The 137,708-nt window shown below is 54.0% G+C and overlaps 5 protein-coding genes across 6 annotated transcripts in view; 3 read left to right on the top strand and 2 right to left on the bottom strand.

The window, feature by feature from the left end:
• Positions 1-869, top strand: part of PHF19 (PHD finger protein 19) — a 4,619-nt gene extending 3,750 nt beyond the window's left edge. Inside the window, exons 8-9 of the mRNA XM_075716347.1 lie at positions 85-182; positions 523-869. Of these exons, the coding sequence (XP_075572462.1) occupies positions 85-182; positions 523-869 (445 nt within the window). The remainder of the gene's footprint in view (positions 1-84; positions 183-522) is intronic.
• Positions 870-5,516: 4,647 nt separating this feature from the next.
• Positions 5,517-14,410, bottom strand: CUTA (cutA divalent cation tolerance homolog). Its single transcript, XM_075717090.1, has 6 exons — positions 14,330-14,410; positions 11,671-11,819; positions 7,919-7,978; positions 6,607-6,652; positions 6,189-6,238; positions 5,517-5,619 (listed from the first exon to the last, which is right to left on the bottom strand). The coding sequence occupies exons 1-6, from the start codon at positions 14,408-14,410 to the stop codon at positions 5,517-5,519; spliced, it is 489 nt and encodes a 162-aa protein (XP_075573205.1).
• Positions 14,411-17,118: 2,708 nt separating this feature from the next.
• On the top strand, positions 17,119-25,556 carry PSMD5 (proteasome 26S subunit, non-ATPase 5). The gene is made up of 10 exons (XM_075716322.1): positions 17,119-17,291; positions 17,494-17,638; positions 18,310-18,423; positions 18,865-18,993; positions 19,733-19,842; positions 20,290-20,432; positions 20,910-21,101; positions 21,949-22,058; positions 22,746-22,886; positions 23,391-25,556. Exons 1-10 carry the CDS (start codon positions 17,119-17,121, stop codon positions 23,646-23,648), a joined length of 1,515 nt encoding a protein of 504 aa, XP_075572437.1. The 3' UTR covers positions 23,649-25,556.
• A 1,249-nt stretch (positions 25,557-26,805) lies between these two features.
• B3GALT9 (beta-1,3-galactosyltransferase 9) lies at positions 26,806-28,817 on the bottom strand. The gene is given in 3 exon segments (XM_009478593.2): positions 26,806-28,019; positions 28,524-28,685; positions 28,687-28,817. Coding segments are annotated over 3 exon segments (1,305 nt in total). The 5' UTR covers positions 28,729-28,817; the 3' UTR covers positions 26,806-26,918.
• A 26,961-nt stretch (positions 28,818-55,778) lies between these two features.
• On the top strand, positions 55,779-129,788 carry KCNT1 (potassium sodium-activated channel subfamily T member 1). Of its 2 annotated transcripts, XM_075716482.1 has the most exons (30): positions 55,779-55,873; positions 104,385-104,464; positions 105,655-105,754; positions 106,973-107,029; positions 107,386-107,434; positions 107,991-108,050; positions 108,916-108,990; positions 109,327-109,410; positions 109,924-110,018; positions 111,915-112,095; positions 112,191-112,355; positions 113,198-113,334; positions 113,580-113,643; positions 114,461-114,569; positions 115,103-115,211; positions 116,107-116,256; positions 116,416-116,654; positions 117,725-117,941; positions 118,900-119,005; positions 119,120-119,292; positions 119,504-119,575; positions 119,861-119,995; positions 120,262-120,373; positions 121,040-121,141; positions 121,262-121,345; positions 121,732-121,860; positions 122,265-122,285; positions 123,085-123,388; positions 129,086-129,170; positions 129,668-129,788. In XM_075716482.1, exons 1-30 carry the CDS (start codon positions 55,779-55,781, stop codon positions 129,786-129,788), a joined length of 3,510 nt encoding a protein of 1,169 aa, XP_075572597.1. The 2 variants fall into 2 exon arrangements, with proteins under 2 accessions (XP_075572597.1, XP_075572598.1); XM_075716483.1 differs by lacking the exons at positions 106,973-107,029; positions 122,265-122,285.
• Positions 129,789-137,708: the final 7,920 nt, after the last annotated feature.

Raw genomic sequence — 137,708 nt, 5'->3', positions numbered from 1 at the left:
ACGGAAGCAGGAGCAGCCGGGGGGGCAGGGGGCTGCGGTGCCCCTTCCACCGGGCCGGGGCCGACGCTGCCTCCCCGTCCCCAGTGCCAGCTCGGGACAGACTTTCCTATCGGACGTGGACTCCACGGATGCTGCCAGCACCTCGGGCTCAGCCACCACGAGCCTCTCCTACGAGTCCAGGTGAGGGCTGTGCCCTCTCGCCCCCTTCCAGAGGGGTCCCAGTGGCACGGCCGGGGGGGCGAGGGGCTGCCCCTCTCCTCCCGCAGCACCCTCGTGTCCTGGCACAGGGATGTCGCGCATCGGGGAGCCTTTCCTCCCCGCCTCCTCAGACGGGCTGGTGGTCCCAAAGCGGTGCTGCCTCGCTGGGCACACAGAGTCGGAGCTGTCGGTCCTTGCTGGGCTCGCCCAAATTCCCGGCGTGACCCCTCCGGGCTTGCAGGGTGGTGGGCGCAGCCAGCACGATGCGGGGCACCTTTTGGGTGCTGCCCTCACCCCTCCTCTGTCCCCTCTCTCGCAGCCGGAGGACCGTGGGCAGCCGCAAGCGCAAGCTGGCAGCACCGGCCTATGCCTCGGCGGGGGCCAAGAGGAGAGGCGGCGAGGCGGGCGGGCGCCCGGCCGGGGGCACCCCCGAGGGCAGCGAGGCGGCCTGCGGCCCCGACCGCCCGGACGACGGCATCGACAGCCACACCTTCGAGAGCATCAGCGAGGATGACTCCTCGCTCTCCCACCTCAAGTCCTCCATCAGCAGCTACTTCGGGGCGGCGGGCAGGCTGGTCTGCGGCGAGAAGTACCAGGTGCTGGCACGGCGGGTGACGCTGGAGGGGAAGGTGCAGTACCTGGTGGAGTGGGAAGGCACGACCCCCTACTGAGCCCCGCCAGCCCCCAAACCTCTCCTGGAGCCAAACCAGAGGAGATCGGGATAACGGGGAAACCCTCGCCGCGAAGCAGAGGAGGGGCGCTGGCCCACGGGGAGGCTGGGACCCCTCCGTGCTCGGGGGTCCCGGCTCGCCCGGCTCCCCAGGAACCACCATGGGTGGAGGCAGCACCCGAGCCGGTGCCGTCGGTGGTGCTGCCCAGGGGTGAAACCTGCAGCCTTGCCGCTGTTATTTTTTTTTTTTTCTTTTTTTATTATTTTAATAATTTTGTTATTTTATTGGCCGTCTATATGCAAAGAGCGTGGCCCAGCTGCGCTTTTCCTGATGGAGCCTTTGGCCGAGCCCGAGGTGCCGTCACCGTGATGGTAAGAGCAGCGAGCAGGTCCGGCCTTTCCGGCGAGTGGGCTGGTGGCTGTGGCCCGCAGGCTGAAGGGTCCCCCTGGCATGGCTGGGCACCCCCCAGGAAAGCCCCTTTGGGGGACACTCCACAACCTGCTCGTGCAGACGGACGTTGTGCTGGTGCCCGGCGCACCCCGACTTATCCCCACGTCCAAGCCTTACAGAGCAGCCTCGAGGGGGTCCCGCTGCTAAAGCGAAAAGCACCTCCCTCACCCGTGCTTTCACAGCCCCTCCCCGTGCCATAGGAAATGCTGGGCGACTCTCGCCCGAGCCGGCGTACAGGGTCTTCCTCCTCATCATAAATCCGTTCGTTAAAGGAATGGGGTTTGTGGTAAATGAGGGGAAAACGCCCTGTAAACGGCCCACGTGCGGCCGGCTTTCACGGCCGCGGGGCAGACGGACGCGGTTGCTCTCCTGCGGCCTCCCGGACATCGTGTGATGATGCACCGGCTTCGTTTCCCCGTTCTTCTGACAATCACGGTCTCGGGAGAGATCAGCCAAAAGATACGCCCTTGCCTTAAAACCACCGCGGGCATTTCACAGACTGGAGCCCAAGGCCTTTATTCTTGCAGGAAACCTCATCCTGAACGTGCCAAATGAGCAGACAAACCAAAAAGGCCGAAAAGGACAGTGGGGGGCACGGGGAGGGGGTTGTAGCAGGGTCCTCGCGGCCATCCCCGTGGCCTCGCGGCTGCGCCTCGCTGGAGAGCGGCCGCGCTTTCTGTTACCGGCGTAGCGTCGACGTTTGCGAGCGCGTGGGGTCGGTTTGCCTGCAGAAGAGAAGGAGCAGCCCCCTTCTTTAACTAAAGCAATACTGCCAGGTTGTTCAGGAGCAAAGCAGGTGTCTTTCTAAAAAAAAAAAAAAAATTCTAATATCATCAGACATATTTGCTAGATTTTTTTTTTCTAAGAGAGAGATATATATATTTTTAATGTTGTCCTCCCTTCTCTCCCCCATCGCCATGGCTGTCCCGTGGGGACGGAGGGTGGGCGATGCTGGCAGGGCTGTGTGGTCCCGCTCTATCAGCACCCCCCGTTCCTAAAGCCCCGTCGCTGTCCACGTGCATGCTTGCAGCATCTCCCCGTTGGAGGGTGAATTGAAAAGGTGGTTTTATTGAAAAAGTACTTCAGAAAATTCATCGGTGTAATCGGCACGAGGGAGCAGGTGACGTTTGCAAACCAGAGGCCGAAGCGTGGTCCTTGAAAATAAACCTCTGCTTCAGCTGGTGCCAAAATAACGTGGCGGGACACCCACGCCGGGGGCTTTGCCGGTGTTAATCCGTCTGGCAGGCACCAGGCCTTTGCGCGGCTGCGGGGTGCCGATGCCTCGCGTGGGGCTGCGGTGCGGAGCAGCGGCTTCTCCGCAGCCCCGGGAGGTTGCCTGCGTGGCTTGGGCGAGGTGCGAGCCACTTCGGTGCCCGTCCTAGGAGCCTGAATATTCGGCGTGGCAGGTAAAAGCGTTTTAACTCCTTTCTGACGAGTTGCCCGGTGGCGTGCTCGGTGGAGAAGCTGTTAGCCGCTTGTGCGGGGCGAGGGCTGGGAGAGGAGGCTTCGTCCGGCTCCAACCATGAGATGGTTTGAGCCGAGCGGGGTCAGGCGTGCCTTGGGGAGAGGTGCTTGGCACCCTCAGGGTCTGCATCGCAGCTCACCCGGAGCGGAGCATCTCCGGAGGGGCCCCGTCATTTTGGGAGAGGTGCTGCCGGGCCCCCCCATCCCTGGCAGGGAGGGGTGCAGCTCCTGCAGCCAGCGGGGTCGCTCCCCGCCCTGCCTTGGCCTGTCACCAAAGGATCGCTTGAAGTATTTCCCTTTCATGAGTGCCTGTGGAGCCCTTGTTATTGTCCCAGTTGCAGGCTGGCGGGGCTGCCAAGAGCCGTGCCAGGGCCGAGCGGGGTTATTCCCGCGGGATGCGCCGACGGACATTGGGCTCGCAGGAGCACCTGCAACATGTGGTCCTTCTCCTCTCCTTCTCCTCTCCTTCTCCTCTCCTTCTCCTCTCCTTCTCCTCTCCTTCTCCTCTCCTTCTCCTCTCCTTCTCCTCTCCTTCTCCTTCTCCTCTCCTGGCCTGTTGCAGAGAACTGAATGTGGAGCCTTTGAAACTATTTTTGTTGCAGAGTATATTTTGCATTAGCTGTAATAGATATTATAATGACTCTGTGCACCTTCTAAAGATTTATGAGTTCAGGTTGCTGCTTGTAATAACGAGCTCTCATTATACCCAAGTTGTAATTAATATGTCTGATGTACAATTAAAAAGTCTTTTTTTTTTTTAACATCACTGGTTCTTTGTAGCATCAGGATTATTGGGTCTGGGCACCGGGGGTCAGCGTGGGGTGCTGGGCAGGTGCCCAGTGCCTGCCACGATGCAGCCGGTGCTGCTGGGTCGTGCTCTGTGCCAGGATGAGCGGTGCCCTTGGCCGGAGAGGGCACAAATTCCTTATTCCTCCACAAACGCGGGCACTCCTGCTTCCAGTGTCCCTCTTCTCTACAGTAAGCGTACTGTTTCCTATTAGGGGTTTTGAGAATCCCCTGCCACCTCCTCTTCCTCGATGGCTGTTTCTAAATTCATCCCTAAGCCCCCCCTCGAGGACTATGAATTCCTTCTAATACAGCGATCAATTTAGCACTCTCTTTTTCTTTCTGTTGATCCCTGTTTTTATAAACCACCCAAGCCACATCCAAGCTGCCCGAAAGCACGGGAGGGGCAGAAGGATGCGCAGGGGCGAGTGTGGGCAGGGGACAGGGACCCCCCTTGCAGTGCTGGGTTTTGTGGAGAGGGGCTGCCTTCACCTGCAGTCCTACTGACTGGTCCCAAATGGCCCCCACCCCCTTAATTTTAGCCTAAAACTTGCACGTTGCACAACGTAGCCCTGACAGGGCTAAACAAAGCTTAGCTTTGGCCGCAGCGCAGGCCTGGCCTGGGGGTGCTGCTGCTTGCTTCATGTGCTTTGTTCCGTTTTGCCAGACAAGATGCCCAGCTGGGATCCTGCTTCTTCGGATTTACCACTGAAAAGTTTCCAGCTTTCGCAGCCTAGACCGTTTTCCATCTTATCTTCTCTTTCCTGCACCTGTGAGCCTACATCCGATGCGGCCATGCAAGCCTGCGGGCACAGCTCTCAATACCTGCAAAGCGCCCTGCGTCGCTTCTCCGCACGCCCGAGGTGAGCAGGTGAGAGCCAGCGGAGCATCGCTCAGCGTCGGGCTGGAGAGAGTCGCTGCAAACCCACGGCGGGCTTTCGACCTTCCTCCCGCCCAGCTCACCGCGGCCGCTGCGCCTGCAAACTGCGACAACACGTGAGCCTGCCCAGGTAAGAAATGCTCCTGTTTGTTCCCTTCCCAGTCACATAAATAACTCGATATTGTTCTGTTAAGTTACATCCCATTAACACGAGCATCTTTTTACAAGGTTAAACTTGGCCCAGGTAGAAAGCCACCGTTCAGACGTGGGTTGGGGATGCAGGGCCGGGGCTGTGCTGCCCCGCAGCCAGGCGATGCCCTGGTCCTGCTGGGATGTGGTTTCCCTGAACTGGCCGTGGATATTGCCCAGCTCATCCCGGCTCTCCCCGGCTTGGCAGGGTCAGTGCGTGCACTGCTTGCGGCTCCTGGTAAATGCTTGCGGCGTCTGCTCAAGTTTGCCGTTTCCTTGGATTTTGTATGGCTCGAACCCGCGCGTTGCATGACAGCAGGAGAGGGCGTGAGCCGGCGCATCGCCCGGTGCCAGCCACATCTTCTGGGCTGGGGAAGCAGGAGGCAGAGCGGGGCGGGATGCTGCGACAGCCACTGCAGTGGAGCAGCGGGGCCAGGCAGGGTTTTTGGGTGTTGGCTGCGGGGACGCACGGCGCTGGAGGGGCTGCTGGGGGCTGCCAGGCCATGGCTACCCACTGGCACTTGCTGCAGGGGGCCTGGGACAGCCCCCAAACGCTGCAGTGCCCTGACACGAGCATCTCTCTGTATCCTCATCTGTAATGCTGCAACAGCCCTTGGTGCACGTAGCCCTTCCCTGCTTTGGCCTCCGCTGTCTCCGGGCTGCTCGGTGCTCCCTGGAGCACAGGGTTAGGCCAAGGAGGGGGATGTTTGGAGTGCAAATGAAATTCCCAATCCCAAACTTCTGTGTTATAGCAAACCTGTGAAGATATAAGCTGCCTCCCCACGCGTGCGTAACTCCTGCCTGTGCAGGGAGACCGGCGCGGCTCAGCACGTTTCACCCGGTCTCCCCAAAAGCGAGGTGCTTTCTGCACTTTCCAGTTAGTCCCGTGGGACACTTTCCTCTATCCATTTGAGGTAGAGAGGGTTTCCTTGGTCAATAGGCAGGCTGATGATTTCAGGAATTTCAAAGGGATGGATGGATCTAAAGTGGAAACAGACGCAGAGGAACAGCGTCACCGACAGCCCCGCGGCAGAACAGACCCGCTCCCGCTCGCAGGCGCAGGAAGCAGAGGTCTCTGCTCCCAGCGGTGCGCACCAGCCCTGCCCCACGCTCTCCGCTGACTTCAAAGCACCCGCATCTTCTTTCTGCCACGTGAGAATTTTGCTTTGAGTTTGGGGTTTACCACAGCCAGCAGCTGACTGCCAGGGGCCCTGGCCCAAAGCTGGCTGCACTCGCCACTCGGTGCTTGGGAAACTCAGGAAATCCTGCCAGGAGGCAGCTGGGGAATAACCTGTGTTAGGAGGAGAATCCCTCCTTGTACCCAGTACGGAGGGGCTGGTTGAAGCCCAACAGTTGATATTCCTGCCAACCTTTTTCTTTGCTGATGCCATCTCTAGGGTTTTTTTTCTGGCTCACAAGGTACAACAGGAGCACTTAAACCCTCCCTGGGTGGGAATGGGCTCAAGGAACCTGACTCCCAAAGCCTGAGCACGAGATGGCATCGTACCTTGGATAGGAAACCCACTGCTCCCATGGAGCCAGAGCCTCACCTGACGTAGTTGGACAATTCGCCTATTTTGGATGTCCTTGTTTTCACTAACTGTGGAGAGTAAAAAAAAAAAAAACCAAAACTAAACAAAAAGCAGGGGAGAAGTAAAGGGGACAGAGCAATCCTGCATGCACAGTTCCACTGCACCCATCCAGCACGGCTGGCGCCCAGCGGTGCAACAGGAGCCCTTCCTGGGCTCTTTCCTGGGGGACATCCCCTGCGGTGGCAGGATGAGGGGCTGAGCTGGGCTGTCACCCCCAGCCACCACTGCCATGCCCGCAGGCTGGCGCTCGGGGCCGCTGGGTACTGTCCCAAATCTTGGGCAGGTTGGTCCCACCCTCCCCAAACCACCCCGCAGCCCCTTTTGGCTGGGGCTGTCTGGGATGGGGATTTTTGTGACATGGGGAATTGTCACTTACCAGCAGTATTTCAGTGGATTCTTCCAGTTCCCCTTTCCAGAAATACCTGGATTTAAAGGAAAAGCACCATCAGCCAACACAGCTCTGGGTGCAGCCATGCCTGTTCCCCTGCGGGGTTTAGTTGCCCTGCTTGGTGCTTTCTGCACATGGCTGTTCCTTTACAAAGTGGTGCTCGAGAAGCATCACTGGCCCCAAAAGTCTGCTGTGGATGTGATTGAGCACCCTGGATTTACAGACCAGAGCCTCCTTGGCTGTTCCAGCCTTGAAAGAGCTGCCCAGGGGGGACAGCAGGGCAAAGGAGCTGGGACTGAGGTGGCTGTGGGGGGCTGCGGGGTGGTGGCCCCGCTCCAAGCAGTGGCTGGGGGACGATGCCTGCGGGGACCATGGCATGGCTGCAGCTGGGAGGCTGAGCACAGCAGCATCACGCTTTTTTTCCTCTTTTTCCCTGCAGGAGAGGAGATGTACTTCTCGTGAGTCAGATATGACCTTTCAAAACATTTATGTTGACAGAAAGCCATCCTGATTTCATCTGCGCGCTGGGTTCCTGTGCGGGGAGGCATTCGGAGGCGTCGCGGTGTCTCCGGAGCAGGTCATGGAGGGGAAACCAGCTGGAGCAGGCAGGGCTGTGCGTGAGCAACTCGGCTCTGGCTGTCGTGGCTCGTAGGAACCACGCGTAAAGGGAAGAAGGGTATTGCTGCGTTTGCCGTAGCTCAGCAGCCCCGGCCGGGCTATGGGAGAGCCTGGGGGGCTGCGCTGGGAGGAGCCCCTCCTGCGGGGAGGCTGCGATGTAGGGCCGGGCCAGGGTGCTCCTGCGAGCAAATGGCTATTTTGGGGCTTTGTTCTTGAACCCCTCTAACAAGTGCAATCCTTTTGTGTGGATGGCTGAGGATACCTGCAAAGTGTGGCTGGTTGTATTTCAAGGTCAAAGATACTGTTCTCCCTTCCTGAAAGTGCTGCTTAATATCGTAAAGGCCTTTTCTGGTCCCTATCTTAGTTTCTTTTTAGCTCCTCTAAAACCCAGCGCTATGTCCTCAGGACCATAAATCACCTAGCTCTTTGCTAGATCTCTGTGTAGCTAAGTAACCAATAAATAAATGGTCCCCGCTGGCAGTCGGAGCATCTGCGCTCCTTAATAAGCTTAGCGCACTTTGCATGGGTGAAGATCATCTCTACCATCTGCAACAGCAAACAGACCCAGCAGCTTTCTGGAAACTGCCTCCTCTCCCTGGGGCCGCAGGGTGTCCATCTCCTCCTTCCCCCCCGGGGAGCCCGGGTTTGCCTCCTCCGTTGGGGAATACTCAGCCCAACTTACAAGGCCAAGCTCTTCGGCAGGATGTTCACGTTAGCAGCCAGCTTCTTATCCATGATGGCCCTGGGTGAGACAGGAGGGGGAGTTAGTGCCTGTCCCCAGCTTGCTGCGGCTCAGAGCTTGCCCCCAGCCGTGGGGACATTCCCTTGTGCTGCCCCTGACCGCCAGCGCCAGCTTTGATGTTGGAGATGGAGGGGATGGGGTTAATTATTACCCTGGGAAAGCAGAGGCAAAGGTGACCTCCAGCTGGAGCTGCTTCAGCTCAGGTCCTCCTGGCACGGCTCTGGGACCATCCCCGCCATCCCTCCCCGCCAAGGAGGAAGGTTGGGTGTTGCTCCTGGCCCAGAGCAGCATGTGGGACCTGTGCCTCGCACGGTGCCAGGATCCCACCCAGTGTCAGCCCTGTGCCCGTGCCGCCACAGGGACACCAGGGCAGGGGCTGAGCCACGGGGCCACGAGAACCGGGGCTGGGTCGGATGCCGAGGGGTTTGTCTCCCAGTCCTGTATTTACGCGGTCAAACTGTGCTGCTTCCTCACATAGCAGACTAAATGAGGATCTTGTTAAATTAACAACATCAAGGTTTTTCTACCCAAAATGTCCTAGAAACCTGAAGCCCAAATAAATTCCTCCCCTCCGGCTGCCTCCTTTAGTTGTGGGCTGATTTGTTATTGCAGAGCGGCTCGGGTCTGCCAGCAGAAGTGATATTTAAGTGATTAAAGAGTACTGAAGCAATCTCAGGGTGGATTTTTAGAAGAACTAGGTCAAATGTTGTGTTTTCTGACCACAGCAATGCCTGGGCCCTTCTCACAGAGATGGCAGCCCCATCCCTCTTGCAGACAGCTCTGTTAAAGGCGCTGCCCCAGTGACTTCACTTCTGGTTTTCTTTAACACTGGAGTCACCAGGCACTACTTTGTACCCAGTGCTTTGACAATGCAAAGATTTAACTTCTAGATGACCTTGAACTGCAGAGAAGGCAGGAGTTAATAGATACTGGAAGGCTCGATTCAACAACCTGTAAAAATTAACCCTTAGTGAGCTAAAGAATTTAAACCATTCCCATTAACTTCTGCTCCAATCCGAAACACTCTCCAGGATGTCTTTGGCTCAGAGCAAGTTAAAAATTTATTGTCCTTACATCCAGGGTATGGTACAGGCCCGAGGCAATTACAAAACAAGCTGGCCGGTGTGCCCCCGAAGACGAGCAGAAGGGGCACAAGAGGTGCCTGCCCCACGGCAGCGACCTGAAGACCCCGCGGTCAGGGTGCTAACGCGCAACTGCATCGTGCATCGCAATCTGGCCTCTGGCCCATACGGAAAGCTGGGCTCTTGTTTGAATGTGCATAAGCTCCTTTGCACGTCTTTATTATCATCCCTGCTTTCTCTGTCTGTCTGTAGAAGTTCATATGCTGCAACTACGAGCACAAGGCAAAGGTGCCCTTGTAGGGCTGCACAGGCTCTGCTGCGGGGCAGGGAGGAATTGGGAGCAGCCCGGGCGCTGGGAGGAAAGCAGCCCTTCCCGGCGATCCGACGACATCTTGCCAGTCCAGCAGTGCATGGGAAAACCAGTGCCTGGACCCAGCTAACTCGTGAGATTGGGTTTAATGGTTAAGCACAGCAAGGGGATGGAGACGGACTTTTCTCTGCCGGCGGCTCAGAGGAAGCATGGCCTGAGAGGACCAGCCATCCGAGGAGGCTCCGGGTTGTTTGCTCTCGCCATGTGTAGCCAGTTCGAGGCATTTAATGCTTGTAAAGCATCTTGAGTTAATCTGTAGACCAACAAACTGCAGCAGCACGAGCGGAGATATCCCCGCTGTGCTTATCATGTCAGACACATGGCATGAATCATTTTGTTTTCGTTGCCTGCAACTTCCAAGTCACTTTAGCGCAGGAACCTTTTGATTTGGATGAGTACCTTCTAATTGCTTCTGCTCTGTCCTCATAAACTGTGATCCTAACTGAGATCCTGAACTTTGTTCTAGCAAGCTGAGCGGAAACAAGCGGCCACTATGGGAACGGGAAACGTTGCAAGAAGCTGAACGTGATCTGTGGAAAAACGTCTGCATAATACATGATATCTTTGGGGTGGGTGCTTAATGTGTGTTTCTTTGTCCCTGCCTCACAATAGGATCTGAGTGGAGACAGATGAAATATTCATAAGCAGAAAAGCAAAGAAAATGATATGCACAAATCTAAGGCAGAACCAGAGGCTGACAGGCTGCTCAGGTGTTCGCTACGTTGTGTGAGGTGCAATGGCCACAGCAACCAGCCCAAAGGGGTCAACTTCTCAGAGCGGGTGCAGGGGAGAGACTAGACCTCCTGTGTGGACTCGGGGTTTCTTCTGAGGGTTTTAAGTTAATAGTAAGCTGGATAAACTAGGTCAGAACTGATGCAATGAACAAGCCCGATGCTGAATTCTACCTGCACCTAATCTGCTTTCACTAACCCTGAACTCCTCTTCCTTAAAACCAGCAGAAAATTTCTGTGCAGTCTGATCCGCCAAAGTGGGTGCTCCGCTGAGCAACGTAGAGGAAGAATAAACACGACAGCACCAGGAAAATGGTGGGTGGGAAAATAAGTGTAGAAGCCCTGTGTCATCCTCTACAACCATGGCTTATTCATCCAAATTCCAAAACAAAGGAATAATTACTCCACCAGTAAAAACACAACCAAAGCACATATATCTCAGCAATGGGGAGTGATTTATTTCCTCTCCCTTCCCTGCAAGATAAGGAACAAAGAGTGGAAAGCATTTGCAAAGCTGTTCAGATGAAGCATTTTCGGGAACTGAGGCTCTTTTCACCAGCCACGTACAGTTACTCCTTTTTTCAGAAGACATCAAGCGGTACAGATATTATTCTATTTGAATTTCTTAATACAGTTGCAGTATTTAAGGTGACACAAAATCCCTTTCAGTAGCCGGTCGGTTCCTGAATGACTGTTTGGGAACACTTTACAGAGGACGGGGAGAGTTTTTGGCAAGCAGCAGGGTTGCAGAGAAAACAGTGCAGGAGGTGTTGCAGGAAACTTAATGGTCCATCGTAAACATTTCCCCAGTCAACATGGTTTCAGTACTTTGAACAAACCATCTATTGAGTCAGGGACCAGCGGGTATGTGAAAAAAACTGCATGTAACATATCATGCAAAGTATCTCATACATTAAAAGAGAAAAAAAACCAATCAAGGTAAAGCCCTCATTCCCTGAAGTTTTTCTGGTGAGCAGAGCACGGGCTTCCAGGTGGTACCTCACAAGTGCCTGTTCTGTGTTTGTTGTGGACCACTTTCGCCTTTTATTTATTTTCATGGCAGTGTACTATGCTTTTTCCCTCCCCATAAACACTTCTCCTGGAATTTATCTGTGTTGTTCCAGAGAAGAAGAAGGACTGTGGCAGACCAGAGAACACGAGGCTGGGGCTTAATCCATCTGAGGACCCAGAGATTTATGGCCATGGCTTTAAAACGGGTCTCGAAAACGAAAGGCAGTGGAATAAATTGACAATTGGCTTGATGTTACTGTGGCATTGACTTCAGAGGCAATTGTCAACTTTCTTTTAGAAAGCACAGCTCTTGGTAAGTGGTTATGTGATACAGAGAGAGAGAGAAAGAGAGAGTGTAAGAGAACAGGAGCACCGCTTGGCCAGAAGTGCAAAGTACAGAGAAGTACAGCTCCCCTCGAGGGACAAGGAAAGGCTTTCTTCCACAACAAGCTGCTTTCGAACAATTCAAGCAGACAAGCAGGGGAAGCGTCTGTGTACCTTGCAATATCCTTGGCAATCTGCTCGTTGAGACAGTTGATGAAGGCAATGGAGTGGGTCCCAGAGATGTAGCTGCCGGTGACGGCAGAGTGCAGCTGAAGAGCGAGACTCCTCAGCACGGGGTACATCAGCAAAGACAGAGTCAGCACCTGAAATGCAAAATAGATGAGTGATGATGTTAGGTGAGGTATTGCATTTTGTAAAACTAAGCATTTACACCATCTGTGGCTCAGGGGAAGTCTCCAGACTTCTTTCTTTCCACGTTACAGTAATGCTAGTTGTAATTTAAGTGAAAACAAATGCTAGTTGTAATTTAAGTGAAAACATGCTCACAGGGAGATTCATTCCCCTCCAATGGGGCCAATCCAGTACTGTGCCAAGTCCTCGGGGCAGGAAAGGGTCAGCTTTTGTATCTGCCCAGAGGTGCCCCGACCTGTGCTGCGGGAGGGCACGCCCCAGGCTAACGGGGGTTACAGACCCTGCTACACGGCCTCAGCAGCCAGGACTGGTTTTCCAAAGAAGAATAAGGAGGTAAGTCACCGATTGCCTCTGATAAGATAAATTTCTGTTGCAAAAAGGGGCGAGAAGGGAACCACCAGGCGCGGCTCCCGCACCAAGCACACCTTTCCTGCTGAGGACACGTCCTGCAGCCATCCTCCGGCCGTGTGCGCGGGGGAGGCACGTCCACCTCGCCGGCAAACGGTGGGGACGGGACCCTCTGCCTCCCCGGGGATGTGGAAAGGAGGAGAGTGGTATGTCAGGTAGGGGTAGGGATCTGGTCATGGGAAACAGATTTGGGCTGGAGCCTGAGGCGGGACCGGAGCCACGGGAAGCCTGCGGTAATACAGTCTGTGCCGGGAAAGCTTTCATCCTGCCCTCCAGTCCGGGACGATTACTCTCTTCTGGTGATGTTGTGCAGCTCACCCAGGCTATGATACAGACTCGCATAGCTGGCAAGGGGGGATAAGACTTAAGTGCAGGCTTTAAGTTCATTTCATCTTAATTATCTGATAGTAATAGGACAGTGAAATTGGATCCTTTCAGGCACAGAAATCATAATAGACACAGCCCAGGTCTGTGGGGCTGTCACTCTCCTGCCGGGCTGCAGAAAACAATAACGCGCTCTCCGTGGCCTGGCAGCGCGGCGGCAACAAGTTGGTTTTACTGTACGTTAGATGCTATTCCTGGCAAGCCCCTTTGCTGCTCTTTGTACTTACATGCCATAAACACAGTCACGTAAAAATGCATAATTATCTCAGCAGGAACGTTGCTGGAATAGCAAGGTTAATTTGGTGTGCTGAGTAATAGCCGAAGGATGGTGCCTGTACCCGGGGCTGCAGCGCTCGCTGTCTCCGCACAGCTGCTCTTCTCTTTGTCTTTTGTCTTGTTTTTGAAATAAACAGCATCTGGCCCTTATTCAACTACAGTGGTTAAAAAATGCTTATAAGACTAAGAATATATTCATTTTTCCCTCTTATTTCCACCCTCCTTTGTTCTCTGAAAACCCTTCCATTACAGGGCCAATGTCAGAGTTTTTTAAAGATTGAATTAAAAAAAGAAAAATCTCTCTTGTCACCACAAAGACAGGAGCTCCTTTCCACTTGGAAAATGACCGATATGCTATATTGATTGTCTCCTCTTTTCCAATCCATTTGAGGAAATATTCTTTGTTATCACAAGGTTTCTTCATAATAATTTTTAGAGCTTCTTTTGTGCTCTTTTTTCTACTAAGCCATTTAACAAATATTATGCAACAAATCCCAGAAGCTACTCAGATAGCTACAAGCCAAACAGAGATGTGCTGGTGTATCTGTTTTTCCAGATTAGAATGTAATCATGCTCCCTGCTCAGGGGAAAAAAAAAAAAAACAAACCTGACCTGTTCAGCACAGCAACATTAATCTTCTTGGAGATGTATGTGCATGTGATGAGGAAATCCCCACAAACATTTGTGATTGAATATTAGTACAAGAGTGACCACTCTCTTGGGGTTTTTTGGGTGTTTTCCCCTTTTTTCTGAAAAGAAAGATACAAGCCCCCCCCCCCCCTTTTTTTTTCAGAATAATTGTATTTGCCAAGGGATGGTGCAAAAATGAAGGACTGAAACTTCAGGATTCCTACCTGATAAATCCATGACTGCCAAAATGTCAAAGTGAACAAAACTGAAAAACCTGCTGTGAGATTTTTTAAGTATTTCGCCAAAAAGCACTGACCAGCAAAATGATAGTTGAGTTTAGAGAGACCACGATTTCTGTGAGATTTGTTTTGGCTTTGGTGAACTGAAAACAGCTTTAGGGTTTAAAATTACCATGTTAGGACTTTTTGCCTAGTTTTGATGAGGTTCTGTTAAAAAAAAAACAAAACCAACCCAATCAAACACAACTTGCGGCAATCCCGAGTAGGCTGTGAGCTTCCTCATCGCAAGTGGAAAACAACTCCTAAGAAATTTGCTTTGCTCTCTGCAGAGACTGAGAATACATTTCTCCTGCGTGATCTTTTTCTTTTTTTTTTTCCCAGAGGTTCCCTTCTACAAAGGTATCGACAGAGGCATTTCCACAGCTGCCTGGGTTCGCATCCACGACGCTCCCCAATGGGTCACCCGCGTCCCCCCATCCCGAGCACGGAGCCAGCCCTGGCAGCGCGGGAGGACTCCCACTTACCAGCAGCAAGGTGCCGCGGCCTGGCCGGGGGCAGCCCTGGGCAGCGGGCAGCGGCGGGCAGCGCTGGCTCAGCCACTCCATCTCCCCGGCCGGCCGAGAGCCTGCGTCCCCTCCGTCCCTCCACCTGCTCTGCCCTGAGCTGGGAAGCCTGCCTGGGAAGGCTGCCCGCAATGAACGCTAACTCCTCCTCCTCTTCCTCCCCGGCTGCCTGCAGGCTGGTACCCGCCTGCCTGCCCCAGCACAGGGCTGAGGCGTGGGCCAGCTCGGTGTCCCCACGGCCCTCCTGCCTCCCCACGGCCCCTTCCCTGCCCTCCCCTGCCACGCCGAGCCCGAGCACCCAGCCTCCATGCACAGCCGGCTGCCCGACCTGCAAGCTAGGGAGCAGGGATGCTGGGGCTCAGCACGCCCAGAAGCAGGGTCAAGGCCACAGCAGGGACAAATACTCCCCGTAGCATCGATGCTCTTACCAAAACCGTCTGCACCAGCATCTGCTGGAGAAAGCTCTCCCTCCAGTGTAAGCACTGGGGTGTGCTGGGGTCCTCCCAGAGCCGACTCAGGTGCTCCGAGACTCCTGCCGATGGCACTTGGCACTTTCGCTTTCATTTTCCCACCTATAAAATAGTTATTTTCTCACTTTTAATATCGTTGCGGCTCTGTACTCTTTGGATAGAAACTGCTAGGAAGCTGCTAAGTCCTGTTATAGGATCATAGAATGCTTTGGGTTGGGAGGGACCTTTAGAGCCCACCCAGCCCAGCCCCTGCAGTGCCAGGGACAGCTTTAACCAGAGCAGGGTGCTCACAGCCCCGTCCAACCTGGCCTGGGATGGTGCCAGGGATGGCTCCACCGCCTCTCTGGGCAACCTCTGCCAGTGCTTCACCACCCTCACTGTAATAAATTTCTTCCTTATATCCAGTCTAAACCTATTCTTCTTTAGTTTAAATCCATTACTCCTTGTCCTGTCACAACAGGCCTTGCTAAAAAGATTGCCCCCATCCTTCCTATAGGCCCCCTTAGGACCTAAAATGCTCCTGTAAGCAATCCAGCGCAGAGGACAGAGCTCCTGTCTCACACTGTAACTTTATTGTGTTACTGTCAGCTCTCATAAGCTGTTAGGAAAACACACTCATCGTCCGCCCGCAGAGCACAGCGCTTCTGGTGCTGCAGCCCCAGCCTGGCTTTAGACGAGAGCCTGATGGCTGCACCTCTGCGGCAGGTGCTGGAAGAAGCTGAGGACGTGCTGCCTGCTTGGAGGCAGTGAAATACCCCAAAGCTCTGCAGTAGGGCGACAGCCGTGTATTTGCGACACTCGGTTGTCTCCCCTGTTGTCTGTGGGCTGAAAAAATGATGCATTCCTCTACCGGTGTGAAGCAAACCCCATGTTTCCTTGCCGCGCGTCCCACCGTGAAGCGGCCGAGCTGTCCCCATCGCCATGAGCAGGGATGAGAGGCAGCATGGGGGATGTCCCGGCACTGCAGCTCCCTCCCAGCCAGCAGCACCCACCCCAGGGCACGGCTCTGCCACCTCAGCACCTCCCGGCTGAAGTCTCACGGCCCCATCTTGCGCGCCTGACACCGCTCTATCCCCCCAGGCCCGCCGCGCGTTTGGCCCTGGGGGGGCCTGTTCTGCACAGCCCAGGGAGCGCCACTGCCTGCCAGCGTTGCCCAGGCTGGCTCTGGGTGCACGTCAGGACGGGGGCTGACTCCCGGCTGAGGCAGCTTTCATTCCCGCCTCCACACGAACCCAATTTTCCACAATTTTCCCCAGTTCCGTCACAACAACCCCATGCAACGCTACAGGCTTGGGGAAGAGTGGCTGGAAAGCTGCCTGGCTGAAAAGGAACTGAGGGTGCTGGTTGACAGCCGGCTGAACATGAGCCAGCAGTGTGCCCAGGTGGCCAAGAAGGCCAACAGCATCCTGGCTTGTATCAGGAATAGTGTGGCCAGCAGGAGCAGGGAGGCGATTGTCCCCCTGTACTCGGCGCTGGTGAGGCTGCACCTGGAATCCTGTGTCCAGTTTTGGGCCCCTCAGCACAAGAAAGACATTGAGGTGCTGGAGCACGTTCAGAGAAGGGCAACGGAGCTGGGGAAGGGTCTGGAGCACAGGGCTGGTGGGGAGCGGCTGAGGGAGCTGGGGGTGTTCAGCCTGGAGAAGAGGAGGCTGAGGGGAGACCTCATCGCTCTGCAGCTCCTGGCAGGAGGGGGTGGGGGGGGGGGGAGGGGGGGGGGGTTGGTCTCTTCTCCCAAGTAGTTAGCAATAGGACGAGAGGAAATGGGCTCAAGCTGCGCCAGGGGAGGTTTAGGTTGGATATTAGGAAAACCTTCTCCATGGAAAGGGTGGTCAAGCATTGGAACAGGCTGCCCAGAGAGGTGGGGGAGTCACCACCCCTGGAGGTGCTCAAAAAGCAGGTCGATGTGGCACCTGGGGACATGGTTTAGTCTAGTCTACCCTTAACTGGTTTAGTGTGGACTTGGTAATGTTGGGTTGATGGTTGGACTGGATGATCTTAAAGGCCTTTTCCAACCCAGACGATTCGATGATTCTATGATTTTTCCCTCAACAGGGCAGGGCCGCGCACCTCCCCCTTCCCCGCCCCTCAGCCGGGGCCCCGCCCCACACCCGCCCCACCCCATCTAGCCCCGCCCATCTCGCGCTTGTCGGAACCAAGAGGGGCGGCGGGGCGCGGCCGCCATTTTGTTGACGGCGTGGCGGACGCGAAAGGCGCCCCTGGCGACGGCGCGGCGGTTGCTAGGGGCGGTGGGCTCTCGCGATGCTTTCCGGCGGCGCCAAGATGGCGGAGGCGGTGGTGGAGCTGCTGGAGCGGGCGGCCGGGCGGGAGGCGCCTCTGGAGGAGCTGCGGGCCCTGCGGCTCGCCGTGCAGGCCGTGCCGCCCGCAGCCCTCCGCGCCCGCCTCAGCGACCACCACCTGGGAGCGCTCTTCGCCCTCCTCGGCGTCAGTGACCGGTGAGTGGCGGCCCGGTCTCGCGGGCCTGACCCGGCCCCGCCGCCTCCTCTCTCCCTTTCCCCCGGAGCGGGGTGGCTCCTGCTGCTACCCCGTCTCCTTCCCTGCCTTCCTTCAGGGCGGGGACTGGCACAGCTGAGGGTGTGGGAGCACCCGGCGGCGTCCCCCTCCTGAAAGGCTTGGTTCTCCCTCTGTCCCGCCCAGGGAGCAGGTGTCTGCGTGTGTTTCCATCCTGGAGAGGCTCCTGCAGGCCTTGGACCCGGTCTATGTGATCCAGAACCTCAGAGAAGAGCTTCAGAAAGGGCTTTTCCACCCCGACGACTCCGTGAAAATCCTCACCATATCTCAGGTACAGGGTTGTACTCCCGGAGGTGGGGACAGAGCTCTGTCTTGAGCCAGGCTGGGTTAGTCCTAATCTGTTACTGCTGTTTCATGTCCTAATTTGTGACAAAAGCGCTACATCAAGTGTTATCTGCAGGAATTGTCCTCTTACACGATCATGCAAGTTTGGATAAATACTGTGCAGTGTGTTGGTGTATAATGCTTTATGGTGTGTCTGTTAAATATAATGCATAAAACTATGTCTTGACGGAAGTAAATTTTAAATGACTCTTCTCTCACATGTTCTGGAAAAAGCTTTCTAAGCCAGCACTGACAGCAAGTGCCATAAGAATTAAGTGCAGCAACATTTTGATACTTGGGATACTTCGAACAATATTGTGGAAACACTGAAGAGGGATAGGCTGTAGTAACTTGACACTTTTTGCATTAATTTAAAAGAACAGAATCATGGAACACTGTAGTTTGGAATGGACTTCTAGAGGTTTCAGGTCCAGGCCCCAGCTAAAAGCGGGGCCAGCTTGCAGTAGGCTGCTCAGGGTATTGTCCAGCTGAGTTTTGAGTATCTCCAAAAATGGTGATTCTGTCGCTCTGGGTAGCTGTTCCAGTGTTTGAATGTCCTTATAATGGTAAAAGTTTGTTTTAATGTTATTTTCTATAATTATTTGATCTTGTCTTTAGGTTGGGAGGATTGTTGAAAATTCAGATGCTGTTACAGAAATTCTCAACAGTCCGGAACTATTACGGCAAATAATAAATTGCATCGGTGGAGAGAAAATAGCAGTGGCTAAAGAGGTAAACGTTGCTTTCTTTTTTTCTTCCTCTACGAACTGATGTAGATGCTGCGCAGAACACCTTTTCTACTGTGTCCGAGATGACAGCCTCTGCTCTTCTTTAAAGAAAAGAGAGCTTATGTTGCTTGAAAGATGTTGCAAGCGTGTAGGTGCCCTAAGCCTAGAAGTTACTTACATGTGATGGAAAATTTACCTAGAACTGTTATGCTCCAGTAGCTGTTGATGCCAAAGTGAACTCATAGATCTGAATCTAATGCCAGTGACTTGGATCACAGTAACCATAACTATCTCTTGTCAACATTGAAAAGTGAATCGCAATTAAAATTTTAGATGTGTAACATGATTTGTTGTGTTAGTAAGGAACAGTGAAACTAAGTCAGATCGTCTTGGATTTTCTTCTCTTTGTGTTTTTCTTGTAATAAGTTGCTGTTTTTGTTTCCAGGCCATCAAATCTCTCTCAAGAATAGCACAGACGCAAGATGGCTTAGAGGCTTTATTTGTGAGCAGTTTGTTGAGTGACTTGAAAAATGTCATGGCAACAAATGATGTTGTTCGGTACAGAGTATATGAGGTAGGGATGCAATCAATGTTAGCATTTGAGTGACACATTACTGCAGTTCTCTTGGACTGTAGTTCTGAATTATAATCTGGATTTTATAGCTTTTAAATTAGTATTCATCACTGCTTTACAAACTTCTCTTCATGTCTGCGTTTTGTCAAGACTAGAAAGGACTAGGAAGAGTACAGCAGTGTTGGCCCTCAAATAATGTCATAAGTCCTGTTTCTCAGTTTATGGTACAAAAGTGTGAAGTACTGTTTACATCTTTTATTTTCTAATTGTGGTGCCTAGGCTGTTGGAAGCGCTACACAGAGTTACTAAAGATACAATAAAATGTTTGTTTCTCTGAAAGTAAAAGTAAAATAGCTGCTGTAGTCTCTTCACCTTTGGATGTGAAGTGCTATTGAAACTTCTGGAGGGGGGAAGAGACAGAGATGCCAAGTATGTATGGCAGGTATGTATGGCAAAGGAGAAATAATACAATTTAGCCATTCTAGAGTTTAGTGGGGATAGCAGTGGTGACCCTCTGAAGAAAAGATGACCGCTAATAGAAATCACATGTGTGTGCTGGAAATCCTTTTGAACTTGTTTCAGGCAAACGTTTAGGTTAATTATGAAAACATCATTAAATTCTATATATTCTTATATATATAGGGTTAGTCAGCATTATAAGATGTTATTTGGTCGCTATTGTGAATTGTTATCATTATAATGTTTTTATAAACCATCCTTTTTTTTCCTGTGCTTTTAGTTAATTGTCGAGATTTCTTCGGTGTCAGCAGATTCTCTAAATTACTGTGCAAACAGTGGATTAATATCAGAGTTAATTGGAGAGCTGACTGGAGATGATGTGCTGGTCAGGTATGTTGGCAGTGAGTTTGCCAATGAGAATTCCCCCACTGTTAAAACTCTGATGTTCAGGCTTAAAATAATAGTCTTTAAACACATTGGTGTGTGTTTCTCGTGAAACCCTTTTCAGGAAGACACTTTATCTGCCTCTTCTTAAACAGCCTTGAGTGTAAAATACCGTGTACTTAAATTTGAGAACCAACATGAAGTTTCTGCAGTATGCTGTGTTAACTGTAATGCTGGGCTGCAATAGAAACATTTTCTTTCCAACTATACACCTAAGTAAGATAGTAAGTGAGCTTAGAGGAATGTTGGACAGTTGGGGTAGTTTTGGGTTTTTGGCTTTTGGCTTTTTATTTGTTTGGATTTTGTCTTTAAGTGTAGAAAACCTGTTTTTGCTTAATCGCCGAGTACTTCAAAACCCTGTGTGAAATAAGCCAAAATAACTGTCTGTTACAGAGCTACATGTATAGAGATGGTGACCTCACTGGCCCATACTCCACACGGGCGTCAGTATCTTGCTCAACAAGGAATTATCGACAAAATTTCGAACATCATCGTTGGTGCGGAGTCTGATCCTTTCTCAGGCTTCTATTTACCAGGTTACATCATGCATTTCTTGTTTCCAGCATTTACTGCTTGCTTTTACTAATGAGTTAAAATGAGAGCACTAATAAGCCTCTGTTTTGAAAGCTTGTGTAGATTTTTGAATATTAGAATGTGTGTGTTGGAAGTATACAAAAAATGCTGAAGGGCAGTCTAACACATGAACAGTATTGCTCATTAACAGTGGTAGTACAGGTAAGATCTGGAGAGACTGTTTATACGTTTGAAGTTTGTATTGTAGCTTTTTTTTTTTATGAATTGAAGAAGACAGCTGTTACATCATGAATTAAGTAACTTCCAAAATAGTGGCTTGTTCCTTATTTCTGTGCTTACTTTGTTGCCTTTCACAAACAGTATTCAGCCTTAATAACACTAGTTTAGCAGCGAAACCATCTTATGTATGTTTAATTTTGACATTGCTAAAGTTATTCTTCCTTCACTCTGAATGCTTTTCTTTTGTCTTGTTCTCTCAGGATTTGTTAAATTTTTTGGAAATCTGGCTGTTGTAGACAGTCCACAGCAGATTTGTGAACGATACCCTGTCTTTATGGAAAAAGTCTTTGAAATGGCAGAAAGTCATGATCCGACCATGATTGGAGTGGCTGTGGACACACTAGGAATCCTGGGATCAAATGTGGAAGGCAAACAGGTTTTACAGAAAACTAGTTAGTATCTTTTTTTTTTTTTTTGCTTTAATAAAACTTTCTCGGTATGTCATAATGTACAAGAATGAATTGGTTTAGTGTAATAGAGAAAGGAATTGAAAAATGTATTTGTTTATCTAATAATCAAGAGTGTCTGAATAGCTGTGTTATAGCAGATAAGGTGTTTTTTAACTGTCTTGCCAGACATGGCAGCGTGAAATGCCTGGCAGCTAGAATTCTGGTATTGCAAGCATGATTCAGATTACTTTTTTCTAGTGAGCTGCATCCTAGGAATCATCAGTAGTTGTGTTATTTTAGATTCCTCTGTTTCTACTTATGTCATGACCTTCTCAGCAGGATTAGAAAAATATGAACTGTCCTGTAACAGCGCTTTCTGTAAAGACTGCGTTGTTTCTCTTAATATAAAACTGTTCAGAGGATTCAAAGTAGGTGCTAGGCTTCTTGCTGCTAGTCTGAACTTTGCTTATTAAGTGAAAATCTGTTTTAGCAGATAGCTATTGGAGCATTGTAGAACGAGATTGAAGATTTCTAATTACAAGTGTACTAGGGTCTGCACTTCCCAAGGTAACTCAATTATCTGTGACACATAACTTCCTTTTTGGAAATGTTTGGGTAGTCTGGAGAATTAACATAAAAGCTTTGGCTTTTTCTATCTTGGATCTGTATGAAGCAAAGAGAATCTTACACTGCTTTTGTTATGGTAGATCAAGAAGTTGCCTTTCTCAGGTTTAATGTACAACACTCTTTCTACCAGTTAATGTAGTATAATGTGACTGACAGGTAACTTTGTACTCCTGTAGAGGTCTGTCTGAATTAATTAAAAGCACTTTTGTTTTTATTTTCAAAGGAGGTAGATTTCAAAATCTGTTAAACAGAATAGGGCACCAGGCAACGAATGCCCCCACAGAGTTACGACTTCGATGCTTGGATGCAATTTCATCTCTTCTTTACTTGCCTGTAAGTTTGTGGTTTGGTTTATTGTTGCTGTCTTTTTTTTTTTTTTTTTTTTTTTTTTTTTAATCTACAAGAATGAAATGATTGTGCACCTGACTAATTGTGTGAAGACCTTTTGCAGCATCTAGTTTAGGTAGAAGTGGTAGCTTTCTAGTATTCTGAGTCATTAACTTTACTGTTTTGAAATTCCCTGATTTGTTTGTTTGCTTAAAGTTTGAGTTAGTGTGTAAGAAGCCAGGTGTGCTGAAATCTGTTTATAAAACATGAAGTCAAGACAGCATTGGCAAGGGAGTGAGAGTAAACAGTTTAATATTCTTGTGCTTTAAAGGGATAGTGGGAAACTGCTCTAATGTTCTGTGTATGTTCTTTGGATCCAGTGATCTGGTTTTAGTAGTGTCGCTCTAAATGAGCGAGTAAGCCATTTTCATGTGTCTTGCAGGACTGCGTTCCAGCATAGCACTTATGTATCAAAATCAATTTATTTAAATCTGTCCTCCAAGCTAAATGAAATACAGAAGGCCACTTCTTCTTTCATGAAATAAGTTGAAGATTTAAACTATTTCAGTTTAATCTGCTGGTGGTTTGGTTTAAATAACTTCCTTAACAATTGAACATATACTTGAAACTTGAAAGCTTTTCATGATCCTCATCAAACTCTTTCATTCCTGTACGTTTCTCTGATGCGTGTAGCCAGAGCAGCAGACAGAAGACCTGCTAAGAATGACTGAATCATGGTTCACATCCTTGTCTAGCCAGCCGTTGGAACTCTTCAGGAGCATCAGTACTCAGCCATTCCCTGATCTCCACTGTGGGGCTTTACGGGTATTTACTGTAAGTGCTTTTTGTTTTTAAAGATCAGGTAGTGAATTGTATTGCTATTCAGTCTCAGATTTTTTTTTTTTTTAAGTGAATGCCACAAACTTCCTGTTAAAGCCCTGAAGTGGTCAGAAATGAGGCCTTTTTCAGTGTGTCCCACTTGCATTCACCATTTAAATAATGCAGCAGACATGTCATGACTGTAGTGCTTATTTTCTTATAAATTGGAGAGGAAAAAAAAGCAGCAGCTGTGCTCTAGGGTGCTGCTTCAATATCAGAGGCACCGCTGTGATAATTCACTTAAAACTTTAAAGATAAGCGCTGAGCTGTACTTGTTTTCTAGTGTTAAACCCTGCTGCTTGATTTGAGTGGTGGTTGTGTAACTACCACGTCGAATGAATATCCCATTCCATTTTTTTCTGTTCCTTGGCTATTTATGTAACAGCCTACTGTGTAACTGGGTTTTGGGTTTTTAAAATGAGGTGTTTCCCCCTCTCCCCTCTTTGTCTTCATGTTTAGGCTATTGCAAATCAACCGTGGGCCCAGAAGTTGATGCTGGCCAGTCCAGGATTTGTGGAGTACATTGTAGACAGATCTGTGGAGCCTGACAAAGCTTCGAAGGATGCCAAATATGAACTGGTTAAGGCCCTCGTAAACTCTAAAACAATCGCGGAAATCTTTGGAAATCAGTATTACTTGAGGCTTAGGGCTTACTTGCATGAAGGCCCATATTATGTTAAGGCAGTTTCTACTACAGCCGTAGAAGGAGCAGAATAATGTCGTTGATGTCTTGGTTTCCCTTCTTGCAAGCCACGTTACTGAAACAGGTGTTAAGATGTAAGGTGTCAAGACTCCCCATGCTGGAGTCTCTTTAGATTGTCTTTTTAAAGGAATGTAAAGCACTTTGACTCTTTGAAATGAGTCACGAGAGCAATTCAAAACCTATAGGGCACAGCATAATTTCCCGTAGAATGTCATAACAGAAGTTCTCTGTGTACTGTCCTGAGACAAGTAACCAAGGTAAGCACTCTATCAACTGCTGACTCTGTTCTGTTTCGCAGAAATTATCAGTGTTTAGTTAAACTGTTCTTGGGTTTGGAGTTCTTATCGTGTTTTCTCAGTAGATCACAGTTCAATTAAAAAAAACGAACACCAAACGCCTCGAGGTTTGTAACCTCAGATGCTGCCATAGTTTCTCTCTCTCTCCTTAATTTTTTTTTATATATATCTACCAAACTTGGCACTTGCATGGAACATACTCTTTTAGCCAGTCATACTCTGTCACAAACCCTGTTGGTAAGAATAAGCTAGTAACGTTCTGTCCACATGAGGGAGTACGAACTGGATTCTCTTCAACTTGCTGGATGTAAGTCTTGCTTGAATAATAATCCTAAATATTGTTTACATTTTATGCTGAGGATGGGGGGAAAAAAACCTTTTAACCCTTTTAAAAACAAATGCAAGCTCTAGTGTATAAACCAAATTGGGAACTTTGTCTCCCTTGTTGACTGTGACTTTGTATGGCAGCTCAGTTTACTTGCTCAAAAGGAGCATGAGCTATAGCACTACAAGTCTACTTTAGAACCAAATCTTAAATTGTTTACGCTATTTTTTAACAGAGATAAAGTTTTTTAATTTTAAGTGTTATTTAACAAAAAGTATAATTTTAGTTGCCTGAGTTAGAATAAAAGGGGTAAGATAAAGCTTTCATGTTCAAGGGCATGAGCCGAATTAGGAATACGGAAATGTAGTACCTTACAAAGTCGTGTATCTTCCTCTGAAGATGCTCAGGTAGCTGCGGATGAGATGCCAGACTAGCTGGGCGCTCTAGTGACGTGTGATGTGTCTTTGTCCATAAACCAGAGACCACAATGTACTTTATACAAAAGGTTTATATTATTTTTGTTGAGGACATAAGAAACAAATCTGAGGAACAGCTGGGAGGAGCATAATAAAACATGAAATTACTACTTTGGGGCTTATTTTTGTAGTGTGTCAAGTCAGGCATACCTTTATGGAAACTACTCGCCCTGTGTCCCCACTCTGCCAAGTGTAGCAGGACGATCTAGCCACGCAGTAACTCTTTTCTTGCTTGTACTAGCTTTGAGCTGCAGCAGAGGTGATGGTATTGCCTGCCAAAAATTGCTGGCAAGGAGTCAGAGTGGACTCGGGAGCAGGGTAGCTGGGGAAGATCCCTTAATGTTTAATAAGCTGTCTGAACGCAGGTGATCTGCCTTGTTGCTTCTGATCTAATGTGTACAAAAGTTGTCGTCCAACGTTACGCTGGTGCTGACGCTTTCATCTAGATGTGCGTAATAAATACCTGCTAGTGAGAAATGCAGTACACAGTGTCTCATTTGTGAACGGAGGGAGCACAGAAACTTTGTGAATCCTGCATCCAGGAAAAACATGAAAACACTAAAAAGGAAATGAAAAAGAGTCTAGAAGTCCGTAGTTTGCACTTGTATTGGACAGTTCAGCTTTGTTATTTTAGGTGGCTTTGTGCGCCGGTAGCTCTGTATGAGCCGTATGCTAAACCGTCAGTAAAAGAAATCAATATATAAACCTTTTCTGCAATTCATGAGTCTCTTCCATGTGTGTTTTCAGCTGTTGCTTTTGAAGGCTACTCTGTGTGCTCAGTCTTTAGCATCTGCTTTGCATAGTGCATTTGCCAAATACAATATTTTAGAATACACAGAGATGCCAAACAAGGGGATTTTTTTTTTATATATGCACTTATGCTTTATTTTGTTGAGCTTTGAGCTCAACATTCCGATTAATTGATCAGCTGCTTACCCGTTATTATTCACATACCCTTCCTGTGTATTGCCATACAGTTCACATGTTGCTGCTGGCATATCTTACAGGCAATGGGAAAATCTAAGTGTGTTGTCCCCATCCTCCTGCCTGCCCTGTAAAGCTACAGGCGGAGATAATTGAGGAAAAAAACCAGAAATGGAATGGTGGAGAATGAGAATTGAGGTAACATGCCAAACTTGATGAAATTGGTTAAAAAAAAACAAAAAAAAACCCCAAACAACCAAACCAAAACAAAAAAAAAACCAACAAAAAAACCCCGAAACAAACAAAAAACCACCCCAAACCGAAGCTCATCATTTGACCCTGGTTAACAAGTGTAACTTGGTACTTAGGAATTGTGGATCCTTCGGAGCACACCTCCAATTCCTTGAGTCGCAGTGGGAAGAGTAGATGGGACCTCCAAGGTTCACGTGTGTCTCCTCCCTTGTGCGCCTGTCACAACTGTAGAACCAGAATCTGTCCCGCTGGTCTTTCTATCGCTGAAAGAGCTGGTACGGAACAGTTCAGCTGGAGGATGTGGGCATGGGTGGGGTTGTGCTCTGTGGCTGGCTCCTAATTTGGGGAATTTTTACATTTTGAATAAGGTTGGTGTTACCAGTATGCTGGTGAATTTGTTCTGGCTTCACTGCTGGCGCTGTTCTCCAGCATAATGTTATGGCGTTGAGCTGCTTGTGCCAGTGTTTCTCTGATGCCATGACTGACAGAAATCCAAGATTCTCTGACAGATAAATTAGATTTCTTGCCTCGAATCTCCCCAGGCTGTTTACCTCAGCAATTCCATGATGGTTCAATGCCTGTTCCCGCTCTGAGCTGTTCTGTAGTTTCACTGGTACTGTGAAACAGGCTGCTCAGGAGGAGCTCCCTTTTGTGGATGGAAAGATTGCCCTTTGTCACAAAATACTGTGGCAGTAGGTGATGCCTCACTCGCATAAAAAAATGCAGAAGGAGTTTTGGCGTAAGGTAGGGGACTTCAAAAGTCTGGAAAACACTGGATACTGTCAAAGTTTCTTGGAATACTTTTTTTTTTTTTTTAACTTGTATGCATGCACCTGTAGGTACTTACGTAGCTAGAGTACATCTACTTGTCTTGCTGCTGTAATATTATAGCACTGAGAATTCATTTGCTGTTGGAGGGAGGAGAGCTCACTTTGAGAGCAGATCGTTACTACTGAGTGTTCACAGCATAAAACAGCTGGTAAAAGAAAATTAAGACTTTCTTCACCAAAGTTAATTGGCGAGATGAAGAACCTCATTTTTAATTCTATCTAAGTTAAACCGTTTGAATTTATCAATATAGGTCAAAACCTTGCAGGACACCAGACCGTAGTATGTTTCCAGTAATGAGCAATCTTCCCCATCACTTGTTTCCTTCCAGTCTTTAAATAACTCCTCCTCTTTCATGTTGGAAGAGGTGAAAATGAATTTATAGCAGCATCGATTGTAGCTGATGTGCTTCTCCCCAGAAAACCGAGAGCTGTGGATGGGAGCGATGCCAGCTTTTTTCGCACAGATTCCGACAAAGATGTCGGGGGGCACGGAAACTGGCACCTCCTTGGCGGCCACGTACACCTTGCGAGCGACATCCTGGGACACGACGAAAGCGCTCCCATCGCAGTAATCTGGGTAAAACTCTGCTGAGTATTGATGGATGGGAACAAAGCCAGGGCTTTCGGGGTCTCTGTCGGGCACTCCTTGATGAATGACTCTCCCAACGTAAATGTCCTCTAGCTGTGTTAAGCTAAGCAAGTATCCAGCCAGACTTGCAATACCGACAAACACGTTGTCATCTGTTTTAAGAATATACTTTGCGTGGGGACAGAAAGTCACTGTCCACTCCACGCTCATCAACGTCTTCTGTGTCTGCGTCTCGGGAGAATCAATGAAACTGCCTTCAATAATGTCTCTGTGCTTTTGAGACTCTTTGCTGATCTCCAGCTGGGTGGTTACTGAAGCTGGCTTTCCTAAAGCAAACAGAGTAAGGACAGCATAACCTCTGGCATCTGTCACGTTGCCCCACGTCTGCCTGATCACGTTGCGCCTTGCGCTGTTTTCTGGGCTACTGCAGACGAGAACGAGCAAAAATACCTCTTGATCGGAGCATGTTGCTGCACTGCTGATGGCGTAAGAGAGATTGGCCCTTAGGGAATCCGTATCTAGCTTCCTGGCCCTCTCCCTGATTTCGAGAGTCTTTGCGTCAGTGTAAGAAAGAGGCAATGACCGCAGGAAGTATTCCTCCAGTAGATCTGCTCCAAAAAGCAGTACGTGGAAAAGCAAGACATTAAAGAGAATGAAGCACCACTGGTGAGTCCGGAGCCTGCAGAGTGTCAGCTGGGGAAGAGAAGACATGGACACTGAATCCGCTTGCTACTAGAACAGAAAGGCTTTCCTTCATTTTGTAATATATTCACGCAAAACAATCATGACTTTTAGACCATGGTCTTTGTATAATTAGCGTAAGGCTCTTTTTCCTCCTAGAAACCTAAGCAACCCTACTTGTGGCACAGCAAGATCCCAAGCTGAGAAGGACAGTAGCATGCTGTAGTTTAGAAGGCTTCTTCCTGTGCATCCGTGCATGGAAATACTGAGGAATAACGCGCTATTAATATTTTCTGACTGTTTTTAACCTCTTACTGAAGGCCCGAGATGCTAATGAAGACCCACAATGTTAATACGTGCCCTGAAAGGAGAAGCTTTGCTACTTGGCCTGAGCATGCCGTATGAAAGCTGGCGGGGTAAGAAGCCGAGGGGAAAGCTGTTATCCCCACCATCCCAGAGGGAACAGCCTTGTGCTAGCCTCCGTGCTGCGGCTGAGCGATGAGCCCAAGGGCTTACCTGCATGGTGGCGGGAGTTCTCCCCGCCGCAGGGTCTGTGTTCCCGACGGAGGCGGTTTGTTCCCAGCGGAGGCTTACGGGGCAGCGTCTGGATCCGGATCTGCAGGATCCGGTTACTGCCCGGTACCCAGAGACTACGGCTTCCACCTCACCGGCCTGCGGGGAGGAAAGATGATCCCGGGGGATGATCGTGTTGCTGCTGCATGAAACACAAAGCAAGCAAAACTCTAACCTTCCCCTCTATTCATTTCTGGTACTTGTGGTTGGGTCTCCAAGAAATAGAGTGAAGCAACTGCTAGGGCTCACTTGGTAAAAGGGGTCCTCTGGTACCCTCGTGAAGCCGTGCTGGGTCTGCCACTTTGGTTTTTTTACAGCTGTGCCATTTTGGTGTTGGCTCCCCCATCCAGGGCAGTTGCCCCCTGTGCTGAGCACTCCTCAGCATCTCCCGAGATGGACGTTCAGTGTGGGAACTTGTGGGTTTGCCTTGCGTGGGGTCCCCGTGGAGGCAGAGGGCACCCTAAGGCCGTGGGCGCTGCCGGGCCAGGCTGTCTCCCGCACACGGGAAGCGGACTGAGCAGGGAGAGGGGCACAAAATGGCTTTCCCTGTGCTGGGGTTGCAGCTGCGGGAGCCGCAGCCATGTCGCCTGGCTCTCCCGCTTGCCCCCGGAGCTGAGGAAGCGCAGGGCATTGTTCAGTGCCAGGCGTGTTTTCGGCGGGCCACGGCAGCAAGGCACGAAGAAGGGGCTGTGCAGGGGGAGCTGACGGTGCTCAGCCAGAGGGCCGGGAGGCTGGGGATGTTTTGGGGCGTCCTCTCGCCCCTCCAGCATCCATTTACGGCAGCGGGGATGTGAACCCTAATGAGCTGTGTTGGATGGTCCTTTGCTTTTTGTCTGCGCGAGGTCGTTCTGTGATTTTAAATGACTCTATGGCTTTCTGCTTTCGTGGTGGTTGCATGTCCTGGTGAAGAGCTGCAGTGATCCACCCCCGGACGGGCTCCTGCCTTCGGCGGTGGCCTCGGCTGTGCCGGAGCCTCCGTGTGTTGATGTTGGCATGGTCGCAGGCTGCGCTGGAGCTGGCCGGCCTGGGGAGCCGCAGGGGACTGGAAGTGCTGGAGGGGGAAGTGCCAAAGACACCAGAAACAGGATGGAGGTGTCAGCAGGGGCGAGAGTTGGGTTTGGCAGCAGGTCCGCAAGCCGTGGGGCCTGTGGAGCACCGAGGGGGGAGAGGGGCTTGCGGGTCCCCAGCAGCCCCCAGGGAGGGGTGGAGGGGGGTGGATGGTGGCAACGATGCTGTTTGATGGGCAAATGGTGGCCGGAGGTGTCAGCCTTCATCAGCACAAGCGTGGGAACTGCACCTTCTGTGTGAGAGCAGAGAGATTGTGATTTTTTAAAATTTTTTTAATTTTGAAAAGATTTTTTTTTTGTAGGGAAGGGTGCATTTCTGTTACTGCATCCTTGGGTGAAAGGGCGCAAGGAGGATGCAGCGTTGCTGTGGTTTGCCTTAACCGTGTGCCTTGCGAGGGCTCGGGGTGTGATGCTCTGACCGTCGCAATCCTCCCTGAAGCATCCTTTCTGCGTCAGCCACATGTCCCGGGGAGATAGAGAAGAGCTTTGATTTCTGGCTTGGGGTGCCCAAGGGTTAATCCCCCAGCTCTGCCTGGGTCCCTCAGCTCTCCCAGGGCCCCTGGGTCTGTGGCAGTGTGGGGAGATCTTTCCCACATGCGTTGGGAAATCTGCATTGCTGTAGGAAGCTGCTGGAATTACAGAAGAAACCAGGTCCCCAAAATGTGGTCACGGCTTGGAAGCGCATCGTGCCCTGCTGAAAGTCGGCCCAAACACACACAGCGTGTGTGTCCCAACACGGACGTCGGCTTTAGGCTCTCCAAAAAATGGGAAAAATGCCTTTCACGGAGCTTGTGTGTCAGCTGGGATACAGCTTTGTCTGGACCAGCCTCACCATCGCTGTAATCCTTGCAGAAGTTGTGCTTTGAAGCTTGGCAAGCTGTCAGCACGGGAAGTGTCAGTTAATGCATTCTCTGAAATAAAAAGCTAATAAGGAAATATTTTTTATGTGTAATAGTATAGCGCTATAGCCCCAGATACCCATTCTGGGAAAAAAAATTCCTCCTTTGAAGATGCTGTGTCTCCAGCTAAACCATTTAATAAGCAAATAAATACTAGCATTTGAAACCGCTTCCATTAAAAATATTGGCTTTCCCAATTGTGCGTTTTTAGAATAATAATAAAACCCACATGTGTATCGTCCCTGTTGCAATTACGCGCAGCGTGGCGCTTGCAGCAATTCTGAAGTCATTTCTTCAGCACTGCTTTGTGGCGGCGGCAGGAACTTCAAACGGTCGCCGATATCGCATGTGTAAGATTAACGCCGGCCAGGGCACGGGCAGCTCGCGGATGTGGGGTTTTGTTTATCCGAAGAGCCCGGCTGAGTCCCACTGGGAGAAAGCTGAGGAATGGCAATGAAAAGACTGCTGAAGGGTAAAATAACTGGAGTGCCACAGACCCCCTCGGCTCCGGGGAGCTTGCCCGGAGGTGATCCCTCCATCGCCTTTGTAAACCCAGGCTTCAGGCAAACGTAAGGCACGGCAGCTTACGCATGACCTTCTCTCGCTTTTCAGGTGGCTGAAGTCAAACACGTTGAGGGAAAACCGCACTCCCAGTGAGATCCAAGAGCTTCCAGAAGAAGAGTGAATTCAGGACCCTGGAGTGGCTGAAGTCAGGTCAGGCTGGGGAAGGGAGGGCTGTTCCTGCAGCTTCACTTAAACCCTGGAAAATCCTGGGGGTGTAAATTAAGGAAACAACTGGGAAAGCAGGTTTTCCTGAGCCACGGGGCTATAATTTGCTTCATGGAAGAGGTTTTCACATTTTCCTTAAACTTTATGCCCAAGCAAACCTCATTACGGGAGCAGGGATGTACCAATAACGCTGTAGATGACCTACCACCCACGCAGTGAGTGTGTAGACTGAGGGATGGTTGGAGTTTGGGTTTGATTTTTGGAGAGGACAGGGCTCTGAGCTCCCGTGATACCCGAAGACAAAAGCAGAGATGCCTGCGGGGCGGTGGGAGATGCTGTTGAGCAGGATGTGCTCGGGGCCGGCGCTGCGGGGCGGGCAGCTGTGGTGAAACGTGCTGCTGCAGGGGAGCGGCCGTACCCTTCTTAAAATCTGCTTCTTAAAATCTGCCTTAAAGTCTCCTGGCTTCCCTCCCAACGCTGTGAACATTTGGAAGGGGGGAGCAGAGCCCGGCTTGCTTCAGTTCTGCTCGACTCCGCTTCATGAAAATGCGAAGGCTTTGGATGACGCACCGCGCTCAGGCGATGGTGCGAGCGAGGGCGGGCGGACGGGGTTTGCTGGGGAAAACCAGTGAAAATTGTTTTTTCCAATATAAATTTGTTGCAGTATAACAGCCCGAGCTCTGCCTGTCCCAGGTGTCCATGCAGTCGCTCCGTGCCGTGCACTGTCCTTCCCTGCGGGGTGGACGCCCCTCTCCATCCCCACCATGGTCCCCCCGCTCCCAGGCTCTTCCCAAAAGCCGGGTTGATTCCCGCAAGCAGGCTTCCAGGTCTTCGCTCCTGCTCCAGAGACGTGCCAGATCCTGTCTGCCTAGCCCACCTGTAGATGTTTTTTCTCACTCAGCAACCTCTTTCCCGAGGCATTCCCCGTGCCCTTGCCTTATTTTAAGGCTCAGGGATGGCCGCTGTCACGAGGCATCCTCCGGCAGCCCCGCCAGTCCCCAGCCGGGATGCTCCTGGGAGCACGAAGCACCTTCCCTATGTTTTGGAGCCTGCCCAAAGGGTCCCCTCTATTTACCACCTGCCCTTCGCAGTGTTTCACCAGCGCACGAAGACCCGATAGCACGAGGGGCTGGGAAGAGACTCGTCTGGTTTTTAATAAGAGCATCAGTAAATAAAGGGAGACGACTGTTTTGGTCTTAGTCACCTAATAGCAATGGTTTTCCCTAAAGATATGATTCAGCTCTTGCAGGCAATTCTTCACCTTAAGTTCTCCGTGAGGCTGAGGAGATGATGGCCGAGAAGGTTTTACAAGAGTTCCGCAGTGCGCGTTTCATTTGGGTTTTGATATTTAACATCCCTTCAGGTGTTAAACGTAAGTAGCAAACTTAAAAACAAGCGAATGAACCGGAGCGCTGACACCCTAGACAAATAGATTAGCCGCTCCTGGTACACAAATGAGGGTGTCTTTTCTTCCTATTTAATGGCTCGGTTGACTAGATTAAAAACATGTTTTTATAGCCAAGTTCCTACCATTCATTTTTTCTTTGCATACATCAGTCTCGGAGTTACAGAGCTCTCTCTTTTTGTATGGGTCTGTTTGATTATTCCTTCCTGAGTTTAATGACAGCTTTGACAACTAACTACCGCTATACTCCTTGATAAAGACAGCTTAGACCCTCTGTGCGTTCTGCAAGTGCTGCATTCAGCCTCAGAAATACCCAGCTAAATGTAAGCTGGATGGAGAGAGCACGAGCTTGTGCAAAATGTTGAGTTGCGAGGCCACAGGGCTCCAGCCCTTGGGCCGAGCTGGTTCCCGAGAGGTCATCTCCCCGCCAAGATGTCAACTTGACAGAAAAGCTGCCTGTTTTGCAGTGGACCAGAAGTTTTCCCCTCGTTACTCATTTTCACAGTGCGCCATGCAGGTTACTTTGCCTTGCTCTTTCATTCCCTGAAGTTAGACACGGCTGTACTTGTGCCTGGCAAATCTAGATTTTACACAAAATTCATTTGACACGCACAACATCCAAAGCGTTTGAGTCTTGAATCAAGCTCCGCTTTGATTAAATTCAGTCTGTGCTTTGACAATATTTGCAATTGGGAGCAGATCAGGCGTTGCCGTGCCTGGCTCCACGCTGGGCAGCGACCTGGGGCATTTTTTCTGGGGAGCTCCTTGCCCCGGGGTGCGTGCGTGTACGTGTGATGTACCCAAAAATGCAAAGCTTGCCCAAGGCTGTGGAGGGAAACAGGGGCTGAGGGCAGGTCCTGGGGTTCGTGCAACGCCCCAGCCCATCTTCTCCAGGTCCCACAGTGCTGGGTGGATCCAGCCGCGCTCCGGCTGCACGGACCTGGGGGTGCACCGGGGATGGGGAGGGGGCTGCAGCCCCCCAGCTGCGGCCAAGGCTCCCGCCGGCGGGGCCGTCCCCCCCCCGCCCTCCTGGCAGGGTGTTATCGGGGAGCCCGAGCAGGACAAAGATCCCCTCTGAGCCCGATGCTCGTTCGGCGCTGGAGCACCGCGGCAGGCTGGACTTGGGTGATGTGCTCCTCAGGAGATGAATTTCTCTCCCTCTTGCCTCTGACTCATCCCACCGTTGCCTCCCACAGATTTATTTATCGCTCTCCCAGACACAGAAACAGCAGAGTTGAGTCTCCGCTGCCCCGTGCCGGGCCCCTCCTTGGGCAGCCGCGGCCGTGATCTGCCGGGGGCGGCCGTGCCTTTCCCCACGCATGGCCCTTGGGGGGTGGTAGACTGGGGATTCGCCTCTCCTGGGAGCCCCCGCAAGCCCCCCACGCGCCCCCCACGCCGCTCCCAGAGCCTGGCTCTGCTATGGACAGCTCCCGTGCGCGCACGCAGCACGTGGCCGTGCAAATGGCACTCGGCATCCCTGGCTGCACCTGTTCCCCGGTGGGAGGTAGCCCCGTGGGCCACGGCTCTCGCCCGCGCCGGGGTGCTGAAGGGGGTCCCCAGCAGAGCCACGGAGGCTGAGGGAGTCGAGAGGAGGAGGCACGGTGTCACAGGAGGTACATGACACCCTGGTTAATTTTACTTTTTGTTAATAAGATGACTGTTGGGAAATGAGGACTTGGAGCGTCGATGGCATTTTGGTGAGCGCTGCAGCTGAAGGCAGGGAGGACGGTCTCAGCCAGACCCATGCCCCCGGGATGCTGAACGGTGCCTTTGCTGAGAGCACTGCGCTGCCTTCCTCCCTGCCTTCCCCGCTGCCTTCCTCCCTGCCCTGCCTTCCCCCTTGGCTTTGGGAGCGCGGGGCAGGTGTGGCAGCGCCAAGGCAGGTACCCACAGCACCCTGCCTGGCCCCCGCGGCATCTCTGGGGCTGAGAGGCCGAGTGCCTGCACTATATTAACGAATAAAGGTGATGTTAAATCATGGCGGCTGGGAGGACACAGTCCTTATCACATGGTAGCGCTGGCTGGGACCCGAAAGGCTGAAAAGGGTTTCCAGAGAGAAGTGAATTTTACTGCTTACGGGCAGAGGGGCAGGGCAGCGTCTCTGGTGGGTGCTCGGATGGGCAGGTGGAAGCAGGAGAGTGTGAAGAGAGCCCCCAGAATTACCCAAAGGCTGGAGAAAATGCCTTGGGGAGAAGGGAGAGCACTCAGCCTGCCTCACTTTTTGTGAAGAAAAGGAAGAGGTGTTTTGTGTTGCAATACGTTTTCACGGGGAGAAAGCGCAGGGCAAAAGCAGACTCTTGATCTAGTGGGAAGAGGCAGGCTTTGCCGCGGCTGGGGACTGCAGTCAGACAAATCCTCGTTAGGAGGAGGGGGTGCGGCTGACTAACGAGCGAGGTGGCATGCGGGGAAGCCATGGGAAAGAAGTACTGAGGGAGGGAGATGTGGTGATCCCAGCATCCGCAAATGCCTCCCTGGGGGTCAGACGGTCCCGGGGCTGGCCAGGGGTGGGATGCCACCCCCTCCATGTGCCGGGAAGGGACGGGAGGACCGGATCAGCCCCTCTGGGCTCCGGCACAGCCAGTTATCCTCTGACAGGGAGCGTGTGGAATGGTCTTGCTGCTCGAACGTGGCACCATGAGGGAGTGGAAATCCAACACAGACCCTGGCCTGAACCTCCACCTTTCCCAAAGGTACCCGGCTCCCAAATGCATCCGACTGTCTGCGCTCCTGCCTCGAGTTTAGGACACAATCAGACTGTGCTGCCGGATGGCGGAGGAAGAACAAGCAAGCTCAGTGCAGGGGCCAACACCGCTCCCACCACGGCCGATGTCAGAGCATCAATAAAACCCATGCCTTGGTCATTCCCTGTTTTGCAATAGAACCATAGATGCTTTGGGTGGGAAGGGACCTTTAGAGACCACCCAGCCCAGCCCCTGCAGTGCCAGGGACAGCTTTAACCACAGCAGGGTGCTCAGAGCCGCGTCCAACCTGGCCTGGGATGTTCCCAGGGATGGGGCATCTCCCACCTCTCTGGGCAGCCTGTGCCAGTGCCTCACCACCTGCATTGTAAAATACACGCTATGTCCTGAAATATTTTCTGGAGTTAAATAATAGCAGGGCAAGAAAAAAAACTAACCAATGGGGAAGGAAGGAAGGAAAGTATTTTGCTTTTTATTCTCTTAATTACAGGTTGTAAAGTGGTTTGTTACAGAGGATCTTCTTGCACCCGTTCGGCGGGAGAGGAAGCAGAGACCAGAGGTCCCGCGGAGCAGCAGGGCTGATCCGTGCCGGCGCTGGCAGCAGTCCCCAGGCAGGGCCTCTCCTTTCTCAGGTAGGATCCCACCAAGTGCCAGCACGGGGACAGCGTGTGGCCCTGCGCCCGGTGACCGAGCCCGTGCCTCGGCATCGCCCCTGCTCCGCGGCGGGGCCGGGGAGGCACCGGCACCCTTCCGGGCACAGCTCCACGGCCGCTCCATCGCCGGTGGCAGTGCCAGGGTGGGTGGGACCGGGGCCGACCTCGCCGCTCGAGCTGCAGTGTCTGGGTGGGGATGTTCTCTTCTTCTGGCTCTTTCTCTTTCATTTTTCTTTTCTCGCCGTCTCCACCCCCCCCCCCCCCCCCCCCCCGTAACTGTTTTAAATAACTCCTCCTCCATGCCTGTGTTATCACCTAGCATGTCAATACGCTGCTGCGCCACCCACCCCTCTCCTCGCAGAGCTGCGCCTTAACATTTTGCACCCGATAATGTGAGGCAATTAGTGAATGAAGAACAACTTTCCTACTTAAAAGCATGATGGGTCGGGAAGCATCACACGGATGGATTGCACGGGGAGTATTAATTGCTTTTCTCTCAAATGACTCCTAGTGTAGGAGAGTCCATATGGAGAGAGAGGAGGAGGAGGAAGAGATGCTGCGGGAGAAACAAAGTCTGCGGTCCTAGCGCGAAGCATAAACCCCGGCGCATCGGAGCGGGCACCTTCCTCTGGAGCTGGAGGCTGCGGCAGCGAACGGGCACCGTGTGCCCACGCATCACGCGAGGGCCGGGGCTCCGGGGAGCCGCGCCTGGGGAGTGCGGGGGGCAGCCCGGGGGCTGGGGGGGGGCAGGGGCTGCCTGGAGCTGTGGGAGAGAAATCATCGCTCTGGAAGCAGCAAGCTCGTGGCCTGGCTGGTGTCACCCTCCCCTGGGGTCTGACTGAAGCGGGTTTTGGCGTTTTGGGTGGCTGAGGAGGCAGAGGAGCGTTGCACGAGGCACGGGGGCTGTCTGGCCACCGTGCTTCTGTGGGAGCGTTTCCTTTGCAATGAACGGTCCTCGTCGGGGATCCCCGCTCACCTGCGCAGCCCCGGGATCCCGCGGAGCGGCACCGTGGCAAAGCCCCCGGCGCCCGTGCAACAGCGTGGGCTCTGGGAAAGAAAGAAAAAAAATAAGTGAAAAAGGAGAGGAGCGTGCCGGAGCTGGGGCAGGACCGCTCCCCCGGGGTTCTGCTGCCCCGCAGGCTGCACGGCCTCCCCGGCCGCGGGGCCGGCTTGCTCCCCTGCAAGGCCCCGGGCCAGCGTGGGTGGTGGGTGCGCAGTGGGAGCCTGCCAGGGGGTGTTTGCGGTGGCTCGCATCCAGCCCCCCGAGGGAGGACGCAGCTTTGGGGCCCTTGGGGCTTGGCCACACCCTTGCGGCTGGCACCTCCTGACTCCTGGCACGTGGCATCCACCGGGATGAACTTCAACACTTCAACGGGGAGAGAAGCCACCTTGGACTCCATCCCATTAACCCTTTCCCGGAGGCGGCCGGCTCCTTTCCAGGCTGTCCCTGGGGCGGGGGCATGCCTGCGGCGTGGCCGTTGTTATTGCAGCAGGGCCCCCCCGGGAAGATCAACGCTCCCCGGCTCGGCCGCGCAGCACGGCACAGGAATTCCCCAGCAGGCCGGGGCTTGGCCGGCTTGTTTGCTTTTGGCACAACCCCGAGGCGCAGCAGCGCTCAAGGCAAATATTTATCCAGCTAGGAGAAAACAAAAAATAAAATTTAAATTTGGAAAAAATTACCGAGAGGGAAAAAAGCTTTAAAAAAAAAAAAAGAAGGAAGAGAGAAGGAGAAGAGAAGGAGAAAAGAAGGAGAAAAGAAGGAGAAAAGAAGGAGAAAAGAAGGAGAAAAGAAGGAGAAAAGAAGGAGAAAAAGCAAAAAAAAGAAAAAAGCAGAAAAAAGCAAAAAAGCAAAAAAAAAAAAAGGCAAAAAAAGCAGAGAAAAGCAAAAAAAAGAAAAAAGCAAAAAAAGCAAAAAAGAAAAAAGCAAAAAAGCAAAAAAAAGCAAAAAAGCACACAAAAGCAAAAAAAAAGCAGAGAAAAGAAAAAAAAGAAAAAAGCAAAAAAAGAAAAAAGCAAAAAAAGAAAAAAAGAAAAAAGTTAAAAAAGCAAAAAAGGCAAAAAAGCAAAAAAAAAGCAAAAAAGAAAAAAGCAAAAAAAGAAAAAGCAAAAAAAAGCAAAAAAGCAAAAAAAGCCAAAAAAAGGGGAAAAAAGCAAAAAAAGCAAAAAAAAGCAAAAAAAAAAAGCGAGCCGAGCCCCCCGGCGCAGGCCTGCGGGCAGGGGCTGGGGTGGCGGCAGGCGCTGGCGCGGCCGGCAGGGGGCGCCGTGGTGCGGCGGCGGGCCCGGGGGCGCCGGGGGCCCCGCGGCGGCGGCGGGAATAAGGGGGGGGTTTGGAGCGGGGAGGCGGCGGCGGGAGGCGGCGGGGAGCGGGGCGGCGGCGGCGGCTCCCACCCTTGGGCTTCCTCGGCGCCGCAGCCGCAGCGGGAGGAGGCGAGCGGGGCTTCGGGCGGGGCCCCCCCGCCCACCACCACCGGCACCGGCACCGGCACCGGCACCACCAGCACCGGCCGCCCGGTGCATCCCCGCCCGCCCCGTGACTTCCCGGCACCTGTTGCTGCCCGCACCCCGCCGGGCTCCCCCGCGGCCGCCGCCTCGTCCCCGGCATGCGGAGCGCCCGGCCGGCCCCCGGGCTGCTGCGGCGGCGGCGGGGCGCGCCGTGATGGGCGGCCGGCGGCGGGACGGCGGCGGCGGCGGCGGTGGCTCTGCCCGCGGCCGGCAGCCCCCGGCCGGTGCCTTCGGCAGCGCCGGGCGCCCGTGCTCTGCTCCGCCCGGGCCGCCCGGGCACCCGCGCCGCTTCGCCGATGCCGTTCTCGGGCGAGGAGCGGAGCTTGCAGGGGATCTACAAGCCGGCGGAGGGCAGGGCGGCCGGCGGGGCGGCCGTCTGCACCGAGTGCTACACCAACCGCTCCTTCGTCTACGACGATGGCAGCGCCCGCAGGTACCGCCCGGCGGGACGCGGCGGGGGGGCCGGGGGCTGCGGGCGGGGGTCGAGCCGTGGGGGTCGCGCTGGGGGTCCCTTGTGCCGCCGTCGCGGGGAGCCGCGGGGCTGGGGGACGGTGGAGCCCCCGGGCAGAGCCGAGCCGAGCCCCTGCCCCCCGCCCCCCCCGTCGGTTGTGCCCCGGGGGGGGCCGGGACCCCACGGGGGAGGAGCCGGGACCCCACGGGGGGGGAGCCGGGACCCCACGGGGGGGGAGCCGGGACCCCACGGGGGGGGAGCCGGGACCCCACCCGGGGGGAGCCGGGACCCCACGGGGGAGGAGCCGGGACCCCACGGGGGGGGAGCCGGGACCCCACGGGGGAGGAGCCGGGACCCCACGGGGGGGGAGCCGGGACCCCACGGGGGGGGCCGGGACCCCACGGGAGGAGCCGGGACCCCACGGGGGGGGAGCTGGGACCCCACGGGGGGAGCCAGGCTCGGCCCGGCGGGACCCTTGCCCCCCGTCCCCACCGCCCTGCCCATGCCCCGAGCATGGAAGAAAGTTTCCGCGACACTTGGGGGCCTGGCTGGGGTCCCCTGCGAACACCCCCTCAGGGCGGCATCCCCCTGGGGGTCACAGAATTGGGGATGGAGCGGTTAGAGGCTGCCTGGGTGCAGGGGGTGCTCGGGGACCCCCGAGCTGTTCCCAGCCGTATCCTCCATGGGAAAAGGGTCGATGCGGCCCCGCGGGCGTGCCTGGCACGGGCTGGGGCTGTGCTCCGTGGCATGCGGGTCGGGCAGTGGTTTAGGGGAGCTGGTTTGGCAGAGCCCTGAAGCCACCCCAAAGCCAGAGGACCGCAGAACGCACGCAGGCGAAAAGGCTGCGTTTTCCCTAGGTGCATCGCAGCCCACGCTCCGGCTTTGGGTTGTTTTTATGCCAAAGTTACGGTGTCCGGTACGAGGGAGGGGCTGCTCAGAGGGGATCTCCGGGACCCCAGGCCACCGTCCTCTTGCCAGGCGGCAGCGGACGTGCGTCCCATGGGGACGCGGGCTTGTCGCTGAAGTATCCCAGCTTTTCCTGAGAACTCCTTTCTATTATCATTGCTCTGATCGTATTTACTCGCGTGGCTCTTCTGACTGTCGCACTCATCAAATGTCAGCTTCAATGAGCAAATGAAGCGTGTGCATCAATTAATCCTTGGCAGATAGGGACCTTGGCTGGGTTTGTGCCCTGGGCTGGTCAGCTGGGTATTTTTTTTTTTTGTTGTTGACATCTGCTCGCTATGAGTTAGGGAGACCATCTTTTATTCCTAAAAGCCTAGATGGAAAAACAAGGAACAGTCTGTTCAGTGAACTCTTTAACTTTCAGTGCGTCGCCACTAACTGGGTAATGGGTAAAACCCTCGAATATTGGTTCTCGGGATTAAGTCCCTCATCATTTCCCCCCAGTCCTCTCTGTCGGAGGCGCAATTCCCGATGCGGCCAAGGCAGCGCGGTGTCTGGGGAACCGGGACCACCTAACTCCTGAGAGCACCCTTCGGTTGCCCTGGGCACGCCCGGGGGCTGCGGCACCATGGGGCCTTCCCCAAACCCAATTTCCTTATTTTGCAGCTGTACTTGGTGTGCTTGCAGAAATGACCTCCTTGAGGAGGTAATCGAAGGCGTCTGTTGGGGGGAGATCAGAGACCAAGCTAGAGGCGGCAGCTCGCAGAGGGTTTGGACTCCGACGTTATGGGAATCCGATGAGTTGCGCAGCCCAGACAGCCGATATTGCTCCTTATTCCTTACGCTGCAGTACTGCTCGGGGTCATCTAATGCACAACGAAACCCTTGTCCAAAGGTCTTCCTCTCCGTCTCTTTCAATCTGGATAGAAGAGCTTTGTTTTCTAATTATTATCGTACAGCTCAATGTGTTTCTAACCCCCTCTGGCTCCGGAGAGGTTGAAATGCCGTTGCTTTCCGCGGCTCATCTTGCTGCCTCTGCGTTCAGCCCCTTTGCTGCCCTTCCAGAGATGTTGAACAAGCTGGTCGGAGCTCTCGGGACTCGGCAGCTTTGCCCGTAGCTTCCCCAGCTCCGGCTCGGAGCAGCCTGGATCTGTAATGTACTTTTTGAGCGCTGTTCAGCTGAAGCAGCAGAATATGATTGTTGTAAAATGGCTAAAGAGAAACGTGCAGGAGCAGGCAGAGCAGTAAGCACCATCTCCCCCATTAGACCATCCCAGGGGCCCACCGGCTGATCTGCTGTTTGGTTTCCTCTTCTGCAGCTTGGACCGAGGGTGCGCATCCCCTTTCAGCCACGTTTACCAACCCGCTGTCGCTCAGCCTCTGCCTGGTACAAGAGTTTCTTCCTCACCTCCCGTGGGTTTTACCTCCGTTCACTTGCGAGGGCCGTGAAGGCAGCGCCCTGCCCGTGTCCGACACGGGGTTTGTGTCTGACGGGTGCGCAGTCCCGGGGCTCCGGAGTCCTACGCAGGCTCCTCTCCGCTCCGTGCTTCCAGGCGTGTACTCGTAGCTGGAGGTGTGATGGCAGACAAGCAGACTTGTCGCCAGAGGTGTGTGCGAAGGATGTGAGAGCCAGAACATATCTGAGCAGCAAAGATGTGTAACACGTCCCGTGTACCTTCTGCTAAACGTTCAAGGGCACTTCAGCTGGGCTGGCCCCATTAAAATAATTTGAAGCCTCAGTTATCCCCTTGCTTAGCAGATCTAGAGATGGCTTAAAAGCTGTCGAAGAGAAATTCCATCTTCCCGGTTGCTTGAGTGTGGAGGTGTGTGTATAAGTGTCCGTGTGCTTTCTCCTGGCCCTCTTTGTACGGGGACCATGGTCCTGAAAGTCCCTTCCAGTCGGGAAGCGAGGGGTTAGCTGTAAAAGCACTTGAAAGTGTGTTTGGAGAGCAAATACACATTTCTGGCACCCAGAGGGTACAAACAGCCTAAATTTTACTTTCTGACCTCCTGGGAAATCTGCGTAAGTGTTTGTACAAGGAGCTAGTCTGTCATTTAGGGGAATAGAGGATTTCCTCTGGCCAGCAGCTCTGCTTCCTCTGCCTTGCCCATGTAAGGGCACTGCTAAGAAGCAGTGATGGATGAGCTGCCGTAGGGAAGGACTCACGCAAAAACACCCTGCACAAGTAAGGGGGCCTGCAGGAGAAGCAGGGACGTGCGAGAGGAGACTTGGGTTTTCCATCCGCTACCTCCCGCTACTGTGGCTTATTTAAGAAGAAAAAAGTGAAAGGCGGCGGCACGCACGATGATACCTGGAGAAGCTGTTTAGGAAGATCGCCTCTTTGCGTTAGACGTATGTGGCTTTTCTTGTGTCTGTTCTTAATGTCTCTTACGGGAGATCTGTCTGTCTGCTAGACTGCGCTGCTCTGCTTAGGTTCAGTGCTGCTGTTTATTCTTGGAGCGAACAGTAGGCGTCCAGCGCCCAGCGGGGCGGGTTCAGGTACCTTCCCGTGGAGTTGGGAGCAGGACGCGGAGGGAAGGTGGGTTCCAGCTGGAGCGGCTGCTCCAGTGCAAGTGCTTGAGAAGCCGAGGTTGGGAGCTGGAGAGCAGCAACTGGAGAGGTCTGTGAGCACCGCTGGCATGGCAGCTCTGGATGTGCTTAGGGAGTGCCACCTGGAGAGGGCTTGGCTGGATAGGAGAGGGCTGGAGCCCCCTGCTACGGGGACAGGCTGAGGGAGTTGGGGGTGTTCAGCCTGGAGAAGAAAAGGCTGCGGGGAGACCTTAGTGTGGACTTTCAGTACTTCAAGGTGGCCTACAGGAAGGGTGGGGGCAAGCTTTTTAGCAAGGTCTGTTGTGACAGGGCAAGGAGTAATGGCTTTAAACTAAAGGGGAATAGATTTAGACTGGATATAAGGAAGAAATTTTTTACAATGTGGGTGGTGAGGCACTGGCACAGGCTGCCCAGAGAGGTGGGAGATGCCCCATCCCTGGAAACATCCCAGGCCAGGTTGGACGGGGCTCTGAGCACCCTGCTCTGGTTAAAGCTGTCCCTGGCACTGCAGGGGCTGGGCTGGGTGGGCTCTAAAGGTCCCTTCCCACCCAAACCATCTATGATTCTGTGATTCTATGATAGGGGCTGTGCTGTGGCGGGGTCTGTCCTCAGTCCCGCCCGACTGGGCAGCCAGGACAGATCGTACCGTCTGGCCCTAGAAATCACAGCAAGATTTGGAGCAGTGGCAGCAAGGTAGAAAATACCTACAGGCACCTTCTGCTGCTGTGGCCAAAGCCTCCGTGTGAGTCCAAAGCCGGGTGTTCGCCTGCTGTCCTTGCCGAACCCGAGGTGATCGGTGAGTTCCCGGGGCTGTGCCTCTATGAGACAGCTTGGAAAGCTGATCCGAATCCATGAAGAATATGAATGTGAAAAAAAAAAAAAAAGAAAAAGAAAAAAACCCCATTGATTAAACTGGATTTTTTGCTCAGCGTGAACACTCTCATCCAGACTTGGGCTGACTCTCCCATGGCTTCTCCTGCCACGTTCAGATGTATCAGACGGACGGTCTCAGTTTAGCACAAGGATGCTCCCTGCAGCTGAGAGCCTGTTGCTGTCTCTGAAGTTTTCCATTTTCTGGAAATGAATGGGAAGATGCTTCTTTGGCAGAGCTTGCACTGAACCAGGCTCTGTAGCTAATTAATAACCAGTTCCTCCAGGCAAGATTACGAGCTTAGACGTTTATCTGCTTCCAAAAAGTCAGCCTTGTGGATTGCAACAACTGTTGCTCTGGCTGCCCGTGGGCATCTTGGCCTTGCTGTTCCAGGAGAAATTGCAATAGGCAGCCATAAACCTTCAAGGCCAAGCACCCTGTATTTTCAGAGTGTTTGTGTAGCAGAGATAAGATGGAAATCTGCTCTTGTTTTCCCCTGCTGATTAGGAAAGGGAAGCACGTGGCTCTGGCAGGAGTCTCAAATTCGGGGCTCGACAGGGCTGTCAGCAGGTGGCGGTGCAAAAACTGCTGCAGGAGAGCGCCTGCCAGCACACCTGGGTCAGGGGGAAGAGATTTTGGGGACCCCCTGCTATTCCCTTTAACGAAGAACCCCCCAACACGCTGAACGTCCTCCTTAAAAACTGCCCTTGGGGTCTGGCACGGCTGCATGTCACCCTTCGCTGGAGAAGAGCAAAGTAGATCATTGCCTGTGCTCCAGGCTCTTTCTGCTCTGCAAAAACATTTACAGCATCTATTTGAATCCTCCCGATTCTCCATCAGGAACCTCTTCTTGACCTCCACGCCTGGTTCCCAAGTGCTGCACGCAGTTTGTTTTGGAGCCTGTTAGCGTTTCCCTTGCATCCGTGCCAAACTGTGCCGGAGCGTGGAACATCTCATTCATCCTTCTTATGAATAAAAAAAGGCAAAGAGCCCTACTAGGTCTGAGCAGAGGTGCCTCTGGCCTGGTGTCCTGCGACAGTGGCCAGGGACAGGGACAGAGCGACTGTTCCCGGGGCCGTGCTGCTGCAGCCTGTCAGGCTGGGATCCGAGCGGGAGGTGGTACCCGGCGGTTGTGCTTGGAGGACATGGATGGATGCCTCCCTTGGGAACTGCCTGGTCCTTCTTGAACCCACTGGTGGATGTGATTTCTCGAATGCAGCTGCTGTGTGGGAAAACATGCTGCTTTTCCCTTGAGCCTGCTGCCCTCTGATCTCCCCGGGCTCCTACAGCCCTTGTGATGTGCTTGCTGCCTGGTCGCCCGCTCTGATTTCACCTGCCTTTCATCGCGTCTCTTACCAAGCTAAGGACTCCTCCTGAGCTATTTAGTCTCTCCTTGAACAAAAGGACTTTATAACCCCATATTTTTATCTCCGTTGCCCTTCTCTGTGCCATATCACCTCTGAGGAGGGAAACCAGAACTGCGTGTGGCTCCGTGGTGGGTTTAGCTGTCGTATAACAGCCTCTCCTAACATTTTGGGGTTTGACCACCGCTGACAGTCCACTGTTGGCTTTGTTGTCTTATCTCCAGCGACTTTAGCTCTTTTCTGAGTGCTAATTTGCAGACCTTTTAATGCCTGTGCAGGAAGGTGATTCCCGCCCCCGCTTTGGATTAGTTGGCATTTATTGATGCAAATTTTCGTCTGACATTTTATCATCAGGTCGCTCGGTGCTGCACGATCCTCCTGCAACTCTTTACACTCAGGTTTAGCTTTGACCGTACCGGATAATTTGCAGTCTTCACCATCACTTCTGAATTCACAGAACAGCAGAGCGCCTTGTGGGACCCCACAGAAAATGTTTGCTTCAGCGTTCCTCTTCTGTTTGTCTCCTGTCTTCTAATGGAGGAGACATCCCCCCCCTTCGTCCCATCGCCTCCTGGTCTGGCAGGTGGGTTGACAAGCCTGCCTCTCGGCATTTATTTCTGTAAGTCTTTGTATCCTTGAACAGTATGAAAAGACTCTTCCTCCTCCCACGTCTCTCTATTATTTTCTGCTTTCAATAGAAGGGAGTGTTTTGCAGGGGTCTGGAGCGTGGAGAAGTTTCTTCTCCATGCTTCATCCCTAGCTGCTTATCGCAGCTTGGGGCTGTGCAGAAGGGAGAATTTTCCCAGCAGATCATTAGCAAGAATTAGCATTTTCCTGATCTTGCAGCCTTTTTTTTTTTTTCTTCTTTTGATGTGAGCCTGGAAAATGCTGGGCACTGGCAAATTTGGTAGAGGGTAAAACAGCTTGGGGTGAGGGGGAGAGTGAGACACCGCCAGGATCATGTGCTGTGGGATACCAGATGTGTGAATAATGATTCTGGAGAGTAACGAGCTCTGCCTTGAGAGCATCTCCTTGCTCATCCTGTTGAGAGCTGGGAACAGATACCGTTGTCCTGCTTGCAACCGGTCAGCTACCAAGACCGGGGTTTTGGCTGGTTCCCAAGGTGGAGTGGGTGACATTGGTCCGAGGTAAGCTCCATGTGGGAGGGGAAGCCCCAGGAAAAAATGGATTGAGCAACGGCAAGAGGGCAAAGGACTTGGAAGCCTTGCTTTAGCTAGAGGTGGGCTTTGCTGTCCCCCGGGCTGGAGGGAGGAGGGCTGCTGCTGCCTGCACAAGGGCGCGCTGGCAGGAGCGAGACTGTGATGGAGCATTAGGATTTTGGGGGGGGGCCAAGAAGGGTCCTTGTGGGGGAATTATAACTGGCCAAGACCCACGTAGCTTTCTGGGCTTCCTCACGATGCCAGCTGCTGGAGCAGGGACCCGTGGGGCAGCCAAGGGGTGAGTCTGGGCGGTGAGCGTAGCCGCCCTGGGATAAGCCATACCTAATGGCCGTGAGGGGAGGGGTGGCTGAGGTACTTGCTGTGTGTCCGTAGGAATTGTGTTCCCCTTTTTAAGCAGGTAATAGTAGAGGGTTGGCTATTGGCTCCAGGAACAGAGCCGGAGGCTGTGACAAGTGGATTGCTCTCTTTTTAGTTTAATAATCTGTTTAGCTTTAAGATTTTTCATGGTTGGTTGGCACGAATCATGAGCCTGGTGTTATCCCTGTGTGCAAGAGCACCCTGTCATTAAAGGCCGGGTGATTTCCCAGGGGAGTCTGCTGTGCACAGCCTCCGAAATCCCCAGCGGGACCGATGGGGCCTCGCAGCGAAGGAACATTACTGAGGTATCGCTTCTTGCCTGCAGCAGTGTGAGTCCTTGTTGCTTGCTTTCTTGAGCATCGGGGATGATTCTGCTTTTAAATGAACTTGAATGTGTTCCCAGGCTGCCTTGCAAACCCAGCGCCGTGCTAAAGAAAAAAGGGTCATGTCCTTGCTGGGGAAGGGCCGGGTGCTCTGGGAAACCTGCTCCTCAGCATATAGCTCATACAGGGAAGATATAGTTTAGTGTTGTAATCCATAAATAGCCCTGGAGATCGCTGGGTCAGGAATTTCCCAGCCTTGGCTCAGCAGGCTGAGTGTGTTTTGGAGTTGCCCCTCCTTCCGAGGTTGTTCACGGCCGAGATGCTGGTAAGGGCGCTGTGGGTGCTCCTGAGCCTGTCCCCGGTGGGAAGGGCCGGGCTGAACGGGCGGCTGCAGGCAGAGCTTGGCCGGAGCGTCGTGCCCGTCCTGTCCTCGGGCGCAGATGGCTGATGTAAGTGGTTTGCTTCCAGTGGGGAGCTGAATCTTCACCTCAGGGGGAAAGTGGGCGAGTGAGGTCCTGCCGGTCCTCCTGCGGCAGGAGCCCTCCCGCCTGCGGGAGCAAGACCCTCGGAGAGGGTCTGGGATGTCCAAGTCCAAGGGCGCTGGGATGGGGAGCAGTGGCCTTAGGAAAGCCCGGGCTGGTTCCCTGTGCTAGCCACTTCAAACGCTTTCTTCAGCTTTTCCTTTTGGTACGACTTAATATTGCCAAGCAAAGAGGAGGAGATAAGTGCATTTTCCTTCCAGGAGGCTCTTTGAGAGAGGCTGAAGCCTGTTTGCTGCCAGAAGTCAGGGGATGCTTTCTGAATTGCAGCACGTCTGCAATGCACTCTTGCTAAGGGACAGGGGTTTGGGGTTACTGTGGGTGGCTGTCCTGGTTTCGGCTGGGATAGAGTTAATTTTCTTCCTAGCAGCAGGCATAGTGCTGTGTTTTGGATTTAGTAGGAGAAGAATGTTGATAACACACTGATGTTTTTAGTTGTTGCTCAGTGCTGCTTATGCTAGTCAAGGACTTTTTCAGCTTCCCATGCTCTGCCAGGTGCACAAGGAACTGGGAGGGGGCACAGCCAGAATAGTTGATCCAAACTGCCCCAAGGGCTATTCCATACCATACGGCGTCATGGGCAGTATAGAAACTGGGGGGGGTTGGCTGGGGAGCAGCGATCGCTGCTCGGGAACTGGCTGGGCATCGGTCGGCGGGTGGTGAGCAATTGCATTGTGCATCACTTGCTTTGTATATCATTATTATTATCATTATTATACTGTTACTATTAGCATTACTATTTTACTTTATTTCAATTATTAAACTGTTCTTATCTCAGCCCAGGAGTGTTTCTCACTCTTACTCCTCCAATTCTCTCCCCCATCCCATCAGGGTAGGGGCAGTGAGCGAGCGGCTGCGTGGTGCTGAGCTGCTGGCTAGGGCTAACCCACGACAGTGGCCCTTGGTGCGTGCCTTCTCCTGTGCTCCTCGTCTCCCTCCCCACCAGCCCGTCCCTGCCATCTCCAGCCTGTCCTTTGTCCCACACGGCTGCAGCTGTCTCATAAAACCGCTGCGAAAGGGAAGGATGGGACATGCGATGCCAAAAATAAAACAGCAGCTTGGTGCATGTGTGAAAAGGGCTCCCGAGGCTGCGGGTGTCCCTTCCGTCACCTCCCCACCGTGGGACATACCTGTGCCTCTGGCAGGGGAGCAGGGAGTGGGAGCGCAGGGGCTGGGGGTGGGTGGTCAGGAGGGCACTGGGATCAAGTCAGCGCGCTGCAGAACGAGGTGCACGTCAAGAGGCGAAACCTGGCCGTGGGCCGCCGCCTCGCTTCGCCGGCGCGGCAGCCCCAGCCGGCCTGGAGGAGCGGGAGCCGGTCCCCTCACCTGCCAGAAACCGTGCCCAGGGTGCGTGGGATGCGCTTCCCCTCCCTCCTTCCTCCCCGCGTTATTTAGGCTTTGCAGGCACCGGGGACATCCGCAACGACTCCTTTACCTTGGCTTCTGTTGCAAACACCCCCAGCGCTGCCCGGGCCCTCCGTGAAGGATGCTCTTGCCCCGTGGAGCAGGAGCAAGGGGCTGGCTGCGGCTCGCTGCTCCCGGCTCCCTTGCCCTCGGCAGGGGCACCGACGGAGAGCTTCACCGGCCCCCAGCCATCAGGGCCGGAGGAGCCAAGGCTGCTCCCTGCCCGTGCCGCTCGTGCTCGGCGCGCTGCCGTTGGGATCAAAGAAGAGGGAAAAGACTTCTCAGCGGGGCTTCGCCTTCCCTGAGTTTTGCCCTGGTGTACAAAGTGTACGTGTGCATCAGGCCAGAAGGGAATGGGGAGACGTGGGGCTGAATTGCTAATACGGGGTTGTCTAATAAGAAAAATGGCTCTGGACCTGGAAGGTGCAATTTCTACTTTTATCTTCTAGAAAATAGCATTGCCAGCGGGGGGAAGGCTTGTGGAGCTTTGCACTGACTCACGCTTCCTGTTCATTTTCAACGTGAAATACACAAAATGCTAATTTTTCCGTGAGGCCTGTGGTGCTAAATTGCCTCCGCACGTTGAAAGCGAAGCGATGGATGGATTTGTCACAGGGCTCAGCAGTTCTGTGGAAGTTTTGAGCAACAGCAGCCCCTGCCGTGGCCGGTCCAGCTGTCCATGGAGGTGCAAATTTGGAAGCAGGAGTTTAAGCTGGGAGACTGAGCGCTTCGTATATTGTGTGTGTATATGTGTGTGTGTATGTGTGTTCTGCAGCTGTTGCACCCACAAAGCATGACCTGGGCCAAAGCTGCTCGGAGTATCTGGAAATCATGGCTTGGAGGTTATTATGGGCCTGTTCACATCCCTTGGAGCACTTTAAAGTCTTTGAATTAAATCCATGACCGCCGTACAAGTAACGAGAAGCTGACAAAACAATTAAATGAAATGGAAGGCGGTTGCTTGTGGACAGAGAAGTGTTTGAGAAGCAGAGAAAATGATCTCATTAAAGGAAATAGTCCTCTTCCCCCCGCCCGGCTCTTTCCCCGATTCCCCTTTTCTGTATCAAGCTCAGGGCGCCGGTGCCTGGGGCTTTAGTGCTGGTCTTTTTAGCTCTTTTTCATACATGACCGCAGAGTCACTTTGCAAGTTCGTTAGTCCATCATTCGCGTCCCCCTGGTTTGATCTGTGGGATTGCCCGCAATAAATGCTCCTTTCACACGGCTGTTGCACGCGGGTGTGGCAGGGGCGGGCTCTGCTCATGCCCCCGGCGGCGTTTGTGCGTCTTGTTGATTATCTTTAAGGTTGGGAGTCGTTCCGATTGCAACGGCTTAGCCCTTGGTCATGGGACTGGTGCTTAGAAAATGGAAGAGATGTTTTTAATGTTGTATTTTTGGGGGGAAAGAACCCTGCCACTTGGCCTGTGCGTGTGCTCCTCCCCACCGTGGCCCCTCTTCGGAGGCCATTGAGGCCACACCTTGGTGTAGAAGATCCTCCCATGGCTCCGGACACATCATCTGGGTTCCAGGACTGCTGATCTCTATGAATGACATCCATGGGTCACCATATGGCCTTTGGGGTGGGAGAGGGGACGGTGGGATGGCAATCTGGGGCTCTTCCTCCGACGAGCTGAGACGTAACCCACAGCACCGGTAGCTGGTGCTCGCGGGGAGATAGGGAACACGCGGTGCTGAGGCGGTGGCAGAGAGAGCGGCTCTGTGCCTGCAGTGAGCACCCCAACTCTTCCGCAGGGACGTCCCCGCAGGAAAGTCCTGCCCTGAAAGCTGCTGAGGTCGGTGTCCGGGCAAGGGCGATGCCGAGCCGGGGCGCGAGGCACGCCTGTCGCGGGACCTAGCCTGCGCGTGTGTTTGCCCACGCGTGCGCGGATCTGCCGCTTGCCTTCCCCGCGTGGTCTTTGCCCTCTCCTCCGGCTGGGCCGTGTTGTGCTGCGGTGCCAGCTCGCTGCCCCTCCTCGCCGGGAGAGCGGTGCCAACGCCTGCGGCAGTCGCGCGTTGCCGGCGCGGGAGGAGGGTGCTGCCTTCCAGCTTGGCTCTGGAGACCGAGCATGCGTCTCCCCACGCACTCGGGCCATTAGGAGACCCCACAGGGATGTCACTCAGAAGCAAAAAACAAAAAGAGAGGGGGGGAACAACTGTAACCCGGTAACCATAAGAGCTGTGGGAGGAGAAGCAAATAGAAGATGATTGTATATATTTTAATAAATATAGAAGAAGAAAGGGCAGAATTTCCTGTACCGCTTTGTTCATCGGAGAGGCTCTCGGAGCCTGGCAGCGGCTGAGCTTGCCTTCGCCTTCACCGATGGGCCGGGGATGCAGGGCCAGGCTCTGCGGCCACGGCTGGTAAAACACTGTGGCAGGGAGGAGAGAACACGGCAGGGTCCTCGCTGTCCTGGGGCAGCCTGGCTCCAAGAGCCCTCGTGAGAAGTGTCATAGAAGTGTCCCATCCCTCAAGTGCAATCTGGACACCGTTGCCCTACGATGGGTCTGGGCCAGCAAAGAGCAGCTGGAGGCTCCCACCCCACCAGCTCCTGTTTGCTGCCCAAAAGGCTGGGTTTAACCTGGCCACGGTGACAGCCAGGCTGGCTTTGCCTCTAACGTCAGGTTGTGCTCCAGCCCCACGTCTCGGCCAACAGCAAGAGAAAGGTCAGACCCTGCATCTGCCGCTTGCCCCACCATTGCTCTCAGCCAGGGCTTGTCCTTCCCGTCCCGGTAGAGGTGACGGGAGGCACGGCAGCAGCTGGCTGCGGTGTTGCCGTATGTGCTGGGTACCGAAGCTTGAGGAAAAGCAGCTTTGCCTGGGGAGGGGATGTTGAGATTGGACACGAGGTATTTGCTTTCCTGGCTACACATCCAGACTCCCCGGATGTCCTCCTGGGGAAAGGATGGAGTTGGGACAGACGGCTGCCAGCAGGACCTCGTGCCTCTGGCTGCTTTTACAGCACGGAGTAGTGGGAGAGGAGGGATTTAGACTGTAGGTTATGCAAGAATTTGCCGCAAATGTCGGTTCAGCTGTTTCTTTTCTTTGTGCACCCCAGCCCCTAGTAGGAGGAGAGAAAGGGCATTCTGGGAGGGTCTTCGATAATTTTGGGTACCAACAGAGCAGGGGGTGTCAGTGAGAGAGCTTTGGAGTTCCTAATGGTGCCTGGCAGGTTTGGGGAGTTCATCATGCAGGTACCAGAATGTAGGATTATAGGATCTGTTAAGGTCCTTGGGCGGTTTGGGATTGGTTCGTGGTGGGAAGCAGGAGGATGCTCGGTGGTTTCTGTGGTGTGTAGCGAGCAAGGAAGCAGGAGAGGAACTTGGGTTGTGCCCTTCCTCTTCTTTGACCTATATAGTCAAAAATAATAATAAAAATCCTAAAATACATTGCAAGAAGCTCCCAGCCCGTGGAGTTTCCTCCGAGGCAAGGCTGCCTCTTGGGTGCTGGGAACCCGAACAGCCTCTGACGAGCTCCATGGGGCACACGCGTCGCAGAGCCCCGTGGCCAGGCGCAGCCCCGGCCGGCGCAGGCAGATGTGTGGGCTGTCGCTGCTCTTCTGCCTGCGTTTCCAGTCTCAGGGGATGGTGCTGTCAGCAGCGGAGCTTTCCTGTGTGCCCCGGGTGGAAATACAGCAAGGGGAGAACGCGACTGCGACCAGCCCACGCATGAGAAAGCTTATTGAAGAAACCCAAGGTTGGTGCAGCTCTGAGGCTCCTGCTAGAACGTGCTCCAAGGGGCAGCTGTGTTTGCTAAACTGGGATGGTGATTGTGTCTAGCTGCAGTTTAACGGCAGGAGAGATCAACGGGGAGATCTGGGTTGGATCACACTCGGCTTGATCCCAGTTCCTGTGTTCCCAAGAGGCTGAGCAGTAGGGTGTCCCCCTCGCAGAGTGCCGACTGCTGCCGGGGAGCTGGCCAAGCTGGGGGAGAGACGGTGTCGTAGCGAGAAAGTGGAATAGTGTTGAGGTTTCCATATGCTGATTGCAGCATGCATTTTTAGTGGTACATGGTTCTGGAGGAAGGAAGGAAAGGGAAGATAAAAATAAAGCTGCAGTCCTGTATTTAGCTATAAACCACTTTGGGATTTTTTTTTTTTTTCCAGTAGTATCTGAAGACTATGCAATAAAGAGGCTTGTTCATGAATTTTTTATTTTATACCACTACTGCTTTGAAGAAGTGGCCGGGTTGCTGTGGCATTTCTATAGCTCGGAGTCCCCATGTTTGGGCGGGGAGGAGGGTTGCAAATTCTCTGTGCCGATGTCAGGAGATCAGTGTGCAGCGCAGGAGCACTTTTTTCTAGGACACTGATGTGCAACACATCTTAAAGTCACTGTATAATTGATAAAGCCATCTTTATCAAATAGGTGCATGCAATATTTGTCTTAGTGAGCCTTCATCCGGAATAAACAAATGTGCCAAATTTTAAAAATTCTGAATGATTCCATAAGTGAGAATAGGAGAGAATATATTCAAAATGTAGCTGCAGTAGCAGCAGTAGTGGATGGGAGAAAAAACTCAGATGCAAATACATAGCAGAAATTGTGTTTCCAGAGATACTGACATAATTGGATTTTACTACAATTTCTTAGCACTAATAAAGGACAGCAGTGAATATTTGCTTTGTTTCGTGAATCTGACACACGACCTGAGGCCAAGAGAGATGGATTAATTGGGTTCGAAAAGAATCACGTGGAGTTTATAAAAAGAAAGAGACCCAAAAGACAAGCGTTTGACGTTTGGAGAGGATGGTCCTGTATAGATACGAGCGTCCGTGGCTGTCGGTGGGTGCAGGATGACGTCGGACCTGCCTGCCCGGACCGTGGGCGGTGGGAGCCGTGGGGACGGTACGACAGGGTGGTGGCTCTGTGTAAAGGTGCCCTTTCCACATGGCAGTCGGTGTGTCCGCGGCCGTGCAGCCGTAGCACTCGGCCTTTCCTCTGGGAAAGGAGCCGACGTGCTCCTTTAAACAGGCACTTAATAATCAATGGAGATTACCAAGTGTGATGGTCTCCTTCAGACGCAATTATAATCGCCCACATTTGGAGTTAGGCGCCTGGCTCCCCACTTTAAAGTATGCATTATAATAAGAGAGCGGATGATTTTTCAAATTTATTTTTTTCTCTCCCTGGAAGTCCAGTTTTAGGATGCTGTCCTGACCTCACAGCAATAAGAAATCTTAGCTGGACTAGAACTTTCGCTGGAGGTGGCCTGGTGAAAGTATGCTTTTGGCGTAATTTATCACAGTTCAGCTCTAAGAGGAAAGACTTAATTGTGGCTTTTTTTGTGATTAGGTTAATGTTAGATCCTCCCTTTGCAATGTGAGCTAGAGATGGTTAGCTAGCTTCTGTGCTCATATGAGTCGATCCAGAGGGAGTCCTTGAGTTGACAGGAGTTTGGCTTGATTTCTCTTAAAGACCAAGTTTTGGATCAATGTATATCACAGAAAAGCCTCCCTGATGCCCAAGGCCCTGCACAGATGCGTTGCTCGGTGCAGAGCCTCGGCTGCAGTGTGCATATGGCAGCTAAAAGGAATTGGAAAGCTCTGGGGGTATAGAATTAAGTGGTGAATAACATCAGTGAAAATCATCCGAAGTACTGAGAGTGAGCTGCGTTGTCTTCTGGGGCTGTGTTCAGCAGAAATTTCGCATGCTGGTTGCTCTTCCAGAAACTCGGGAACAACAGCTGATCAGGACTTTGGAACCTGGTCAGCTGGGAACTTATTTACAGGGGGTTGAGTTGTTAGAGGTAGAAGATGAGGTCTGAGGAGTCTCAGATCACACCTCTGCAGCCAGCAGCAAAACCCCTACGCGTCTGCTCCTTGCCAGTTTAGCGTTCGGCTGTTGGAAGCTCTTTTGCCTGTACGGAGCTTACGCAGTATGCACTGGAGGCAAAGCTGTGGGAAGGTGGTAGGAGTGGGTTGGCGAGGCTTTGGGTGAGACCCTTGGAAGCACATCTGACAGGAGCTGGAGCCTTTCAGCTATTTGCCTGCCTTACGCTCCAAAGTTATACGTGAGGGGCAAAAAATCAGCTCACTGCAGAGGCGCCACGTCTCCTCTTCCAAGCTCTTCCCGTCCTTCCCACTTTCCACAAAGGGTCTGTGAAACTGGAGTTACCGTCATGGAAGAGACGAATTTCACTGGTGAAGCCAGAACCCAAAGGATCAGGAGCTGTGATCTTGCCTTGTGTGTCCGTACTACGCCGGCTTTAAAGCGTTGAATGGCTTTGTTGCCTTGTGAGGGGAAGTTTCAGCTTGACCCTGATCTGTTATAATTAGTAGCTCTAGCTGACGTGGGGAGCAGAGTAGTACCCGCGTTCTGGTTGATAAATGTGGTTTGAAAAAGGAGGGCAAACCCTTAACCCTCTGAAACCCCAAACCCTCTTAACCCTCTGAAATGATAGTTTGAGAGCTGGCTGGGTTTCATCTCGTTTCTGTGTGGCAGGGCAGGCTGCACGTAGCTGGCCGCGCACAGCTCTTTGTCTGAGCAATCACCTTGGGTCTCCCCCAGGCACCGCGATCCCCCCCACCCCTTGATCAGAGACATCGGCACGCCAAGGGATGGGTGATATATCCTCCCGGCCACGACACTTGGCAGCTGGACAGACGACTGACTCATCGGCGTTCGCGGTTTCTCATTTAATACCGGGGCTGTTCAGATGATTTAAGTGCCGGCAGTCCAGAGAGGAGGTTGTGCTTCTGCTTCCAGCACAGTTGCGGAGCCATCGCCTTGTCTGCCTCCCATCCGTACTTTTCTTCGCAGGGGGTGTGTGTGTGGGGGGGGGGGGAGGCTGGGGGTGGATCTGGGTTTGGTTGTCAGCTGTAGATCGAGCCGTAGCTTGCGAGCGGTTTTTCTTTCCTCCCGGCGACTGGGCTTTGCCTTTGGCTCCTCTTGCTCTCCGTTGTTTGCCTGCTGAGGAGCAAAATGCCCTGTGCACGGCGCTGCCCTGCGCAGCGGGCTGCGGGGTGCTGCGGGCCAGCGGGCTCCGTGCCGTGCCCACCCAACCGGCCCCTCGCTTGAGGCCGGCAGAGCCCCTCGCCACCCATGCCGCCGGGGGGAGAGCTCTGCAGGGGGGGCACCGCTGCCTGCCCCGCAATGTAATTGCAGCGGCGGGGTGCGGGTTGCGGCGGGGCCAGCCCCGGAGGAGGGGCGGGGGCGGGCAGGGCAGGGCAGGGCAGGACCCCCCCACCCCTCCATTGCCGCTGCCCCCCTTCTCTCCCGCAGGTTCTCGTCGCCCGGCGGCTGCGGGGACGGCGGCGGGAGCCGCAAGAGCGGGGTCATTCTGGACATCGCCGCCTTGAAGATGACGGAGCTGGAGTCTGAGGTGCTGCCTCTGCCGCCCCGGTACCGGTTCCGCGATCTGCTGCTGGGGGACCAGTCCTTCCAGAGCGACGACAGGTTCGGGGCGTCCCGGGGGGGGGGCACGGGGACGGGGACACCCGGGGAGGGGGGTGGGAGGGAGACACATGCCTGGGGGGACGTGCTCCGCGGGGATGGGGGGACATGCTCCGCGGGGGTGGGGGGACATGCTCTGCGGGGATGGGGGGACATGCTCCGCGGGGGTGGGGGGACATGCTCTGCGGGGATGGGGGCACAGAGGCTCCCCAGGGATAGGGACACTCAGTCCCCGGGGATGGGGGCACACACGCTCCCCAGGGGTGGGGACACTCAGTCCCTGGGGATGGGGGCACACACGCTCCCCAGGGGTGGGGACACTCAGTCCCTGGGGATGGGGGCACACACGCTCTGCGAGGATGGGGGCACACACACTCCCCAGGGATGGAGACACGTACCTGGGCTTGGGGACACGTACCTGGGCTTGGGGACAGGTACTTGGGCCACCCACGCACGGCGGGGGGGGGACGGGGCGGCGACGCGGAGCTGCCCGCGGTGCTGATCCCCGCGGGTGCGGAGCTCTCCGCGGTGCTGACGGCCGGTCCCCGTGGCGGTGGGCACGGGTGGGTACGGGCGGGCATTGGGATGCGGGAGTAGGTGGGAGTCCGCGGGCACCGGGATGCGTTTGCAGGAACCAGCGGTTGTGCCCGGGCGAGGGGGCACTGGGATGCGTACAGGGATGGGTGCGGGGATGCCTCGGGCAGTAGGCACTGGGAATGTGTGGGTGTTCCAGGGCTCCTGGACATGCCGGAGCTGCCGGGCATTACCAGGAACGTGTGGGTGTTCCAGGGCTCCTGGACATGCCGGAGCTGCCGGGCATTACCAGGAACGTGCGGGTGTTCCAGGGCTCCTGGACATGCCGGAGCTGCCGGGCATTACCAGGAATGTGCGGGTGTTCCAGGGCTCCTGGACATGCCGGAGCTGCCGGGCATTACCAGGAATGTGTGGGTGTTCCAGGAGCTGCCGGGCACTGGGAGTTGTGGGTATACTGGGCCAGCAGACATTGGGATGTGGGGGTACGCTGGGCAGCTTGCTGTGTCGGGGAGTCCCGTCGGCATTTGGCAAGGAGGCAAAGGGACCGCCGTCTGGGAGACGCAGGGGATACAGCTGGCGAGGGGAGGGGCTGGCGAAACTCCCCGTTAAGCCGTACGCAGCGTCTGGGCTGAGCGCACACATTTATTTAGGAGGTAAGGCTCATCCAGGCTCTTCTCAGAGGCTGTCTTTGCAGCAGGGGAGAGGCACTCTAAAGCCTTGATGTGGCACAACTCTCCCTTTTTTGGCCTGTGTAGAGAAATGGCCTTTGTGGGTTGAGTGCCCCGCCTGCTCTTCCCGCCTGGCTGGCAGGGATTTATTACCAGGTTGAGTGAGCTAAAGCAAAAGGAGGAGTGCCGTGAGTGGCAAGTGAGTTCCATGAGCAGAGCAGTTAAATGAAGAGGAACAAAAACAACCCTCCTTTCGCCTCTGTGTCATAAAAATCAAGGAGCTACAGTGCTAATGGGGAGTCAGTAAGGTTGTCATCGTTTCCCACCAATTAATTGCATGATGTAAACAGAGAGGGATGTAACTCTTGTTGGAAAAAAACCCTTCAATTGCTGGTGACTTAGCCTTTGGCTAGCTGCTGTGTATTTGGTACACCTGCATCGAGGATTTTGTGCGTCTGTGTTAAAAGGTGATTTCATTTTTTTTTTTTATGTGTACAAGCATCGGGCAAAAAAAAGAGTGAATTTGACTTTGAGAATCTGGGATTTACAGATGTTCTAAATAAGTGTTCCTAACTTTTATAGCTGCGTAAGAATTGATCTGTCTTGAAAACGAGCCTGTAATCCTCAAGATTTTAAAGCCCAGATTTCCTTAACTGGCACTTAAACGTTAATGTAGTTTTATGGCATAACATGAGAGGTTGATAGGAAATTCCTGCCGCAGAAAATGTCTGGATTGCAGAATGGTTATGATATGGCTCATTTGGATAAGTTTGAAGTTTAGAGTTTTAATAGTTTTCATATTTAAGTATTTGAATGGATCTGAAATACAGAAGATGGCAATTGCAGGTTGTGGTTTTTTCTGCGTTTCACTGGTATACCCCTGAGCCTTCATTTTCATCTAGATTTGAGCGTTTCTGATTCAGAAGCTCTCTTTAATTTTAGTGTGGAGATGCTCTGGATTATTTTGTTAAATTCATTAGCCCTGTTTCTCAAGATATCTTTGTTTCACTGGCTTTATGTGCTGCTGTCTTTAGTTCTTTGACTTTCCCCTTCCTTAAGAAAATATTGAAAACTTCACAGTGTGTTTGGGAATGCAAGTTATGAGCACACATTTGCTATTCACATGTAGTCCTCTTGACTTCACGGGGAGTTGAGGTGGGCCGCTGCCCTAGGCTTTGGAAATGTTGCTGTTAGGTCTCAGTTTCAGTCCAAGTCGTTATTGATACTGGGACCTTAGCAATGAAGCAAGGTCGCTGGAGAAATTGTGACTAGTAGTTTAGTCTGTTGCAAACCAACTGGATAAGAAGCTGATTTAGGCTAGCAGAAAAAAAGCAGAAAGCCTTTTTGGCTTTGCTGTGCTTATAAATACTAAGCAGCTCAGAGATGTGCTTTGAAGTGCTTTGTTGCAGCGCTGACAGCAATGTGCCGAGGAAAATTCCCCCACGTAAACAGTATGGGGAACTGCGAACGGTAAAATAGCACTTATTGGACTTACAGATGTAATGCTGAGGGAAAACACCCATAGCACTAAATAGCTCATTTATTTATAAAAGCAATGCTGAAAACATTAGCGTCTCAAATACCTGCTTTTGAAAAACTCCCCTAGAATGATAGCGTGCTGATGAAAGTGAGGTTTCTGGGGTTAGCAGAAGACTAAAAGGATGGGAGGCCGTAGGGGAGCCCAGGTTTCACTGCTTCTAGGGAATTAGAACCGCTCCTGCTAGAGATGGATTAATCCATCCTCATCACAGAGGCTGCTGAGGAGACACCAGCATTGGACTGAGGTAAGAGAATGAGGTAATGCAGGAGCTTGAGGAGACGAGAGCTTGCTGGAACAAGTAAATAATTAGAGCTGCGGTATAGCAGGAGGAGAGAGCGTGTCCGGATAACCCACGGAACTGAAGGAACTAATCAGTGAATATGAGGTGGAATAGGTAAAAGAGGCTGCTCCTAATTTACTTTTCTTTTTAGAATGCGAAAGGTGAAGACAGTCAGTCTAACTAAGCAGGGCTTGCTCTTTGGCAGGTAGCCTGATTGACATGAGAATTAAAAAAGTACTTTGAATGTTGTGTGGAGGATGGTAATAAGTCAGCCAGGAAGCAAATAGGAAAAGACCAGCTAGAGAAGGAATGGGGGAGGTAAATGGATTTGTGCAACAGAGAGAGAAAAGCAAATCTAGCGTTGTCAAATGGAAGCGCTCCTTCCAGCGTCTTCTTATTCGTCTTTGGAACTCACTACCACGAGGCATCTGGAAGGCTTTGGGCTTAGCCGTATTTCAGTGCAGTGCAACTGTATTTAAATACCATGCTTGACATTTTTGCAAGGCAGGTCCTTAGGTTACAGAAGCAGGATGAACTGTCATTTGGCTCTAAATTTCCAGAGAATACAAACGTACTGTCTCAGAGCATAAATCTGACTTAGGGACTGGGAGGTAATTTCTCCTTTGGGGAGAGAAGGTTCGCTTTGGGAACCTTGCAGTTGCCTCACTTGTCTGGCATAAGTCCTGTCTGGCTCAGAAGTTTCCTTCCCTCTTTTTGGAAGGTTCTCTCAGTGTCAGTACCGGGAGAAGAAGAGATCTGTTCTGCTCTCCTATGGCAGCACTGCAGTTCTTATCACAATGACGTTTCACTGTCGTGAAAATATTCAGAGCCGCTGGAACATCACGGTAAAGGCAGAGTTTCAGACGTTGAGCCTGTAACAAAAAGAAGGTGAAGAACTTGGGGCACGAGTACTGCTTGCGCCCGGCTGCCCTTTGGCACGCTTGGCGCACGGCTGCTCCGGGCGCGGGGACCCCGTGCGCGGGAGCACGGCCGAGGGGTGCTGGGGGAAGGGAGGAGCGGAGCGCAGCGTCCCGGCGGTGCTGCAAGTTTGGGCTCTGTAAGGAAGGCTTCTGTCCTAAAGCGATACTGGTATTTGCTGATTAAAGGCAGCTGAGCAAGCACATCTGCTGAATTGATAAATATTGTTTTATACCACAAGCTGTGGCGTCCCTTTGATCTTTGCTGTCCTGACTACGGTGGTTTTTGATCTCCTGCATTCTCTTTTCTTGGGCAGTACTGACAACTGGGTTGGGGCATGTATAAAAAAAGCCCATAAATAAAATTAAACTGTATCTCAGAAAAGTGCCATTAGAAGCTTATTTGTTGCCTAATTTAAATAGTCTGAATACTTTCCAGAAAATCGTTGTCAGAAGCCACAGTCCTATTTACAGTAGCAAGAAGTAATGGATGTCACTTTGATGAGGTGCATTTTTCTGAGGCTAATTATCAGCGAAGAATCATTTTGATGGATGAGGATGTTTGGAAAAGCTGCTTATGCAGAAGAATTCAGCAACATTTCTATAAAAATTTTAACATCTCGTGTTTCAAATAAAAGATTTTTCAGATGTTGCATAACCAAGGAAAGAGAGGCTTTTAATAACTGGGGCGAATTCTTTTAAGTTCCTACTTGCAGGTTAGGTAGATTTTGAAAACTTCTTTGTCTGTTAACTGACATCTGGTCTTTGTCTCTTGAATTTGTCACTGAGCGGTGGCTCTAAATCATAGGTTGGATTACACTTGGCACAAGCAAACCATAGTGCTGAAATACCAGGCTCGTAGGATCTTATCCTTGCAGTTCTCATGCTAACATGCCCCAAGTGACTTCCTCATCAGACGCATCATTACATTAATGGATCTGAGCAGTTTTGTGTCCCTCTGTCAGGTTCCTTGAATATATCTGCAGCTGAATCCCACTTCACTGCCAATTGATTTAATGGGCAATTGTTCTCATTTTGTTTGGAAGATGCAGATGCTAATTTGAAAATTCCAGTTTGCATCCAGAAGTTAGAGATGTTTATTTCTGTGCTGGTGAGATAATAGCCAATATTTTAAGTTCTGGACCGCGATGTCTGTTCAGGCTCTTCTGTCTGCGCTTGTGAAGGTTTGTACCTGGATTTAGGAGATCCAGCTCTGATGCCTGCGTGCCACGAAATTCCTCTAGCGAAGGCTCTTCATCTTTCAGCAGTTTGATCCCTTGCTTGTGAAAGCAGGATGAGGGTATTTATTGTCTAATACCTGTTCCCTCAGTACGAGTGTTAACACCCGGTCTCCCACTAGCCCTGCGCGCAGAATCTCTCAAGGGGTGACTCGGTCTCGGCTGCGATGCCTGAGCCCAGCTCCAAACCAAGTAATAAATAACACCGGTGAAGATGGTGGGATCTGAAAGAGAAACTTAGGAATGCCTGTGTGACCGCTTGAATTGAATTGCTTCTCCTCTGCTTTTGCCACCTGGCAAAGCAAATTCAAAACATTTATTAATTGGATTAGGCTGTTTCCCTGAGTCAACGCTTTGTCAGAAAGTTTCTGTCTGACGGCACGCAAGCAAGCGTCTGCTCCTTAAAGCTCAGCCAGGCTGCGGCAGTAACCCTGCTCCCGCTTGGAGCGAGTGCTGCTCCGCGTGGGCTCCTGCTCCTGAGCCAGGCAGCACGGTGAGCCGGGCAGGTGACACATACTGGTGTAGCTCTTTCCCAAGTAGATGCCTACGGCTCTGCTGTGTCAGCCAAGGCTGTGGACAAGACCGAATTCAGTCCCCAGGTGCCACCTAAGTTGCTGGAGAAGCTGCGGGCCAGGAGTGCCAGAGCTTGTGGGTAGCAGACTGGGCACCCTGCACTCCTCCGACGGGGCTTATTCCTGCTCTCTGAATGAGTGGGCAGGGGCATCCCAGGCCACCGCTCATCCAGCATGGTTCTTCTGAAGCACGGTGCCTTAGGGCTCGACTAGCAGAGCTTATAGCAGCGTAGGGAAAAAGCACCTGGGGCTGGGTGTTGGCGTACGTCAATCTGCTGCCAGTCCCACTCACCGCCTTGCATGGAAGAGTAACCAAGAAGTCTGCAGTCTTGGGTGGCCAGGTCCTCTCCAGCGAGGGTGGCTGCAGCAGGTTCTCTCCCTTAACAGAGGCAAAATATTGATTTTATATTGCCACTGCGTTCCTCAGCTCGGCTCTGGATGGGATACACAAGGGCGAAGAGCGTGGTGGGACAGCTTGGGACAAAGCTTGGGACAGTTGGGACAAAAAGGGTATGGGTTTCTTGTGTTTGCAGATTTTTTTGTTTTCGTGATACATAGCGTTCTTAATTGCGGTTTGCTTTTTCGGTTGCTCTGAAAGCTACAGTGATGATTACTAACGCGGTGTCTTAGTCAAAGTGCTGTTTGGAGTTTTTTAAAATGAATGTTTCCTTGTAGCTATTGGTGTGCCTTTGAGTATTCATCTTAAGGCAGGAACCTCTGGACATCAGCAGGAATATTATGAAAGTAATAGAGAAGAAATGCACTTCTCTTGTAATTATATCTATTATTTTGCAAAAAAAAGTCATTACTCTTTTCAGGGATATTGCTTTTACTGTCAGTAACGGGCCCTTGCTAGTAATAAAAGTAAGTGCACATAGCAGCCTGGTGGAATGAGTGGAGGTGTCCCTGGGGTGCTGCAGTACGTCCAGCTGTGCCCTGATGAAAAGGAAGAACAACATTGATTTTCAGTTATTTAGCGCAGTTTAACGCTCTGGGCTCCAATTTCCATCCCTCCCTGGTGTATTTTTTTTTGGTTTACTTACTTTCACTTTGGTTTCTATTTGATTTATTGGGAGGATGGGCTTGAAAGGGAAAAATGTAGTGTATCGAGTTACCTGAGAGTACCTGTCCAAGCGAAGGGGAAAGCGTGAGCAAGGGTGGCAGAGGGCCGTGTCCCTGCTGAGAGCGGCGGGTGTAGTCCCAGCAGAGACTTACACCAGTTGAGGATTTGGTTTTTTTGGCTCGTGTTGCGTGCAAGAGCGAAGGGAAAGGGCAGGGCCATGGGGAGGAGCGACAGCCCTCGCAACCCAGCGGCGAGCGCTCGGTCTGCAGGCGCTCTGCGAGGTGGGCGCGCTGTCAGGGGCGCGCCTGGGTGGCTGGCATTGGCCTTACTGAAGGAAAATTAAATGCATTGGCAAAATGAACATTTTTTTTTTTTTTTTTACTCCCCTCGACCGGTTGCACAGGACACGCAGAAAGTCCTGACTGAAAAGTTGCCTGCGGTGAAACTGAAGGAACGGAATGCAGAGTGGCATGAAAAATGTGGGCGTCTTGGGTCCTTCCGTGGTTAACTAGGGCAAATCTCCTTCCACGTGTTCTTGGCGTGAGGCTGAAGCCCGGCGGGGACATCGCCGGTTGCTCCAGCTGTGCCTGAGCCTGGTGCACCTTTCTGCCTGGGGCTTCTTGGAACTCTGTGCTCAGATGGACGCCTGCGTAAACTTGCCGGTAAAGGGCAGAGAACAGAAATCACATGGGAGCCAGCGGAAGAAGCTGGATTGCGTGCGCGATCTTGGCACAGACCTCCAAGGGACATGGGTCCCTTTTGCGTCAGGGAAGTACCATGAGCTGTGTCCGCGGATCTGGTGAAGAAGTGATGATGTTTGTCATCGCAGCAAAGCCCTGTGTCTGCAGAAATCAGTGGGGGTGTTGCTGGTGGCTTGGGCGAGGGTGGAAGGTCAGGCTGGGACCGAAGCTGTCACCGCTGCTCTAGTGACAGTATGAGAAACAACTTGGCAGCTGTAGCTGTAATTGCAGAGAATGCGTTAGAATTCTGCTATGTTTTCCCACCGCTTTGTCTCGTCGCGGTTGCAGCTTTGTTCCCAAGGGAAATAATTTATTGCTGTTCTGAAGGTGGTGCTCATTCCTTTTCTTCTGCACAACCTGTTCGGTGACTGGCTGCGTGTAGGGAGCATCGGAGCTTGGATGTCCCCCCCTCGCTGCCTCAGGGGAGACGGGGGCTCGACTCCTGCCGCACCATCGCTGCCTTCTGCAGCCAGCCCTGTCCTAACACCGGCCCTGCTTGCGCATGAGCCGCGCTCTCAGAGACCCCTGTGTGGTCACGGTAAAAGAGATCACCAGCAGAGCCTAAATAACTGGGTTAGTAAATGCCCCCCCTACATCCTCCTGTAAGGCACAGCATCTCAGAGACTTCATTTTGTGGTAGACGGAAGGGTTTAGCGAGGAATAAAAGGCCTGAAATTTGAATCAGGACATCCCTGTTCCTGAGAAGTTCCACCAATAGAGAGGATTAATTCTTTATTGTCTACTTTTTCAGCTCTGCTTATCAAGAGAGACGCGAACACATTGCCTGCTGAAGCCCTGCAGCTAGTGCAGATTTCCTTGCCATGCTGCATTTGCCTCTGCTCCACTGGCACTTGCTTGGATCCGTAGCAAAGACGTAGGTATTCATTTGCAAAGAAAATACCTCGTATTCCTCCTGCCTGACGGCTCAGTGAATGGGTCATATAGGCACTGTACAAATCTCTTGCCAGCTACCTACAGAACCGTGCTGGCCGCAGTTTGCCCGTGGAGGGTCGGCCGTGCAGGCTGCTGGGCACTGCAGGGCTGAGCAGCACCAGCCTCCGAGTCCCTGAATCTGGAGATTTCTTCTGTTATCAGCCTATTAATTTGCTGCAGTGCTGCAATAAAAATAATTTTATCTTCCATCCAGTTCCAACGTGCTGCGTGCAAGCCCTCTATTTTGGGAACGAAAGTTTCTGCAGTCAGATGGTATCTGCTGCGTGCGAGGGTAGCTGTACACAGGCGTGTTTTCCCCTGTGTTTTCTGATGTGTTTCCCCTGATATTTTCCCCATTAAATCGGATCCCTCTTGCAACGGAGAGGGTGCAGCTTGCTCACGCTCTCTCCAATCCGATGCCATCATTGTTTTTCCCTGCCTGCTTTTTTGCAGCAGTTGTGTGGGTGTGCATATACGCGTAGCATGATGTACAAGTAGCCACGGCCGCAGCCTTCGAGAGTTCAGAGCCAGGCCAGGATGTGGGCGCAGCCGGAGGGAAGGAAGGAAGGAGGAATTGCGCTGAAGGCTGAGGCTAGCGGCGTGTGCTGAGCGAGCCCCTTAGCCGGAGGGTGGCTAGCTCCTGGGGGAAGCTGGGTGATGTAAATAGGGAAGTGGCAATGAATTAAATGGGTGAGATAAATGATTTGCTTCAAGGGAGAAAGACTGAAGTGTGGCGAGAGAGGGGACACGTGCAGTGAGGTGTTGCCTCGGTGAAGCCAGGCGGTTCATTAACCTCTTCCCTTTGTAGAGTTACTGGTTTAATGTATTTATAATCTATTGAAGTCTGGCCTGATGTGAGCTAAAAAACAGCGTGAGGGTTGGTCTTGTACCTGCACGGCTTGGTTCAGCGATAACCCACTCCCGCTCTGCGTGCAGCCGCTGCTTGCAAAGTTGGGCGCTAGCGAGGTGCTGGCTGCCTCGTGCCGCTGCGCCCCTCGGCACGCTCCGGCGGGCTGGAACCGAAGCTCCCCTGGCTCCCTGACGCTGGAGCTGCTCCCAGCTGCAGTGTGAGGAGCAGCGCTGAGCCCTCGCCTCTTCCCTCGGGGAGCGGAGCAGCCTTCTGCTGCCCAGGGAGGGGTTTGCATCCCGGATGGGGTGTTGGGTGTTGCAAGGAACCGATGAGAGGGGTGCAGGCGTTTGCTGCGGCCAGCACAAACCCCCTCCTGTTGCTTAGGGGTGTCCATCTCGGACACGAGCTGCTTTCTCACCCGCGTGGCATCGCTCCCCTGACCCGCGTGGGGCTGCCCAGTGCCTGACCCTCGCTCTGTGCCCCGCTGCGGTCGGTGTGCTGAGCTGGATTTCATGTCTACTGTCGTCAACAGTTTCTTTGTCACCGATGATTTTTGCTGCTGCTCTTTCATAATACTGTGGTAGAGCCCTCTTGAGGACAACACAAACATGACTCCTATCCAGCAAAACTCCTCAAACCCAGGGCAAAATTGTGATTTTTATTATTCTCTCCAGGACTCTTCGCTGTCACCCGCCTTCTAGCTTTTGGTTGTAGCTTTGCGTAAAGCTGACCGGTGCGGTGCGTTTGCATGCCAGGTGCCGGGTGCACTGCCTGTGGGGTGCAGGGGGGTGTGGAGGGGGTCTGCCTGTGTCTCCTGTCTGGGCAGCCGTCCTCGTGCTCCCCCTGCAACAGCAGCTGAGCTGAGGCTGGAGGCTGAGATCCTGCACCCGGCCTGATCCTGCCTGGGGACGTGCGAGGGTCTTGAGGAAGGTGCTGTCATCCTCCTGCCTGCAGGTCCTGAAACTCCTGGAGTTAAACGTGGATCTGCAGGTTGTATCCCCCGCCTTCCTGGTGTGCTGCTTGCTCTTCTTCACGCGCTGGATGTTTCCCGGTCCTGGTTTGCAGAGGGCTGCGATGAGTTCCTCGCTCTGGGCTGGGACTTGTTGCTTTCCTGCGGCACTGGGAACGGACACGAATACTGCGTGTTTGTCAGCCTCTGCTATCTGGTACAACGGCAGGGGTTTTTAAAAAAACTTCATTTTAAGGTCGGGCGAAACCCACCACAACTTCTGTGACTGATCTGCGATTGAGATCTGCTGGATTTTGTTAAGTGTGGCCGGCGATTTCTGCGGCGTGGCGAACACCCGCGCTCTCCGCTTCGCCGGCTGTGGCTCCCGCGGGGTCTTCCGCAGCTCGTTCGGGCTCTGCGCCGTTCGGACCCGCTCTCCAGCCGACGGGCTCGTGCAGCCGCCGCGCACAAGCGCTGCAGATCGGCGCGGCAGCAGGGCTGCGGCGTCTTCGGGAAGGAACCGTGGGGGAGTGCGGCGGGGAGGCTGCGGAGCGAGTGCCGGCACTACAGCGGCTCTGTTTGGATTTGTGACTCTGCCGCGCTTCCTGCAGCCCACGCAGGCTCCCGCAGGAGCGGGAGCGTTGCTCTGCAAATTTAACAGCTACCTTTAGGCAAGGAGCAATTACTTTTTGGGCTGCGGGTAGAGTCATCGAGCCTTTCTGCGTGTCTCACATCCGTTCCCGCTATGCTGGTGGTGACTGTTAGCAAAGCCATTACTTTGGTTGAGCTTTGCTGCGATCGGTTTCTGACTCCAGATCGATACAAGTAGATTTATGTGGCAATTGGACTTTCCAAAGGCCGTGCTGCTGCTTTGGCCAGCCCTCCGCGAGCTTGGCCACGGGTCAGCGCCCCTGTGAATCCAGCACCCATTGCTGGGGTGCCAAGCAGCAGTTGGAGCACTAAGTGCAAACACCGTGGCTCGGTGGCAGAGTACGTGCTAGCTCCCCGATGGCAGGCGCTGCCAAGAAAAACGTCTCCTCTGTCTAGGAGAAAGGAGCATTTCTGGGGAGCAGGTGGTGAAGATGTTTAGCAAATGTCAGCTTGAGACCTTGCCATCCTGTGGGCAGAAGTGACATCGCTGAGAAATGTGTTATCCTGTCAGAAAGCAGCAAAAAATCCACCAGCTAAATGTTTACGAGCAAGGAAGGCCTTTGCCAAAAGCGGGTGTTTTTTCCTCCCCTGAGACTCAGGGAGCGAGAGCTCCTCGGAGCAGTGGGAATCCTGCTCCTGCGCACGCGGAGGCCGAAGGCAGGAGCCGCGGGCAGCGGGTGGGCAGGACATCGCCGTCCCTCTGGGCAAAGGCTGCCAGCCTCTGCCGACCCCCGAGCCACGGCTCCCGTCTTCTCTCGCTCCCTGGGCTCCTCTCTGGGCTTCAGCAAGAAGCAGCCTCTGAGCTTCCCCCTGCCTCTGCTCGGGAGCCCGGCGCCTGGCTCTGCGGGGGCGGTGGGAGGATCTCCCCTCCTTCCCCTTCGGCAGGGAGCAGGCAGGGCGATGCCAGACGAGCAGCTCTGGTGAGACGCAGATGCCTCCGTCTGAGCAAGGCTTGGCCTTGCAGCTCGTGTAACTTGGGTTTCGACGGAGCTTGGGTAGCTGGGGCGCAGCCAGCGCTGCCGTTTATCCCTGGTCCTGACGTGGTGTCTCTATTTTTACCGGAGAGATCAGGCAGCTTGTGCCCTGCTGCAGGCAGAGAGGAGGTGAACGCCTTGAGATTGTCTCAAATCTTCTGCTGGTTCAGCTGAGTTGGTCTTGTAACTGTTACCGTTCAGACATAAGCATCTGGTCAAGCCGTGCTGTGTTATTTCTGAATGCCTTAATCGACTCCCTGGAGCCATTTAATTTAAAAGTGGCCTTACTGTGTGCGGTGTGCTATTTTGTATGTGAGCAAAAAAGCTTAAACAGAAAGGCTTCCTGCAGACAGGTGCTAAATACAGTGCTTCAAAGCTAAAACACTGTCTAAAACTCTTCCTTTCAGGCCAGCTGTGGATGTGATTACACGACTGGGAATGGGGAGAGCTGCAGAGACCAAAAGAAACTCATTTGCCCAGTGTCCACGTGTCAATGTGTGAAGCGCGTAATTACATCTGGGCTAATAGCGACGTATGGGAGTACAGTTTGAAAAATTTCTAATTTAATAAAGTGGGTACTAACTGGTTATTAGAAGAGAGTTTAATTGAAATAATTGGCATGGACACTAGTGTGCTAATTTAGTTTGGTATTTATAATGCACAGTCACACTGTTTGTTCAGGGACAGAGAAATGGGTATTAGGTGGTGCTCGTATTTCTCAGCAAGAAGTTACAGCTGGTCTCTGGAAAGACATTTATTCAAGGAAGCTATTTAGTCACTGTTCTTGAGCTTGGATTTTGAAGACGGATTTGCTTCATTACGGTTTGATGCAATTACACCCACGGTGCTGAGAGTGAAGGCCTTCTCTGACACTTCAGTTCCCACTTCGGATGACTTGAGATTGGTCTTTCCAGTCATCCGGAGCAGCTCCACCTCGCTGGCACAGGGACATACCCTTCCTGAGGTGCTCACACACATACGTGCATGAGTGTGCTCGCCCACGTGCCATGCAAGCAAGAAAGAGGACGTTCATCTTCTCTCCACACTCTTTCATCCCCACTTGTCTGAAGTTCCTCACGACCTGCACGCATGGCATCAGTTCCAGCTCGGTAAATCAGCACCATCGGTTTTCCCATGTGGAGAAAGACTTTATAGTCTCATTCCAGAGTGGAGATCTCAGGTTGCCATCTCAGAGCTGTTGTACAAGAATTGCTATGAGCTGGAAGGCTCTGCTGCAGGAGTTAGTAATCTGGCGGGTCACTGAAAGTGTTACATGGTGAAAAGATGGTGACGGGAAGAGCCATTACATCTCATCAGCCTCTTCCAGAGCTGACATTCAACAATCGTTCCTTTTCATCTTTCTCCAAAGTGCTTTTAAAGCTCCGTATTGTCCCTTTGTTTGGATTCTTCCCACAGAGTATCTGCACTTAGAACTGCCCAGTGCTGATGGAGGGGTTTATTGCCAGCAGCTATTGCGCTAAAATTGAGAGGAAAAACAATTTCTAGTCAGGTCTTGCTATGGTCTCTAATGGGAGATACTTCTTTCTTGCTAAGAACTTGTAAATGCATTTTAATGCTGGATGCAGTGCTCTGTGGCTAAGAAGTGTTCAGCCTTCCAGGGTTCAGCAGTACAAATATTTCTGCTTACAGACATGTGCAAAACACATTGCACATGTAAGAAGGGCCGATGCCTTCCCAATGGTGGGAGTTAAAAAAAAAAATCCTCAACAACTGTGAAAAAGAGCAAAGCCCAGCTCTCAAACCCCAGAGCTCCCTCTCCAACACCCAGGGACACGCCTCGTGCAGCTTTGCGAAGGAGTCCGGGCTGGCAGAGCTGGTTCGGGTTAAGCCCAGAAGGTTAATTGAGTAAATCCAAAGCCATCTTTTGCACAGCAAGGCTACGCTGCTGAAGGAAACCCTGTGCTGGTTTGTAGAGGAGGGCAAGTGTGTTCTGCTCCGTCCGTGAATCATGGAATCATAGAATCATTTAGGTTGGAAAAGACCTTTAAGATCATCCAGTCCAACCATTAACCTAACACTACCAAGTCCACCACTAAACCAATTAAGGGCAGAATAGCAACCCCACGCCTCCTGGCTTGGTGGCTGGATCATTTATAATGAAAGTAAAAACTAGGAATCATTAAGGTTGGAAAGGATCTCTAAGATCATCAGTCCAACCATCAACCCAACACCCCCATGCCCACTAAACCATGTCCCCAAGTGCCACGTCTGCCCATTTTTTGAACACTTCCAGGGATGGTGACTCCTCCACCTCTCTGGGCAGCCTGTTCCAATGCTTGACCACTCTTTCCGTGAAGAAATTTTTCCTAATATCCAATCTAAACCTCCCTTGGTGCAGCTTGAGCCCATTTCCTCTCGTCCTATCGCTAACTACTTGGGAGAAGAGACCAACACCCACCTTACTACACCCTCATTTCAGGCAGTTGTAGAGAGCGATGAGGTCTCCCCTCAGCCCCCTCTTCTCCAGGCTGAACACCCCCAGCTCCCCCAGCCGCTCCCCACCAGCCCTGTGCTCCAGACCCTTCCCCAGCTCCGTTGCCCTTCTAGTGACATGTTGGTTTTTCCAAGAGAAGTTGGCGATGCGCTTTGCCCCAGGAAGGCATCCAGCTTTGGGTGTAAGGGGCAAAGTCTGTTCCTCATGTAAGCGTGCGGAAGCGGATGGCACTAGGCCAGGCATGGCTTGGCCCTGCGGAGTGAAGTTGGCCCTCGCACCCCCCGGGGATTGCTTTGCCGTCGTCGTGCCTGTGACTGAGCTCCCGAGGGACCGCGCTGCTTCAGAGGGAGCGAGTTAGGGGAACGTGGATCGGGATTTTAGCGGGAGGGAGCAGGCGAAGGAGGGACGTTCATCTCTGTCGCAGGCAATTATGAAAGACTGAGATGAAACGCGTGTCTAGATGAGTCCTGTGCCCTTTTCCAGCATTGTGGGTGCTTTTTTATGTGCTGGTGCGATCCCCCGTTCCCTTGCGAAGGAGGATGATTCACAAGCGGCACAGCGGGTGCTGCTGATCCGGCATGTATTAGGGAGGGCAGGAGAGCACTGAGATCCGCTTTGGGGCCCGATGGCTGTGTTTCTTGAGCAACTTCTGAGAGTTGGAACAATTTTCCCACCTTTTAAGGTCTTTTTTCCCCTCTGAGCTGCCCTGTTTCCCACTGTGAGATCTTAGAGAGAGAAAGGAGTACAACTGAACCTGCTGGCGCAGATATTAATACAATCGTGATACAATTTGATCTTGATCCCATTAAACGCCCTTCGTGATCAGAGAATTTCTCACTTGGTTTAATGGACTCTTTTCTAGATGATGAGGCTGCAAGATCAGACACTTGTTATAAATGTCTGTTTATTAAACAGTCTTTCTCCCTAAAAGCTTCTGTGTGGCCAGAATGAATATAAATGGAGAAGGTGGTGTTTGCAGCTCAGTCTTTAAGGAGATGCTGTGTAAAACATTGGGCCCTATTACTTTTTATTTTTGTGTGTCTGTATATGAGAGACGAGCACAGGCCAAGACATGTTTTTTAAAGTGTGCTTTTTACTTTAAATGTATGAGGCAGTCAAGACCCGGCGTCCGTGAAATAGCATCTGCTGTCAGACCGATTCCTGGAGCGGCTATTCCCTTCCCAACAGATGATTTGGTCATGGGAATTGAACCAGAAGCTGATGAGCAGACCAACGTTGTATAATAACCTGACTTAAAAATCCTTTTCTGTGGCTTTCGTTCACCTTTTGCTCTTGACCGGGTGTGCTCAGCAGAAGGCAGCGCAGAGCTTGCAGCGCTCATCTCCTTTGGGGAGAATTTCAGGGTTTTTTTGTGTGGAAGAGGCCCCTGGGGCCTCTTAGGTCAGGGGCATGGTGTTTAACGCAGTCATCTGCACACTTTACTCATTTGCAGAAGACCTTCGCCATTCCCTAAGTGCTGTGTAAAGGCTTTTAGGAGCACGGTGCCTGTTCGTGGTGGTGGTTTGCCTGGCCCGAGCACTACACAAGAAACCTTTCTTTCCCTTCTAACGCCTTGATGCTGAGCCCTGCGTTTGCCTGAATGTGGGAATAGGGAGACCCCGTTTGTCAGATCTCCGACGGCATCTGGGGCGGCGTGAGCTGTGCCTTGGGCATTGCACATCACCTGGCTGGCAGGGACTCCTGTCGCGTGGCAGAACTTTCAGCGGCAGCGCGCTATTGATTGGTAAGCAAATTTTTTTTCTCATCGAAGTTAAAATAAGAAATGTACTTGAAGATCAATGGTCTGGTACAACCCCTTGTTCTAGTCCTTCCCACACACCGTGATGAGGCTGTCAGAGGCTCCGTGGCGCTCCTGCCTCGTTTCTGCAGCACATTGTGAATTTCTCTTTATACAGACTTGCCATTTTCTCTATCTTATATAATGTATTACAAAATGAATGGTGTCAGAAATGGGAAACGTATGGCAAATGGTGCCTAGCGGGATCCAGCGACCTTGGAGAGGGAAGAAAAGTTTATTACTGTGGGACAGAGTTGGCAGAGCTGATGGAGAGTCCCAAAGCCTAAGTTTCTCCTGGGAAAATTCATCTTTTCAAAAAACAAACAAAAAAAGCCTCACACAAGAATGAAAGTTTTAAGAAGGTTTTTAGATGCTAAGATTCTCCACGTTTTTAAGCAGAAACTCTTAGAGCCATTTAATAAGTAAACACTGTTTTGCAGTTTAAGAGAGCATAGAGAAAAATTAGAATTTTAATACCTCAGTAACAAAGTTGCCACAAAAATGTCATGCGGAAAAGGCTCAGAGTCCTTTAAAACTGCAAAGTAGGAATCACTTTGGCATTTTGAAAGTCTCTGTGAAATTGCTTCCTGGCGAGCTCTGCCAGGGAGCTCTGAGGGGTGTTTTGCAGCAGCAGCGAACGAGCTGCCTGTGCTGCCGGCTCATTAAACGCCGTAGCGTGTCTCCATCCGGAGCGTCACCGGCTCCTGAAGGCACTTTGCTGCTGGGCTGGAAATAGCGAGCGCTGGAAGGGCTGGCAGGAGGCTGCGTGGGGAGGCACGAGGCCCCTTTTCAGCTCCTGCTGCCGGTGGCATCCCCTGGGAAAAGCTGGGGCGAGTCCCGGGGGAGCAGGGTGTTCCCCGGAGCTGAGCGTTATCGGACAACGTGCCGCAGGAGCTGGGGGCGAGCGCGCTGCTGGCGTCCGTCCCGCCCTTCGCCGCTGGCTCAGGACGCTCAGAGCATCCCTCTCCTTTCTCCGGATCTTGGCTCAGCCTCCTGCGGAAGGAGGGCAGCAGGGGGAAGGTTCTGGCCTCGGATGGGAGCCGAGGGGCTCGGGCCCTCGGAAAGGCTGGAGGGAAGTTAGAGAACTGCCACGATAATCACGCCACGTGACGTGGGTTTACCGCTTCCTCGTGACCCACGGCTTGGGCGCGGGGAGCTCTCCTGCCCCGCTCCTCCTGCGGGTATCGCGAGCGGTAACGAGGGATGGTTGCAAGGTGTTTTCGGATTCACGGGGGAAAAGTACGGCGCAACTGCTTAGAGTAATAAACGTTTATAGCGCAAAGATTGTTTACAGCTGGGAGGCAATAAATTGCAGCTGATGGCAGTTGAGGGCGGTCGCCCAGCCTGCCCATCCCCGGCACGCGGCTCTGCCAGCCCCGAGCCCTGTGCCGGGGGCAGCCCAGCACCCGCTGCTCCTCCTGCCTGGCTTTGGGTCCGGCCCTGCCGCCCGCTCTGAGCATCGCTGCCTTGCCTTCTGCTCACGGCATCGCTCCCTGCGCAGAGCCGGGGCTGACTCATGCTCTGGAAAGCGCTGCCCGTCCCTGCCGGCACAGGCTGCCAGCTCTGCGGAGTGAGGACCCCGCCGCTGCTCTCGTTAAATCTTGGGAAGCGGATAGCGACCCTCTTATGTACTCACCTGGAAAAGTGACTCGGCCGTGCCTGATTGCTGTGCTCTGCCTGGAGACTTTTTGTGCTTCCCTTGCAGATATATATTTAGATTTTACCCAAGGGCTTTTAATTTCCTTGCTGGCTTGAGCAGCTGTGACAGGTATACAGATACTTTCCCTTTTTCCTCCAGCCATTTTAACCTGTCATCAGCTTCGTTAAGAAATGGGAAGAGATTACGAATCACTGTAAAGCCTCAGGGTCTCATTGCTCTGCTCGTAAGCATGTAAAATGCACCATAGAAATAGGAAGCTGTTGTCAGAGGTCCCGTGGCTTTGTACGGATATTTGTTGGGCATCTGCTCGGGTCTGCTCTATTTCTTCTTCTCCCTGCTAAGCAGTCCCAAGTTAACATACTGGGTTTGCAGCTTTCACGTTCGTCGCCGATGAGCCACACTTAGGGAGGTAAAAATGGGTTTGCAAAGGCTGCGATGACAGTTCTGGGATTCAGCGCGCGAGGCTCTTGCGGCGCAGTTACATAAAGGCGCTCGCCAGCTCTCCGGGTAGTCGGGGACCGACTCGGCGACGGGGACCTGCCGACCCTCCTCCGGGCTAGCCAAGAAGGGACTTGCGAGTCCCCTTCACCCATCCGTGGGGGCCAGGGTGGAGCCGCGGGGGGCCCGGCCGAGCCCCCCAGCAGTCGGAGCAGCGCGGTGCCGGGGCTGGCGTGGGCGCTGCTCGGCACAGCGGGTGGGAGGGAAGCCGCAGGGCATGACCGCCTGTCACGGGCTGTTTCTGAAGTCCTGGGTCTGGAAGGGAGATGCTCTCCCCTCTTCTAAGCGCTGGCATTTGGACATTGTTAACATTGGAAATGTTAATGCGGAGAGGTTGGGGAAGAGGAGAGAAATGAAAGGCTCTTCCACTATCAGACACACCGTCCCCCCCAGGCTCGCAGCCTGCCTGCGAGCTCTGTATGTATTCTCTTACTTTACATAATTTTTCCATCTCTCTCCATCAGCCCAGCTCTTCAAAGGCTTCCTTCTGTTTCCAGCTCTCTTACTGCTGCTAAATATGCTCTCCTCCATGCTTTCTAAAACGTTCCTTCTTCCCTCGAACTCCGGTGCTCCGGTTTATTAGAGGAGCCTCCCAAACTCTGCTGAAGCGACGCTGGGTGAGGCAGTGAGCCGCTGCCAGGTGCCGCTGCCCGATTCAGCTGCCAAGGCGGAACAGGGGAAGCGAGGGAATAAAACGCAGCCAGTTAATTTCTGCCTGTGTCATGCAAATCTTTCAGGCGCCTTGGAGTGCCTGGTGTCTGCTGCGGCACCGGCTGGCCAAGGATTTCCGCAGCTGCGTGATGCTGTTGGCGACCTTTGGCGTTGCCCTGCTCCAGGCTCTCTGCTCTTGGGTTGCTTTGGTTTGCCTCGGTGCCGAGCACCCTCCAGAAGTGCACTGGGGGACGGAGCCGCCCCCCAAACCTACCGCGGTGGGCGATGGCCCCGCCGGGCGGTGCGGCAGGCAGCTCCTCGGAGGTGACACCCTTCCGAAGGTGGACGCGGCTGCGGCGGTGGCATTGCCGGCAGCAAACGCGCTCCAGCGGAGACTCCTGAGTGGTGACGGGGACTTGGGTACGGTTGTGGTTTTGGCAGTAACCCCTCAGCCCAATTGCCATCCCAGCCAGCCGCTGTGATTACAGAAATCCCTGCCGTTGGTGAACTTTTCCTGAAATGCTTTTAATGACAGTTTAATAATAACACTTAGCGCTTGGTACAGAGCTTCTCACCCCTGGAACTGAAACGCTTTACTGAGAAGGGTAAGGACCATTATCCCCCATGCTCACAGGGGGGAAATAGCTGGATTTTTTTTGTGAGAATAATTATAACAAGTGGAATTAATCAACTTTTCATATGAATGGTGTTGCTTTTTAAAGACAGACGTCAGGAAAGAGTCCCAGATACAAAGGAGAACTCGCAGTGGTGTAGATCCATCTGACGGCTTCTCGGGGAACTCGTCAAGTGCCTGCGGTGCAAAGGCATTAACCCTGCCAAGGCAGCATGCGGAGAGAACAGAAACCAGTGAAAATAAATGCAAGCCAGGGCACAGTGTTTGCTTGCTGGTGCCCTGGATCTTGGTGAGCAGGCGCTGCGGAGAGCTGCTGTTGCCCCAGCCCCAGCGTGTGCTGCTCCTGCTGCGCTTCGCCTCTGCAGCCACTCAAAGCCCCGTTGCTTGGGAATGCTCTCCCAGCTCCTGAATGTCCCCTGGCTCTTGGTGCACTCTGCGTAGTGCATGGGGAAATTCCGCTGAAATAATTGCTGTTTCTAGTTTCCTGGCTGGAGGGCTCAAAGAGGCCATAACCTCTGAACAAGCTCCTGCAAAGTCACTGAGGGCTGGGCTTTTTTTCCTCCTTTTCTGTCCTGCTCTACACCCCCCTCTTGCATCTTGGCCCTCTTCAGTCTGCAGGCTTGCAGGGGGAAAGGGCTGGATTCTTCAGGAAAAGAGCCTTGTTTTGGCTGGGACCTCTTGGTGTGACGGTAATGCGCATGGTGAATAATAATACCCCTGTGCACCGTGAGCGCAGGTGGGAGATCACCGAGCTGCTTTCTCATGTCGCTGCCCTGCTGCTTGCAGCCCATTACTGCTTCTGTTTATGGAGACGCCAAGACATGGATTCACCTCCAAAAAAAATGAAGTCCTGGGAAATCCTCCCATTATCTTTGGCAAGCTGCTGCTGAGGGCCTCTGCTCGCAGGCACCGCAGGAGAGGGGAAAGCAGGAGCTGCGATCCATCAGGTGCAGAGCGCTACAGGGGCTTAAATGCAGAGCACGCTTGCAAGTACTTTGAATTGCAAAGCGCTGCTAAGGACGTGCCTGGCCCTAACCTGGCGTGGAGCAGCGGTCTGGCCGCGCAGCGGGATCCACGTCTCTCTCGTGGGGAGCAGCCTCCGGGAAGCCCCAGGTCACCTGGATGCGCGTCCGCTGTGAACAGCGGGTAGGGACTCCACCACCCATCCCTGGGTTTCCCCCAGCCCTTTTCAGGAAGGATTTGATCATCTCTGTCTTTTAAACCCTGATTTTCATTGCGCACTCATCTCCAAGGAAGATCTGCCGGCTCTCCGCAGCAGCTGAGTGCTGAGGTCCTGCTCCCGTGCTGGTGGCCATGTGCCAGAGAGGACCTTCCTCTCCGGGCTAATGGAAAGAAAATGGAGAGGAGTTTTTCATTTGACTCTGGATCAATACAAACAGTATTTTCTAAGCACTTTTATTGATAAATGCACACATCCTTGCTGTCCAGAGAGGACTCCCAAGCGTCTCCTGTATATTCTAATATCTCTGCAACCTGAAGTAATCTGGTATTTTTGACCGTAAAAGGAACTGAAACTCTTTGGATTTGACCCTCTCATTAACTGCAACCCCACTTACTGATCAATAGTGGAAAATATGGGCAGAAGGACCCGTCTTGTTTGGAAAAGAGTTACTGGGGCCAGTCTTGTGCGTGGTGTGTGGTTCGGGGGAGCGGGCGAGGGGCTCCTGGGGTCTCTGAGTGTGTCCATGCGCTCCCACCACATCCCTGTGTGGAGGCGCAGAGCTGGCACCCCATGGGGATGGAAGGGCCAAGTCCTACGCAAAAAAAGAGGACGGAGCATCAACTTTTTTTTTTTTCCCCACTTTTTTCTTTTTGACAAATTGGTTACTTTAAGTGAAACAAATGACAGAGGAAAAAAATATTCTAGTGAGGAAGCAGAAGCTCCGTCTTCTGTGATTTTAACTTCCCATTGGAAAAAGAGAACAATTAGTAAACAGGGAAAAAAAAATCTTTACATTTCCTCAAAAATACTGACATTTCCAGCCAACTCTGTTGAAGAGGGGTGCTTCTGCGGGTGCTTATACAGTGCTGCTTTATGTGGCTCAGTGCTAGCCTGGTTGCAGAAGCCTTGCAGCGGGGCGTGGAGTTGTTTTTGCAGGGCTGCGCGTGAACCTTGGCAACCTCGAAGCATTGGCACGTTTTGAAAAGCTATTTTGCAAAGTGCATGGTGACAATGTAAGGCATTTCCCGGTGACTAAAGGGCAAGACCGGCACATGTGCACTTCTTGAAAAACCACTTCAGCAAACGGCTGGGCCAGAGAGGTTTGTAACGTTTGTCCAAGTATTAGTAGTGCTCTAAAGTTTATTAAGGCGCTGATGTCATGCCATTGCATTTGTAGGGGTCTTGACATATAGGAAGTGGTGGTAATAAAATTGCGTGGGATCTTGCTTTTCCTTGGAGTTAGTTGTTAAGTAAAGGGGGGCCAGGACCGCCCTGCAAAGGCAGCACAGACACAAAGCAGCCGGCCGAGGGGCAGCTGGAGGGGCCGTGCAGGGCACTGCTCCTCGGGAGCCGGGCGATAGCCCGAAGGGAAAGGTGATTTTCAATGACTTTTCAGCTGAGGGTCCCTCGAATGATCGCTGTATTTGTACGAACGCAGCCCCTCCTGTAGAGCAGCAGCTCTGCGGTTGCTGATAAAGTCTATCGTGAGATGCTGACGTGGTCATGAACGCAGGTGTTTTCTAGCAAAAGGTGCTCTCCTACCCAAGCTACATTTTGCGGTTGTTGGAAGTATCTTTCCATAGCTGATGCCTTTCAGGGTGACTTTTCAAGATTTTTAGAGGTATTAAATGGGCTTTTCTTACAGAAGGCTCAGCACACTAATGCTTTCGGGTTGTATCTCAACAGGGTTTTTTTGCCAGAAGAATTTGAAAAAAAAAACCCAACCCCTTCCTGTTTCATCAGCTAGTTATAACGGGCTAGGTCATGCTTTATTAATAATAAGTTGAATAGGTGTGTAAAAGGAGTTTTGGCAGTTGGGACTGAAAGCTACCTAGATAAAAGAAGAAGATTTAAGAACGCAGTTGCTGCGGATTCAATTAAGACGAATGAAAAATCTGCATTCTTTCTAAATCTTATTTTCAGAAATATTATTACCACTGCAACTGCTGCTCAGCAATCCCCAGCCATCCCTCCAGCCCCCGGCACAGCAGTGGTCTCTGCATAATGCAGACGTTGAAATGAGAAATCAGCAGTTTGTAATGGGCTCTCAAACTAAAATTAACATTGATTTCCCGGCTTACCGTCAGATGGTTGGCATTCAGTTAGCCGGGCAAATATTTCTGGACTAGAGGAATTCTTATTCAGACTTTGACATTGCCGAGGTTGTGTTTGGTTGAGTTTCATTCCCGGATTCCCTTGGAGAACGCGCCATACAAACAAGGCGTTTGATATGTAGCTTACCCGCGTATACCATGGGTGGAAACGCAGACAACGCGTCCCTGCAGAGCAGACTGACCGAGCTGTACTCCAGGTTACATTTACAGGCATGGCTCTTTCTAGGAACATGCAGTTTCCCAGCAAGAATGAGCGCCCTGGACGTACCGAGCGACGCATTTTTACCTGTTGCGTTATTTGAGTTCTGGGTAAGCGTACCGCAGCCATGAATGGGCACCGCCAGCACAGGGGACCTGCAGTTAGTCTTAAATGTCTTTTCCTAAGTAACAGCCCTTTGCTGTCTGAGTTAGAGGAAGGGGGCTTCATCCGGTCAGTGCGATCCCTTACCCTTTGACAGACGGCGACGTACTCCACCAACAACCCAGCGCTCAGGTGCTTTTAGTTTTCCTTTTTTCTCATCAGTGCCCTGGCTTTCCGTCTCCCAGCCGAGAGGACCAGGGCACTTTTCCTGCATTGCTGGTGGCTCAGGGACCCAGGCAGCTCGGGGCTGCCTTTGCTCCGAGTTCCTGCCTTACTCCTCCTCCTCCTTCGACCGTGCTTGCTGGCACGCCAGCGCTCGGTGCCTGCCTGGGAGGTGGCCTGGGAGGAAAGACGCTGCCAGGGCTGTAGGTCTTTAGGTGAAGTGTGGAACACGTTGCGTTGCCTGAGAGAGGAATATTTTTCTGACACAACTACAGCAGAGGAGTTGCTTCAGCAGCCCAACGCAGATCTGAGCAGTCTGAGTAGCTCTGTGGGATTATCCAGCCTCGGAGAGGTTCTCCTCAGCATCAGGCGATCTCTTTTCTCCCGTGGAAGGGAAATGGCTATGCAAACCAGCAGCCCTGTTTGCAGTTTCTTGTGACCCTGCATTGGATCGCTCCCCTCTTCTGGTTTTCGTGTCTTGGTTTGTTTGAGTGCTTAACAGAAAAGGCATCTTCACTTAGAGGCTTCCGCAGGCGGGAACTGAGTTTCTCAACGGGTCCTTTGATGTGGTTTTTGTCACCTTCTATACAGCAGAAGTATGACAGGAGAGTTTCCATTTTCTGTTAAAATTCCCCGGGTCTTTCCCTGGTACCTCTTCTGTTCAGTGCTGCTGCTTGGCGGCGTTAGTGCTGAGATCATCAGTTAAGCATAAGCCGCTTCTCACATCAAACCTCAATCCTGAAATTAATGTTCTTCTGGAATTAGGAATACAATGCAATGGAGAATTTGCAAATAGCTCCCTAAAAGAGACAGCTGGTTGCCCCAGTGCCAGTGACTCCGGTTGTCCAGGAGGATTCATCAGGCCCTGAGCTGGGCACAGTCCGATCCAGAGGGCTAACAGCAGTAATTGTATTTGGGGCTTGAGAGCAACACCCTGAAGTAAACAGATGTGGAGCAATAAGCTGTAAGATGAGGCTGAAGCAAACCATGGAGCAGAATGACTCTGTTAGAAAGTGAATGCATTGAGCTAATGAATCATTTTGAGGCAAAAGGAGAAATTAAATGTATGCTGAAAGCTGGCACGTTAGTAAATGGGCTGTGGGTTTTTATCCATTTTACATTCCAAAATGCTGAAATAAGGCCAGGTTGGATGGAGCTTTGAGCAACCTGGTCTAGTGGAAGGTGTCCCTATGGCAGGGGGGTTGGAACTAGGGCATCTTTAAGGTCCCTTCCAACCCAAAGCATTCTGTGATTCTATGAAATAAAGTATGTCTTATGGTGAAATCCCATTAAGAAATAATGCTCTGAGTAGGGAGACAAGGGCTTGGTTAATGGGAAACGGGGACTTGGGTTCTCTTCCCAGATCAGCCAGGGACTGCCTTTGTGTCACGGGGTAAGTCACCTTTAGAATCGTTTGGGTTGGAAAAGACCTTTAAGATCATCCAATCCAACCATTAACCTAACACTACCAAGTCCACCACTAAACCAGTTAAGGGCAGAGTCATAATTTCATGTTTCCTGGCTTGATGGCTGGACTATTTTTTAATGAAAGTAAAAACTAGGAATCACTAAGGTTGGAAAGGATCTCTACGATCATCAGTCCAACCATCAACCCAACACCCCCATGCCCACTAACCCATGTCCCAAAGTGCCACATCTGCCCGTTTTTTGAATGGTAGGTACCAGTCTTCAGGGGAAGCCGTGAGCAGAGCTCATGCTTGACAGTTCACTGATAGAGGAAGAAAAGGATCGGCCTTTTCTTCCCAGAGTTTGGCACAGGCTGGTGGTGCCGGGTGCTCCAACAGCTTCGCAGAGGTACGGAAGCGTGCGATGTGGTTAGGGCATGCAGCTGGTGCCAGAGGAAACCGTCAGCTTTTCATTCTGACAGTGAAGTACTTCAGATCCCAGATATCCCATTTCAGGGCAGCTTCTGCCCTCCCCTCAAAGACAGCCTTCGCGCATGTGGCCTTTCTCAGACGTCGGGAAGGTTCTTCCGGGTATCAGTATGCTGAGTCTTTGTACGTAACGTTCATTTTAAAGAAATCCCCTGGTGGGGTTTAATTATTTGCATTGCTGTTTCACGTCACAATGTCTCACTGGTGATCAGTCAGTGAATTTAGTCGGCATTTAAAGTGTACAGTGGGGCAGCATCGCCATGCAACAGCGGTGTGCAGTGGAGCAGCATTGGCACGCCACGGGGCAGCATCAGTGCACTGTGGGGTAGCGTTGGCATGCCGTGGGGTGACGTTGACATGCCGTGGGGTGGTGTTGGAATGCCATGGGGCAGTGTTGCAATTCCATGGGGCGATGTTGCAATGCCGTGGGGCGGTGTTGGCATGCCATGGGGCAGTGTTGGCATGGAGTGATGTTGCAATGCCATGGGGTGGTGTTGCAATGCCATGGGGTGGTGTTGCAATGCTGTGGGGTGATGCTGCAATGCCGTGGGGCAGTGTTGGCATGCCGTGGGGCGGTGTTGGCATGCCATGGGGCGGTGTTGACATGTCGTGGGGCGGTGTTGGCATGCCATGGGGCAGTGTTGGCATACCGTGGGGCGGTGTTGGCATGCCGTGGGGCGGTGTTGGCGGGCGGCACTGGGGCTGTCCGTGGTGCTGAGCCCCGGACCCCGGCCCAGTGCCCTGCAGCACCCTGTGCTCCGCCAGGAGATGGTCCGTGTTGAGGGCTGCTGTCAGGAGCAGGTATGGACTGGGGCACCCCCAAAAGCGGGTGGGATGCACAATCCCCCACCTTTCCAGCCCCACCTGCACCCTGAGGGGCTCACGGGTTCAGCTCCTACTTGGGACACCCCTGGCCACAGTGAATTCCCTTTGCTGTCTGTTGAGCAATCGATGCCGAGCGCGTTCAAGGAGCAGCGGCTTTCGTTCTCACCTGAAGAGGAAAAGCTGGGTTATTCTGGGACAGGTAGCGGGCACCTCTCCGGGCGCTGTTTTAGCCCGGCCAGGTGAGCAGCGTTTGGGCTCCCATGGTCGCTGGCAGCTCAGAGGGAAGCAGCAGCGAGTTCCTCTCTGCTCGGTTCACAGTGGGTGTGTTTAGGAGGGGACCTTGCTCTGCTGCTTTGTGTCTGCGAGCCACGCACGCTGAGTCTGTTCCCTGGCATGCAGTCCACACGCTGCTCTTTACACAGAGCAATAAGATAAAATAGCTTCCTCCCCTCACGTTGCTACTGAAAACAGGGATGGGGGAAAAAATAATCCCTCAGCCCCTGCCCTGCTTGCGGTGATAAGAGCGAAGCAATCATTTTTTTTTTAAAGGAGGCAGCTAAAGCAGTTACATCATTTGCTAAACAAAGCTGTTTCAGAGATTTCTGCATTGTGGATGTTTTCTCAGTCATTTCGCACCAAATTCGTTGCAGCAGCAAGGCCAGAGAGTTTGCCTGGACTCCCCTCACTACCAAAATAAATGTACAGGGCAGGATTGTTCCACTGAGCAGCCGTGACTGGGGAGAGAGAAGAAGGAAGGAGATGGTACGTGCCGACAGCTCTAAACTGAATGCAGTGAGGATTGCTATGTATGAGAGAGTTCAGGGGGGAAAGAAGAGGAAGTCACAGAGGCAGCCAAAGCTCGCAGGATGGCGAGAGCCAAGCTGAAGAATTCCCCTTCAGAGAGCAATTCCCGTGTCAAAACTGTCCCACCAGCGACACCAGAAGATGTCCATGGGGTGAGCCCCTTGTTACCGGCTCGGAGGATGGGATCCTTGGGGAGCGATGTCGGACAAAGGTATTGCAGGACTGCAGCGGTGCGTGGGGCTTTGGGGGTGGGGGAGGCAGCAATTTTTATCTCTAAATGAGAGGGAAAGGATTAGTGCCACCACGGGCTGGAGGGGCGGTGGATCAAATCCTTCTGAGAGCTATGTTAAAAGAGCCACACCAGCTCCAAAGTTGTATTATGAAATAGGTAGCTGGAGCAGAAGCAAGCCAGTTCCTTTAAATTTTTTATAAGTGCTTCTTGTCTTTTTACATGCCAAAAGCGTGTCTGAAAGGCAGCCCTGAGACCGGGGGGCTGCCACACACCACTGGGAACTTGTATTGTGCCTTAGCTGTGCGGTGTGAGACTGAAGCTTATTTACACTGCTGGTGCCACAGTATGCACTGTACGTAAGCACCATGTTTGCATGGAAGCATGGAAGAAGAGATGCTCGATCCTCCATCTGAGGAATAATTTATTTGTAACTGGGTGGGGGGGGGGGAAGCTACCATACAAAATGCTGCAGCCTCTTTCTGCAAGCACACAGCTGATGCGTACAGAAAGAACTGAGCTGTTTTTTCAGGAGGATAAAAGCGCTTCACATTGCGCTTGAATTGCAGTGTTTCAGAAGAAGCCAGGTCCCCTAGTTATGATGAGGATGCATATGTCAGTACTTCAGTTCTCATTCTGTTCATGCCATTTTCTGTTTCATTTTTTTCGCCGCCTCTTCAGCCTTTCAGCCCATCCATGCAGTCTTCCTTTTTGGCAAAAAATTGCCTCCCCTGTGATTGTGTACTGTATATCTTCTAGGATGTAATTTGGTGCTGTTTCTAGCGCCGGTTTCCAGTGCAAATGGGCACTGGAGGAAAGCTTCTGCTGATGGTGAGTTTTTACTTGTTTGGCTTTAGGTTGGAAGGAATTCACGCCTCGGCTTCAGTATCTCGAGGGGGTCTCGCTGGTGGGCCGGGGGGCAGATGGCAGCCAGCCAGGATTAGCAGCTGTGGTCCCCGCTGGGGAAGCCGAGGAGGGAGGCGTGCATTGCGGGAGCGCAGCAGGAGCATCGGCGTGCGCGTTCCCCCGGTGCCGAGCTGTGCCGGGCACATGCTTTAGTCTCCAGGTCTGGGAGGCAGAGTCCTGGCGTAGTTGCGGAACCGAGAGCGCGTGTCTCAGTCTGATGCGTGGGGTGTCACCTCTGCAGCTGGCACTGATGCTGGTTCTGCGGTGAGCGGACACTTGGGGCTTGTGGGTCGTTGCCTTGACTTCGCGAGGCAGGGGCTTACGTGCGTGCAAAGCTGCGACCGGGCATCGTGTGCGCGCGCTGGAACTAAATCCCTGAAGCTTGCGTGGTCTCGGCGCGTTCTGACGAGCAATCTGAATCCGCTCCCAGTGTTGAGCAGGCTGCTTTCGCTCCCTTTTTGTGTCTTGCTTTCACTGCTTCAAAAAGACATCAAAGATGGACCTGTTCTTGGGGTACCTACAGCTCTGAAGGCACAGCCTGAGCGCTGCTGTGGGCAAAGCCCTTGGAGGGAGCTTGCTTCCTCTCTGTGCCCTTTCGGGTACTGTTGATGTACCCCCGTAACAGTGCCAGTGTTCAAATCCAGGTGCGCTGGGGCTAGGAAAAGACTCACCCTTGCAACTGGGGGACTCTTACAAACTCATCCCCACCACCGCTAATCAGCTGCGATTAAATGCGCAAGAGGGGCTTCTCCTCTCCTGCGCTCAGGGGCTCGGTGGGCTCCTGCCCAGGACCAGGGAGCCAAACCTTCATCCCAGGGCTGACCCTCCTTGTCTCTCGGGGGGAGCGTGGCACAAGGGAGGGATGCTGCAAGACAAGAGGAAATGGGCTCAAGCTGCACCAGGGGAGGTTTAGATTGGATATTAGGAAAAATTTCTTCACGGAAAGGGTGGTCAAGCATTGGAACAGGCTGCCCAGAGAGGTGGTGGAGTCCCCATCCCTGGAGGTGTCCAAAAAACAGGCAGATGTGCAACTTGGGGACATGGTTTAGTCTAGTCTACCCTTGATCGGTTTAGTGTGGACTTGGTAGTGTGGGTTAATGGTTGGACTGGATGATCTTAAAGGTCTTTTCCAACCTAAACGATTCTATGATTCTATGATTCTATGATCATTGGATCTGGGGGGGCCAGGAGGCGACGGTTCCAAAAATCGCCTAGCTACAGCGTTTTAGCAGACCCTTGCCAGAAGGCCAAGTGTGCAGAGCACAGCAGGGTGCCTCAGGGCTTTATAAAAGAACCCAATTCCCCGGGCTCCACTGGAATTTCAAGTGTTTTGCTGCAGTCTTGTAAGGCACTGATGCTGCTGAGAGGTAGAGAAGTAGATGGCAACACTTTTACGCTCCTCTGGCAGCGGGCAGAGCCCCGCGAGCTGCCGCTTGCAGCGTCTGAATTCCCGACTGCCGGGCTTTCCTTCTTCTCCGTGCGCTGCTTCCCAACAATTGAGTTGGCAATTAAGATTTGTGCACTTCTCTTTCACTGCGTATGCAAGCAACAAAGGCAGGAAGATTGCTTCGGAAATGATGAATAGCGTGTCTGAGATGCTTTGTCTCCTCCGAAGCCAGAGACGAGCCGCGTTATCAAGTTAGCGGCGACAATTGTCACTGGGAGTTGGGAGAGAAATTACCAGGTGGTGGTGGAAGAAGCTGTGTTACAGGGTGTTCTCAGGGATGCAAATGTATTCTCTAGACAACTGAAGGCAGTGAAGTTTATTCTCACCTGCTTTATTTACCTCCTTACTCTTGTCTCTTAGTCGTTGCAGCATCTCAAGGCTTTTAGGGGTTCTCAGTGAAAGCAGGGGGAAAGGGTTTGAACCCATCTGAAGAGAAACCGCTCCGCCGCCATGTATTATTCCACACCTGGGGGCAAAAAAAGGGAGTTCAGGGCTGGTCCTGGGCACGCAGGATGGGGACGCTGTCCTGTGGGTCGAGAGCTGCGGGCGGGATGGGACCAGCCCAGGCTGCTCACGTGGAAGCAGCTCCCGCTGAAGATGCTTGGAGCTACTTCTGTACATCAGGGGCTGCTCTGAGAAGGGGATGCAACCAGGGCAGCCTTCTGGCCGCGCCGGGGAGGGCAGGCTCTGCTGCCAGACCTGCTGCCCGGGCACTGAAACTCTCCTGGCGCGCGGCAATCACGCGGCTGGAGCAAGCCATGGAAGGTTGAGTCTTTCCCATACGAGCTGGGCTTTTCCTGAGGCAAGTTGGTCCCGCCAGGCTTGTGTTAGAGGGGAACTGGAAAGAGAAAGGTGGGATAGGGAACAAAGTCACAGAAAAGCCAGCTGCTGCGCTGGGCTCTCCGTTGAGCGGCTCTGTGTTTGGGAGGAAGCTGCTGGCAGGCGTGAGGATCTGTAAATATCTGAGCTTGGATCCCATTTCATGGGCTGCTGATCCCTCTGTAATACTGGAGATGTGGGTTAAAACCACAAACAAATATTTTTACAAGATAATTGCGTCCTGTTGATGCAGCTCTGCTGGAAGTAGGGGAAACTCTGACCGCTGCCCATCCTGGGGCACGCTGGTAAGGGATTGCAAACCTCCCCTTAAGGTGTCTGGTTTTGAAGCTCTGCCCTAAGCCCTGGCGCTGCGTGGCCCCTCCCTGCCCCGCATTTCCATCCTCGCCTCTTTGAGTCGCGTTTGCTGAGCTGCCGGTAGCTGAAATCTGAACTGCTGAGGCTTGGGGAAGAAAATTAGCATCGCAGGAGAGTGGAGGTTGGAAGGGACCTCTGAAGGGCTCTACGCCAACCCCTTCTCAAAGCTGGGCTAACTTTAAAGTTGGCTCAGCTGGCTCGGGACCAGCCCAGCTGAGTTTTGAACATCTCCCGCGCTGGAGATTTCTCAGCCTCTCTGGGTGCCTGGTTCAGGGCTTGATCGCTCTTAGGGGGAATAATTTTTCCCTTGCTGCATCTTTTGCCCGTTGCCTCTTGTCCTTTTACTGCGTGCATCTGCGAGGAGGCTGACTACATATCCATCAGGTAGCCGAGGGCTGCAATTAGATCATTCCCTCCCTTTCTCTCCTTCAGTCTGCACAGTCCCACCTCCCACAGCCTTGCCTCGTCTCTCAGTTTGAGATATTTTTGGCAGGAATAAATGGGACTTTGCTTCAGCCATGTTACAGTCAACAAGGCAGCTGGAGTCGACTCGGCGAGAAATAGCAGCGCTCTGCTAGGGCGAGTTTAACGCGACGTTTCTTGGAGGTAAAGCACTTTGGGGAGTGAGGAAGTTGCCCAAACGTGTCTGAAAATGTAACTTGTGACCGATCGATGCTCGTTCCCCCAAGGGGCAGCCAGGCGTTAACAAACAGGTCTCGCTAAATGTGTTTGCATCATCTGACACTCACACACGAGCAGACCGGTGGAAAGGTCCAGTCTGGCCATTGAAACCAGTACAACCAGTCTGTCCTTGCAGCTGGGTTTCCCGCTGATGGTCTCCGTAGCAGGTCCCAGCAGCAAGTGCCTGGGTGCAATTCCCCCTGCTGTCAAACCATTGCCATGCCATGTTGCTGAATCCCCTCCTGGGGGGGACAATAAGTCAACAGCTAATTTTTGTTTTCTTTTAACACTTCTTTAGCAAAAGCTTTTTCCAACAAAGAGCTTTTGGAGACGTATCTCTGCCTTTGGTGAATAGCGTATGCTGGTTTGCCGCTTCAGCTTTCAGTGAGGTGGTTTTGTGCAGGAGAAATGCTGTGGCAGGGACTTCTCCGAGAGGGGTTTGCCCACCCCTGCCCCCGCCAACACGCACGGTCCGGCCTCGATTCTTCTGCTGCTACTTTCTTGGCTGCCCACTGAGGGATTTTTGAGAAAATTGGAATTTTGAGAAACGCTGAGGCCGGGGGTATTGGGATGGTTTGGTTATGGGAGGATTTCTGCATCTGTGCCAGACTCTGCATCTGTGCCAGAAGCTCCTGCGCTTCTCCCTGAGCCGGGACCGTCAGTGCCGCTCCGTGAAGGCGGTGCTGCCGCGTGTCCCCAGGGCGGGCAGGAACCGGCATCGCTGCAGGCACCGTCCCTGCGGGAGCCTTCATGGAGAAGACCTGAAAGAGAGCACAGAGGGTCCAGAGGGTTTTGCTTACGAAGTGCTTTGGCCTTGATCCGCTTTCCCTCTGGCTGGGCTGGGCAGCCCCTCACGGGGACGTATTTCTGGCCGTGGGTATCTCTGTATGGAGAGCGCTGAGCCCGCGTCGGGGTTCGCTGTGCCGTGCGGCTGTTTGCTGACAGGGTGTTGAAGCTCTGCGGTGGTTGCCCAGACTGGAGCATGGCATCGCCGAGCCTTCCCCTGGCAGTACCCAAACTGCGGGCTGGTCTCGGAGCTGGGGTCCAGCCACCCAGCCTGCCTGCGGGTCCGTGCCCAGCGTCCCCGTGGCAAGGTGCCCGCTGAGCATCGCCTCTCCTCGCAGCCTCGGGTGTAGTTTCCTTGGGTTGTTCTTCCAGGCACCGCTGTACGGCTCTGTGAGGGGTAGCACTGCCCGCACGCCGTTTAACCTGGGCATTTCTTTCCGGCGTAGCAGCGGGTGTCGTTGCGTGATGCTGAGCGTGTTTTGAGTGTAGGACTGCTGCAAAAACCGGGCAGGGTGCTCAATTGCTGAACTCCGTTATAAGGGCAATATGCAAACGCACCGCTTGATCCCGAGGAACAGGAACCGACCCCAGATCCCGGCTGCCAGCACAGCGAGCTGGCACCTGGCATCCTTTGCACGAAACAGCCGTTCGCAAACACAGCCAGCGATTTGATCCCGGGCTGCGGCGCGGGGGCTCGAGCCCGGCTGTTTCTTGTGCTCATCCCGGAGCTGCGCTGCAACGGCCCCCGAGCTCTGCTCATCCTCTCCATTTTGTACCCACTCCTCTGTGCGGGGACAAGAGCTACATCGCCGTGTCCCAGCCAGGGCTCAGCTCTGAGCTCCCTCCTGTGGGTTTTGGATGTGTTTTAGGTGGCTGGTCCCATATTTGTGGTCCCTGACCCCTAAATCCCTGTCCCTGTCCCCAGGCACACTCCAGCAGAAAGCGTTTGCGCTCCCCCGGGCGCAGGGCGATGCTAACCCTGGAGCTGGCAGCGCTGCAGCCGGGCGCCTGAGGGGAACAGCTGAGTTTTGGAAGCGCTGAGCGCTCCTCCCACGGCTGCTGGTGCGACGCCAGCGCCGCTGAAAATCTCGGTGCCCTATATAGGCGCTGACACGCAGCCGAGGCGCCTAACCTAAGGATGCCTGCGCTCAAAACACGCGCTTGGGCTTTTGCTCTGTTTATTTTCGGTCCCTCATTCCCAATCAGGTTCCGTCAGGGCATGGAGATTAGCACGTTCCTCCTCCTCCTCCGGTGGAGGCTTTCCTGCTTGCGGTGAGAGCGGGATGCCAGGCACGACCGTCCCTCCGAGCAGGACGGCTGCCAGCGCTGCCGTCGGCGTTGTGCGGGGCTGCGACGGAGCGGGGTCTGGCGGCCCACGTCCAAGCTCATGCACGCTCCGTCCTGCGTGACGGGACCGCAGGGACTCGTTGAGCTCATTAGGAAGGGCAGGGAGGTGTGCCTTAGAGCAGCCGCAGCATCTGCAGGGCCTTTTTACCCAGCAGGCAGAGCCCAGTGCCCAGGCTCGGCTGTGCCCACCCTTCTGGGAGAGCCAAAACTTTCTGGAAGGAAATTGCAGGCAGTGCCGGGAGCTGCCGGGCATTGGGCTGGGATCGGCTCGTCTGGCTGCAGCGGGCAGCGCCGCTTTTTCGGCACCGTGCCTCGTTTGTTCCTAAACTTCCCGTATTTTAGTTGCGATGTAGGTTTTGCAGGGGAACGCCGAGGAAAACCGGCTCTGTGATTAAACGAGCCCCTCGAGGTGCCGCTGGGTGGGGAGGAGGCGGCTGTGCTCACGCCGGCGGTGTGCCGCCTGCGCGGCGCGCTTTGCTGCCGGTGGCAGGAGGCTTCGTCCCTGTGGCCCTTCTCCAGCCATCGGGCAGCTGTCAGCCCGTGCCTGGAGCAGCCGGTGCCTTTTCTGCGTGCCCGCCAGCCCAGCTTGCTGAGCTTCCTCCGGACCGGGCGTGCTGGGGGCTCGAGTCCCTTCCCTGGGGTCCCCCCCGCTCCGTCCCGCAGCCGGGGCGGTGGGCTGCCCTTCCCCGCGCCCTCCCCTCTCGCACGTGTTTGCGAGCAGCACGCCTGCATCGTCTCCCCTTCCTCTTGCTCGTCCCTTCTCCCCCTCTTTACTTTCTTTTTTCGTCTCCTCCCATCTGTCCTTCTCACATCAGGCTATTTTTGGGGATGAGTTTCTCACTGTCAATATGGTAGGAACCGTGGTGCATCTCATGTCTTAGAGGATGAGCACCGCTTCGGGAAGCCTTCCCAAGCAGTTACCTTGCTTGGTTCATCTTACCCCCTTACCTTGCCCCTGGCTTGGAGGCATTTCAAGACCGGTGGGCTAAAGGGCACTAAATCTGACAGCTCTCTCCTCCGGCTCCGAGACAAAACACCTCCGAGCCCCGCAAGTGGTACTGAAGCAGCCTGAAGCCGAGTGTGGTGTTGGCAGGTCATTACTTGTGTCTTGACTTCCAGGGGCTTTATAGTCGAGGCAGGATTATTTTTTTTACTTGAAAGTAATAGGAACTACAGGACCAGAAGTGAATTTTTAATACCTTTCATTTACAAAAATACCTCCCAGAAAAATCAGGAGACGGTGGCGAAGGCGTGGAGCTGGCAGGGAGTTTGCTGGGAGGGAGCAGGTCTCTGTGCGAGCTCAGCTGAGCTGCCGCCGGGCTTTGCTGCTCGCTCCTTCATCTGAGCATCTTCCAGCACTTTAAACACAGGGAAAGCATTTAGCCTCAAATTATCTGCATGAGACAGATGAGCTAAAAGCCACCCAGATCCCGCAGCGCCCTGGCAGAGCTGGGAGGAGAGCTGAGGGTCGGGGCCGGCTGCCTTCCCCGCTCCGGAGTGACGGAGACCTGGTCTGCAGCCCGGATCCTGGGGGGAGCGGGGCTCGGGGGGTGCTGCCCGCACCCCTGCCCAGCCGGAGGAGGGGGAGCCGCCTTTGCTGGGGTGTGCTGGAGCCGGAGCCGAGGAGGAGGACGGGGTGACAAGGTGGCTGCTCAGCCCAGGAGCTGCTGCGCGTGGGCGGGCAGGTGGTTGCTCTCTCTTGTACGTAAGCAAGGTTTAGTAGTTGCCTTTTGTTCTAACAATAAATACGCCGTTCTCTCTTCGCCTTCTAAGAAAACCTGTCCGTTTTGCAAGGGGCTGCAGCGTGAAACGCGATGGCAGAGCTGTCTCTGTAGTGGCCAAGTTTCTTCCCCCTCTGCTCCTCTCCTTTCTCTCGTCCTTCCCCGCTCTGCCCCTCTCTCCGGGAGATGCTGCTTGTGCCAGCCGGGAGCTTGGCATCGTGGTTTAATGGTTGGCAAAAAAAATAAATGTGAGGATGAGGAGCCTCGGCTTTCCCTGTCTGGGTACAGCACTTCTCTCCCAGACCCTGGACTCCGGAGGGGAGCGAAGGTCGGGCTCGCTGCCTGTGCTGTAGTTATCTTCCATGGTAGGAATGAGATGAGTTGAGGTTTGTCTGCACAGGGATACTCGGGGAGGCAGATGTGGGTGAAATAAAAAGGTGAATTTAAAGTTGATTATCTAAAACACGTTAAAAGCCAGTGCAACCTTTCTGACTCAGGTGAATGGCTTTAACTCTGTATATTGTAAATCCCGTCTTTCCTTTCAAGCGAGACTGTGCACGAAAGGGTTCATGCCACCCTGCTAATCCCCTCTGGCAGTTACCTGGGATTAATTGTCAGTGATAAGTGATTAATTGATAAGTGACAGGGCAGAGTCTGCAGAGGCTGGGGTGGAGTCAGTGCGGAGCAGCAAAGGGTGCTGTGCAGCCCCGCCGGCGCTGGGTTAGCAGCTCCACTCGGGCCGGGCTGCGGAGCCGGAGCCGGAGCCGGGCATGAAACCCAGGTTTGAGGCTGGTGCCTGGCAGAGAGCGCTGGGGGAGCGGGGCAGGCTCGGCCGCGGGGCAGTGCTGAGCATCCCCCGCGTCCGTCTGTCCTTCCTTCTCCCTGCAGAAAATGTGGCCTTTCCGCAGTAAAGCAAACTCTGCAAGTTGAAACTTTTAGAAAAAGTTTTGGGGGTCTGGAGAACTACTCTTTTCAGATGAGAATTGGAGCGATTTCTAGTTTTCTTTAAAAAAAGTCCGTATTCTCTCAGCATTTAGACTGTCTATGAGCGTTTGGGTGGCTGGTGGGAAGGAGAGCTTCCAGTGTGACATCTCAGGGTTGCTTCTTCCCCCTGCCATCGGCATAAACCACTTCATTCACTTGGAAGCCGAGAGCACCTTCTTGTTACTATTTTACCGCACGTGCTTTAGCCGTGGCACAGAGTGGCCAAAGCCACTGCTGGGCAGGTTTATGGTCTGTCCGTCACTTTGGAGTCCATTTTATTTATGGTGCCTTTTTATAAGTGAGATCTTTATTTGCCTCACGAGCCCGTGGCTTGCCTGTCTGGGGAAGGCATCCTGGAAATTGTACTGGCTCATCCCGGTGCTCCGGGACCCACGGTGACACCAGACCTTTGCGGTCTGCCGGACCCCGCCGAGCTGTGTGCTTAAATGTACCGCTCGTTTGCAGGAACGTTCTTCTGCCTTGGGAAGCTGTGTTGGAAATCAGCCCCTTGTACAGTCTTCCTGCTTGCCAGCTGGCAGTGTATTAAGAGAAAACCAAATCATTTGCTGTTTCTTTCCCATAAACGTCTGTGCGAGGCATGGAAGGCTCCTGTGCAAAACCAAACACCGGTGGAGGGGCTCGAGCAGCTCCTGCTGCTAATGTGGGATAATCCAATTTGGCAGGAGGGAGGCTGAGCTGGCGGGGCTCCTTCCCGGGGCTGCGCTTGCCTCTGGTTTGCAGCTGGAGAAAGTCTGGGTTGTTTGGCATTAATAAATGCCAGGGCTGCTCCGAGGGACGGCGCAGCTGATGGACCCACCCGGGGCTTCTTACGGCTGGGAGAGGTGGCACGAGAGAGCAACTGGGCACGATCTAGCTTACTGCTCCGTGACGGTCGCACAAGCAAGCTACAAATTCGTGGGGCAAAGGGGGAAGACGGCAGGTCAGGGTTGCTTTTCGCAAGTGGATTATTCGTGGGCAAGGCTGGCTGTGCGACCCCAGGGGCACAAACCCGGGCTGGGGGTGCCTGCAGGAGCCCCTTTGGGCTCCTTGGAGGGCAGGAGCGGTGGCAGAGGCTCAGCCAGGGCTGAGCCTGCAGAGCGGAGGTGGGGGCCCCTGAGTGTCCCCACAAGCAGCCCCAGCACCCATAGCCCCCCAAGGAGCTCCCCGTGGAGGGCTGGTGACCGGGCTCGTCGCGCAGCCGCCCGCTCGTGGCAAGCGGGGCTGCGTGGGAGCCTCTCGTCTAGACAGAGCACCTCAGCCCCCGCGCCGGCTCCCCCGGCTCCCTCCCTCGAGGGCTCCGGAATCTCTCCCAAACTGAGCATCTCCCGCGGGTCTCCTGGGTCTGACGTGGGGGGACGTTGCTGTCGGTGTCACCCGGGACGGCGGCTCTGGTCGGTACAGCCTGTGCTCTCTGCAGGCATTTCAGCTCCGGGATGATGAGCTCCTCCCTGCAGCCTTCACACAGATAATAAATGAAGAGTAGTAGCAAACTAAATCATGTTGCCGGGAGGCTGCTCTGTGTGCCTTGTAGCTGAGGGATGAATTAGGCTTTCCTTTGGACTCGTGTTTTAAGTGAAATGTGAATTTATTGCTTTTATTTAGTTTGGACTGCATCGGAGTGCTGTGGACTCATAAAGCACAAAGCAAAATACAAGAAAAACCTTTATGAGTTGCAGCTGCCCCCTTTGCTCTGGATATACTTCTCGGTTGCCCAGACTCAGGTTAAATAAGGGAAAGAAAGAGGGCACTGCTGAACGCTGGGCAGCAGGGAAGGGCTCCGGCACGCTCCAGGAGCAGTCTCGGCTAACACCCGCGGTGACGGGGACCCGTGGCCGCCCGTGGGGATGGATATCTCTTGAAAAGAGTGTGGGTTTTGCAAAGGGAATTTTTTCCTTCGGAGCTGCAATTGCTTTGTTTCATAGCACTGTGCTGCTGTCTGTCTGTCTGTCTGCGGGATGTACAGTACACGAGCACGGGCCCCGTGGATGCTGCTTGCAGCGCCCATCCCTTCGCCTCCCACCCGCTCCTGGACATTTGTGCATTCTTCTTTCTCCCCCTGCCATGACCCTCCATGTTACCCTCATCGTTCCTTTCTGTTCTTTTCTTTTATTTTGTTTTTCTTTCTCTGGTCATCATCTGTATGCATAAATCAGCTCTGTGAAGGTGTGTGTAGGAGAAATGCAATGTTAGGTTCCTAAAAACAGCTGGCACCTTTCAAAATCTAATTTCTCTGCAGAAAGCGTGACACTGATTTGAGACAGAGCAGTGATGCAGTTTGTAAGACTCATTTAAAAAAAAAAACACACCCAAAAAGCATAAAAAATGGTTTTATCCATTGAGCTGAGTCCTTAAAGGAGCCGTACACTGGCAAAGCCACCAAAGCATCACCGAGTCCCCAGCATCCCCACCCTGGGGACCTGGGAGCCATCCCAGGCGCGGCGCAGCCCCCGGCCGAGCCCGTGGGCAGCTGCTTGTCCCTCCGGCGCTGGCATTCCCGGTGGCACAGCTCCGGCTGTCGCGCTGGTTTCTGCCCGCCAGCTGTACCTTTCCCTCACCTCCTGTGATGCTCTCGCTCTGTAGGCCTCACGCCGAGGACTTCAGCGTGGATTCCTCCTTCTCGCAGTAAGTGCACTGCATGCGTTTCCCTGCGCCGGCGCTGCGGGGAGGGGGCGAGGGCTGCGGTGGCACCGCTGGCCCCGGGGACCGTCGCTTTTCCACCGGGGAAAAGCCAACCGCGTTCTCCGGAGAGCAAAAACCCCTTGAATTTGGGGTGTTTGTGTGGTGCATGTGTGCATGGTGTCTCGCGAGCCAAGTCTTTTGGGCGGTGCCTGCTGCCCAGAACAGTGGTTAGCCTTGACTTTAAATTAGCGATAGCTTATTCAGCTTTTTAAGGGAGCTGATAAGCACAAGGTTGGTCCTTTACTGCTTTTGGCACCAAGGAGTTGTGTACGGGACCAGCAAACCCTTCTGAAAGAGCAACGGTGCCCACCGTGGGGAGGACTAGCTGCGCTCGGAGACAGGGAAGTTTCTTGGTGAAGAAGTGATATCCTTGGCAGCAAATTGGTGATTACCCATTAATGATGAGCTCCGTGCGCAGACTCTAATTAAACAATCCAGATTCATCAGCAGAAGCAATTACAGGAGCAGACTCATGAGTGTCAATCTCCAATGTTGCAAAACAAATAAGCCAAACAGAACACAGCGTGTTATTCCGTTGCTGCTTCTCTTTCTGGGTTTTAATCTTTTTTATTATTTTATTAAGAGCAAGTGGTGCCACTGCCCGGCCGCCAACAGCGTGGGACCAGGGCTGGGGCTGCTCCGTGCATCCGCGAGGCTGCCGAGACCTCGGATGGGAGACACAGTGGGAAGATGACTTGGGGGATGAATCGTAGAATCATCGAATCGTTTAGGTTGGAAAAGACCTTTAAGATCATCCAGTCCAACCATTAACCTAACACTACCAAGTCCACCACTAAACCAATTAAGGGGAGAGGAATAATTTCATGTTTCCTGGCTTGGTGGCTGGATTATTTTTAATGAAAGTAAAAACTAGGAATCATGAAGGTTGGAAAGCACCTCTAAGATCATCAGTCCAGCCATCAACCCAACGCCCCCATGCCCACTAAACCATGTCCCAAAGTGCCACCTCTGCCCATTTTTTGAACGCCTCCAGGGATGGGGACTCCACCACCTCTCTGGGCAGCCTGTTCCAATGCTTGAATGAGCGCGTCCTCGCCCAGGGCACGTGGTTGGGGACGCGCGTCCCCTCTGCGCGCCGTGGGGAGGTCTGGATCAGGCCCACGCACAGCACATGGCTGCTGGCAGGGGCTGCCCGTCCTGCCTTGCTCATCACCCAGCTTCGGGAGCAGGCTGTGGGCCCGGGCCCGCTGCAGGCGTGCCGGTAGGGTTGCACGCAGGCAGGGCACGGAGCCCCTTGGTGCTCCCCTGGCTCCTCTCGGCCATGCTCACCTTGTGCCACCTTCCCGCGGCGCACACGTGCACCATTACCCGGGGCAGTGCTGTAAGAACCCAGGAACGGGGCACCCACCCTGGGGAGGCACCGGAGCAGCCCTGGGATGAAGCAGCGTGTCCTGCTTCACCCCGGAGCTGAACTCACATTTTCGGGAGTGTGGGGTGCTGCCGGCTCGGTGCCGCGCTGCCGGCCCTGCCGTGCATCACCGCCCCGTGCTCTTTGGTACTGAGGGCACTTGCGTGGAGACATCTTCAACTCCCACCCCTGAGTGCATCCCCGCTGCCTCCAGCGCTTTGTTTGGTGCCTGAAAATGAGCTCTGCAACCGCTAGATGCAGTTGCAGAGGGATTATAGCTCCCTTCGGGGAACGAGGAATTGATAAAAAATCCCATTTTCAGTGCAATGTCCTCCTTAATTTAAAAAAAAAAAAAAAAAAAAAAGGAAAAGAAGTCCAGCAGAGATTTCTTTTTTATCGCTACAGATTCGTGAAGCCTTTCCCTCAGCGTGTGCCAGGGCTGGCCAACCCCCGGCTCGGTGGGGCCGTTGTGCCCTCGGTGCGGTGCCTCCTGCCCTGCCTTCGTCCTACCGACACAGGAGCGCTCGCGCGGATGAGTTCGGGCCATCGTTCGTCTCATGGTGCAAGATGAGTGGCCGTGAGGACTGGCCTTTGAAGCCAGCCTTGGTCTCGGGCAGTTTTTCCAGAAGCAGCTGCTTGGAGCCTGCTTTTCATCCCCCAAAAATGAAATTGCAGTGTTACTGCTGGAGCCAGGATGACATTACCTGCGTCCAGCTGTGTTTAATTTGCTGCAGAGTGGTTGGCAATATCGCTCCTTTCTTTGGGCAAAAATCACACTCCGTAATAAGACAGGAGATGCTTTTTTTTCTGATTTATTCTCATGGTAAATGCATGAAATCTTGAAGAAACAAGATTTTGAGCCCGTCCTGGGGCAATGTGTGCCACAGCATCCTGGCTCCCAGCGCAGCGTGTCTATTGGTGTGGGACTCAATTTTGCTGATCATCGTTTGTGATGTGCCTCAGCACGTTCTCTGCCCGGAGCCCGAGCAGCTCAGCAAACTCATTCCTGGAGCTGTGTGTATCGTGGCTCAGAGTGCTCCATCCGCGTGGTGGGGCCGCTCCGGCAGCCTGGCCAAGAGGCTGGAGCTGGCGGGAGCAGCTGCCTTCCCACGGGGCTGCGATGGGGCCACGGTGGTTGCAACGGGGCCACGGTGCCTGCAACGGGGCCACGGTGGCTACGATGGGGCCACGGTGGCTACGATGGGGCCACGGTGGCTGCGACGGGGCCACGGTGGCTACGATGGGGCCACGGTGGCTGTGACGGGACCACAGTGGCTGCGATAGGGCCATGGGGGCTACAGTGGTGCCATAGGGGCTGTGACGGGGCCATGGTGGCTACAATGGTGGCTGCGATGGGGCCGTGGTGGCTGTGACGGGGTCATGGCGGCTGCGACAGGGCCATGGGGGCTGTAACGGGGTCATGGTTGCTGCGATGGGGTCATGGTGGCTACAGTGGTGCTATGGTGGCTGCAATGCAGCCATGGTGGCTACAATGGTGCCATGGGGGCTGTGACAGGCCATGGTGGCTACAACGGTGCCATGGGGGCTGCGATGGTGGCTACAACGGTGCCTGCAAGAGGCTGATGTGGGACCTGCTGAGTGCCTCAGGGCTGGCCGGTGCCACGATCCATGGGGATTGCCTGGGACTCTGCAGAACAAGGGGAAAGTGGCTTCGGTATCGCACCGACTACGGGATGGGGGGGCGAGAGCGATTCGTAGGAAATGAGCAGATTTCCCCTGTTTGCAGTGCTTGGCCTTTTGGACCACACAGACTCTCCCACTGCTCTTCCAGGTGCTCTCACATACCTCCCAGGTGCTGAAACCTGCCCTCCTGGTCCCGGCCCTTCCCCCTGAGACAGGTCTCCCCTCTCCCCTTCCCTCTGCGGGTCGGCAGCGTTGGCCCCCAAAATGGGGAGAGGCAAGCAATACCCCGGCTCCCAGTCCCTCTCCGGTTGCTTTGTGCTTTCTTGTTTAAAAACGTGCCAGACTTTTATTGGAGAAGCTGCTGCAGTGAGGGATGTTTGCGGGTGTTTGATAAACCCCTGGAGAAGCGGAGATGTTCATGGAGGAAAGCTCCCGGCCGCGGCGCCGGTGAGCGTGCTGGCGGTGCTACGTGGCTCGGTGGGGGAGCGGCCGGCCGTCCAGCCGCGTTCGGCTTGCGGCACGGCATCAAGCTTGCGGCGCGGCGTCAGTCCTGCCCGGTGGGATTTTGCAGAGCCCTTGTTTCGGGCTGGTCCCCGCGCGCTGCCCGGTGCGCGGTGGGGATGCAGGGGACGGCAGGGCTGCGGCAGGAGATGCTCCCCGCGAGAGCCGTGCAGCCCTGTGTGGTTTTGAAGCTGTTTTCTCGACGGCACTGAGCCGGTACAGCCTCGTTGAAACCCACAACCCTCCTCCTTTGAGTAATTGTTCAATTACTGCTTATTGAGCGTGGGGGCAGCCTGTTCCCTGTTTCTCACTTTGGCAGGCGCTCAGGTTTTCGATACGCACACAGCCGCACAGCTATTCCCGCTTCCCATCTCAAAGCCGTGTGCTGGGAGCAGCTCATCGCGCCGGCGAGCTGGGAGCTGTGGTGGCAAGGGCCGTAGCTGGCCCCCCCTGTCCTCCGCTTGCCTCCGGATGGATCGAGGATGGCAAATGAATGTACCGCAGCGGTGGTGTTCAGTGCGCAAAGCTCACTCGATGTCATCCGTCTCGCTGTAGCTTTGGTACCCGCGTGCATGTTAGCGTCAAGAAAACGACGGAAAAAAGGAAAGAGCATCCCCAAAGGAAATCAGGATGGTGGCAGCTGCGGGAGCTGTATCTGGCTAGTTCGTGTGGTTGCCGTCGGCAGGTATCTGAGCCTCGAGCTGGCTGGCTCCGTGTTTATTCGGGAAGGACTTTGGCCTCTGCTCGGCCTCCCCAGGCGCGGTGCCTCGCGGAGATGCCATGTGCCGGGCTGGCTGCGGGGCAGAGGGGCTGGCAGCCGTCCTGGCCTGCCGCGGGGCTCTGTGCCGGGCCGGTGGCTTGGGCGAAGGAGCGGGGACGGCCCGGCTGCGGTGCGGTGCCTTTGCCGAGCAGCACGCTGCCTTTTGCACCGTACCCTCTGCTGTTCCTTGCGCTGCGGGATGCTGAGAGCGGAAACGTTGCAGACCTGTGTGCTTCTCCTCACCTTCCTCTGCCCGGGGCTGCATCTGGTACCCACAGCCCGTGCCCGGCGAGCCCACCTGGGCCACCAGCACATCTCTTTAATTTCAGCTATTGCATGCCCCAGCCACGTTTCTTACGTGTTTGACCCACGTGGTTTTGCAGGGAGGACGCAGAGCCATCCTGGGGCTCAGCCAGAGTCGGGGGATGAAGCGGGGTCTCGTTTGAGACTATGCTGTCTTGGCAGAGGTGGGTGTTGGCGGCTACCAGAATGCAGAGATTTTGGGTTTGTTTTGGTCTTTTTTCCCCCCAAATCTCTGAAAAGTCTCATTTGCATCCCGCAACACGATGGGGGAAGTTTCTTGAGAGTTTTCCTGGAACAAGAATGGCATTTCTTGCCCAGCCGGGGCGTGCGAGCGAGGACTGGAGCTATGGAGACATGCTGAGACTTTTTCTTGTCCTTCAGGAGCCATGTTTATTTGAAAATACGCTTCTCATGGCAAGAAGTCTCTATTGTGAACGAGAACAAAAGTTGCCTGGGCACCAAAGCCCTTCTTTAGAAAGCAGGAGGGAGGCTTTGGGCAGTGTCCCGGCACAGGGGGTGGCAGCTCGCTCCCTTGGCTGTACGGTGGATTTTTGGGGCCGGCTCAGTTTTCAGGCCATGCCCGGCAGCTGTCACATGCCGTGGGGACCGGAGCGGAGCTGCCAGCACCCAACCGCCCATGTAAGTCTCCCGGGGACGCGGAGCCCGGGGGTACGTCTCCGTCCCCCCCGTCCCCGTCTGCACTGCCCGGGCGGGTTTGCCCTGGCGTGGGGCTGCACGTGGGTTGCTGTTTTTTGTGGTTTGCTTGTCTTTAAGGGGAGCACGTTTATCCCCAGCTCACCAGGGAAGGTACAAGTATGGAGTCGGGGCTGTGCTCCTCGGTGGCTATTTTAATGCCGGTGAGCTGGGCTGTGCTCATCCTGGTCTCGCTTCCTGTACTTTCCCAAACAAACTCTTGTGTCTTTTTTTGGGAGCTCATCATCTTAGAACAAATTGCCTCTAATCTTAGGTTAATAAAGGACAATAAATAACCGAGCGAAGAAAATGAAATTGCTCAGACGTTATGAAGTGCATAATAGCGGTAATTACCCTTCCAAGCAGAGGGCTTGTAACTAAACTTGTACCGTGATGATTATCTGCGTGGCCCGGGGAGGTGCGGCCGGGGCGAGGCGAGGGAGGGATGCCCGGCGGCGCTGGCTGGGATGCAGGCGGTTTAAATGGACCGGCTCGGCTGAGATTCTGTGAAATGGGAACCTTTGGGGATTTGTGATTCAGGGCGGTGACGCAGACGGAGTTTAGCTTGCTTTTTATTTGAAGCCAACTTCTTGGCAACAAAATTAAAGGGTACGTTTTAGATGATATAATCTCCTTCCCTCAGCTGGAAACGGAGTAGGAGCTTCGATGCTTTGGGATGATTGCTGCTGCCTGGTAAAAGCCATCACCCGTTCAGCCGTGGGTCGGCTCTGGGGTGCGGGGCTAACCTGGCGCTGCAGAGCGGGTGCCAGCGCCGGGGCGGGTGGACCGGGGTGACGTCCTGGTCCCCGTCACGCCGAGCCCGCGCTCTGCCCTCCCTCCTCCTCCAGACAGAAGCCCCGTGGGACGGTCGCCCAGGGCTGCCGGGGCTCGGGTCCCATAGAGCCGCGGCCGCAGGGTCCCATACAACGCCAGGGGCTCAGCCCAGAAAGCAGCGAGGGCAAGTTGTCTGCACAGGAACGTGTTCTTTCTGCACGCTTCTATTTCTTCACCTTGTTGCAGTGATAAACACTCTCTTTCGCCCCCCCAAGACCTCCTTCTGTTGCTTTCCAAGTGTTTCTTCTTCCTGCGGCCGTTGTGACGGATGAATACGCGATCTACTTTGTCATAAAAAGTTAGATCTCTTCTAATCATTCAGTTCTCTTATCCGTCAGCGTTTATATTCATAGTCTCGAGGTGGGCTGCAACACTATAGATCAGCAAACCATCTGTCTGGCGACAGAGATTTATATCGCTGTTTGTTTCTTCAGTACGGAGGCAAATGTCTGGGAGAGGAATCGTGCTCCCTGAAGTCTCCCTCTCCTCGATGCGCTTAATCCTCAGGGACTCTGATGAATGGGGTGCCCAGCGCTCACGACGGAGCTGAAGGCCAGCTCCTGGCATTTCTGGGCGTTCTTAATAAGGAGAAAGAGCAATTAGCTTGTGCGCACGGTGTCGTGAGCAGTTGCGGCAGCTGATTTATGACCTGACACAGATAAATTATTTGCCAAGTCTGGCTTTGGGAAATGATTAATTTTACCATGTTAAAGCTGTGCTTACGAAGCTCTGCATTTATGGCTGCTCGCTGCTAAGGCACCGTGCTGGCTGAGCCAGCGCTCGTAAATTCTCCCGCTCGCTCCCCAGCGCTCGTGGTCCCCGCAGCAGGGTCCGCGGTCGCCCGCCCACCTCCCCGCTCCCTTCTCCTGCCAGCGAGCGCGGCTGGTGAGCACGCACCGGGTTCGGTGCACAGCCCCCCCCCGGCCGCCCTCCCTGCCCCTTAGGCTGCCGGTCCCCGCGAGCATCGGGGCCCCGGGGGAGATGCGGGCTCAGCTCTCATCCCTGCTGCTGCCGGCTGGGGACGTTTGGGGCGAGGTATGTTCTTGGTCAAACCCCGCAGCTGCCGCCTCGGGTGCATTTGTGGTTTAGCTTTTCCCTCACGTGATGCTATGAAACGTCCTGCCGCTCTCACATCACTGCTGATGGGTTTGCTGAGCGCTGGCCAGCCGTACCCCGGCGTCCTTCCCCTTCGCATCGTAACCAGCAGAAAATGGCAAATGTCTTCACGGAGATTGGAGCCTGCCCCACCGAGGCCGTGGGTTATTGTCACCTCCGTTACGGAGCTGCTCTGTGTGTGACATCCCCCCGAGGGAGCCGGGCAGGGCGCAGGGTCTGCAGGGGATGCGCCTGCGGGTGGGCGATGGGAGCTCAGCATTTGCTTCCCAGTGACGGCTTCTGATTTCTTTCCTCTTTGGCTCCGTCCGTGGGGACAAGATGAACCCCTCGGCTCTGCCCGCAGCAGATCGCCCACCTCCCGGCTGCTGCCTCGGGTCCAGGCTGTGCGGGGAGCAGCGTTAGGGAGATGCTGAAGCCGGGCTCTTACAGCGGCTCAGCCACCCCGCGCCCGTCAGCGCATCCCTGCCAGCCACCCGTGATTTTCCGTGTCCCTCCAAGGGAGGTTAAGCCAGAGAGCAGTTACTGGCTTATGGCAGAAGTGTATAAAGTTTTATAGCCTGTATAAAATTTTATCCCAGCTATCATGCCTGAGGGGATAGGTTTCTCTCCATGCATTTGCTTTTTGTACACGAGAGCCTTGTAAATTAAAAAAAAATCTGACTTTTCAACCTGATAAGGGCGTCCACGAGAAACCCCGAGGAGCTCTCACGGGTGTGCCACGCTTCTTACACACCGGGTGGTTTCCCCACGAGTGGTCAGGCTGGCTGTGAAATGCCAGCGGGCACCGGTGGGTACCAGGACGAGGGATTCCCGAGCAAGGACGGTCTCATAAAACCCTTTCCCAATTTACTGCCTGATCAGCTCAGCATTAACGCTCCGTAAATATTAGTTTATACCTCTGTTGTCAGAGCGAGTAGCAGCTGCTTTCCAATAAATCATGAGTCGGCGGCGTGTGCCAGGCGGCATGCTCGGCTGGAGCCGGCAACACGTGTGCGCAGGGGTTGCACAGGCGACATAAAATGGGGTGGTAGGTTTAATGACTGTCATTGTGAATTTGCTCGCCTCGGTGTATGCCTCGGCTTGGTAATATGCCTGATTAATGCGATCTCAATGACCTTCTTCCAAGCAGTTAAAAATACAGTAGTAATAGTAGCACTTACTTAAGAGGTTTCTTGAATACAGTGAAATAGGGGAAACGGCTAATTCGTTGCACTTAACTCCATCATCAGCTGTAACAGTAATGAAGAGACTTTGTCTTGCTCAGAGTCTAAAGCGGAGGCATCAGGAACCATTCCCTTTTAGCCTGCACTTGGCAGGCAGCAGTGTAATTTATAACCCTGCCTGCTGTCAATAAGTGAGTTTGCAAAGGGCTGCGGGCGTTTATAAAGTAATAGGAGGGGCGGGTGGCAGATGAGCTGAGCAGGGACCGGTTATTGCTTGCACACCCTTAATCCAGGTGTGCTTGATCCCAGACCCCGCTGATATCCGTGGTGAGGAACCTCCAGCCTTTCCAAGCTTTCCCCCATCCGCACGGTCGCGGGCACCCACCCGGCACGTGGGGACCGGCAGGGCTGCGGGTGGGGGTCAGCGATGGAGACTGGGGCAGCTGAAGATGAAGAAGTGCCCATGGTGGTCACAGCGGTGGACGGGACATTTCCAGTTTCACCCACGGCTCCTCCCGGCTGGTTTCTGCGAAGTGTCCCCACGGGCGGCTCTCTGTCCCGGTGACACAAGCCACCAGCGGCTCCAAATGCCAAGTGACGTTCGGAGTTGGTTGGCAGCTCCTGGGTTTTTCTGGAATGGCCAAATGTGGTATCTAAGCAACAAAGGGAATTTTTCTCCTTTTAGATCGGATTTGTTTTTTAACAGCTTCAATGCTAAACGTTGCTCCTACCCGGGCAGAGCCAAGGCATGGGCACACCGGGGACATCGCCCTCGCCGGCTCCTGCTCTGCTGCAGCCACGGAGGGTCGGAGCAGATAGAGCATTGCTGGAGGAGACTGCTCCAAGGCCACCGCTTTTCTGAGAGGCTTTGAACGTTGTAAAGTGTGCGGGAAAGGAGAAGTTTGCAAGTCTGATGTCAGCTGGTTGCACGTGAATGAAAGCAAAGCCCTTAACCCAAAGTAGACCTGGCCCCGTGGGTCGCATCGGCTGCTTTGGTAGTCGTCACTGTGCCACGTCTTGGTGCTCACGGCTGGTGGTACTGGTGATTTGGTACGCTGGGAGCAGCTGGGAGCCCAGGATGAGCCCGGGGTCTGCTGTGGGCTGCTCTGGGGGGGTCACCCAGCTGGGACAGGGGGACAGGGCACTTGGGGGCTCCAGGTCCAACCTCCTGCCCCACTGACAGGCTTCTCTGGGTCCTTTCCCCACAGGGTGCAGGTCGAGTTCTACGTGAATGAAAACACCTTCAAGGAGCGGCTGAAGCTCTTCTTCATCAAAAACCAGCGATCGAGTGAGTGCTCCGTGGAGTCTCAGTGTCTGCCGACACCAAGCCCGAGTGTCTGCCGGCAGAAACCAAACCCTGCCCGAGCTGGAGAGCCGCGCTCCGTCCTGGTGGGACGAGAAGCCATTGCCATCTGCTGGTGGCTGGTTCCCTGTGTGTCCCCAGCGCTGGCTGCCCAGCCCAGGGCTGCTGCTGCCTGTTGGCCTTTCTGTTGGGTGTTGGCCAACTTGGGTTGGGGGGGGGACGCGGTTGCACGGGGAGGAAGGGATGCCGCCTGCCGCCTTCGCTCGCTTGGGGACAAACACAGCGCAGGACCCAGCTGGGACAAATTGGCCGGGAGCAGGGTGGGTGTCGGGAGCTGCCCGGGGAGGGTCAAGGAGCAAATTACTCCACCACGGAGCCGGCGACGCTTTCCATGCCCACAGGGAGGTCAGTGGCTGTGGGGCCAGCCGAGGCAGGCTATGAGTTACCCGCTTCTGCTTCAGCCATCCAGATTAGCCTCCACTTGATTAATGGTGTTTTTATTTTCTTTCTCTGAGATGCCATTAGCTGTCTGGAGGGAGTCTGCTCGTTAATTTATAAATTCACATTTTCTTTTCCTCCCTGCATCCTGTCGCCTTGTTGAAAAGCTGGAGCGCAGCACAACAGGGTGCCCACGGGGAAGTTTTTAATGAAAATGTGATTTCTCACTTGTAATTTGAGTAATAACCCGATGAACTGGCTGGGGAGGGAGAGCGGATAAAGCAGCAGCTTTTTCTCACCGTCGCTCCTCCTGTAAGCTGTTTGCAGCGCGGTGAGCACAGCGGAGCCCTGGCCCTGCCTGTCTGATGCTTTTCGATGGATGCCTGCTAATGAGGGGGATACACTCCGGCAGCTCTCTCATTTGTGTCTCACATCTATTGGGGTCAGCGAGGAGCTGACTCATCGTTATTTATTTCTGTATTAGTCTGCTATATAGTTGACACTGGTAGGACACGTAGAGCCCCGGGCAAAGCGTGAGCAACGTTTGTGTGCTGCCCTGGGGCTTCTGCGGCTCCCCCGGGGCTCAGCGGGGCCCTGCAAAGCTTGTGGGAAATGAAAGAGGCTGTGCTGTGGGGTGCCTGGGGTGCATGGGATGCATGGGTTGCACGGGATGCATGGGGTGCATGGCGTGCCCGGGGTACGCTGCCTGGCCCACGCCGTGCTCCCCTCTGCCACAGGCCTGAGGATCCGGCTCTTCAACTTCTCGCTGAAGCTGCTCACCTGCCTCCTGTACATCGTCCGCGTCCTGCTCGACAACCCGGAGGAGGGCATAGGCTGGTGAGTGCCGCTGCCGCCGGGCTCCCCGCACCCCCTGTGTGCAACGGGGAGCACGGACGTGATGGCAGCTACTCACGGCAGGCGTGAAGATGCACGACGGATGGGTTTTCTCACTCCCGCTGTTTGAATTGGTAGTTTAGCCAAACTTGCCGGTCCGGTGGGCTTTGCTGCCTGCTCAAACCCCATGGACAGGCGTCTGGGCATCCGCTGGCCCTGCACAGTGGGAAGGTGGTGGAAAAATTCAGCGTCATGTCCATTCCCAAATGCCAAATCTAACGGTCAGGGGTGCAGCGTGGCTTTCAGACGCAGGCGAGAGCTCATGATTACAGGGCTTCACCATGCAAGCGTTTTCTAAATCCTGATGCCCTTGAAGACACTTATGCTAAATCCCATTTAAGTGTTTGGGAAGGAAATACGTTTTGCCATTTAGATCCCCGAGGTGACAGATGATTACATACATCAGCTTTGCTCTGGGTTTCAGTATAAGCCTATTTTTAATATGTCCTTGCTTTGTTTAGCTCACATACGGTGTGGTTTTTTTTTCCCCAAGAGCTAGGAGAATTAGCAATTTGATTTTCTCTTTGTAAAGGTTGCGGACTACCAAGTACTTCTGCATTGTCCAAAAGTGGTTTCAAATCTGGAAGAATTAAGCGTGACGCAGATGCCTATCCTGGAAGGGTTTAGCGTAGCTGCAGTTCAGGAAAGTCCACTTTCCTGGTGTGTAGCAAAATAAAGGCTGGCCGGGGGGAACGCATCCCTGGCAGGGGGAGAGCTTGGCTTCGGTGCTGCCTGCCTGGCTGGCTGCTCGGGGCCCAGCTAGCCTTGTCCTAGAAGCCGAAGCTCAGCAGCTTTTGCTAATTGTAACCTGGTAATTCCCAGCTGCAGCCCTGTGTTGGAGCAGGGTGCACAGGGAGCCCCGTGCCTGGCGAGTAGCAGCATTTCGCAGCATCTCTGGTACGGGCTGAAGTACCCGACAGGTCTTATTCTCCAGAAATAAGATGTTAAAAACTGTCTGGGTGAGCTAGGCTCCTGTGGAAAGCCCCAGCTATAGGGACCAGTGTGTGTTTGGACCCACGGGAGTGTTTTCTGGGTGCCTCCCCCAGCATGAGACGAGAGCGGAGAGGGCACCCCGTGAGCCCGGGGAGTCCACGCCAGCACCCCTTCTCCTTCCTCCCCACCCCCCGACTGCTTTTCCCTGCTTTGTCTTTCTCCTCCTAGCTGGGAATGCGAAAAGCAGAATTACACGGCGTTCAACCAGTCCACGAAGATAAACTGGTGAGTTGAGAGTTGCTCCAGTGCTGGGGTCCGGCTCTGCCGGGATGTGGGAATGCAGTGAGGGACGTGGCTGGTGCTGGCAGCTGCCCGTGGCCATTTCTTGGTCACGGGGCTGCTCGAGGGATGCGGAGCAGCACCCCGGCGTCAAGTCAATCGGCAAGTGCCTGTGGCTGCACATTTGGGAATGGTTTATTCCCAGTGCCGAGGCTGCTTGAACAAACCGTGCAGTAAGGCACACCAGTACCAGTCCTGTGCTGGATCATGCGTCAGTGACGGCCTCAGATTTGCGTTCGGTGGAGGGTAAAGGCACTGCTAGTTGGGCTACAGTTTAGATCCTTTTTGAATTTTCTTCGCAGGTCACACATCTTCTGGGTGGATAGAAAAATGCCGCTGTGGGCTGTGCAGGTGAGTGCCCGGACCTCGGGCATGGTCGTGCAGGAGCGCAGCAGGAGCTGGGGTTTGAGCTCTGCCGCCAGCGCGTCTCTGTGCATCCTCTGCCCGCAACAGCGAGGGGCAACGGGTTCTCTTGGGTGAGCGGAAAATCAGCTGGGGCTTCTGCTGGGAGCAATGACATGGCCCTGGGTGAAAATCCCAGGGGCCGATAGGAGAGGAGGAGCTGTAGGGAGAGAAAATCATGAGGCTGGCTCAGCTCCTCCCCAGCCTGGGTGCAGCTGTACCAGTACCGGGCTATTTTCAGGCTGGGCAGCTGCCTGGGGAATCGCTTGTGGGAGGGATGAGCGCCCGTCGGCTTCTGCTCAGGGCTGCCTGCATGCCGGTTCCTCCTGCGTGGCAGGCATTCACACGAGCGGGTGCAGAGGAATCGAGCGAACGGGCCCACGTTTGCCATACCCGCGGGCTCGGGAGGAGGGAGAGCTCGCTCGGCAGAGGCGCCCGCAGGCTCTGATCGGCTGCCGGTGCACGGAACGAGCCCGCAGCGGCCTTTGCCTGTCTGTCTCTGCAGGTCAGCATAGCTTTAATCAGCTTTCTGGAGACCATGCTGCTCATCTATCTCAGCTACAAGGTACGTGGCCCAGGGTGGGCGGTGGACAGTGATGCGCAGTCTGGGTCTGGCCCCCCGGCGTGAATTCATTTCTCTGTCTTCGAGCCGTCCGAAGCCTGAAGAATCCTGCGAGGACGCTTGTCTCGGCGATGTCTCAGCTGGCTGTGGCTGTCTTCCTTTCTCATTCCCCCTCGGGCTGCTGGATAAGTGTTTGGCAGAGCAGAGCTGGGGGGATCTCTTCTTTTTCCACCTTCCTTTAAATGCAGACCTGTTTTACAAAGGGTCGCTGCTTTTTTCGGGGGCCAGATTGACACGCGCTGCGTTTCCTGAGGTTGAGGACCTGGAGCTGAGCTCGGCAGCATGACCCCTGCTTGTGCCGAGGTCTGCTGCCTCCGGAGGTAGCAGGCACTGCTCCAGGCCAGACCGGGAGAGGCACAGGCTGGCTGCTTTGGATCGCAGCCCCTTAAAACGGCCAAGAAAAGTGACCTTAACAAATGGCATCTTCTCGGGGTCCCTGGGACGGCTGGCAGAAAAGACTCAGACCCTGCGTCACCCGCCTGGTTTGAGCGCCGGTGACCTGTACCCATCCCTCTCATTCCCCGTCCTTGCCCAAAGCGCGGTTGTCACCTGGCTTTGGGCAGCGGCAGTGACGGACAGAGGGACATCGTGGCTGCGGAAAGGACCGAACAGTTTGGGAAGGCGTTTCTGACAGCAGCCTGCCTGCCGCCAGCACGGCATCTCTCCCGCAGGCAAACCCGAGCATCTTTCTGGCTGCTCTGCTGTACTTCCCCCCTCTAGCAGAGTCTGTGGCAGAGTGGGAGCTTTTTAATTGTCATTTGGCAGATTTTTAAGCTTATTTAATTATTATTTGGTTTTAATTCCTCAGGGGAACATCTGGGAACAGATTTTTCGCATTTCATTCATCCTTGAGATGATCAACACGGTGCCATTTATTATCACGGTGAGTGTTTCCCAGTGACATTTTGAAGCAGCTTTTAAGTTTAATAAGTACTGTAGTTTTGGTGATGAAATAAAGAAAAAATGGATGTCTGGCCAAGTAATATTTAAAGCTGGCAGGAAATTTTTTTTCTTCAATATTTTTCAACATAATGACTTTCTCTGGAGCATTATCCCAAAACCCATCCTCGTTTTCAGCTGCCCTATTGCAGCTGAAAGATGGATCATTCCATCTTCCAGTTTGGAGATGGATCCTTCCCGACAGGGTTTGAATTGGCTGTTTATAGCTTTTTCTGATAGATAACATGTTTTTTTCCACGAGTAACTCTTGCTTTCATAGATATTCTGGCCTCCTTTGCGGAATTTGTTCATTCCCGTGTTTCTGAACTGCTGGCTCGCCAAGTACGCCCTGGAGAACATGATTGTGAGTGACCAGACGCGTCCCACCCCTTTCACCCTGGGTCCCTCTGCCCTGGGGATGCCAAGGGTGGCGTGGCCGGGAGGGGGGCCCTCGCCTGCGGCCGATTCTTGGTTTTTGGTGCTCAGTACATGCAGCCGTGCCAGGGTTGGTGGGAGGTGAGGCTTTGCCAGCTGGTGATGCTGGGCTATGGACCTGAGCAGGAGCCCTTCAGTGTATGAGCCACGTTGACTCTGTTGGCCATGTATTGACAGACACGGCCTCCAGCTGTCCCCAGGATATGGTATTTCAGCAGGATGAGATATTCCAGGCATTCCCACGTGCGCACTCGAGCTGTCTCTCCCGGCAGCAGAGCCCAGACCTGCTCACAGAAATGCACGTCCCTTTTCAAGGGCCAAATCCTGGCCTGACCTCCATCTGCGGGGGCATTGCTGGAGCCAGCAAGGCGGCAGCTGGTACTTGGAGGAGTACTTTACCCTCAGCCTCCCCGAGTTGGTGAGTCCTCTCCTCTCTCCCCAGAACGACCTGCACCGAGCCATACAAAGGACCCAGTCTGCGATGTTTAACCAGGTGCTCATTCTGATCTGCACCCTCCTGTGTCTCGTTTTCACGGGGTGAGTGTTGCTCTTCTTTTCACTAAGCCACCTTCTTCACCCAGGGAAATCAGCTTTGCGTGTCCCAGGGGTGGCTGGCGGGGCCGGGCTCTCGCAGGGCTTACAGGAGGGGGAGGTGGGGTGGGACCTTCCCAGCTGTGGTGGGATGGCACTGCCAGGACATAACGTGGGAATTTATAGAATCATAGAATCATAGAATCGTTTAGGTTGGAAAAGACCTTTAAGGTCATCCAGTCCAACCATTAACCTAACATTACCAAGTCCACACTAAACCAGTTAAGGGAAGCTGGAGGAGGTTCTGCCTTTAAGCGGTGTCTTCTAGCTTGATTTTTCAGCCCGAGAGGTTTGTGCACGCTGAAGAAATCATAATTGTGCAGGGCTGCTGATCAGATTGAGCTCCCAAGTCTTTGGCATCCTTTCTTTGCTAATGGGACAAGTCTCAGTTCCTCGGGCTGAGTTTTGGAATCGGGGGAGCCATGGCGAGGAGCGTGCCCCAGGTTTCCACGTGCATCCATGGGCTTTGGCTTGGGCACAGCCACGTCTGCTGGAGCTTTGGGAGGACCCCCTGCACCACCAGCCCCCCGGCGCCGGGCTCCTCCCTGCCTTGCTTCATTCCGCAGCGCACTGAACGCTGGGAAGATCAATTCCTATTTTAGAAACTAATTATCCTCCCTAATTATATGATTTTAATACAGACTTTTTAATGGGCGCGTGTGAGGATGAGGGCGTTGTCGGAGGGAGCTGGGTGATGCGGAGACACACGTCTCGGAGCAGGGCTGGGAGTGCTGCAGGGTCAAGGGCAGGGACAGCGGCTTCCCGCGGGGACACGGGCTCGGACGCGTGTGACGGCTCATTCACCAGGACCCATTGCACTCGCCAGCTCTGACCGCGCTCTTCCTCCGCACCAAGTTGCTATGGCTGCTGAGCTCATTTGTGTAATAGGCCACTGGGGCTCCTGCTAATTAACTGGGCCCTTTACCCCGCGTGTTGCCAACAACAAGGGCGTCTCTCTATAAAGGAGTCGGTTCTCATCGCTGGGTACTTAGCTTTGAATTAGGCTTCTTGAATTTTCCTCTGGCTCCCTTGGTCTGGATTTGAAGCACATAATACCAATTAAGTTGCTGAACGGACAGGAAATGAAGCGCTTAGGCTCATGAGTCTTTGGCAATAAAGTCGATCCTCTGATGTGAATGACTAACGCAATTTTGGAGCTCATCAGTGCTCCCTGCCCGTGGCACCTCCTGCCTGCTGGGGCCGTGGATGTGTTTCTTGGAGGATGCAGCAGGGCTACAATTCGGGTCCAGGACGACTTAGGTGATGCTTGCGTTTAGCAAGATGACTTTGAAACTGCAGGTTTGTGGAGTTATGCTGCCTGCCTAACCGCGGGGAGCCAGGTGGCTCTGCGGCACGGCTGTGCAAGGGCAGCGGCACAGGGCCAGGAGTGGGCGACGGGATCTGCCCCTGCCTGCCGGCACGCAGCCCCATGATAAGTGGGAGCCCTTCCCCTAGGCTGAGTCCCCCCAAAGCCTTACTGGGACAGCTGCTTGCTTCCACATTTCTGTGTTTTTGCAATAGCCTCCAGGTGATGTTCAACATGCCATCCATGGCACGGTCTTAGTGTGACCCATCACCTGGGACCTAAACTTCCCCATGCTGCTTTGGTGAGCAACCACATCACACTAACTCCTTTGTCTGTAAGCGCCACTAGCTGAATCATTTCTCTTGGTGACATAAATCCACTGCTGATGCTGACAGCGTGTTACAGACAAATTTCTTCCATGGACATGGGCATAAGTCACCCTTTAGGGTTTCCCGCTGACTTCAGCAGGAGCTACGGGCAGTGCCCATCTCCCAGGCAGGGAAGCAGTCACTGTGATGTGTGCTTTCTCCCCCCAGGACCTGTGGCATCCAGCATTTAGAAAGAGCAGGTGAGAAGCTCTCCCTCTTCAAGTCCTTCTATTTCTGCATCGTCACCTTTTCCACCGTGGGCTATGGAGACGTGACACCAAAGATCTGGCCCTCCCAGCTCCTCGTCGTGATAATGATTTGTGTCGCCTTGGTCGTGCTGCCGCTCCAGGTTAGATCCCTGAGCCCAAGGATGGAGAGGGATGCAGAGCCTGGACCTGGGCAGCCCCGCCGATGGGGATGTCAGCTCTCTGCCTTTGTTTGCAGTTCGAGGAGCTCGTCTACCTGTGGATGGAGCGGCAGAAGTCGGGAGGCAATTACAGCCGTCACCGTGCCCAGACAGAGAAACACGTCGTCCTTTGTGTCAGCTCCCTCAAGATTGATCTCCTCATGGACTTCCTCAACGAGTTTTACGCCCACCCACGCCTGCAGGTGAGGACCAGGCACGTTCTCATGTGCTCGGTCAACGCTTGCCCTTGCCAGGCTCGCAGCCTTGCTGGGCACAGCTGGGTCGCTGCTGGTGGCGAGTGCCCTGCCCAGCTACAGTGGCTGTAGCAAAGAATAGGGTAAAAACCATCCAGCCCAGCACCGGGAAGCATGTGCTCCACTGGCCAAGGAGAGGTGACAAGTGGTACCCTGCGGCCACCTCCCTTGGCCATCTCAGCCATGGGGCTCTCTGCCTGATCCACCCCGTTTTCTGGCCAGGCCTGTTAAAGCACTGTGTAAGCCCATGGAGAGGGACCAGAGGGACTTTTCTAGATTTGAGGGTGCCTTTACTGAATGAAGAATCTCAGACAGAAACAGAACATGTAATTGCTAAACTTCAGCGGGATTTACCCAGCTAGAGTATCCCCACATAATCATGATCTTCGAGCAAACGACTGCCTTTCCAGCTCCCCAGGATGAAAGCATCGCAGACATGTTTCAGATTTGCATTTCATTCCAAAACACATATGCTTCATTACCATCGCCCAGCCTTGCTTCCACACATTCAAGCTGTAAAATCCTGCTTGTGTCTGTAACTGCAAGAGGCTCCACTTTGGGCATGCAGATGTGCCTGCTTTGGCCTTGTCATGCAGAACAGAGTGGTGAAACTGCTGATGTGTTTTCCAAGACCCTTGCAGGGCCCTCGAGCAGGGGCAGGGGGTGTCACACATGGGAACAAATATCAGAAGCCCCACAGGAGCTGTTCGCTCAGGCAGCAAAACCCCGTTTCTCAGCTCGTGTGTGCGGGACCTCCAGCCTGCCGACCCACACAAGCCTCTCTCTTTCAGGATTACTACGTGGTGATACTTTGCCCAACAGAGATGGATATCCAGGTGCGTCGAGTCCTGCAGATCCCTCTGTGGTCACAGCGAGTGATCTACCTCCAGGGCTCTGCGCTGAAGGACCAGGACCTCATGAGAGCCAAGTGAGCAGAGGGACACGCTGCACATCCACGGCGAGGCTGGTCCTGCTGCGCTGCTGAGCTGCCCGTGGGCCTTGGAGCCGCGGAGGAGGGTCCCCAGTAATGGCAGCCCAGATGCATGACGATGGGCGTCCCTGCATGCCTTCGCAGGGGTCTCGGAGGGGGCTGGCAGCGCCCTGGCTGGTACGGGCAGGTGCCCGGCTTTGCTGGCCCATGCAATTCATGGGGTCGCTGCTCTCTGTTTGCAGGATGGACAACGGAGAAGCCTGCTTCATTCTCAGCAGCCGAAACGAGGTGGACCGCACCGCGGCGGTAAGCCAGGCCTGGGGGATGGCACGGTCAGAGGTTATTCCTTTCTCAGGCCAGAAGGGACCGGGGCGATGGCTGCATCTTGCCTCTGCGCACCACAGGAGCACGCCGGGAGGCAGCTGGGGCGAGAGCGTGGGGTTCGAGTGCTGAGCTCTGAGCACAGCACAGGCTGTGCACCCCGCGTGCCCTGGGGCAGCTCACCCCAAAAACCTCCTCACCTAATGCAATCTTACCCCAGCCTGGGCAGGGACTTTGCTGGGAAGATCTTAGTTTTTGGAGCCATGGGAGAGGGAGGAGGTAGCAGCAGTGACAGCTCTTGCTGCCGGCCGGTGCCAGGGACGCTGCCCGTGCCGTGGCGGTGGCTCCTGTCTGCCCGTGCCGTGCTGAGCCCATGCGGCCCCGCTGGAGGGGTCTTTTCTGCAGGTGCTAATGCGCGGAGGGAAGGGTGCTGTGCTTCCTCCCTGCTGCTGAGCCGCTGCCGGCCCTTCCCTCCTTTGGCACCTGGCGATCCTGCTTGTAATGAAGTTGCCGAAGGGTCCCCGTGGGCAGGCAGTGACCGCAGAGAAACACGGAGGTGGCATGGGGACGGCACAGAGACACGCCGTCCCAGCCCCTGCGGGCTCACCTTCCCTCTGCTGTCCCAGTTTCCCATTGGTGCTGGGTTTTGGGGAGCAGGGGATCCCCCGTTAGCAGTGGGTGTTGGAGCAGCCCTGGCATACATCTCCGCAGTGGCTGGGTGCTTTGCAGTTCATCCCAGGTGTAGAAGCGTTGGGGAAAATAAGCCATCAGACAAGCACCTCTTGCTCTTCTCCTCGGCTAGGACCACCAGACCATCCTGAGAGCCTGGGCTGTGAAAGATTTTGCTCCAAACTGTCCTCTCTACGTTCAGATCCTAAAGCCTGAAAACAAGTTTCACGTCAAGTTTGCTGGTGAGTCGGAGGGGCTGCGCAGCAGCGGGCAGCACTGCTCGCTTCGCTGCTCTGGACTGTCTTACCTGCCACCAGAGATGTTTCCAGAAGTGTTTCCATCTCAGAGGAGTCCCTGACCTGGTGCTGAGACTCCTCCCGACTGCTGGAAGATATTTCAGGGCCGCCAGCCCCTTTATCACGATGCACACTAAAGCAATGTGCCTGAGCTGGCTGCCCTGGGGCGGGCTGGGTGCGGGCACACCAGTCCCACGTGAGCCTCGGCGTGCGTCCCCGCAGATGCGGCGATGGTGGCCTTGGTGGGCTGCTGTCCACCTGGCTGGTTTCCAGCCTGCATCCCTGCTTTCCTGCCTGCATTAATCCCATCTGTGGTGTTCCCGGTGGGCTGTTGATCGGCTGAAAGCCCTCCCGGACCGGCAGGAAGGGGAAGCACCCAGCCCTCAACACCACCCCAAATTTACTGCATCCCCGGGCACCGCCGGCTGAGGAACCTGGCCGTCCCCCTCCCCGCCGTGACGGTCCCCTCTGCCTTTCAGATCACGTCGTCTGCGAGGAGGAGTGCAAATACGCCATGCTGGCGCTGAACTGCGTCTGCCCCGCCACCTCCACCCTCATCACGCTGCTGGTGCACACCTCCCGCGGCCAGTGAGTCCTGCCTGCCCCTGCCTGCCCCTGCCCACCCCTGCCCACCCCTGCCTGCCCCTGCCCACCCCTGCCTGCCCCTGCCCGGCTGCCTGCCCTCGCCTCTGCCACCCCAGCCTGGGCACGGAGCGATGGCAGAGCTGGCGGTGGGGGCTGTGGGCCCAGGGGGGTTAGGGTGGGGGTCTGGTGGGGGTCTGGGGGAGCACACTGGGACCTGGGACCCCCAGCCAGGTCAGGAGCAAAAGCCAATATTGTAGGGGGAAAACAGCAGGGCAGATGGGCTGGCCAACACCACCTTTCCAGAGACTGGGAATAAAAATGTCGTCTTTATACTGGCATGGTCCCGCTGGAGAGAAGGGTAATTCAGAGCCCGTGCAAACCCGGACTCTGCAGGCTGTTCAGTGGGTTTATATAAAGCACAGCTGGAAGGAGTTCTGCCAGCCCGGCAAAGCAGTGGTGTGGGTCCTGCGCCCCTTGGCCGGTCAGAAATGGCTGAATTTTGGGTAATGTGACATCAAAAGTTATGAAACATCCTTCCCAGAGAACTCTCGCTCCACACTTGGAGCTGTTTGCCAAGACAGGCTCAGAACCCTGCCTCTGCACCCCCCGGGAGCCCTCGTTAGATAAAAAGGCACTAAAATCACAAATGAAAATGAGCTCGCCCTCAGCCTGTGAACACCGACAGCTCGTGGAAATATGTCGCCATAACCTCACCCTTGTTGGTCTAAATGGTAGCTTCAGCGCTTATTAGCGCTCCCGCCGTGCGGCTTTGCCCCGGGAGCTGGCTGGCGTGCTGGCATCTGCGCCGGCACCCGGGGGGTCCCATCCCGGCACCGTGGGGGGTCCCATCCTGACACAACAGGGGTCCCGTCCCAGCATGCTGCTGCTGTCATTGCAGGGAGGGCCAGGAGTCCCCGGAGCAGTGGCAGCGGATGTACGGACGCTGCTCGGGCAATGAGGTCTACCACATCCGGATGGGCGACAGCAAGTTCTTCATGGAGTACGAGGGGAAGAGCTTCACCTACGCCGCCTTCCACGCGCACAAGAAGTGAGGGCGGCGGGGGACGGGCAGGGTGTATCTGCCAGTCTGCATCCCTGGGGGGTCGGGGCTGGGGCTGGAGGGTGCTGCGAGGTCCTTTGCACAGGGACAAAGCCCCCAAGGGGCTTTTCTTCGGCTGTGAATGCCCATGTCGTGCTCCCGGCACAGGTACGGCGTCTGCCTGATCGGCATCCGGAGGGAGGAGAACAAAAGCATCCTGCTGAACCCCGGCCCGCGGCACATCATGGCAGCGTCCGACACCTGCTTCTACATCAACATCACCAAGGAGGAGAACTCCGCCTTCATCTTCAAGCAGGAGGAGAAGCAGAAGAAGAAGGGCTTTGCGGGGAGAGGCACCTACGACGGCCCGTCCCGCCTGCCCGTGCACAGCATCATCGCCAGCATGGGTGAGTCGGCGGGGCCTCGGCGGGGCAGGGGGGGTCCCCAGGAGGGCAGGATAGGATCCTCCACACGCCCTTCTGTCTCCTTCCCCAGATTTGGTTCCAGCTTCTTCCCCAGGTTTGGTTTTATTTTTCTTTTTGCAAGCTCCTTGCCGTGCCCCCCAACCTGGGTGTTGCTGGGAGCTACTGAAAGTCCCTTTCCATCCCTTGTCCCAGTTGCCTCACCAGTAAAATACACACTGCTCCTTGTACCCTGGGTGCTCTCAGCAAGCTCAGATGTCGTTATTAAAGCTCGTGATGTCCATTATCATTAACGGCATTTGCATAAATCCCTCAAGCCCTGGCTGGAAGAATAAATGCTGTTGGCCGCATCCTAAATCACGTTTATGATTCACAGCCTGATGAAGAGCATAGTTTGCTCTGCAGCGAGTGGTGCATTTTCGCAAATAAGAAATACCATGAGTCATTACTTCCAGCTTGTATCTGGGGAGAGCGAGATTTGGGGAGGCTGCGCTACACGAGCAGATTATATTTCAGGCAAATAATTTATGCGTTTGTACTCATGAGCAGCAATTTGCATAGATTATCCCTCAGCAAGCAGCAAAGCACTTGGCCGAACAGCGTTTGTCAGTGTTCTCGTTACGTGGCTTGTTCGCAGAGGCAAAGAGAAACGAGAGGGAGAGAAATGGCATGAGTGCAAGCAGGGCAGTGGTGCCCAGCGCCTGGGCTTTGCGTGCTGGGAAGCTCCCCACGTTCCTGACCGCCTAAAAATCACTGTTTGGCCAAGACTCAGATGAGAGCCTCAGCAGGAGGTGGCCACAGCTGAGCTGTGCCTGCGGGGAGATGCTCCAACGCAGCAATGCCCGGGCGGAGGTCACTGGTGGGTGCTTTGCCCACACTCCCGGTGCCCAGGAATGGTTTAGCTTCGTCTGGGTTGTATTTAACAGGCACGATGCACGGCCCCGCGTGCTCCACCTTGTCCCCGTGCAGGGCTGGAGGGCGCGATGCTTTGCCGATGCAGTTCTCTTCACCTCCTTATAGCATGTTTGCTGTGCTTCCTTCCCCACCGTGTCCAGGTACAGTAGCCATGGACCTGCAAAACACGGAGTGCCGCCCCGCTAACAGCAGCAAGCTGGCACTGCCGGCGGAGAACGGCTCGGGCAACCGCCGGCCCAGCATCGCACCCGTCCTCGAGCTGGCCGACACCTCGTCCTTGCTGCCCTGCGACCTGCTCAGCGACCAGTCGGAAGACGAGATGACGCAGTCGGATGAGGAGGGGTCGGCGGTTGTGGAGTGAGTCGCCCGCCTTCGGTCAAGCCGTCCCTCGTATCAGAGTAGACAGGGGCCGTTGTAAACGATGGGTGTTCAATGGTGCCTGAGGGATGCTCACGCTGAGCCCCTCTTGGCTTTTTTGGAGCACATGTGTTATGTGTCTGTAACACAGGCAATGACCGCTTGGCCATAAGCCTTTTGGGCTGCTTTGGAGAAGCCTCCCCTGGGTATCAGAGCGGTCGCACTGAGCCAGGCACTGCTGGGGATGGGCAGGGTTGTCCCGTCAGTCGTCTCGCCTCCCTTCACTCACCAACGTGAAGAGGATCCGATTCTCCATTGCACATAAATAAAAAATACAAAATAAATATTTACTGCCGCTTTAAAGCTGTTAATTTAGCACAGCCAGATGATAAGGACTTGCTTTACTGGTTACCTGTTTGCATGCTGTCACAGCAGTGTGGGGAGCTTACCAAATATCTGCCAACCCTTACCAATTAGCTTGTAATTCATGTCCACTTTTAGCTGCTCTTTAAATGAAATTTCTGCTTCTGGTTCCATCAAAAATACAAATGGTGATTTTTTTTTAAATATCTGTTCACCAAAACAAACTCTAAAAATGGACCATGAGGTTGGTTTTTTGCTTCTTTATATGGCTCAGCATTGCCCCGCTCTCCTGGAGCTCACTGCTCTGTCTCCCTTCCACTGCGCTCGATGGTCCTATCTGCTGCCTTCTCCGCCCGTGCTGGGAACATTGCCTATTTGCAATCTCATGACCCTCTTCCTAGCAAAAATGATTCCTAAATATGTGCATTTTGGACAATTTCCAGCTGCTGCAGGAGAGTTTTGCAAAGCATTCTCTGGTGATGTGCTTGAGCCCTGGGTCTGCTGCTTTTAAATGTTTTTTTCCAGCGTCCGAGCGTTGTGTGTGCGGGAAGCTCTCCCCGTGTCCTCGCACTGCTGGATTTTCTCTCTGCCGCAGGTACGTGAAGGGCTACCCACCGAACTCCCCCTACATTGGGAGCTCCCCGACTCTGTGCCACCTTTTACCTGAGAAAGCCCCTTTCTGCTGCCTGAGGCTGGACAAGGTGCGATGGGGCTGCAGGCGGCTGCCCGGGGGCCGCAGCCCCCCGGGAGCAGGGATGGTGGGTGGGTGGTCCAGAGCCGCGCGCTGAGTCCCCGCACCACCTTTCCCCGCACAGGGCTGCAAGCACAACAGCTTTGAAGATGCCAAAGCCTACGGGTTTAAGAACAAACTGATTATCGTTTCGGCGGAGACAGCTGGGAACGGACTGTACAACTTCATCGTCCCCCTTCGTGCGTACTATCGGTCCCGCAAAGAGTTGAACCCAATCGTGTTGCTGCTGGACAACAAGCAAGTACTTTTCCGCAGATGTTTTCCATCGCACCGAGCCCTCCCCTGTGTTTTCATGGGTATCTCATAGCGTGGGGGTGGGAGCGTGGAGGAATGGCCGTGCCACTGTTGGGTACCCCGGCTGATGCTGGGGACTCCTGTGTGGGTTTTGTGCCCATCTTTGCCCCATGGACTTGCTGAACCACCTTGCTCTCTGTTGCTCTTCCTCCAGGCCCGAGCACCACTTTCTGGAAGCCATCTGTTGTTTCCCCATGGTTTACTACATGGAGGGCACGATCGACAAGTAGGTGTTTCTGCGTGTGGCTGTGTGGCGATGCCTAAATGTGTTGCATTTACCCCAGCCCAGACTTTTGGGTCATCCCATGAGAAGCCCCAGGGTTGGTACTATAATGCTGAGCCCACCCTTGGCTTCTTGGGTTGTCGAACCCCCCTGGTAGATGGGAGCAGGTGAAGAGCTGGTGGTTGGGAGCAGCCTGGGCTTGCTGTAGCGCTGCACGTCGCAGCGTGCTGCTTCCCTGTGTCGTTTCCAAGGGCTGACCCTGCGCTCTTCTCTTTGGGAACTGCCCAGCCTGGACAGCTTGCTGCAGTGCGGCATCATCTACGCCGACAACCTGGTGGTTGTGGACAAGGAGAGCACGATGAGCGCCGAGGAGGACTACATGGCGGATGCAAAGACCATTGTCAACGTCCAGACCATGTTCAGGTGAGGGGTGACTGCTGCCCTGGCTCCATCGTGACCACTTACCTCTGCTGGAGACAAGACTGGGAGGGGTGCCGGTGGCTGTGGTGGCAGCTGTGGGCAGTGGGACACATCTGTGGTTGGGTTTGCTCTAAGAAAACAGCATCTAATCGGCTATTTCTGAGCTCAGACAGGCACAGGGATGGTTTTGGTCTTCCTCAGGCTTTAAATGCCGGGAGTGCTCTCACTTCTGAGTGAGCTGCAAGCCAACAGGTCTCTTTGCATTGCAGGCTCTTCCCCAGCCTCAGCATTATCACAGAGCTGACCCACCCCTCCAACATGAGGTTCATGCAGTTCAGAGCAAAGGACAGTTACTCCCTAGCCCTTTCCAAGCTAGAAAAGGTAAGAGAAGGTCTTCCCCTGCACGCGGGGCCCGGGAAGTCAATGCTGAGAGTGACTACGTTTGAGCTCCTCAAGGTCCTGTGCTCTTCTGCATGCTGCAGCTACCCGAGTTAGTGTGCATCTACCCGAGATAACCTGCAGCAAATATGTGGGCAGTCAACCTTTGGACTAGCTACCTCCTTCTACATATTTATGTATTTATTCAGTGGCTGGAGTTTGTGCTGCTTTGCCTACTGCTGTGCTGGGCACACTGGACCTCTGAATCAGGTTTAATGCTGTGACTGCAGTAAGGGGGGCAGTGGGGTCACTGTGCTGAGACAGATCTTCTGACAAGGGGGAAGGTGCCCCTGAACCAGGCACTGGGGCATGTGAAAGGGCCCCATCCAACCCATGTCAAAAAAACCCCAACCACGTCTCACACATTTCCATGGAGAAAACCCCCTCTTTCACCCAGTGTAAGGATGCTGTCCTGGTTCCCTCCTGGCACATCCACCAGAAACGCTGCGCTGGTGTCCTCCCATTTTCATGAGTCTTCTAGTTTCTGTGCAACCTGTGCGCCAGGGAGGCTGCGTGGTTTTGCTTTGCTAAATGCCCTGGAAGGACGTGAACAAGCCTCTGCCAACGGTGTTTGCCTGCAGGTGCTCACGTCTCCCTTTCCTTTTCCAGAAAGAGCGAGAGAATGGCTCCAACCTGGCCTTCATGTTCCGGCTGCCCTTTGCGGCTGGGAGGGTCTTCAGCATCAGCATGCTGGACACGCTGCTCTACCAGGTGAGAGCCCCATGGGCTCTGGGTAATGCACCCCTGCAGCTGTGGTCACCCCTTTGCATCTCCCAGTGAATAACCAAGCAAACTTTTTCTCCGGCTTCGTGCCCAAATGTCTCCCCCCAGTCATTCGTGAAGGACTACATGATCACCATCACTCGGTTGCTGCTGGGTCTCGACACCACGCCGGGCTCTGGCTACCTCTGTGCGGTAGGTGCCAAGTCCCTCTGGGTTGAAACCATCGGGCCAAGTCATCGTGGATCTGGTGGGATCTGTCACCCAGCGCATGGGGGTGGAGGGTTCCCCTCTTCTGGGGAACAAGGGGGAGACAACATTGGGCAGAACGTGCCAGGTCATCGCTCCCCTGCGCTGTGTGTGGGGAACCTCAGTGCTACCAAGAGCCCAAGAGCTACCAAGGACCAAAGTCCCCGTTCTGAAGGCTGGGGTTGGAAATGGGCCCTGGTCTTTTTGTGGAGTCCATCTAGCTTTTGGGATTGACACGGCTGAGCTGGGTGAAGCTCAGGAGCAGCCCCAAGGTGCTCCTCAGCGGGCTCTGCACGGCACAGGGCGGTTGATATTTGTCCTCTGTTGCTCAGATGAAGATCACTGAAGATGACCTGTGGATACGGACGTACGGCCGCCTCTTCCAGAAGCTCTGCTCTTCCAGCGCGGAGATTCCCATCGGGATTTACAGGACGGAGTCGCACATGTTCGCAACCTCCGAGGTAGGGGCACGGCGGTGGCGTGTGCCGGTTGCTGGTGGTCCCAGCCGAGCGTCACCACAGAGATGCGGTCCATGAGGCTGGCCGGGTCCGCGAGGCCCCTCGGACCTGGCTGCAGCAGCGGTGGGGAGGAGCGAGGGGAGGGGAAGCTCTGCCTTCGCTTCGTTAGCGGCCCCACGTCTGCGTTACGGTGGCGATGCCCTGGTTCCCCAGCCGGGTCGGCTGGCTCGGGGTAAATGCCCGTCTCTCCGGGCAGCAGCCTGGCTGCAGGCAAGCGGGGGGATTTTCTCGGCACAGCTCTGCAGTGGCACCGAGTCCCCGGGGAGCAGTGGGGGGGATGTGGCACCGCAGGGCTGCCCGTTTGCTGGGCTGACGCTTTATTTTTCCTTCCTTTTCCTCCGCTGCAGCCCCACGACATCAGAGCGCAGGTGAGTGCCGCTCGCATCCAGCCGCCAGGCGCTCGGGCGATGTCGGGCATTACCTTGGCTGCCAGCGTTGCCGCCGGGTCTCCCCCGACCCAGACACTGACCCGCGGGCAAGCGCTGGGCTGGCTTGCGCCAGCGGCTCCAACGGCCACCGACAGCCACCACGCACCTTGTGCTGAGCCACCGCGTGCCTCGTGCCCGCTGTCACCGCCGATGCCGGCACGGCGCTGCCTGTCCCTGCGGAAGGGCGATGCCGGCTGAGCCTCGGCAGTCCGGGAAGACAAAAGTCCTTGGTGCCCTGAAGTGTATTTAACTGGGATAAGGGGCAGGGGAGCGAGCCAAGCTCCATTTTAAATACCTTCGGTTTTCAGCTTTGTAGGAAGCAGCTACAGGGAGCCCGAAGTTGCCATTTAATTAAATGCAATCCGCCTCTTAGAGATGCTTTAAACCGCTTTATTAATAAATTCCTGCTCGCCGGTGGGGATTACTCTATCGGAGATGCAGCGGCACGTCTGCTGTAAGATGGAAGAGAGGGAGACAAGGGCACGGCTGTCCCTCGGGCAGCCCAGGGCTAATCGTGGGCGAGGCGATCTCAGGCGCCCGTTAGACTCCACTCGAGAGTGCTTATCCCAAATCCGCCAGCCAGGTAGTTTTAGCAGTACGGAGCTGATGCGCTGGGAGAGCGCGTGGGGATCAGAGGGAGGATCCCGTCCCACGGGAGAGATCCCACCCCATCGGAGACAGGACAGGCTCTTTTTGGCACACACCCCCCCCGCCCCTCCGTGACCTGCTGGGCTTCCAGTCACAGATCTCAATCAACGTCGAGGACTGCGAGGACACGAAGGACGTCAAGGAGCACTGGGGCATCAAGACCAGCCACCACAGGAACTCGTGCTCCAGCGACCAGTCCGAGCACCCGCTGCTGCGGCGCAAGAGCATGCAGTGGGCACGCCGGCTGAGCAGGAAGGGCAACAAGCACTCCAGCAAGACGGCCGAGTGGATCAGCCAGCAGCGCCTCAGCTTGTACCGGCGCTCTGAGAGGCAGGAGCTTTCCGAGCTCGTCAAAAACCGTATGAAGCACCTGGGCTTGCCCACAACCGGGTACGGTAAGTGCCGTTCGGTTGCGCTTCACTGTGGTGGTGCATCCCACTCGCGGGCTCCTCAGGTAACCCTGTGCCGAGCCTAAGCCCAAGCTGAGCCTAACCCCGCGCCGAGCCAAATCCCACGCCGAGCCTAACCCCACACCAAGCCGAACCCCACACCGAGCCTAACCCTGTGCCAAGCCTAACCCCACGCCAAGCCTAACCCCACCGGGGCTGCCAGGCGCAGCTCTGAGCAGTGCCTCACCCCCCAGCTTGCTTGTGCTTCTGCAGACGAGCACGTCGAAAGCTGGGGTCCCACAGCGCAGAGCCCCCTCGCCTGCCACCCCCCCAGCTGACTGCAGGCAGCCACCCCCGTTTCGGGGCTCTGGGACAGGCGGGAGCTGGCAGCGGCAGAGTAACTCTCTCCCTTCTGCCTGCAGCTGGACCGAGCGCTGCCGTGCAGGCTTCGGGCGCGATGCCCCGCTTGCCCCCCGGCTTTCTGGCCGCGCAGAAACAGTGGTTCAGGACACGCTGCCTCCAAGTCAGCAAAACCCTTCTGCCCGAGAGCCCCCGTAGTGCGGCAGGGAGAGGTGAAGCCCCGTCAGCTGGCGCAAACCCCTCTTGTTATAGGCTTTAATCCTTCATAAAACTCTTCCACGGAAGACATTTCGGTAGCTGCAGGGCTGAGTGGTTTGCTTCATTGCGTGTGAAACCAGCGTCTGCGGCTGCGATGACCCCGCACGGCCCCGGGCGCCCGCAGCGCGCAGGGTCCCTCCGTGCAGCCGCATTTCTCGTGAAGCTTCTCACCTGCCCGTCGGTGCTGGCGTCTGTGTCCGGACGATTCCCCACCCCTTGGTTACGACAAAGTCTGTAGCCCACGGCTTCCTTGGTTTGTTTGGTTTGGGTTTTGTGGTTTGTTTTTTTTTTTCTTTTCTTTTTTTTGTTTATAAGTCATCCTGTGCTGCTGCCTGTTTGCTCCATCCTCGAAGAGCGTCCGTCCGCCCCGCGCCGGCCCCTGCCCGCATGCACACCGGCACCGCGCCCCAGCCGGGCCGGGAGCTGATTTTGGGAGGCGGGGGTTGGATTCCTCCTCTCCCATCTTGGCTTCTCCCTCGCAGCCCTTCAGGCATGTGAAGGAGGAGGAGAAAATATAAAGAAATGCAGCGCAGGAGGGGGTTTGGAGCTGCCTCCCCGGGGAGGGAGGCCGGAGAGCCGGCTTGCGGCAGGACAGAGGGGCACAGGGCACGCCAGGCAGGGGCTTGCAGCCCTGCATCCCCCCCTCTCTTTTTTACCCTGCATCACTAGCCCTAAAAGTTTCTGCTGCTTTTTCTGGGGGACTTCCAGCTCTCTGCAGCTCTGTTGCAAAGTCCGGAGGCACAGCCGATGGCATTCTCTGCCTTCAAAAAGCTGTTTTACGCAGCTGCCGGGCGTGGGAAGCTGGGAGACGAGGTGCACCCCAAAGCACAGCCCCGCGCACCCCAAGAGCCGCCGCAGCGCGTGCCGCTGGCGCAGGGCACGGCGCAGCATCCCCTGCAAGCGCAGGCAGAGGTTAAGGCAGAGGCGGCTTCCCCGCCTGAACGGCGTCGGCTGAGGGTCCCGAGGGGCTGCGCTGCAGCCAAGCCCCACCGGGATGCTCGGGGCACCGTTGGCCGGGTTAGCGGCAGTTTGCATCCTTCACCCGGCCCAACCGGCAAATTTGGGCTGGAGCAAACCCAAGGGAGCTCTGGCAAGCGAAGCGGCAGCGGGGGGGGCGTGCAGGACCCGTCTCCCGTCGGGGCGGGAGGGCAATGCCTGGCCGGGAGCAGGGCGTTGGGCACGGCGGGGGGGACCGGCAGCTCCCTGGCCCCTGCAGCACGTCTGCGGCCAGCTCTGCCCCCGGCACTGTGTTGTCACCGTGTGTCACCGTCAGTGTCTGTGGACACCCGTGGCGTTTTGGAAGAACACGTTGCTCTGCCTTCTCCCCCTTTCCTTTTTTCTTTTGCTCATTTTATCGCTGCAGTGCAGGAGCTCGTCTCTGATATTTGCCGAATCATGGCTTGCTGACCTCTCTCTCTCTCTCTGTTTATGTCTGTGCCTTTCCCTGTATGTTCTGTAGAGGATGTAGCAAATTTAACAGCCAGTGATGTGATGAATCGGGTAAACCTGGGATATTTGCAAGGTAATTCCCTTTCCCTGGGAGTCCCGCGTGACTCATGGCGTGCAGCGTACAACAAGATCATGCCAGCTAAGCCCAATCCACACCCTTGCCGGTTTTCACCTTAGATACCCGAGCCTTTCAAGCACTAATTTGTTGGGTGGCGTTGGAAAACAAAAGACCGTCCTGCGACGGTGGTTCAAAACCAGGGCTCCGTGAAGTCCTGGAGATAAAAAACCCAAGGGACCCTTTTTTTGTAGCTGAGCTCTTACAGTGAAATCACAGCCCTGTTCTTAAAACAAAAGCCGCCCTCCTTTGCTTTGCAAGTTGGTTTTGGGCCGTAGAGCCGGTGGCAATTCGAGGCGGGGATTCGCGGGAGGCCAAGCGCAGCGGAGCTGCCGGTGCGTGCTGCGAGGTGATGCCGGAGCTGCTGCGCCAGCCCCTTCGCCTCTCAGCTGCACGTGGGTCAGCCCCAGCTCGGGGGCAAGGCAGCGCTCGGAATGCCCTTCGCAGTCCTTGGGTTGCGTTACTGGCCAACTCTCCGGCGTTCGCAGACCGTGTTTTCGAACCGGGGAGGTGCCGGGCTCGGCGCGAGGCAGCAGCCGCGAGTGCCGCCCGTGCCGCAGATGCCCCGGGGCACCTCGCTGGCGTCCGCGGGAGCTGCAGCGTTATCGCACCTTTACACAGGGGTGTAAAGGGTGCTGGCGAGGCCCCTTTTTTTACCGCGGCAGCCCAGAGATTAGCGGTCGCCCAACCTAGCTGTATTTGAGGGTTCGCTAGCCCATGCTTAAGGTGAAAAGTTGGCATTTTCCTCTGAACCGTGTCCTTCACCAGAGAAGTAGCCCCAGCCGGGGCTCATGGAAGCCCCACGCCAGCAGAGTATATTGCCAGCCGAAAAGCTGGGGCCGAGCGAGAGCCCGTGTCGTGCTGCGCGGGGGCCCAGCACCATCAATTTACTCCCTGCTAAGCCAGGAGCCCCCACGGGCGAACGTCCGACATGGTGGCATCGCTGCCGGGGGCTGCATGGGGGTGAGAGCTGGAGCTCAGTGCTGTCTTCCCCTCACCCACACCCCCCCCCCCCCCCCCCCCCCCAAAAAAATAAAAATTGCCGGAGGGTGCTGCTGGGCTGAGCCCTGCCGCTGTGCCGCAGGGGACGATATGGCAATATACTTGGTGGGTTTAGCAGCGCCTGGCTCGGCTGCATGGGGTCAGGAAAAGGTGCTTCCATGGAGCAGGGCAACCTGCCGTGAGCCAGGGCCCTTCCCCGCCTCCCCCCCGTCATGGCAAACCCCCGTGTCTCCCGTCGGATCCCAGGGTCTCTGTGCCACTCGTGTCCCAGCATTGCCACCCCCTGTCCCCGCCTCGCTGTAAGGCTGGGCACTGGGACGGCCAAAACTCCAGGGACCAGCCGGCGCCCGGGGCTGGGCACCCCGGCAAGGGTCGGGGGTCCCGCACAGCATCTCCCTGCGGGCGGTCCCGGTCCTCCGCCAGCTGCAGCGGTGGCCTCAGAGGTGCCAGGGAGATCTCTGAGCAGCAAAACAAGGGTCTCGCGTCCCCCTGCAAGCGCCTCTGTGCGCGGTACCGGTGCGGGCCAGCCGTGGGGATGCCCCGGCGTCCGTCTGGATGTGTGCTGGCCAAATGCAAGGCGAAGGCAGCCCCGGAGGGGACCTGTTTGCATCCCTGTCTTGAGGCTTGAGCTGCTGTGGCTCAGCTCGTGGCTGGTGAAAAGCTCCATTTCAGAGGTTTCACCCAGTCCCGAGGCCGAAGAGCAGCGGTGCTCCTCGCCCGCGGGCTGGCTTGGCCACCCGCCCTGTGCCCGCGGCAATCGCGCACCTGCGGGCTCCGTTACGGCAGGGGACTCGGCAGCGCTGCCTTGCACCCCGGGATCCGCTCCGGATCGCGGCTGGGGCAGGGGGACCGCAGGGACGGGGTGGCGGGAGCGGCAGGACAGGTCACGGGGCGAAGCCCCGAATTAACGCCTGTCCCCGCAGCCGGTCCCGGGTCCCGCTGCCCGCCAAACCAAGCTCCGTTTGTCCGGATCGTGCACCGATGCTGCTCAGAGGGGCCTTTCTGATAGCCCGGAGAGGTGTCCCAGTGACAAGCCTTGCAGCGAGCTGGTGTCCCGCCGCGCTCATCATGCTGCCCCTGGCGTCCGTCTGTCCGTCCCCTCTCCATCCTGTCCCTCCGCACCCGGTCACTCAGTCTGTAAATGGTGTTACTTGTCGCAGCTTCCACCCCCTCCCCGGCCACCCGCAGCCTTGCACCCCCATCCATGTCACCCATGATCTTGTTCTCAGCTATTTCAGAAAGCGCAGGGTCCCCCCCCCCGGCCTCGAGGCCGCCCGTTCACCCCGCGCAGCACCCATGGGTGCAGCTCTCGGTGGCCCGGAGCTCCCTCGGCAGGTCACCGTGGTTCAGAGCTGTCCCCGAATGGCATCGATGGCTCTGAAACTCCACAGAGGCAGTTTCCCTTGGGCAGGAGAAAGAAGCAATCGTTGAACTAAATCCTCTTGCTGGATGATGCTAAATTAAGTGATTCAAGAAGGGGAGAAGTGGGCAGAGCGTTCGAGTGGCCCGGGGCGGGGGTTTGGCTGCCCTGACCCGGTGGTTGGAGTCGCTGTGCTATACCTAACGTGGCAAGACTAACCTGTTCCCTTTTGTGCACTAAACCAAGGTAAGACATCTTTTTTTTTTTTTTGGGGCGGGGGGAGCAGAGATTTTGAAGAGTTACATCTGCCGGTCCCCTGGGCTGTGCCGTGGTGGGGGAGCGGCCGGGGAGGCAGGGAGGGAGGTTGCAGCGATGCTCTCGGTGCTCTCCCGGCGGCAACGCCGTTGCCCATGGCCTCCCTCCGTAAAGGGACTCATTTGCTGTCCTCGGGGACGAGCCGTGACCCCTCGGAGCCAGGTGCTCGGGGACGCTGCAGCGGGGCTGCGGGAGCGAGGGCCGGCGGGGCGTCCGGCGGGGTGTCCATCGGGGTGTCCGTCGGGGTGTCTGTCGGGGTGTCCAGCGGGGTGTCTGTCGGGGTGTCCATCGGGGTGTCCGTCGGGGTGTCTGTCGGGGTGTCCAGCGGGGTGTCCAGCGGGGTGTCTGTCGGGGTGTCCATCGGGGTGTCCGTCGGGGTGTCTGTCGGGGTGTCCGGCAGGGTGTCCATCGTGGTGTCCATCGTGGTGTCCATCGGGGTGTCTGTCGGGGTGTCTGTCGGGGTGTCCATCGGGGTGTCCGTCGGGGTGTCTGTCGGGGTGTCCAGCGGGGTGTCCGTCGGGGTGTCCATCGGGGTGTCCGTCGGGGTGTCTGTCGGGGTGTCCAGCGGGGTGTCCAGCGGGGTGTCTGTCGGGGTGTCCATCGGGGTGTCCGTCGGGGTGTCTGTCGGGGTGTCCGGCAGGGTGTCCATCGTGGTGTCCATCGTGGTGTCCATCGGGGTGTCTGTCGGGGTGTCTGTCGGGGTGTCCATCGGGGTGTCTGTCAGGGTGTCCATCGGGGTGTCCATCGGGGTGTCCATCAGGGTGTCTGTCGGGGTGTCCATCGGGGTGTCCATCGGGGTGTCCGTCGGGGCGTTCCTCACCAGCCCTTTCCCCTCCTCTCGCAGACGAGATGAACGACCACCAGAACACCTTGTCCTACGTCCTGATCAATCCCCCCCCGGACACGCGGCTGGAGCTCAACGACATCGTGTAGGTGCTGCCCCCACCCACCCACGGCCCCCGGGACACGGAGCCACTCGGCCGGGCTCCCCCCCAGGCAGGAGCACTCCCCGTGCCCCCAGGCCTGCCCCACGGCCGGGGGCTGCCCCCCGACGCATTGCTTGCTGTCATTTTTCATCAAGACCGGGGGGTTTTGCCTCCTTCCCAGGCCATCCCCCCCTCCCTGCGTTGCCTGAGCAGCGCCCAAACCGCCCCAGCTTTGCTCATCGCCGCTCCGACCGGCAGCGCAGAGGTTTTTTTTTTTTTGCCCCTGGCTTTTGCTGCTGTGCAGCGCCAGGAGAAATAACTCCTAATTATTTTAACAGCTGCCGCACCGCCGCGAGCAGCAGCTCCCAGCACAGCGCCGTGGGGCGTGCCCCGGCCTGAGGGATGGGCCAGACCCCAATTTAGGGGGTGCACGGCTCCCTCCTGCCGTCGGGGAGCGGGGAGGGGGGGTCCCAGCGGCGTAACCAGGCTGTGCCCCGCAGGTACCTGATCCGCTCCGACCCGCTGGCCCACGTGGCCAACGATGGCCACAGCCACAAGAGCAGCTGCAGCAACAAGCTGGGCCCCTGCAACCCCGAAACGCGCGACGAGACCCAGCTGTGAGCAGCCGCCCCGCGCCCCTGCGGGCTCCGGGGAGAGGTGGCGAAGAAGAGGACGGCCAGCCGGAGAGGAAGGCTGCTGCCACCCATGGGTGCCTGTCGTCCCGGGGGAAGGCGACGCCCAGCCTGGCTTTGTGCCGCGGGAGGGATGCCCGGATGGGACAGCCGGACAGCCCGACGGCCGGCGGTCGTACGCCCCGTGGCTTTTAACTTTTTATACAAATACCGCAACTAGTGAGAAAGTCTTCGCTGGTGCTGGTGGGACGTGGCTGAGGCCAGGCGACAAATGGCCCTGTGCAGGCGGGAGGACTGCGTTTAATATCGTCCCCAGGCGATGCAGGGCGTTTGCATTTGATGGGGCTTGTCACTACAGGAGCAAAACTGCACCGAAACCCTCCTCCTCCTCCTCCTCCTCCTCCTCCTCCTTCGCCAGGCATCCCCCGGCGTGCCAAACTTCTGCTCTTTCACCCAGCTCGTGTTCTTCATCCTCTGTTGGCTTTCTGTTCTGGGCGTCGATGAGAGGAGCGCTCGGAGCTGTGCCGGGAGGCAGGGAAGGACGCGCCGGCGGCCGTGGGACGGATGAGATGGGATAGGACGGATGGGGTGGGATGGGACGGGGCGGTGCGGCCCCCTCCGGTGCCATGACCCAAACCCAGGTGTCCGAAAGCCGTGCCATCCCTGCGGCAGTGCCGGGCATCACACGTCGCTGGTGGAGCTGGGCTGCCCGGGGGGGACGCGGGGGGACGCGGGGGTCCCCGTACCGGGCGGTGGGACGGGGCAGGCTGGCCGGGGACACGCACCGTTGCGTGTTGTGGGTCGGTGTCTTGGCTCAGCCCCTTCCCCTCCTTCCGGGGCAGGTTGGGGCCGGGACATGGCTCCCCTCCTTCCCCTCCCTGCCTCATGGACCGGCGGCACCGTTAGAGGCAGCGGGTTCTGCCCGCCGCCGGCCCCCGGCAGCTCCGTCCGTCCGCGCTCGGCTTTGTAACGCGGGAAACCCACGCGTCCGAGCGGCTTCGCCCGCAGCAGAGGTGCGCGAGTGTACAGGGCAGCGGGCAACCATACGCCACAGCACAGCCTACGCTGGCCAACAGCTTTCCGGCCGCACCGGCCGACCCCTGGAGACCTCGCGATAGCAGAAACGCGAGATGTATTTTCCATCTTTTTTTTTTTTTTTTTTTTTTTTTTGCACACTTTACAACATTTATGCATAAAGGTTTCATTTGCCTGCCAAGTGAATAACTGAGTTGTTAACTTTATATACTTTTGCATTCACATATTAAAACTCCAATGTGAATTTTTTTTTTTTTTTTTTTTTTTTTTTTTAAAAAAAGGAGAAGCCTGTAAAGCACAATGGCACCATGAAATCCCAGCAGCCATCCCGGACTCACTGCCAGCTGAGTGGTTTATTACCATTAACATTTGCCGTTCATTCCCCATGATGCCCACTCCAATAAAAGTTGTTTACAACAAAAAAAAGAAAGGGAAAAAAAAAAAAAAACCCCACCCACCCAACCAAACCTGTTTAAAATTGCACTTTTTAGACAATTTTAGTTGGTGAGATGTGCCGGGGCAGCCCGAGCGGGGACGTGCTGCCCATCCCATGGGAAAAGCAGCGCTGGGGGGGAAATGTGAGCGGCAGGAGGATGCCCGGGGTAGGGGCAGGACCCGTCCCGCCACTGGCGTTGCCTGCGGAAGGTGTTGAGAAAGCCCTGTGCCTGGATGGGGTTTGGGGACAGTCTTTTTTTTTTTTTTTTTTTTTTTTTTTTAATTATTATTTTTTTTCCCTGATGTGCTGGCTGTGAAGCCCTGGGCAACCTGCACCAGGCACCGCCAGCCACCGGTACGTCTTGGTAAAAGCAATGAGCCCGGCCCTTCCACTACACTGAGATATAGGCACAAACAGAATGGTCTCTGATGGTTTTTTGGGTTGATTTGTTTGGGTTTTGGGTGGGGTTTTTTTTTAATTATTAATTTTTTACCTGTTTGGTTAAGGCCGGTACATGTTCTATTTCTTTCCATTTGTAGCTCAGCATGCCAAAAATATCATTTAAAATAAAAAAAAGAAGTTGTTTTAGGCTAAAAAAAAAAAAAAAGTGAGCGCAGTTGAAGCACAAAAAGCACACGTTGGGTTTGTGTTAATTGAAAGCTTCAAGATGCTCAGATAACTCCAGAAATGCCTCGTCAAGTGTTAACAGATTTAATTGCCTAGATTTCAGACTGATGATTTCTCCAGTCCCCGCTTCGCTTTCAAGGAAGAGTGGAACAAAGCAGTATTACAGGGTTTGGGTTTTTTTAAAAAAAAAAAAAAGAAAACCCAAGCAGCATGGATGACGCGATTATCTGCACGCATGTAACTACTCAGAACATAACAATTTTTGATTTTTTTAATTTTTTTTTTTTTTTTTCATTTGCCTGGCTGCTGGGGGCTCCTGCAGCCCCGTGCGTCTCAGCTCAGCCCCCTGGCCCCCGCGTGCCAAACGCCGCAGCCCCGAGCACCCGGGATCCGAGAGTCCGGGGTCCTTGCGCCAGAGGCCCCGCAGGCTGCGAAGGCGTCAAGTGCCGCGGCGGGAGCTCGGCTTTAGGTGCCTCGCCTTCCTCTCTGGGCACTCCGAATCCTTACGGACCCTTCATTCGGGAGATACTCACCGTAAGGGAAACCCACGCACCAAAAGGAGTATAGACTGGACGTGGTTTGTGACGCTATTAAAATACCAACCCTCAAATACTGCTGTATTTTGACAACGCTTCTGTTCACTGTATAAATACATGTATTTAAAAAGAAAGCTCTGTGTATAAACCATACACGTTTTGCATACATTCTTTCTATGGTGTAAATTTATAGCAGACATTCTAACGGGATGTTGAGATAAATACTGTAGATACTTACCCCCCGTCAACGCAAGTGTAAGAACAAACGTTTAATTTTTCTAATTCTCTAGACTCAGTTACGATACTAATGTAAAAACAAAAGTATTTTATTTTTGTAATGGTCCTGGAAATGTTGATGCATCGAGAAGAGTTGTTTCTGCTTAGGAAAGGGCTGTTTCGGAGGGGTGCACAGCGGAGGAGATTTCCCCTGGATTTTCCCTGGGTACCTGGTGCGAGCCCTGTCCTGCACTTCCCACGGGGAGAGGAAAACAGTTGCGATTGCTTCCAACCGCTGCCAATAAACTTGGAAAAAAAATAGAGTTTTCTGAAGGGAACGCTCGTGTTCCAATGCACAGAGACACGAGGGGCCCTGGGGGAACGCAGAAACGAGGACGGCTGCGATATTTTCAGGTTTACCAGCAAACGGCTCCATCGCATGTTACGTGTCCACTAACGGTTTCATACGCTAAATATGGACTAAATCCATATGTCATGATGCATTAAAGTACAGCCAAATATCCAAACAAACGCTAGAGTATATTTATTTCCTGTTACACCCCTTTTTACTTCGATCTATGCGGAACATGACGGTTTTATTTCCCCCGAGACCTGTCTCCTCTCGAGGTCCGCTCGTGCATGGGTTTTTTCAGCAACAGCAGACAAACTCCCACCTTTCCTCTTCTGTGACATGTTCTGCCGGGATGCACTGCAGGCAGCCAACTGGAGATGTTTTTGTACAATTATTGTGAAGATGCTTCACATTTCTGTAAAGACAAATGGAAATAAAAGAGCTGCATGCAGCACCAGTAGAGCCTGCTGTCGTCTTTTTTTTTTTTTTTTCTGGGAGCAAACTTTTAAAATCCATGGTAAAATGTGGCTTTAGAGTGCCAAAGTCCTAAGATTTAGGAGCCCGTGTTTCAAGTCATCGCTTCCAAACCCAGGACGCATGAAAACTTTTTAATCTCAGTTTTCAAAACTCTTTCTACACTCATGCACAAAGGGCACGCTCGATGTGCTGTTGTGTTGCAGTAACAGTACAACTCCAACATTGTATTTAAAGGTCATTATTTATTTAATCCTTAATTTTCTATGATTAAATTTAACTGAACTTTTCTATTTTTTTACTGAAGTTGAGCCAGGATTCAGTACATGTTCTTCTACCTCTAAACACTTCAAAATGTTTCACTGCCTCCATGGTTCATGTCCACATCCCAAGATTTCCAGAGAGAAAACCCATTTCTAGAGCATGCTACACGCATACACATAGACTTTAACTTTGCAATCAAATGCAGACCGCAGGCAACTCAGGATTCTTTTTATTAGACATTTTAAGAAAATACTGTAAAAATGATAATATATTTATTTAAAATCACACAGGAGGACACAAACAGTATACCTTAAACAGTGAAGATAATGCTAGCATTAACATACACAAGTGAGAAGTTTGGAAGCCATCAAGTCACGGAGGAGAGCAGGAAGCCAGGTCCCTGTTAAAATTACTTTTTAACTACAGTCTTTCAACAAGACAAATTGATACATGGAGAACAAATTCCTTCCCATTTTCCAGTACAGCTGAATTACGATTACAACCAAAAGAAGGCAATTTCAACGCCACCGATAACAGCCCGCACCGATAAGAAAACCCAAAGACGGCAGCACGGGATTTAATGCTCCGTACAAGCAGCCACAGATAACAGCTCATTCTGAACAAGCAATTTCTAGTTACATGGTTCATTAGATAGAACACAAAACTCAGTGGGGTTTTTTTGACATCTCTGCATTTGCTGTAGTCGGTTTAAAAAAAAAAAAAAAAAAAAAAATTGTTATTACTGATGGTGGCCTTTCTAGCGAAGTTGTGAAAGCTTGTCCACACGCCCACGGCATGGCAGCACTCTCCGCTTCTTAAGTGGGCTTGGTTTTGGTTGCCTCCGGTTTCCACTTGCAGATCCCTGGCTGTGAGATCTCCCCAAACTACCTTCATTTCTCAACAAACCCCGAGCGTTCCGCGGTACCATTTCCAGGCCTGTGTCTTGCTTTACACGTTTGTGTCACTGGCACCAGACCCGGTGCTTCTCAGTTGCTTTGTCACCACGCCAAGAGGACCCGACTGCTTCTCAGCAGCAGGTCCTTTACCTGGTGGCATCTGCTTTTTATCTTGCTTCACCTTCCACAGCGACAGAAGCAGTAAAAGAGGCGGCAATAATACTGCAAAATAAACCAAAAATTCATTGAAAATTCTGTCCCAGTTGAGAAAAATCAGTTTCTACCACTGAAAACTTTTTAGAAGAGAAAAATCTGGAGCGCTAAAATATATACTAGAAAAAAAAATAGTATTGACGTGGCTGGGAAACAAAAAGGAAACCAAAGCCATGAAGGATTTTTTAATTTTACTGTAAATTCAGTTTTTATAGGTATTCCCTGAAAGACATGCATTCAAAAGGGCTAGGTTTTTTCTTTGGTAAGATTTCCATGTAATGCCATGGTAATTCTGGGAGTTTTGAAAGAACAGTTTGAAGCCTACAAGTGCCGCATTTGAATTTTAACAGATGCCGTATATTGAATATTTAATCATCCCTGCTGCACACATCAGTTTAAGCAGCTTTTCACAGAGTTTCCCCCCACCGCAGTATAATAAACATACATTCTTTCTCAACCGCTTCAGAGGGATGCATCAGAAAACTCTGACAGTATTTCAGTACCGAGATGTAATTTTAAAGTAGATTTATGTTTAGCACAGGCAAGCAAATAAATCCATCCCGTAATTTTGCAACAGAAATGTGCTGGTGCTCAGCATTCACAGTGCACACCAGCATGCCACTGAAAAGGCAGGCTGGGGAATGAAGGAAGGTGCGTAAAACATCACAGCTCTCCTTGCCGTCACAAAATGTGTTTTGAAAAGCACAATATGAAATAACGTACTAAACCTTCAAGGAAACACGCCCGAGCGGGTAGCATCTTACCGGGGACAGCCGAAAGTCGGAAATGTTCCCAAGAGCCACTCCTCTCACCGCTGGTGGGCTTTGAGATGTTACAACCAGAGCCTTTTCCAGGAGGGAAACACTCAGCAGTTCTGCGAAACCAAGAAGCATATCCCTAGAAAACTTTATCACTTAAATGTCTAAACACGCTGTAGGTAACTAACCCAGTACAATCTTGCCATGTGAGGTGCATGGAAAGAATCAATCCTGCAAACTAAAAGGAGAATAGACTAAAGGTAGCTGAATCGTCATTTCATATTTCTATCGTAGTAAGTCTTTTCAATTTCTGGAATTTATCCTTTTGCCATACGGACTGTATTTAATATAGTTCAGCTCCCGAAATACTAGCTTATTTTTGTCATTTATTCTACCCAAACATTGAGTAGTTTTCTGTCTGCAGTCTGGGGGACAAGAATAGCTAATCCTAAGATTTAGGATCATTTATGAACTAAAAAAAAAAAAAAAAAAAAACCAAACCATTTTAATTAGGGAATCTTTGCAGTTAACTTGACCTTCATCTGGAAGGGACATTCCAATTCCTTCATATAAGGATCCACAGTTACAGCAGCAGTTTTCTGTGGATGACTTCATATTATGGACTTCTGAAGGTCAAACTATCAGTGTAACACAAAAGAGAAGAAACAGACATTTTGCTGTGCTTCTCACAGGATAAGCTCAGTCATATCCTCCTCTTACTCGTCACTATTATCCTAGGCAACACGCTTAGTAGGGAAGTAGATCAGTTTAAAAAAAAAATACAGTATCCAGAACATATTGCTGTCTTTAATGCTCAGCGCTATACACAGTAACGTTATCAGCAATCGCTTAAAATCCTATGAGGCATTAACATATAAAATTAGAAATGAAGTCAGAATCTCTATACTACCCAAATCTTTAGTGTTGAGATCACACAGGACACTTTATAGCAGTGCTTAACTTCTGTTTTGTGAATTTTCGTTATCTGAAGTTACTTTATGTTTCCTATTTATCTCAGAAAACTGAACTTGCACTATTTACTATCTAGCAGAAAGAATCCCAAACCCTGAAGACGACATGAACAGTTCCTTGGACTGCAGTTTCACTGTTGGAGAACACAGTTCTTGATAAAGTAGGTATTACCAGACAGATAAATCAAAGTTAACTTTGACAAATGTTTCAGACTTCCACCTGCAATCTTATTAATTTTATTGCCTGCTAAATTCAGCGTGGTCAGGTTAGTGAAACTGGGTGACACACTGGGATTGGATCAGGCTGCCCAGAGAGGTGGTGGAGTCCCCATCCCTGGAAGCGTTCAAAAAACGGGCAGACGTGGCACTTGGGGACATGGTTTAGTCTAGTCTACCCTTGATTGGCTTAGAGTAGACTTGGTAGTGTAGGTTAATGGTTGGACTGGATGATCTTAAAGGGCTTTTCCAACCTAAACGATTCTATGATTCTATAACTCATTTCCTGAGCAATATTCAGAGATACCGAACAATTTTCTGACCATTCAGGTCTGGCAAGCCACGAAGCAGAAATGATAGTGGAGTTGTTTTGATACAAACTGAGCTTTGTCGGGGTTCTGGAGGGAGAGGAGGCTCCGGGTTCAGTTCTTGCCATGCCGCTGTTTGCTAGAGGAGGCTCGTGACAGGCTGCAAACCAGGGCTGCTGAAGGCGGTGGAATTGGTAACCCCAGTCTTGGCTGCAACAAGTACAGCCGAGGCCAGGCTTCCCGGGAGATCTGAGGAACAAGGCAAAGAAGTGTTTGCATGAATACAGAGCGGTAATTTCTTTTCGTATTATCAGGATTTAATCTCCTCACGGTTTCAAAGACAAAAAGATTAAAGCCGTCCTAGCCGGATTGTGAAATGTGAACATTGGTGTGAAAAATAAAGCTCTTGTTACTTACGCATAAGCTTATTTTTTTTAATAGCAAAGTGTTCCCAATTCTACTATAAGTACTAAACAAATGGTTATATATAAAGCAGAATTGTAAGAAAGGTCTTTAAAATACTGTTATATTAGCATGGATTTATATAGTCTACTGCAAAGAACTCGGGCATTGGCTAACTCCACAGAACACTGTAGTTACAGTCTTC

This window comes from Pelecanus crispus, chromosome 9, assembly GCF_030463565.1.
Source record: "Pelecanus crispus isolate bPelCri1 chromosome 9, bPelCri1.pri, whole genome shotgun sequence".
Lineage (NCBI taxonomy): Eukaryota > Metazoa > Chordata > Aves > Pelecaniformes > Pelecanidae > Pelecanus > Pelecanus crispus.
Note: the sequence above shows the minus strand (reverse complement) of the source record. Positions and strands in the feature narration are given on the sequence as shown.

Bases quoted from the DNA above. Each gene is read 5' to 3' on its own strand.
- KCNT1 (XM_075716482.1), top strand. From the start codon at position 55,779: ATGACGGAGCTGGAGTCTGAGGTGCTGCCTCTGCCGCCCCGGTACCGG. The intron at 120,374-121,039 runs GTAAGAGAAGGT...TTCCTTTTCCAG, and splicing joins CCCTTTCCAAGCTAGAAAAG to AAAGAGCGAGAGAATGGCTC. The intron at 123,389-129,085 runs GTAAGTGCCGTT...CTCCTCTCGCAG, and splicing joins CTTGCCCACAACCGGGTACG to ACGAGATGAACGACCACCAG.
- PSMD5 (XM_075716322.1), top strand. From the start codon at position 17,119: ATGGCGGAGGCGGTGGTGGAGCTGCTGGAGCGGGCGGCCGGGCGGGAG. The intron at 18,424-18,864 runs GTAAACGTTGCT...TTTTGTTTCCAG, and splicing joins AAATAGCAGTGGCTAAAGAG to GCCATCAAATCTCTCTCAAG. The intron at 19,843-20,289 runs GTATGTTGGCAG...TGTCTGTTACAG, and splicing joins GGAGATGATGTGCTGGTCAG to AGCTACATGTATAGAGATGG.
- CUTA (XM_075717090.1), bottom strand. From the start codon at position 14,410: ATGGAGTGGCTGAGCCAGCGCTGCCCGCCGCTGCCCGCTGCCCAGGGC. The intron at 11,820-14,329 runs GTAAGTGGGAGT...TTTGCATTTCAG, and splicing joins GCCGCGGCACCTTGCTGCTG to GTGCTGACTCTGTCTTTGCT. The intron at 6,653-7,918 runs GTAAGTTGGGCT...CTTTAAATCCAG, and splicing joins CTGCCGAAGAGCTTGGCCTT to GTATTTCTGGAAAGGGGAAC.